Here is a 142958-nt window from a genome sequence, read left to right on the forward strand (position 1 = left end):
CCTACTCCACCCCTTCCCCCAAGGCCCCACCCCCACTCCACCCCTTCCCCGCCCAATTCTGCCTCCTCTCCCGAGCACACTGTGCCCTTGCTCCTCCTCGCTGCGAAAGAGCTGGTCCATGGCAGGTGGGAGGCACAGGGCGGGAGGAGGGGGTGCTGATTGGCGGGGCCCACCGGCGGGGCAGGAGGCACTATGGGGAGAGGACTGCCGGTGGGTGCTCAGCACCCACCAGAGGGAGTTGGCGCCTATGGGGGCGAAGGCAGCTGGGCAGGCATGTGGAGGCCCTGGCTGTGCTGGAAGAGCGCGCCCAGCAGTGCAGCCATCAGCTCACTGGGAAAAGCAAAAGGGTCTGGACTCTGGGCCCTGGCTTGAATTGAGCTCGGACCCTCCAGCCCTGCAGAGTCCTGGGACCCTGGGGCTGAGCCCTGGGTTAGCACAGTTGCAGCGTAGACCCAAAGGGGCTTAGCCTGGGCTTACATTGCAGTATAGACAGACCCTGAAAGGCCACCCCCATTGCTATAATGAGCTGGACCCAAACCTGGGATCCTAACGGCCCTGAGAGCTGGGGCTGAACTTTGTGCTTGAACTCTAAGTTTAGAATGGGCTGAACCACCCCTCAGGTCTAAATCCACCCTCAACTCTGGGCACTTCTGGCCCAGCTGTGGACTTGGTATCTCCCCCGGCCTTTTCGCTGCAGCAAGATGCATGGATAATGCATCGGCACAGGGAGCACGAAACGGACGCCTGTTTCCTTGCAGGATTGTTTCCCTCCATCTGGCTTGTTATTGCAGGGCTGCTCCTGAGCTCTGGGCCGTGCACACTCATTTAGACTGGAGTTGCATGGGAGTGCTGGGCTGTGCACATTTGTTTGCAGACGTAGGGTTTCTGAGACTTGGCTCCTTGTTGTCAATTTTAGTTTAGCAAGTGCACTGAAGTGTGGCTTGATAGATCTTTAATGCACGTCCTGGACAGAGACGTCTCTGTGATGCAGCAGTGACTGGGGCAGAACCCGGCAGAGATCCGAGACAGATTTCTCTTTGCCTTTCTCCCCTTCATATGACTCAGGGAATCTGTTTTGCTTTTGGCCTCCCGTGTTGCAGTACACAGGACAAGCAGTCACACACTGGGATGAAACCTCAGTGGACGCATGTGTGTCGAAAGAAGAAGAGATGAAGACTGGCCCCATGTGTGGTAAAATGCTGGCACTGTTGAAATCAACGGCAAAACGCCCACTGATGTCAGGAGGGCCAGGATTTCACCCTGGAACTTTTGGGGACATATTATTTGGTGGTGTTTTGAAATGAATCCCATGGGCAATCTCTCGCCCCTAACTCGGGGTGCGGGAGGGAGAGGGCTGATCGTTTGTATTGCCGAACCTTATTATTTTTTTATTGAGGAAAATAAAGTTTCTCATTTGTGCGACATATCAAAAATAGCCTATCTGGAGCCGACGCTTTCTCTAATTTGACGTGTCTATTGCACAGTTTTCGTTAGTGAAAAGCTGAGCGATGGAACTGGAAGAAGGAATTCCCCGGATCTGGCAAAACAAGCCATGGGACCTGCATGTTCTCAGCACCCTGGAGGCGGCAGTCACACCTGCCCAACAGCTAGGCTGGCACAAAGGGGCTGGAGGCCTGGGGCAAGCTGCCTCCCAGGGAATTCCCCATGCAAGTGGTCTCCATGCCCAGTGCAGAGCCGGTTCCACCATCTCTACATCACCTCCATGGGAGCCCCCGGATCGGAGCATCTCAGCAGGGGGCAGACAAATGCAAGCGGAGGTTTGGCCTGGGGATTCTTATGTCGTGGGTATTTTGTGAGCGATAGGAGCCATTGAGGGAGGGGCACAGGGTAGCACACCCTCAGGGCTGTCCTAGCCTGCACTGGGGGCCACAACTGCCCCAGGACTGGGAGAGCGGGAGCCACCTTCCCTCCGTCCCTGAGCCAGCGTCACTGCTGACACAGAGATGTTAATGGGCGCTCAGTGGGCCGAGGGCCCATGGACGGGTGCTGGGCCGTGGTTAGGCAGGGAACCAGCTGTTCGGACCTGCTGGGGTATGTTTCCACATTGTCACTTGACTTCTCTTGCTGCCCTGGGCAAACCACATAACCTCGCTCTGCCCCTCGCGTTTCCCGTCTGTCAAAGGGGGCGAGTGACCCTTCCCCGCCCTGGAGTGGGGCTGGCGGGCTCAGCCCCTTAATGTCTGTGAAGTTCTTTGAGGTCCTCAAAGAGAGAAACAAATAAGGGGAAGGGGGAAAGGCAGGTCTTTACTGCTGCCTCTTTAAGCCCTCGGCTCACTGGGAGGGGCGAGGTGTCACCCCAGCCCTCACCTTGCTTTGAGATATGCAGGAGGGTGGTAAATCCTGGGCGAGGCTGCGGGCTGCTCCTGGCATCCCCACAGCTTCCTGGCCCGCCAGGGGCCTTTGATCCCATGCCAGAATCTGTCCCTGGTAAGGACTGAACATTACGATTCCCCTCTCCCGCCTGCGGGGTACCTCTCAGCGTGCTCTGGGCTCTCCCCCGCCCAGCAGGGGCTACACCTGAGGCTAAGAGCTCTCCTGGGTTATGCTGAAGATGCGACCGAGATCACAGTGCAGAAAGGAGAGGGAAGGGTGGGCGAACCTGCCTGGTTAGCCCCAAAGCCAGGGTGTCTTTAATTAACCCCTTAGCCACAGGACATGGGCAGTAATCAAATCAGTCCTCCGTCTTCACCCCGCCCAGCCCCACCATCGCACTCCTTGGCACTTGGATGGAGCCTTCCATCCGCTGGGGGGCTCAGATTTGGGGGTCATGTTTGGGAGCCATCTCTGGTTCCCACTTCACATGCTCTGTGCTGCGTTTGTCCATTGCTGTTCCCCCTACCCAGACATCTCACATTGCCACCGACAGATGCAGCAACGGGGACAAAAGCTGAACAGGAGATCGGCAACTGACTGAAGAAATGATCTAGGTACAGAATTTATAATCAACTCTTCTTCTGGTGAAAGGGGAAGAAAGGCACCCAATGCCATTGGGTGCCCACAAACAATTAGCAGAGCCCTGCCTGCCCCAGCCTCACCCCAGCAGCAGCCGCTTCCCCACACAAGTTGCCTATCGAGAGGCGATGTACCGAAAAAGGCACTGGGGAGGTACTCTCCAGATGGGGGTGTGGGAGGAGAAAAGGGGGCGTGGCAACCCTCTGTGGGATGGTTGTGCAATGCGGTAGCCCCATCCACTCTAGTCCCAACTCTTCCCCGCCAACCACAAAGCAGCAGCAGATCTTCCCTGCTGATCCCTTGCTCAGCTTTCATAAGAGAGTGCAGTTGTGGTCATGAAAAGGAGCATAGCTCTATAGAAACAGCCACTTCTTACCCATCAGATTTGCCCCACCGGGGTAGCCCAGAGTCCTATCTGCTGTATATGGCGGCAAATGTATGTTTTATTCCCATGAACCCAGCAGAGCTAATACAGCTATAGAGGAGGGGGGCTGGAATTTGTTCTTTCACCATGAACCGAACGACTGAAGTTCCTATAACGGCAGTTGATGTGGGAGAAGGAAAGAACCCAGCTTGCCTCTCAAATGCCCTGGATCCCATTAGGAGAAGCAGCACTGCAGTTGGCAAAGTGAGCGCTTTCAGACAGTCCCTTTTCAGAACAGAACCAAATGTAAGGGGAGGCCACGGCAGCAGCTTCTTCGGAGCATCTTAGGGGGGAATTCTCCCCAGCCCAGCGATGTGCAATTCACATCCCTTTGTGGCTAAGACTCAGCAAGATGGATGGTTTCATTAGCCGTCCATGAGTAAATGGCTAGATACAGAAACTTGTCCACAACACCCACTCCCATTTCATTATTGCTTACCATGGAAGAGACTCAGACACGGTCAGCGACAGAGCAGACACACCCTTGTTCAGAACACAACAGGTTTATATTAAATAATAAACAGACGGGGTCAGTGGCTTTTATTTCCCAGGCTAGTCTTGCACTGGCTAGGGAGTCTCTAAGCTTTCCTGACATGGATGGATGCACTGGTTTGGTTTAGGGGGTGCTGACCCAAATGCAAGAGGAGGTACCTATCTCCTCATCTTCAAGGAGCTGTTGCAGCTTTCAACCTCCTCTCAGCTGTGATCTAGATGAAGCCACAAACCCGTGGTTTGATGAATAAGAAACAGTTAAAAAAGGAGCCCTCCTGGCCCAGATCTGATTTCCATCCCAGCCCTGCCTGGATCGGAGAGCTGCCTACGTGACACCCAGCTTGTTGTCTCAGACGCGGTGGCAGGATCACGTGCATAGGAATCTAAAAAGCTTCTGCCTAAGACCCTCTTAGCCTGATTTGCTTGGTGATGCAGCTGCGACTTTTAACCAGGATGCTTTGCTGCCCTGGAATCCCCCCCCCCTTTTTTTTTTCTGAATTGATGTTAGCAAATGATGTCGAGGGGCAGGAACAATGTTGGAGAAAGAATGAGCAGATGGGCCTTGGCTACTAATGCTCTTAGATCCGAAAGTCAGAGGTGGGAACCATCAAGAAGTGGGAGTGAGTTGATGTGACTTACCCGGGATAGGGTGGAAGGGTGGCAGCCAGAAAAACAGCCATTCTAGTTGGAAACATCGAATCAACTAAGTCTCCCCCTATGGCATGTAAGTTACAACCCACTCGGCCTTATCAATGTGTCAATGGTACCAGTGTTTCTATCACCTCTGACTTTGATCCACCAGTAGAAAACATACAATCCTTTCCAGCTGGCCTAAGAGCAGGGACTCGTCCCCGGCGCAGATGGATGTTGCCAGACCTCCCCGCAGGTTGCAGCAGAGTCCTGCGTCCCGTGGGATTTGAGACCAGCCCATGGGATTACAGAAGGACTATGTTGGGTGTCACGTCACAACGCCATTGACGTCATGACATGTAACGACGATGCAGCCAAGCGCCAACGTCATGGCGTGATGTGAAGCGGCAGACATTACAGTGTGAGCCGGTAGGCGGCCAATGCTAGGAAACTGGAAGTGCATCTTTTAGAGAAACACGGCGAAGATCCTGGGGAGGAGGCGATGGAAACGCGAAGAAGACCCCTGTCCAAGGCCCCCGAGGACATATCTTGAGTTCTGCTTGCTTCTTCGGCTGGGAATCTTTTGTGTGTGTAACTGACCGACCTGCACGGAAGGTACAAAGTTGGGAGTGTGCACAAACACACACGCACGTCCACACTCTTACAAGCTCCTCTTAACCTCCATTGCAGCTGCAAAGCTAATCCCAACGTGTCTGACGTCCCGGCGCGTCTGGCTTACCAGGACAGTGAAGGGGGGAGGTTACAAGCACAGCGGGGTGCACAGCCCATGTATTTATCTAGGGCAGGGTGTGGGCAGGGCGATGTGCTAAGAGGACACTAGGTCCACCTGTCAGTCCAGAGAGGTATAAATAGAGAGATGCAAACGGAGAAGGCTCTGCCTGCGCCAGAGCCATTCAGGTGCTCACCTCTCCGCCGGCTGTTGAAAAAGCTATCTGTGTATTCACTTCAAGTTTCACATTTCATGGAGTTGTTGCAAAATGATGCAAAAGAGTTTCTCAGTGAAAGGAGCATTAGAGACAGCTTACCAGCTTACACACATGTATCTCTCTCTCTCTATATATGTCCATATACCCATGCACAGACATACTCGGCTGCACGTACATTTGTGCATCCAACATACTCCCAGTCTATCGGGCTGTCCCTTTTGGTATTTGTCTGTTGAATGTGAATAAAATCTGAAGGTTTTTCTTCATCTGGTTTTGCTGGTCTCCATAAGTTTCCTCTCTATATTAAAAAAAGAAGGGTCCTCAGTGTTGTGTGTGCATTGGTGGGGGAAGTTACACAGAGCTGCGGCGCTTCATGAAGCCCTGCAAGGCCGAGAGGCTGTGGAGTCCCGTGGAGACGGAGCTGATGGCCGAGCGCTGGGCGTTGCAGAAGCATCTGTTGGATGGGGTGTCGGGGTAGCGGCTAGGCGAGGAGTGACTCTGCTCCACACACGTGTCCGAGGTGGACAGGTCCCTGGGGATGATCATAGGGATGGAGTACTGCAGCTTCTCCCGGCTCTTGTACCACAGACACGAGCACATGGACTGGAAGTGGAGCACCTCCGCGTAGACGCTGCGGAATCCGCCCCCGCCCCCTCCCCCGCCGCACCCGCCCACCGCGGTGGTAGACGAGGTGGTGTCCGTAGTGTGCACGCTGCTGGCCTGTCCGTTGTGGGTGAGCAGCGCTCGGTGCTCAGCATCCCGCTTCTCGTCCTCAGCATTCATGGTCATGAAGCGCAGCACCACCAGGTTGAGGAAGGCCCCAATGACGGTCAGCCCTGTCAGGATGTAGACGAAGCTGAAGGCCACATACTCGGGTTTGGTCTGCAGCGCCTCATCCTTCTGGAGCGCCACGTAGTCCCCAAAGCCGATGGTGGTGAGGGTAATGAAACAGTAGTAGTAGGCGTGGAAGAAGCTCCAGTGCTCGTAGTAAGAAAATGCCGCGGCCCCAATGCATAGGGTGCTGATGCAGGAGAAGAACCCAATGATGACCATGTTGGCCATGGACACCTCTGCCCGTCTCATGCCAAGGCACTTCTTGATGCGGTGCAGAAGGTATTTGACAAAGGTGTTGATCCTCTCACCCAGGCTCTGGAACATGACGAGTGTGAGTGGGATCCCCAACACAGCGTAGAACATGCAGAAGACTTTCCCACCATCCGTGCTTGGGGCCGCATGGCCGTACCCTACGGAGCATAAATACAAAGCACATTGTCTGGTTAGTACACTCCAAACACTACTCTCTTCCCATCTTCCCTTCCTTAGCTATTGTTCAGGGGTGTCCAGATTGGCCATACCAATGGGTTCCCCTAAATGCATTGGAGCAAACTACCAATAGAAGTGGTGGATTCTCCATCTCTTGATGCCTTCATGGCTGCCTTTTTGGAAGATGCTGTAAGTCAAACACAAGATACTGGGCTCAATGAAGACATAACTGGGTGAAATTCTCTGGACTTGATATACAGCTCAGGCTAGAGGATCTAACAGTCCCTTCTGGTCTTAAACTCTGTGACTCTATGAATCCTTTCTGCAGGATATTACTATTATTTATCTTGATTATGATAGCTCCTAGAGACCCCAACCAGATCAGGACCCCGTTGTGCTGGGCACTGCACAGTGACACAGAAAGAGGCAGTGCCTCTCCCATAGAGATTACAATCTACATGGACAAGACAAAGGGTGGGAGAAAAGACAAATGCTCAGCGCCCAGGACATCTGCTGCTGCGGTACTTGCAGCTTCTTCAAGGGATGATTAGAAATTGCTTGTCAACTGAATCCAACAGCAATAAAAACCTGCAGCTGATCAGCTTTATCTTCATCCTGCAGTTACAAGGAATAATTACAGATGGCTTTACAGACTAAGAGGATAGCATGACCTCAAAAAAGAAAAAAGAAAAGAAAAAGAAAGAACATATAAAGCCTATGACATGATCAAAAAGCCAGCAGAGGATCACAAGACCTGGGCTCTGAGAGTTTCACTGTCCTCTAGGGACTATACTGCCGCCTCTGGCTTGAAGGAGAAGACTTGCTAGTAATCAGTTGCCCTGATCCGAGATACGGGCCAGGACCAAACCCTCGAAGCTCACCATCCCTTACCCTTTGTTTGAATACTAGCTTGTCTTAGAACACAACCTTGAGAAATCACGTCAACTAACTTTAGACACAACACATCTTGCATCTCGGCAGGGGGTTAGACTAGATGACTCTTGTGGTCCCTTCTAACCCTATGGTTCTATGATTCTAACCTGGGGTGAAGCACTGGCCTGGTTGAAGTCAAAGGCAGAACTCCCACTGACTTCAGTAGGGCCAGAATTTCACCCACACGACTGGCACTCAGTGTGGATGGGTGCCGGGACATTTAACATCATGTCAGTGGGTGGTGGTCAGGTTAACTCTATGGTTTTAGTAGGCTTTACCCATGAGCAGCTGACACAGTGTTAAACATCACGGTGCCTGTCTACACTGACAACAAAGTCATATTTAACCTCTTAGGTAACATGACTTTGGAAGGTCATGACCTCATTGTCTAGTGAAGACGAGCAGGAGCTTGGATCCAGATTTGGGTCTGAACTTGGCATTTCACCCCTTTACTAACACTGAACTGAACCCCTGGATCTAAACATCCCCCCAAATGCTGGAGAAGGGCCCATCCGGATGACTGGGGATGGCTCACTCACTAGTTACCCTGTTCTGTTCATTGCCCCCATAGCACCTGGCACTAGCCACTTTCAGAAGACAGGATACTGGGCTAGAGGGGCCATAGGTCTGCCCCAATACGGCCATTCTAATGTACTTCTTGTCCTACCTTCAGTGGACATGGAGAACAATCAATCCCCATCCTCTCTATAACAGCCCAGAACATGTGAGGACTGTTCTCAGGTCCCCCCCAACCCTCTTGTCTCAAGACTAATCAGGCCCAGTGTTTTTAACCTTTCCTCAAAGGTCAGGTTTGCTAAACCTTGGATCAGTTTTGTTGCTCACCTCTGGACTCTCTCCAGTTTCCCAAAGTGCGGCACCCAGAACGGGACACAGTGCTCCAGCTGAGCCCTCCCCAGTGCTGAGTAGGGCGGGGCACTTACTGCCTTCGTCTAACGTACGACACTCCTGTTAATACACCCCAGATGGAGCCTTTTTCACACCTGCATCACATGGTTGGCACATGCTCAGTTTATGATCCACTGTCACCCCCAGATTCTTACAACACCCGTAAGTTATGGCAGAACAAAGCCAAGAAGTGAGCGGGCCATTGAGATGCCTGTTTCTGAGGAGGTGGGAGGAGGGCTGGTAGAGGAGTTTGAAGGCAAGCGCGATGGAAAAGGGACGCTTCCCCCAGGCATGAGTGAAGGCGTGAGAGTGTGTGTGAGAGGAAGGGATGGCGAGGTGCAGACCCAGCAAGGGCAGGAGCGGGAGGAAATGAGACGGGTGACGTAAAGCGGGTGGGGGAGGGGTGTCTTCAAGGTGAGGCTGAAGAGCTGGAGACGAAGAGTCAGGGCTGCAGCAGGGTGAGAAAGGCACCAGCAGGGTGGGTGGCCAGGCAGGAAAGCCAGAGAGAAGGTTAAACTGATGAAGGCAGGAGACAGCCAATGGTCACTTCTGATAATCATGATGGTCCCCTCTGACCTTAAAGTCTATGAGTCCTTGACTCTAACCATGGAGTAAGACAAGGGTGGGGAAAAACTCCATTAGCTCAGCACGGTGTCTCTCCATCCCCCCTTCTCCTGCCTGCATCCTGGCTCCCTTGAAATGCCCATCAGTTCCTCTGACAGCGAGTTCTCTGGAGCAGGGACTGGCACCTCTGTTACGTGCCCAGACAGCCTCTAACGCATGGGAGCGCTGCTCCTGTCTGGGGTTCCTGGGCACTGCCTCAGTGCGAATCTGGAGCAGTCGGGGGCACCCGTGCAGTGCCCCCAGGGATAGAACGTTCAAGCAAAGCCCCGAATCCATCTGGATTACAATGAATCTGTTTTCTGCACAGTACAAACCACGTGCCAAATTCTGGTAAAAGGCCTTATTCCTTATGTCTGCCGCCTGATTATCTGTATCTAATGGAGCCTGGGGGAAGCGCGCTCGACTCACAGAGTTGGCAGGGATCAAAGAAACCTGGTAACAGCCTGTTTCTTCCTGACTGGATACCCTGGTTACTGGTCTCTGCAGAAGCCCAAGACAGACCCCCTCCCCCTGTTTATCATGCTCCCAAACAGCCTGGACACCAGGCACACAGAGAGGGAGCTGCAATTGAACAAGGGTTTCCTGCACCCATATCATGCCCTGAGGGCCTAACCCAGCCAAATGCAGTTAAGTGGACTGATGAGTGTCAGAAAGCCTTTACCCAGCTTAAGGCGATGCTCATGTCGGACCCTGTATTAAGGGCCCCAGACTTTGACAAACCCTTCCTAGTTACCACCGATGCATCTGAACGTGGGGTAGGAGCGGTACTAATGCAGGAAGGACCGAATCACAACTTCCATCCTGTCGTGTTTCTCAGCAAAAAACTGTCTGAGAGGGAAAGCCACTGGTCCATCAGTCAAAAAGAATGTTACGCCATTGTGTATGCCTTGGAAAAGCTACGCCCATACGTTTGGGGCCGGCAGTTCCAGCTACAAACTGACCATGCTGCGCTAAAGTGGCTTCACACCAACAAGGGAAACAACAAGAAACTTCTCCGCTGGAGCTTAGCTCTCCAAGACTTTGACTTTGACATTCAACACATTTCAGGAGCTTCCAACAAAGTTGCTGATGCACTCTCTCGTGAAAGTTTCCCACATTCAAGTGGCTAAAAACTGTTCTTAATATGTTTTCATGCTTAGTAGTCGATGTAATAGTGCATGTGTTTTATTACTCTGGTTGTTTTACAGTTCTAGGAGGAAATCGCCGCCAGTGGATCCCACTGTGACGATTTGGGGGGCGTGTCATGAATAGTTAGTAAAGGGTTAAAGCATAGTGCCTGGTGGGCACCTGACCTGAGGACCAATCAGGGAAGAGAATTTGAAACTCCTAGGAGGGAACTTTTTCTCTCTGTTTGGGGGGGTCTTTGTCTTTGGCCGTTTGGAGTTCAAGAGACCAGATGAGTTAATCAAGTCCCTACAAGTTCCACCTTTCTGAACTAATTTCTTCTAGTCAAGATAGTGAGTATTAGAAAGATACTTTGTGTCCTTATCTAATAGTCCTATGTTTGCAAATCTGTGTGTTTGTTATTGATTATTCTTAATTCTGCTTGTACTGGTTGTACTGAGAAAGAGAGAGGATTCTCTCCAGAACTTAGCAAGGTTATACCCTATGAGTGTCCAGCTTGGACTCATAGAGATTCTGTATTTTCTTTTTGTTCTCTTAATAAATTCTTTTCTTTTCTTTGGACTTGGTTAATTCCTTCCCTTGGGAAATTCAGGAGGAAGTGGGCTGCTTCCCTGTGTGTAGAGATTCATGGCGTTTGAATCCAGGCATCTCTGTCTCCGGAGCAGGCTGGAGAGGAAGAGGGGAGTTTCCTCCTGAATTGATCTGTGTTCCCAGGAGTGTCTTTGAAGGAGACAGGGAAACAGGGAAATTGACCGGGTGGTGGCAGCCAAAGGGGAGACCTACCCTAGGATTTTAGGGTGGGGGGATACATGCGGGTCCTCACTTTGAAACCGGCCAGTTTCAAGTGAGGGTAGACCCATGACAGGGCCTTTCGGCTTTCTCATTACGTCAGAGCTAGCAAGGGCAGGACGGAGGGAGCGGCTCAGGGGTCTGCGCTGCAGGTTTCAACTCTTGGAACCACAAGGTGGCTTGTCCCCATGGGCTGGACGGCCTGGGGCTAGGCCAAGCTGAGTCCAGAATGAGCCCCCCACCCTGAGGGGAATCGGGCACTTGGCCATTAAGAGAAGCAGGTGGCTGCACTAATGAGGGAGAGGTGATGAGGCCCAGGAGGGAGGTTCTTATCCAGGCAGAAGCTCAGCCCAAGAATGAAAGCTGGGGTGGGGAGGGTGACTCCAAGCTGAGGGAGGACAAGGTCTCCAGGCAGAGAGCCCTGGGAGAGACCCTGACTAAGCAAGGAGGAGAAGGAAGAAGAAGCTGAGAGTCTGGGTAGAGAGGTGCCTGGGCGAACTGCAGAACAGGTGGAGGAATCATAGAAGAATAGACAATTACAGTTGGAAGAGACCTCGGGAGGTATCTAGTCCAACCCCCTGCTCAAAGCAGGACCAAACCCAACTAAATCATCCCAGCCAGGGCTTTGTCAAGCCTGACCTTAAAAACCACTAAGGATGGAGATTCCACCACCTCCCTAGGTAACCCATTCCAGTGCTTCACCACCCTCCTAGTGAAACAGTTTTTTTAACATCCAATCTAGACCTCCTCCACTGCAACTTGAGACCATTGCTCCTTGTTCTGTCATCTGCCACCACTGAGAACAGCCGAGCTCCATCCTCTTTGGAACCCGCCTTCAGGTAGTTGAAAGCAGCTATCAAATCCCACCTCACTCTTCTCTTCTGCAGACTCAATAACCCCAGTTCCCTCAGCCTCTCCTTGTAAGTCATGTGCTCCAGCCCCCTAATCATTTTCGTTGCCCTCTGCTGGACTGTCTCCAATTTGTCCACATCCTTTCTGTAGTGTGGGGCCCAAAACTGGACACAGTACTCCAGATGTGGCCTCACCAGTGCTGAATAGAGGGGAATGATCACGTCCCTCGATCTGCTGGCAATGCCCCTACTAATACAGCCCAATATGCTGATAGCCTTCTTGGAAATAAGGGCACACTGCTGACTCATATCCAGCTTCTCGTCCACTGTAACCCCTAGGTCCTTTTCTGCAGAACTGCTGCCTAGCCATTCAGTCCCTAGTCTTTAGCAGTGCATGGCATTCTTCTGTCCTAAGTGCAGGACTCTGCCCTTGTCCTTGTTGAACCTCATGAGGTTTTTTTTGGCCCAATCCTCCTATTTGTCTAGGTCACTCTGGACCCTATCCCTACCCTCCAGTGTATCCACCTCTCCCCCCAGCTTCATGTCATCTGCAAAGGATGGAAGAGTGGAGCCAGCTGTTCAGTAGAGGGACCCGGAGTAGAGGGTGATCCTGAAGGGGAGGACATGAGATGGTGACCCAACTGAGGGGGCTGAGTCAGCAGAAGTCACAGCACCAGAGGCACCGTCCACGGGGCGGCCCTACAGAAGGGACAGAGCTGCCATGCCATGCCTGGCCATGTGGGGGTGGCTAGCGGTGAGTGGACTCGTTTACCGTTGGCTAGTGGTTGTCTCCCACCCCAGAGTTGGCTGCATTTCAGTGGTGCGGTGCATATGTAGCTCCAGAGTTGTGTGGAGATGGAAGGTTCTATGGGGTGAATTATCAGAGGTGCTGAGCTCCTAAACTCCCATTGAAACTGTGGAATCGGGACTGGTTTGAAAATCAGGCCGTAGGTGCCTTTAAAGTGTCATTAACAGAACAGTCCAATGGCGGCAGGTTACAGCTCACCTGCCTCAGGGCATAAGATCGCAACCAGTTCAGATCAGGAAGAACTTCTCCGCACTCTGACAGGGCTGCCCTCCTTACTGGTATCTCCCACGCAGCCCTGTCACTACCAAAGACCGAATACCAGACTAGATGGGACCGTGATCGGATCTGATGTGACAGATCATCTGATCCGGTATTCCAGAAGACTGGATGGGCTGGGCCAATGATCTGAGGCAGTTTTGCAAGGGGCGGGATACCAGATAGTCTGATCTGGTTTGTCTGGTCTGAGGCCCGGAACCTCGGCTGACATCTAGGGGGTGTCGCTCCCGTGGCTTCAGCGGAGCTGTGCTGAGATCCACCAGCGGAGGATCTGGCTCCTGAAGCCTAAATGAGCCTTGGAGCGAGACCCTGTCTCGCGCTGATTTCTCTCTTCAAAACTTCGTTTTTATTGCAAAGCTCCGGGAACTGCAGACGGAGCTTTGATAGCCAGATCAAAAGGCCATTCCCCTTCGCTTCCGTAAATACCTCCGCGTGGAAACCTTTCGGAACACCCACCAGTAATGCATCGCCACAGATCCCAACGGCTACCCCATGGCAGCAGCCCAGGAGGGGAAGGGAGGGACTCCTTTTCCCTTCTCCCCCAGCAGTGGAAGCACACCAAACTCACGACAGGCAGCGATGTGTCAGGGCATCGGGCGAGGTCCTGCAGTGCTGAGAATAACGACCCCCCACGTGTGGGGACGGAATTGTGTATCCATTACAGCAGATCTAGGCCAGGGCTAAAATAACCCCCTCCTGCTTCCGCAGCTCCTGGGGCTCTGATCCTACGGTGGTTGAAATCAGCAGGAGATTTGTCATGGCTGGGCATTCAGTCACTCCCGGGCCCTGATCCAGAGAGGGGCTGAGCACCCACAGGTCCTGTGGACCTGAACGAGGTGCGTGGGCAGCTCAGCCCCTCTCTGGATCAGGACTATAAACGATCAGGGATGGGGAGGGTGCAGCCGACTCTCCAGTTCTGTGCAACGTCTAAAAAGTTGTATCTTTGCAAACTACGGGGTTTGGTGACGCACTCCCCGCCCCGATCTGGGCAGACAGGGATGTGGGTGTGCGGAACCAAAGCAAGGGCTGGCTTGTAGCTGGGCTTCACTTTGTCGCCCAAGCTCCGGAGTTCGGGGGGGAGGTTCTAGACTCGGGCCCAGCTCGAGCGTGATGTGCGAACCGGAGGGCAAACAAATGGAGAAGCTGCTTTTCCTGAGCTTTGTGATTCCAGCCGGAGAGCCCTTCGTGCCAGGGCTTTAGGGCAGCAGCGGGGAACCCAAGCCAACCTCCGAGCTGCTGTGAGTGGTTGGCCCTCAAGTGAAATCGACAGCCTGGCATCTGCCCCAGCCCTGAACTGCCGCCCCCCCCGCCACAATTTCCCTGGAGCCAAAAGGAGCTAGAACCTCCAAAGTTTCAAGTTCTGCTCTAAATCCAGATCCCACCATTGTCTACTGGGTCCTAGATTCTTAGGCAGGGAAGGACCAGGCGTTCATCTAGTCTGATCACCTGCACCTATTACATTTCACCAAATGTCGCCCCTTCGTCCAGCCCAACAGACTGTGCTTGGCTAAAGGGTCTTCCAGAAAGGCACAGGCGGCCCGTGAACCCCACTCTTCAGGGAGGCCAGCCCCCCAGCCCCACCCCGTCCACCCGAGACCCTGCCCATACCCTGCCCCTTCTGCCTCCCATCGCCCACTGGAGCCCCGAGCCCTCCTGCCCCCTGCGTGGGTGGGGCCATGGCCAGGGGTAGGCCTGGCCTATTGTATCCGGGCGCCACCCATGCAGAAGGGCATCCCGTCTGGATCTGCAGACGGCAAGAGATGAGACTCCACCGCTTCCCTTGGTCCCATGGCTAATCGCCTGCACTGGTAAAGATTTGTGCCTAATTCGAATGTCTTGCTTTAATGTCCAGCTTTGGCCCTTTGTTCTGCCTGTCTCCGCTCGGCTAAAGAGCCTTTTTATAACCAGCATTTTCTTCCCAGCAGGCCCTTCTCCACTGACCAGGTCACCTCTCAATCTCCTTTGACTGAATCCTGTTCCTTGCACCTCTTGGCGGAGTGTGAGGGCCACCTTGGGGTGCAGCCGGCCAGAGGGTGGGTGGCCACCACCCTGCCCCATCCTTATACGGGAAGGTGGCAGGAGCCTTGTGCGCGTGGGGAACAGATGCTGCATCTGCCGTCCTCAGCACTCTGTGGGCAGACCCCTTGGCCCTCCTCCCTGCATGCCCCCACCCCATGGCAGTGGCTTGTAAGACCACCAGGGAGGCCTGAGTTAGACACACGAACACCCCCCATCGCAGCATGGCCCAGCTGGCTCTGGGAGAGCTCTGCAGGTGGCCCCTCCGGCACAGCTCTCGGGTCTGATTCAGCTCAGGATGCGCACGGTGCAGCCCGGGGGTCCCCAGCAGACACTTGTGTCTCAGGCCTGCAGGAGGGAGACTCTGCAAAGCCAGCTGCCCGACGCACACAGCACTCCCCATCCCAGCTGCCATGGCCTGATGCATCACCCTGCGAGCTGGGAAGCAGTGGGGAGGGAGGGGATGCGAATGCCAGTGCTCGCCTCCCCCTCCCATAGGCAGCTTGTCCTCATTAGTCCCCAGTCTGCAGGGAGCTCTGTCAGTTTGCTAACTGCAGAGAAGCAGGGAACGCGTCAGTCACCGTTAGCTTAACAAAGGGAAGTTTAAGGGGTGACTTGATCAGTCTCTAAGTACCTACGAGCGGAACAAATATTTGATAATCGGCTCTTCAATCTAGCACAGGTCTAACAGGATCCAATAAATTGTAGCTAGACAAATTCAGGCTGGAAATAAGGGCTAGGTTTGTAAGAGGGAGGGTAATGAATCTATGGAACAATTTATCAGAGGGTTAGCAGGGACCGCAAGTCTAACCCTGCCAAGACGCAGGATTTGTTGGGTCTAAAGCATCCAAGGCAGATGCTCTCCAGCCTCCTTTTGAAACCCTCCAGCGAAGAAGCTTCCACAACCTCCCCAGGCGTCTGCTCCATTGTCCTGCTGGTCTCACAGTGAGGGAGTTTTTCTTGAGATTTAATTTAAATCGGCTCTGCTGGAGTTTGACCCCACTGCCTCGCCCTGCCCTCTGTGGCAGGAAAGAACAACTTTTCTCCATCTTTTTTATGGCAACTTTCAGGTATCTGAAGACTGCTATCGCGTCCCTCCTTAATCTCCTCTTCTCCAAGCTAAACATACTCAGTTCCTTCAGCCTTTGCTCACATGCCTTGCATTGCATCCCTTGGATCATCTCTGCTGCTCGCCTCTGGATCCTTTCCAGTTTCTCTCCATCCTTTCTCCACATTGGTGACCAAAACTGGACACAGTACTCCAGCTGAGGCCTGACCAGTGCCGAGCAGAGGGGTACTATCACTGCCCGTGACTTGCATTTACCAAGGGTTGTGGTGGATTCTCCATCACTGGCTACCTTCAATTCAAGGTCAGCTCTTTTTCTACAAGATCTGCTCTAGAATGATTGTGGGGCACGTCTCTGGCCTATGCTATAAAGGTCTGACTAGATGATCACAGTGGTTCCTTCTGGCCTTGGACTCTAAGAAATTTGGACTCTAAGATCATTAGATTGTAAATTCTTTGGGGCAGGGACTCTCGCCTATTTTATGTATGTACAGCATGTAGCACAAAGATTCTGATCGCCACTGGGCCCTCTAGGCGCTATAAGGAAAAATACAGAATACACCATGCAACTAACAGGTGGCATTGTCCAGTGGCTAAAACACCAGATTCGCTTTCCTGCGACCTGGGTTCCATCCCCACCACTGACCAGCTCTCTGACTTTGGGCCAGCCCCAATCCCCAGCCTGCCCAATATTGAATGCCTCTTCTCCACCCCACCCACACCTCGGCCAGTTCCCCTGCTGCCTGGCCGGGGGAACGGTGCCTCCCCAGAGCGCTTGCAGCTGTGCAGGGCTCTGGCAATTCCTGTGTGAGCTGTTAGCGGAGAATGCAGTCTGGCGTGCTTCCTGCCACTATATTTATAGTGCTGAGTTGCTCAATTATTAAATACTTCGACAAATATGTTCGGAATCAAAGCTGAAGTCGCGTTCACCTACGTGTGAAAAACATTTTGACGTGACATCGTTCTTTGCAAGGGCCCTGAGATAATTTAGCAGCCTCTTGTTTTTGAACTGTAATCTGCACAGGTAACTCCCCCACCCCAGTCTATCTGGTTTCCATATTCCCCAGCCTATTGTGTCATCTTATTTAACCCCGAAAGAGCTGCACTCTCGCTCGCTCTCGGGCACCATAAAAGAAACGGGAGGAAACCTACGATCGCCCCGGCTGCCCAGTTTTGACAATACTCTGCACATCTTGCAGGTCTTTGAAAAGGTTAAAGAATCAGACCCAAACAAGCTGAAATCCCCATTTTGCATATGGGGAAACTGAGGCAGGGAGCAATTCAGGCACCTAAATCACCTAAAGAGCCTGAAATCAATGTGGGAGTCAGGCACCTAAATATCATGGTGACTCTGGACGCAAGTGACTTGTCTAAGGTTGTCCAGGGAGTTGGTGGCAGGGCCCAGAATAGGACCCTCGGGTCTCTTGCTTTAGCCATAAAACCAACCTGCCCTTGAGACACTCAGGAAAGGGGACTGCACTGCCTGGCCTGCCAATTTCAGCAAGAATTGTGGAGTCCAGGACTCCTGAAGTTCTCTGACTTAGCGAGGTCACAGGTAGATTCCTTGAGTCCAAGGCCAGAAGGGACCAGTAGATCTGGTCTGACCCCCTGTATAACACAATCCATGACCGCCTGTTGTACACCCTTGTGCTCCACCGGAGTCAATCGGGTGGGGGCCCGTGCAAATCTAGCCCAGGTGAGTAGTAGCACCCAGCAGGTGTGTCTGTCCTGGGCACTGCTCGGGGGTGGGGGTGGTGGGTGGGGGGCTCTGTCCATTTCCTAATGGGCTGGTGCCCACATCACCTAACCCCTGGTGACCCGGCCAGCCAGGACCAGCACTGATGGGCCAGCCTCAGCAGACAGGCCAAAGGTGGGATGGGCCCTGGAGACCAGCCTGCCAGCCAGGGTTGAGGGATGGGACAGAGTCACAAAAAGCCGCCGGCCAGCGAGAGCTCCGAGGCTGTGGAATCGTCTCCTCAACTGGGGAACTGCAGGGACGTTTCTACCCAGCCTGGCCAGAGCCCTGGAGAACAGGGCCCCATGCTGCACTAGCCCCGGGGAGCTGGTATAGATGGGACCCGAGCGGTGCTGGGAGGTGAGCCCTACTCTGTGTGCTGGAGGCCAGGGGCGGGAGGGGATGCGGGGTGGGGAAGGGGCAGGAGGTGCCAGTTTGCTTTAGGGGCGCACCCCTCTCATTCAGGCCAGCAGAAATCCACGGGCGGTGTCCTCCCTTCCGCCCCGTCCGGGGAGGGGGCTGCACTTCCAGGAGCAGCTCGGCCCCCGGCTGGTCCTCTGCCTTGGGGTCACTCTCTCCTCCCTTAATCCCCCTCGCTCTAATGAGAGACGGGCTGCGAGGCGAGAGCTGCTTGGCACTGAGCCCGCAGCAGTGGCTGGGGGGATTGCCGTGCTGCCAGCTCTGGGGGGGAAGGGGAGAGGAGCCATTTCAGGGCAGAGCCCCCCAAGGTCCCAGCCAGTCTGTGCCAGAGGGGGACAGACTGTTCCCCAGGCAGCACTGGATTTCCAGCCCTTCTGCTGGGAGGCTAAGGGGGGGCTGGCAAGTACCGCGCCATGGGAATGACCCCCTCAGGCAAGGAGGTGGCCTAGTGCCACGGACCTAGGGGCACCACCTCTCCCCGGCGACTCCAGTCATCTCCACTTGCCCACGGCCAGTTTTCTGGCTTGTGCCCGGCCCAGTCTCGGGCCCCAGTGCTCGCTGTCCCCGTCGCTCTGGCTGCTGCTCTGCCAGCCCTGTCCCTGCCCACCCGGCTCGCGGCGGCGTGAGGCTTACGCCCGTGTTGACAAGTCCCCGTTCCGAAGCCCTGCCGAGCCCCACGGAGAACCGTGCAGCTTCGCAGACGCAGCCTTTGCAAACACCCTGGCGAGAGCCCTCCGGCAGCTGCTCCCTGCCCCTAATCCCTGGCTACGAACCCTCCGGCCGCCGAGACGGTGTCACAGACCCCAGCGCCCGGGGGCAGCGGCGCACCCGACCCCAGGGAGAGGCAGGCGACTGAGGCAGGCCGCGAGCAGCTTCCCGCTCCCCTTTCTGCGGAGGTGACTGCCCGGCCCTTGCCTGGGGCTCCCCCAAACACATCCCCTGCTTGGCTGGCAACATCCGCCCAGGGGCCACTCGAGGGGGCTGCTTCTTGCTGGCCCAGCCCTTCCCACCCCCTAAGGCCCAGCCTGCCTTGGGGTGAATGAGGTGCACCAGAGTCTTTACTGAGTGCTGAGAATTGACTCTGACTCGGGATCAGATCCTCCTCCCCAGCTCTCTGGGAGGAGCTAGCGTGGGGGCCCAGCCTGGAAGAGGTCCCGTTTCCCAGCTGGCCAGTCTATCTTAGGTACTTGGATGGCCTCCGTTGCCGCAGTATCTGAGCACCTCCCAGTCTTCAGTGTGTTTATCCTCCTAGCAGCCCTGTGGGGCAGGGCAGGGTGGTTATGCCCCTTGCACAGATGGGAAACTGAGGCACAGAGCGGCTAAGTGACTTGCCCAGGGGCATCCAGAACATTTGTTGCAGAGCAGCAAATCGAGTCCAGCTCTCTCAAGTCCTAGGTTAGCATCCTAACCCGTAGGCTTTCCTTCCTCAATGGACACACCCAGGGGACAATGCTCGTTTCTCTGCTTTGAATCACCCTTGCTCTGTAAAGCCGGCAGCCTCAACGGATGCGTCTACACTGCATTGTAAATGTGGGTCCGTGGGAGCCCATCCAAGCCCACATTTGAGCGTCCACACTGCCTTGTAAACCTGGGCTTACCATTGCGGGCTCCAGGACTCACAGCCGGGCTCATGCGTCCACATTGCACTATGCAGACCTTCCGGCTTGAGTCTGTCCACACTTCAAACTGACAGGCTTCGGACCAGAGTCACAGCGGGACTTGGACTCCAACCCGCCTCCTGAGCAGGTAGGCAACCCAGGGGGGGAACCGAGGCACAGAGGGGGGGGAACCGAGGCACAGAGTGGGGAAACCGAGGCACAGAGTGGTGAGGTGACTTGCCCAAGGTCACCCAGCAGGCCAGATCTGGGAATAGATCCCAGATCTGCCAAATGGCTGTCCAGCGCTCTAACCACTAGGCAAACTGCTTCCCACGTAGACTGATCCAAAGCCCTGAGGCATGCAAGCCTCGTTACTAGGGCCCACAGGAGACAAATCTCAGCTTCCAGTTAAAATTAAGTCTTCAGCCTTTTTCTTGGCGAAGGTAGCCCAGAATCAATGGACAGATGGCCTCCACTGCCCTTGAATCTCTAACCCGGCTGCAGCCGGCCCTGTGCAGAGGAACCTGGGCATTGCCAGAGGGCATGAGACCAGGGCATCATCCACTCCCTGTCCTGGCTCTGCTGAGGACACTGGAAAAGCCCCACCGTGGGCGGCTGTAGCAGGGGGAAGGCTCTCCCCAGCCCCCGGCCTGAGGTAAGAGTCACCTTCTGAATTCTGATCCTGGCTCACACCATCGTGGGTGTTCTCACAGTGCCTATGAACACCTGATCCTCTCGTGAATCCAGGCCCAGTTCAGTGCCCCGCCCACCGAGCCTGCCGCCCGCCATCCGGCCTAATCCGAAGCCAGCGGAAAGCCCCGGAGGCCCCCAAAATCACTAATCGCGTCTGTAAGTCTGAGCCAAAGTGCTGTGGATCCGGCTCGTTAGCATTCACGGGCATTTGCCTCGCCAGGGCTGTCGGTCTGCGAGTGTCGAGGCCGGAGCTGGGGAAGGACGGACAATGGCTGGGAGAAGGGAAGGGTTATTACCCCTCTTTTACAGATGGGGAAACTGAAGTACAGAGACTCAGCGGCAGTGAGGGGCATCACTTCCATTGAACTCAATGGGAGTTGGGAGGCTAAATACCTTTGAGGAGCTGCAACCTAAGTGACTGGCCAGCGCGGGTCTGGCTGCAGCAATCAGGCCAGGAGCCGGCTGCTTAGCGTTTGCACAGATCTCTCTGGCTCCCTCGCAGCCGGGCGCAGAGAGGGAACCATGCCCCTGGGTCTGAAATATTCTGCAGCCACGCTGGCCAGTCGCCTCCTGGTCTCAGCCTGCCCGCTCTCCTCAGTACCCTGCCAGCAAAAACTCGTCAGGCTGCTGGGGATGGGACGCGGCTGGCGGCCGCTGCTGGAATGCCCTGAGCCCCCAGCTGGGACTGCGGCGGGGCCTTTAATCTGCAGCCAAGGGCCTGCTTTCCTTCCCGAATTCTTAAGCCTCTTAATAGACTCTGCTCATGCACCCGGGCGCTGTAGCATCGTAAATCCTGAGCCAGAGGCCAACAGGAGAAGCTCAGAAGAGGGAGCAACTCCCCCCACCATCAACTTATTTCTTATAGACGAGGAGTCTAAATTAATCCCCTCCCCCCCACCAACTCCCCCTGATGCCCGCATGCCCGGCTTATTTATGGGAAAGAGACGCGTGGGGAGCAGGAAATGACTACTGCTGAGTTCAGCTGGGCTTGTTAAAGGGCCAGTACCGCTCTGTGCTGGGGCTGGAACTAGAGCCAGGCTGACAGGCTGCTCCTTCCATCTGCAGCTCCTGGCGCGTGGAAAAGTCCCGCTAGGGCATCGGTCGGACAGTCAGCCAATGCCAGGTTGTTGCCTGCAGTCTGCTCTCCCCAGGACTGTCTGTTGGGGCATCTCCCATTTCAGTTAGGGACTGTCATGGAGTGTGGGGGAGTCAGGGCCCGGCCCCCCCGGCTCCCTGCGATTCATCGTGACTCTCAGCCAGCCAGTAAAGCAGAAGGTTTATTTGGACGACAGGATCACAGCCCAAGACAGGCCTTGCCGGTACAGACAACAGGACCCCCTCTAGTTAGGTCCATCTGGGGGCCCCAGGGAGGCCACAGCCCTGTTGGTCGGGGCTCCCCTCTCCATTTCCCAGCCAGCTCCAAACTGAAACTCCCTCCAGCCGACTCACTCAGCCTCCCCCCGGCTCCTCCCCCAGCCTTTGTGTCCTTTGTCCAGTGTCCCGGGCAGAGGTGTCACCTGGCCTCCAACCCCCCTCCTGGGTTCTCAGGTTACATGCTCAGGTGTCCTCCCTTCCCCAATGCAGACAGTCCCAGCCAAACACCCCTGCAACCTTCCCAGGTTAATATTCCCCACTCAGCATTCACAGAACACAGCAAGAACATTCCCACTTCGGCACAGGGACCTCTTCTGCCACCTAACAGGACTCTACAAATAGGTCGCCTGGGGAGTAAGGAGCATTATCCCCACTGTGCAGGTGGGTAAATCGAGGCACAGAGCAGCTAAGGTCAAAAAGTGGCTTGAAAGAAAAGCAACAAAATCCTTTGGGAAAGTTCACCTCTGGAACCGATTCCCGGGGTGTGGAGCAGCTTCTCCATCGCCTGGGGGCTTTAAATCAGGGTTGGGCGGCTCTTTTGTAAAGAGACACTCTAGCTCAACTGGACGTGCTGACCTGGGTGCAGGAATCACTCGGGTGAAGTCCCTGCCCTGTGCTATAAGGGAGATCAGGCTGGCTGGGCATAGCGCCCCCTCTGGGGCTTACCACCAAGGAACGTATTCAGTCACCGACATAAGATTCTTCAAGCACCTAAATATGGACTACGGTGCCTAAATTCAAGGCAAGTTTGGGCACCTCAGCAGTTTGAAACACTTGGCCTGAAGGGCTCAACCAAGCTCACACATCAAGTCGCTGCCACATGTACGAACAGACAGAACCCAGGCGTCCGGGACTTTGTCCCCTGCTCTGTTCCTCCGATATACTAAGCGCACGATGTAAAGTGGGGTTCATTGTTCGGCTAGTACAGAGCGCGTTATACCAACGCCTGGCCGTGATGAGAACCCAACTGGCCTAGGGTTTTCCCCGAGTGCTGTTCACTCCTGCTAAACTCCATCCCACAATACCCTGCGATTCTACAACTCGGCAGCCGGCACAAGCCGATCGGAAACTTGTCAAAACCGAGATCCATTTGTTCTGTGTCTTAGTACAAGCTAGGGGGGGACCTTCCTGGACCAGTCCCCGAAACGCTAGTACAGTGCCCCAAACAAGGCACAGAACAGCAAGTTAAGGAACTGGGATGAACTGATGGGTTGGATTTGATGTGCAAAGGGTTGTGTAGCTTGTGAAATCATCCTGTCCCTCCTCCTAGCCGACGGGTGACGCTGGGCGCACACAGGCAGTGTAGGGTGCACATAACAATGCTGCACAGGCCTGCTTCCCGCAGACGGTACCGGACAGAACCGCTTTTCTGCACCATAGTGTTATTGGCTATTTGGTCTCTTGAGCATGCGTCAGAATGAACCAAAGTGTGGCCAAGCAACTGCCTGTCCATTGCACCAGCCGCACTGATGTTATCTGATGGGCGGCCTGGAGAGATGGGGTGGGGTGCGGTGGAACACCAGGCTGAAGCCAGCAGGCCACGTGCAGAGGTGCCGGACTGGACTGGCTCCCTGCTCCTGGGCAAATGATCAATGTAACAGCGCGCTGCTCGGTGGCCCATTGTGCATCCCCAAGGCACAGTCTGCCTGCCTGGCCCCAGCTGGCCAGGACAACGTCAGGGCTGCGCTGTCCGCTCCTGTGCACGGAGCTCCTCTGGGCAGGGAGAGGGAGCTGACAGCTTTCCTTAATGCCAAGCCAGATCCACTGCTGCGGTGGGAACAGCTGAGCAGTTACCAGCCACTGGGATTGCACTAGCAGAGCAGGGGTGGGGCAGGTCAGCTCTGTCCTGGAGGGGAAAATCCAGGGGCCTGCAGGAAGTGGCAGTTCCCTGGCCCGAGTCAGTCACTAGCCCGGTGACACCTCTCATAGAATCATAGAATATCAGGGTTGGAAGGGATCTCAGGAGGTATCTAGTCCAACCCCCTGCTCAGAGCAGGACCAATTCCCAACTAAATCATCCCAGCCAGGGCTTTGTCAAACCAGGCCTTAAAAACCTCTAAGGATGGAGATTTGACCACCTCCCTAGGTAACCCATTCCAGTGCTTCACCACCCTCCTAGTGAAATAGTGTTTCCTAATATCCAACCTAAACCTCCCCCACTGCAACTTGAGACCATTGCTCCTTGTTCTGTCATCTGCCACCACTGAGAACAGCCGAGCTCCATCTTCTTTGGAATCCCCCTTCAGGTAGTTGAAGGCTGCTATCAAATCCCCCCTCACTCTTCTCTTCTGCAGACTCTTCTTTCTCTTCTACTGGACCCTGCCCGCTTGTGCATCGCCTGGCACTTTTTGCAGAATAGGGGGCGTCAGTATGGGTCAGATTCCAGCTACCTTCTACCTTTGGACCCTCGTGCTGGGTTAATCAGCTTGGGAGCTCGAGAGAACCACAGGGTCGATCTGTGTCTGGCAGCCTCCCTCCCGAATCCCCTTTAGAGTCAGTGCAGCCCAGTCCTGCCTCTCCTGCACCCAAGGAGTGCGACAAGAGACTGTTGCTAGCACAGGGCAGGCCCGGCGTGATGTCCAGGACCAGGTGTCATCTCAGAAGAGAAGTCCCTGCGGGAGTCAGTGGGCCTGGCACAGCCCGGCTGTGTGCAGCTGTCCCGAAGACTGATTGCGTCCAGAGGTTATTATGGGCTGGAGGAGGGGGATCGCCGGCCACTCTCAAAAAGTCGACATGACTTTGGGGATGTGACGGAGAGGCTGGCTGCATCCTGCGGGGCCCCTCCATGCTCCTGGGAAGTTACTGGGAATGTGAGAAAGCCGCCTCCCCTGCCAAGCCAAATAGACGGATTTGCTTCATCCGTGGCCTGATTTATAGCTGAATCCCCCTGATAGATTCACAGCTCCCTTGGCCAGGCTGCATTCCTCAGGTCAGACTCTTTGGCCCGCGTTTTCCCTTTTGACGACAGGGCTCTCGTTCTGTGTGCAGAGCCTGGAACGCGCTCGCTGCCCAGAGACCCCTGACCTCCACGTGTTTCTCCACTCTGCCTACTTCCCACGGCTACGCTTCAGCCATGCTGAGCTAACTTCCCAGCATGCCCGGCGTTACCCCCAGCCTGTTCTCTAGCTGCTGTTCGCACTCCTATGCTCTGTCGTCCTTCCTCTCCATCTCCCTCCCCAAGCGCCTGCTGCTTCGGGGGTGGCATGAAGGCCAGAGGCCCCCCGGGCTCACAAGTGGGGTCAGCTTTGCATTTTGCAGGGCTGCTCAGCACGTTGGATGTACACTGGGGGGGCAGATCCTTTGAACGCCTGCTGGAGAGATCTTTGGCAAACCTGGCTCCAGTTGTGGAGCCTGTGAACAGCAGGCCCTGAAACCCGGCCCTCAATGTTCAGTCTTGACTTCCGGATTCATAATTAGCAGCTGATGAGATGTCAGGCTTCAGTACCCAACAAATGGCCACAAGTCTGGAGTCATCGCTTCCCTGACGAACTCGTCTGAAGAATAACAATACTGGCAGGAACACTAGCTAGAATACCAGTTTTAAGGGCGGTCAGCACTCAAGTACCAGGGCATAAACTGCTCGCCAGCTGGGGGTCAGGAAGAATTTCTTCCCAGGGGATAGTACCATCCAGTTAGATGCATGGTGTGTGGTTTATGTCGTCCTTTGACGCATCCAGCATTCGCTTCTTACACTAACTTGTCATCTCTTCCTATTCAGAGCAACCGGGGGCTTTCTTATAGGATCACAGGAAAACAGCAAAGAACACAAGTAAAGTCACCGGGCGAGAGCACAGTGTGTGCATCTCCTCCTTCACATGCTCTGCCTCACAACATGGCAGCCGTCTCCGTGCACCCTGAGAAATTTAAAGGGGCAGGACACAAAGCAAGAATATACAGACTGCATAGCTACATGCCCCACAAGCTAAATAAGGCATTGGTCTTGTCTCCTTTTTGGGACCTGCTTAGAAACTGGCTCTTTGTTCTGTGGGAGCTGGTGGCTAACATTGATTTGGCTAATGTCCTAGCTGTCAGGTTAGAAGGGACCTCTGGGATTCTGCAACCCAACTCCCTCTGTCAAGGAAGAAGGACCCTGTGAAGCTATTGACCAGAGAATCTGATGCCTGTGTCATTCTCCTGGCAGACATGGTGGAAACCCCATTGCTTGAGCTGTTAATAAGCCAGGCTGGGCAAAGGCCTGGAAAATAGATGGTAGGGTTGATGTCCCAGTGACTAAATAGGTCTCTTCCATCTCTCATCCTGTTGGTAATGACCCACTGAGTCTTGGCAGTGCATTGAGCCATGCTGAGGATCCTGACTCGGGCCGACGCGGGGGGATGGAGAAGACAGACTCTCAGTGGCAGTGGGTCAGCTGGGAGGTGGGTTGGGGGCTCCAGAGGTGTTAGCGGCCGTGCCCAGGCTGAGACCAGGGTGTCTCTCTCCCAGAAGCCCCAGGGGCAGGGTGAGTAGAAATCCCTGAGCTCCAGCCAGAATCCTACCACTCACATTTTGTGAGGGGAGGCCGACGCGAGATGCTGATTCGGGCTAGTGACGGGCTAGTGACGGTCCGTGCAGCGAGCTCAGTGCCCAACGGGGAATTAGGAGCCGGTTTAGCCTTGTAGCCAAAAGGCTTTGTATCATATGGCAGTGGCATTATGTCCCAGTGACCGTTGGCCTGAAATTGACAGAGCTGCAGAGCTAATGGGTGTTAATTCAACCCGCATCAGCAGCATGGGCGAGGGTGTCCTTCTGCCAACGGCAGCCGCTGCCAGCTTTGGGCACTGCCACCAAAGATGGGCACAACGTGCTGGGGCTGATCCGTGCCAGCCCCGCTCGCACGGGCTGCACCTTTCAGCATGGCCGGCCTCTTCGTGAAACATGCCATGCACGGCACACGACAGGCCTGCGGCACTGACAGGGAGTGCTGGATCCGGGGGAGCGGGATGAGACATTGGGAATGAGGAGCTAAGGGAAAGCAGAGAAACACGGCCCCTGCAGGGAAGTCAGGCACTGCCTTCCCTTCCTGTCTGCGTCGTTTCCCGCTCGCTTTGCCTGTCTGTCTTCTCGGTTTCGATTCTGAGCTCACTGGGCCAGGGGCTGTCTCTTGCCGCATTTATGAACAGTGCCTTGCGCAATGGGGTCCTGACCTCCATGGGGGTCTCTGTGCTTCTGCAGTTCAGGTAGCTATGGGATGAAGCCCAGTGCGGTGAGCACTGTCCTAAGGGCAGCTGCAGGAATTCTCGCTCTGAATAGGAGTTGGGGGGCCGTTGGTCCCTTATGGGAAGCTGGTGCATTGCATGCTCAGCTCTGCAGTGCCGGCAGGCGCCTATTGAAAAGTGAGACCAGCCGTGTGGGCTGTCTCTGGCCTGCAGGATGCATTTTGAGCCACCCAGCTGCTATTTCAGTGAGCTGCCCATTTAGTGACATTGATTTTCTGTGCAAAAATTAAAACCAACCATCCAACCCAGCAGAATCATGAACGTCTCGTGCCAGGCAGCAAAGTAGAATTAAATGCCGCTCTGGGTTATAAATTCTGCCTCTGCTGAATAATACATAACCAGATTCTGTTCAGTGGTATCTTTAACACATGGTACATTTCCTCGGCTGACTATTAATAGCATATGGGCTATTTTTTCCCCTCTAAGTTGTCAGGTTTTGGTGTCACTTAATACTAAATAGAGAGGAAAAACAGCTCGTCAGAATGAGTGATACTAAAAATGAACGGCTGGGGGTTGGGGTGTGGGGTGGGGAGGTCTTTTAGAAATGGCAACGTGACCCATGTCAAACTTTGCTCGGCTTTAGTAAAGGAATGGCCAGGCCATGGGCCATCTACCCAAGCCCCGTGCCTCTGACGGCTGCTGCAAAGGAAAGTGAAAGAAACCCTGCAGTGACAGAGTTTCCTTCTAACCCCGACCAGGTAGAGGTTGGTCAATTCCCTGAAGTGGCAGCAAGATGGTCCATTGGCTACAACACTCACCTTGGACTCAGGAGATGTGGGCTCAATTTCCTGCTCCGCTACAGATGTTCTCTGTGACCTTGGGCAAGTTACTTAGACTTGATGTGCTTCAGTTCCCCATCTGTCCAACAGGGTCTCACAAGCTACTTCAGTGCTGGGGCTAAAGACCATAGCTAAAAGCACGCAGGTCGATTCCTCTAACAGAACTTTGGATGCTCTCTCTGTCAATGTCCTGTCCTTTTTGGAATCCTGCTAAGCTCTTAGTCCCAACGCTGTCTTGTGGCAATGAGTTCCACAGGTTCCTTATGCACTGAGTAAGAAAAGCATTTCCTTTTACCACTTGCAGTGTTCCATTGGCCAACCCCTGGCTTAGTGATGGTGAGAGTGCAAATAGGAGCAGCCCCTGGGCCTTCTCTCCACATTCACTGTTGTGTGTCACTGTCACGTCCCTTGTTATTCGCCTCTTCTGTGAACCGAACCAACCAGGGCTTTTCAGTCTCTTTCCACGGGACGGATGGTGCTTCAGGTCTTGACTCCATCTCACTGCCCATCTCTAACCCAAGTCTGTCTCTGCAATCTCCTGTGTGAAACAAGGCGAGCGAGCAGCCAGGTGAGCATGGCCAACCCCTTCCTATCATGGCCCTTTTGGTCCAGTGACTCTGCTGTCCCATCTCACCCCTCATGCCACAGCCCTCTGGGGCCAGCTCTGCTCCAGCGTCCTAGGGAAGGCAAGGACGGTCTCCGGATCTGCAGCCAGCTGTGAAGCACAGCTGGCCCCGGCAAAAACCCAAGGGCTAAAATAAGCCCAAGCCTTGCAGAGTAACCTTGAGATTCCTTCTGTGCCGGCACGTTCGCCGTGCTGAGCTTGGCACTTCTGAGCGGTGCTGATGGTACGGCCGAGCGCCTCCCACCCTCCCAGCCCTGTATGCAGAGGGACCCAGCAGCCACTGCTGTGGTCAGGGTGCTTGGACACACGCAGCATCCAGCAGGGGTGGCCTTTGCTAGGGTCACTTAATCACCGCTCTGAGCAGCTGGCCAGGGAAGGGAGGGAGGAGAATCATTGATCAGGCAGTAAAAATGCCAGTTAGCTAATTTAATCCCATGCATCCACCTATCTCTAGAGCCAACCCTAGCCAGCACCACTGTCTGCCTCTTCTGACACTGCTCTAGCTAGACCTAGCCGGGGCTTGGAAGGGGAGATGAATGACTCAGGAGTGGAAGCAGGCTCTGGGGTGAGGCTGGGAGGCGAAGTCTGTCTGGGGCGAGGATCTAAGATGGGGGAAAGGAGGGATTAGGGGGAGATACATTAGCGGCGCTGAGCCCCATGTAGCCAGCTGGCTCCCTGCAGAGCCCCGATTAGACGCTCGGAGGGTGAAGCTCTGAACGTCATGCAGCACACGTCTTCGGAACGAACTCATGAGGAACCGGCCCGGCTCCTGCCAGGTTTCTGTCTCTTTCATACAAACAATGTCCTTTACAAGATTGAATGCAATCGAAGGCGCGGCGGGACCCGAGATGAAAGGGAGACGCTCCCTCTGAACTGAGACGCAGCCGTTTATCTGCAGAAACGAAGATCAAACTCCGATTTATCTGCCCTCTGGAGAGAAGATGCACGGTCAAGGGAGTTTGTCTCCTCTGCGTCCTATGTGCTGAGCAGGGCTCGAGGCGGAGAGGATGCAGGGGCTGTTTGCCCACTGTAACGCCCTGCATGTAATGGGTGCTGGGCTGGTGACAGAGCCCATCCTGGAGGGCTGCGTTCCGCCCTCAGCTCCGCCACCAACTCCTTGGGTGGCCTTGGGCCAATCCCTTCGCCTCGCTGTTCCCCAGCTGCCAATGCAGGCTACTGAAGTGCCTCTCCGGGCAGTGGCCATCTCAGCATATGTACAGCACCCGGCGCGACGAGGGGTCAATCTCGATAAACATAACACTAGACAGCTAATCACTGCAGCATGGCCAGTGACTCGGGTGCTCTTTGCAGCGAGCTGAGCTGGGCCTCGGGGCAAAGAGGGAATGGGGCCCATAGAGGCCTGTCAGCTGGCCCAGCTCCAGCCCAGAAGTATTCACTTTCGTTTGGTGGCCTGGGTGAAATGATGGGGGGAGGGAGGCCCCAGCCCAGTTGCCAGTGGGACAAGGGTGCACCTCATCAGAGCGACTCGCCCTCGGCTGTCATGAACCCCCTCTCATGGGTGGCCTCAGTGGAGAGGCCGAAGGCTGGCAGAGCTCCCCTCCCCCCAGGGTAAAGACGCATGCCCTGCTGCTCTGGGCACAGGGGCATTCAGCCCCCAGGGCTGCGATGCTGGCTCCTGGCGGATAGGTCGGTCCCATGGCTCCCCTCTAGCACTAACACCTTTGCCCTGTCTGGCTCGTTCCCTCTATAAACCTCCCTGCCGCCAGTCCCCTCCCTGGACCCAGCCCCCTGACGGGCAGGAGCACGCAGGCTAGAAGCCGTCATGCTCTTATGTTCTCATCATGGAATCATGGAATATTAGGGTTGGAAGAGACCCCAGGAGTATCTAGTCACCAACTAAATCATCAGTGGGGGAGGTTTAGGTTGGATATTAGGAAACACTATTTCACTAGTAGGGTGGTGAAGAACTGGAATGGGTTCCCTAGGGAGGTGATGGAATCTCCTTCTTTAGAGGTTTTTAAGGTCAGGCTTGACAAAGCCCTGGCTGGGATGATTTAGTTGGGGATTGGCCCTGCTTTGAGCAGGGGGTTGGACTAGATACCTCCTGAGGTCCCTTCCAACCCTGAGATTCTATGATCCCTACCCTTCAGCATATCTACCTCTCCCCCTAGCTAAGTGTCAGACTTGCTGAGGGTGCTAGCCATCCCATCATCCAGATTATTAATGAAGATGATGAACAAAACTGGTCCCAGGACCGACCCCTGGGACACGCTGCCTGATACCAGCTGCCAACTAGACATTGAGCCATTGATCACTACCCGTTGAGCCTGACGATCTAGCCACCATCAGTGCAGCGGTCTGGGAGCTGACCTGGTCTGTGGAGTGGCGGCTGGGAGTGGAATTGGAAACGTTCATAATCCTCCAGTCCTGGAATGCCTGATTCCCCAGTAATCCCCCCATTTCCCTGCGAGGTGTCGGCAGGACGCCAGGGCTCTCATTGGAGGGATTTGGGGGTGCTCCAGGCTCTCCTTCACACAGGCCCACGCCGTGGCCAGCAGCTGGTCTCAGCGCATGCCTGAGGGCTGAGTTCATAACACACGGGGAGGGGGAAGGGGGGTCGGCTTGGGAGGCAGAGACATTCCCAGCTAGCCCCTGGAGAGCTACCCAGCAGCAGCCTGCCCTTCCCCATTCTGCCCTCTGCACCCGCCTCCCAGGACCCCAGGAGCTGCCCCACACGCAACGCACGGAGCTGGGGATAGCAACGATAACGAGCTGACATTTGGACAAGGTTTCCCGCCCCACAGGGCTCCACAGACTGGCCACACAAAAGGCAGCCACCTCTGGGGTGGAACACCATGGCGACCTAGCACAATGGTGTAGGAGAGGAAGGACAGGAGCCCTTGTCAGGCAGGAGGTAATTCTCCTTGTAGGAATTTGCCCGAGACGCTGGGGCCTAACGCGCTGACTCTCGGGAGAGGGCCACAAACGGTCAGGGACGCATTTTTCCACCTCGCTGGAAAGATTCCACTCTGCAGCACAGCGCCCCCTAGGGGGCATCAGGCTCCGAGGGGAGAGCGCCCCCTATGGCATGACCCATCGGCAGCACAGCACCCCTTAGCGCGGTGCTGGGGAAGCCGAGTCCACACTGACTTCAATGGAAGAGCACATGCTATCGAGCCACCCACCGTACTCCCGGAAACACCGGGCCCATTTGTGCTGCATTAGGGCAGTGCTGACTGTGAGGGGAGACTGCCAGTGCTTCATTTGTGCCACGGCTTGCCAGGGCTGAGCCCTGGTGCCTCCGGGCTGGGCAGTTCAGAGCCCTGGCGCCTCCGGGCTGGGCAGTTCAGAGCCCTGGCGCCTCTGGGCCTGGCGGTTCAGAGCCCGGCACCTCTGGGCCTGGCAGTTCAGAGCCCCGGCACCTCTGGGCCTGGCAGTTCAGAGCCAGAGCACCGGCACCTCTGGGCCTGGCGGTTCAGAGCCCGGCACCTCTGGAATTGGCAGTTCAGAGCCCCGGCACCTCCAGGCCTGGCGGTTCAGAGCCCTGGCAGAGCCCTGGCACCTCCGAGCCTGGCAGTTCAGAGCCCCGGCACCTCTGGGCCTGGCAGTTCAGAGCCAGAGCACCGGCACCTCTGGGCCTGGCGGTTCAGAGCCCGGCACCTCTGGAATTGGCAGTTCAGAGCCCCGGCACCTCCAGGCCTGGCGGTTCAGAGCCCTGGCACCTCCGGGCCTGGCGGTTCAGAGCCCTGGCACCTCCGAGCCTGGCAGTTTAGATCCCGGCACCTCCGGGCCTGGCGGTTCAGAGAACGGCACCTCCGGGCCTGGCGGTTCAGAGCCCTGGCACCTCCGAGCCTGGCAGTTTAGATCCCGGCACCTCCGGGCCTGGCGGTTCAGAGAACGGCACCTCTGGGCCTGGTGGTTCAGAGCCCTGGCACCTCCGGGCCTGGCGGTTCAGAGCCCGGGCACCTCCGGGCCTGGCGGTTCAGAGCCCGGCACCTCTGGGCCTGGCGGTTCAGAGCCCTGGCACCTCCGGGCCTGGCGGTTCAGAGCCCCAACACCTCTGGGCCTGGCGGTTCAGAGCCCCGACACCTCCGGGCCTGGCGGTTCAGAGCCTTGGCACCTCCTAGCCTGGCGGTTTAGAGCCCGGCACCTCCGGGCCTGGCAGTTCAGAGCCCTGGCACCTCCGGGCCCGGCGGTTCAGAGCCCTGGCACCTCCGGGCCTGGCGGTTCAGAGCCCTGGCACCTCCGAGCCTGGCGGTTTAGATCCCGGCACCTCTGGGCCTGGCAGTTTAGATCCCGGCACCTCCGGGCTTGCCACATCAGTTATGAATGTAAAAAAAAATTGCTTGAGCCCCGGCACCTCTTTCATTACAAATTAAGCCCTGGAGAGCGCCCCCTGTAGATCCTGCCCACTCACTGCACTGCCCTGCGTCTCTCCTAGCCAAACGCTGCCAGGCCTGACCATGCTTCGCTTAGGAGATTTGGCAAGATCCCAGCGCCCAGAAATGTGGAAGCCCTAAAATCCCGCCTGTCCTACATGAAAGGAGGCTCTTTAGATACAGGAACTCAGTGTTATTCAATGGCCTTGGGAAGGGCCGAGGGGAACGCAGGTGTGGACTGGCACTTTCCATTTCAATTGCTTGGCACGCCCCCCATGGCCAGGGCCCAGCCCACCTGCTTCCCGCGTAGCCAGGGGTCTGGCCAGCGAGCGAGCTAGACCGGGCAGGAAGGGAACCAACCGGCCGCAGGGAGCTGCGTGGCTGGCCCGGGGCGGGTGTCCGGGTGGGATCTGCGGACAGCGAACCCGGCAGCATGGGAGGTGCAGGCAGATCCTTGTCTCATGTGTGGGTGGGTGGATCGGTTCCCCGGGCCCAGCCTCGCCCCTGACACCAGGCTGCGTCCACAGGGATGCTCCTTCCCAGCCTCCTCCTCATTCTCTTCTCCGCCCGCCTGCCCTGTTCCTCCTGCAGCCCCGCGCCCGCTGTCAGCTCAGAGCCGTTGTCTGGCCGCTCCAAGCCCCCGGCCCCGCGGTGCTAGGGGGATGGAGCCCTCGGCGAGCTGGGGGCCAGCCAAGCAAACACGGGAGCGGCCGGTGTCATGGAAAATCCCAGCGGCAGCCAAGGGGAGTGTTTGTGCTGACAGAAACTGGCAATTTTTCGCTTTGTGTGGGAGCCTGGCCAGGCCCGTCCTGTGCGGGTCTCGTTCCAAGCCCTTCCCCCCAGCTCCAGGCAGACATTCCTCACACACCCCTCCCCTCGCTCCCCGGGTGCCTCCCCCTCTTGTTAATGCAGCGGGGTCACTGCGACCAGGGCTCTCCCCCCAGCCGGCTCGCTCTGCTCAGCCACCAGGAGCCAGGCGGTGCCTGGACGGGGACCTCAGCCCCAAAGCGGAGCTGGGTGGAGAGCGCCATGGGGGCTCTGGGTTACTAACGGGCTCGGCTGGAGACCGTGGGGCTGTGCACATTGGAAACGCACCCAATGAAATGAGAAAAGGGTGGCGAGTCAGCGGCCTCGAAGCCCCACGCCAAGCTGCCTGTCTCCCAGGCCCAGGATGGCTTTTACTCCTACCCTCCTGCCCCCACAAGAGGCTCTGCCATTCTTCCCTCTGTCCCACATGCTCAGATTCCTCCCTCCCCCTTCAGGGTTAGAACATCTGTCCCCAGAGTTTAAAGCTAGAAGATGCCGTGAGACCCCCCAGCCTGACCTCCTGGCTAGCACGGGCAGATGCCCCACACTGGAGCCCAAAGACGCCAGTGAGACCAAAGCCAGGCAGGGCTCAGGAGATTCAGGGCCACAGGCAGAGAACGGGGGGGCCGAGCTGGCCCCGCTGCCCGAGGCCCACCAGAGACTCGACCGTGACGTGCCCCAGGGGAGAACAGGAGGGCGCAGCAGTGCCCGAGGCCCCGTGATAGCAGGGAAATGGCATGAGATCCACCTAGCTGATCCCAGCAAGCGACCCACACTTCATGCTGCAGAAGAAGCTGAAAACACCCCAAGGTCGCTGCCCATCTGAGCTGGGGGAAAATTCCTTCCCGACTCCACACACGGGGATCAGCTAGAGCAGGGGTCGGCAACCTTTCAGAAGTGCTGTGCCAAGTCTTCATTTATTCACTCTGATTTAAGGTTTCGCGTGCCAGTCATACATTTTAACCTTTTTAGAAGGTCTCTTTCTATAGGTCGATAATATAGAACTAAACTATTGTTGTATGTAAAGTAAATACGGTTTTTAAAATGTTTAAGCAGCTTCATTTAAAATTAAATGAAAATGCAGAGCCCCCCGGACCGGTGGCCAGGACCCAGGCAGTGTGAGTGCCATTGAAAGTCAGCTCGCGAGCTGCCTTCGGCACCTGTGCCATAGGTTGCCTACCCCGAGCTAGACCCTGAGCTTGTGAGCAAGAACCAGCCAGCTGAGCCCCTGAGCGAGAGAAGGCTCCATGCCACCTCCCAGCCCTGGCCCACCCCGGCCAATGTCCCGTCTCCAGACAGGGACATCTCTGATGCCTCAGAAGGAGAAAAACAAACAAACACAATGCTTGGGGGAGCGGGGAGGAGAGTCCTTCCTGACCCCTGCCAGTAATGAGCTGAAACCCTGAAGCATGAGATTCTAGGGAGACGCTGGGACTCGGGACTTCATCTCCATGGGAGGCGCCGGGACTCGGGGATTCAGCCCCAGCACTTGCTATGAGACTTCAGTCCCGAGTCCCAGCAGGTATCACAGGGCTGAAGCCCAGAGCCCTGAATTGGGTGGGGGGGGGCCTCCGGGGAATAATCTTTAAGAATTTAAGCCCTGCCCAGAAGGGATCCTGGAGGCTGTGGAGCCCTGCCCCCCACCCAGGTTTGCACGTATGTGCATTTGCACAGGTGCAGGTGCCCGCGTCTGGGTGCGCAGCCGTTTGCCCCGAACCTGCCACCAGCCCCCCCTCCAGCTGACAGGGACAGTGGGTTACCTAATAGAAACCGTGACAATCCACCCTCGCCTCGCCCGCCCCGGGAGGATTTTGACGGGATTGGGTGACAGCCCGCGTGGCTCAGCTAAGCCACGGCCGGAGATCATGACTAACCCAGCAGCTGAGGACACTTGCGCTCAGGCCAGCTCTGGCCCGTGGTCGCTGGCCGAAAGGGCTCCTGGCCAGCAGCTGACGTCATGGCCCGGCCGAAGGGGCCAGAGCTGGAGGCCCCGTAAAGCTAGGGGGTGCTCACGCCAGGGAGACTGAGCTAGAGGGCACCAGGGGCCCAGAAAGGAGCGAAGCAGGGAGAGTGCTTGGGTGGGAGACCACCAGTGACACCCCCGGGTGCTGCGGGAAGTGGGTGCACGCTCTCCCCTTGCCCGGCCAGCGGGGGCACTGTGCTGATGGGAGTGGCCACCTTTCGATGGATAGAACCTGCTGGCCCTTCTGCAGCCCCCCCGCCCCAATTTAAAGACATCCCCAGCTGTGGCTGAACCCCCCCCATTCCCAAAACAGGCCCCCCTCACTCCAGGCCCCTGACCCTGGGGCCAGATCTGTCTCCCTGCCCCACCCCCTGCCCCCAAATTCTAGGAACCCCAGCAACCCCAGCAGCAGCACCCTGAGCTGCATCTCCCGCTCCCTACATCACCTCTGAGTCGGTCCCCCACCCCCAGCCCTCCTGGCAGCATCCCCTCTGTGCCCCTCAGTTATCCACCCCTTCACACCCTCAGGGGCCCTCTCCCCCCCATCCGGGCAGGCGCCTGGCGGCATCTCATTGTAAAATGCAGCTCATCACCGCCCGGCTCCTCTGGCTGACACAGGGGCCGGGCGGTGTCTCCAGTCCTGACCCTGGAGAAGAGCTCCGGGGATGGGGAAAATCCAGGCGACCCCCGAGGGACTGAAAGCAGCTTTGCAAGGCAGGGGGCAGCGGGTGCCTCGGCAGCCAACAGTACATCACACAGCCCCTCTCATCCCGAGAGACGAGCAAGTGAACCACACCCGGTGCAAACTCACCCCTCACTGACATGCCGCCACCTCTGAGCTGCAACGAGGCAGCTGTTTACCCGCACACGCAACAGCTTAGGGCCGAGAACAGATCCTACCCCACTGAAACAGGGGTAGCGTTGGACCGGGAGCCCCCAGTGCGTTGGTGAAAGTGGCCCCGTCACCTGACGTGTAACATCCCCATCCAAAACGCTCTGGGCCACGAGCCGGGTAGCTCACCGCGCAGCGAGTGTCACGTCCCTGGTCTGGGACAGTGGCCAGGCAGGAGGACCAGGCCTTTAGCACAAGTGGTTCCTGCTCTTAGCTCTGGGAGTCCCAGGTTTGGTTGCTGGCAGCTGCTTTTCCCCTCGCCCGGAGGGGAGTTCCCCTCGGGGAAGTGAGTGCAGAACTGGGGCCCAATATGCTGCTTTCTCACACAAGCAACTCGGAAACTGCCATTCGTCATAGACCTCCTGCTGCTTATTTACAGAGCAGTTGGTGAGCAACCTAATTATCTGCTAATTAACCAGGCTGTGCCAGCCTGCCGGGGGGCGCTGACGAAGGCACGGAAGGGCGATCCAGGGCAGGAGAGTGCGTCTCAGGTCTGGGAGCCAGGCGTTTCCTGTTTAATCCCCGGGCCAGGCTGGTTCACAGGTGGCGACAGACTAGCTCCGCGGCCCAGTTCCAGGATGGCGAAAGGGAACTGGCATCATACTCGGGGGCTGAGATGTCACACCGGGGACACGGGTGCTTTTCTCTAAGAGTGTCACCTGGGGTTCTACACCCCAAGCAATCCTTCTCCTCCAGCTACGCAGGTACCACCCCAGCTTGTACATCTGGGTCAGCCCAGCCTGCCTCCCATCAACAGTGAGAGAGCCCTTTCCATCCCCGAGCACAGCATGACCCCCGCTTTACAGATGGGGAAACTGAGGCACAGAGCAGGGACCTGACTTGAGCAAGCAGCTCAGTGGTGAACCTAAGGAGAGAACCCAGGTCTCCTTCTGTCACTCTCCCAGAGCACTGTGATGCCTCCTATCTCTTTCAGTATCCAGCAGCATCTCGGAGACACGCCCTCATCTCGGAGATGGGCTCTCTGGGTCTTGGAAGCTGGATGCAGATGATCCAAATAGGTGGCACACAGGGCTGGAGTAAAACAAAGGGCTCCTAGCCCCACAACTTGAGTGCCACCTCCTGGAGTGAGACAAGGTCAGAGTCTGTTTCTAGCCGTCATGGATGCAAAGAAAAGCTTGGAAACTTCACAAGGGTAACCAATGTCTGCCTGAGTCTGCAGAGAGCCTGAAACAAGAGCTCTGAGAAGTGTGAGTGGCCCCATTTCTAGTGATCCTGAAACTTCCCACCACTCCAAAAAGGGGCGAGGCACAACATGGGGATGAGAATTGTGCCGAGGGCCCCAAATTGCCCTATTTCAGCCCTGGGGCCCAGCACTCTCCTACCCAGAGTCTGGCCTGTTCTGGCTACGCGAACAGCAATCCAAACTCCTGCCCAAGACACAAGAGCACCTAAACCTCCTCAGCCCCACAAACTGCCTTCTGCTGTCTGATCGTCTCCTGTTTCTGAGCTACTGAGTGAGGGTCGTGGGCAGAGCTGTGCGGCCTGAGCAGGGCTGGTAGCTGCTCTTTATTATTGTGCATTCACACCTGGGCACACCGCTTTCTGCTCACCCCCAGGCACCCTGCAGGCCAGGAGTCAGGGTTGTACCTTGTGACCTGGTCACGAACACCTCGCACCCAGGCAGCTGCTCCTCCTGTCTCCTCCCGCTCTCGGCCTCACGCCTCCTTCCATGCTGGAACTCCCTCCCCGTGGCCACCGGGAGACCTGCACCCCCTGCCCCGCTCCCCCTGCATAGCCCAGCTGGTAGGCTGGCTCAATTCACAAGCCTACCCAGGGCTGTCCCCATTCCCTAAGGAGCGTGGGTAGACAGACACAGAGAGGGTGTGTGTGTATATGAAGATAGATAGATAGATAGATAGATAGATAGATAGATAGATAGATAGATAGATAGATAGAAGGGGTGTATAGGGATAGACAGACACACAGATAGATTAGATTAGATCAGGGGTAGGCAACCTATGGCACGTGTGCCAAAGGCGGCTCGCGAGCTGATTTTCAGTGGCACTCACACTGCCCAGGTCCTGGCCACCGGTCCGGGGGGCTCTGCATTTTAATTTAATTTTAAATGAAGCTTCTTAAATATTTTTTAAATCTTGTTTACTTTACATACAACAATAGTTTAGAACAATAGTTTAGTTCTATATTATAGACTTGCAGAAAGAGATCTTCTAAAAATGTTAAAATGTATTACTGGCATGCAAAACCTTAAATGAGAGTGAATAAACTAAGACTCGGCACACCACTTCCGAAAGGTTGCCGACCCCTGGATTAGATAATTACTTCAAACAAGAAATCATCATATGCTCCCACCCACTGTAAGGGAAAAAAAAATCAGGAAACCAACCTGGAGATAGGGTGACCAGATGTCTCGATATTATCGGTACCAACCCGATATTAGGGGCTTTGTTTTATATATGCTACTATTTCCCCCCGCTCCTCCCCGCACCCCGAAAAAAAGTGTCCCGATTTTTCACACTTGCTATCTGGCCACCCAACCTGGAGATGATGCAAGAAACCCAAAACAAGGATTAAAAAAAACCTGATGACACCCATCCAACACAAAGACAAAAAGTGGAACCAGCTATAAGAACGCCACAGAGCACCAGCTCCAGGAGAAACTAGGGCACCCAGACCCACCACATGGACACTACACAACGTCATCAACCTGTGGAGAGTACCCCCCCACACACACACTGGACTGAATTATCTGTCCTCTCCAAGGGATGGAACGTCTGCTCCACCATAGAACCTGATACCGTGCTAACAGGTGGAGAATTAGGAGAATTCTTTCGTTGACTCTTTCTCAAAGAATTTGTTCAGAACGAAGATGACACCACCCACAACTACCCCGTCACCACCAATAGTCATAAGAAAAGAGAACCATCTGACTGGACACCCCACAGCAGCCGGAACCACCCACTTAACCGTTACATTGATTGCTTCAGGAAAAGTATTGACTCGGAAATCCTTAACAAATGTCACAGCCACTCAATCTCTCCAACAGCAAGAGGACAACCATACAGTCCCTGAAATCCAACCCCCACAGAGTGATCAAAGCAGCAGACAAAAGGAGAACCATCGTAGTCCTCAACTGTAGTGACAACATCAATGAGGCCAACTGACAACTCTCCAATAACACCTATTCTACAGAATGCAAAGAAGACCCTGTGCCACAGTCCACACAGAAATTTAAGGATTGCACCAAAGAACTCCACAAGAAACTCTACAGCCTCATCCCCCATAAACCCATTCCATGGACCTTCTACATGCTCCCAAGAGACACAAGCCAGGGAACCCAGACTGACCCATCCTATCTGACCATAGCACTCTTACTGAAGGAATACCAGGACTCACAGAAACCATCATCAAATCACTCACCACACGAAGGGCCAGTTTGCTCCAGGACACAACTGACTTCCTCCAGAAACTCTAAAACATTAACAACCTCCCCCAGAACACCATCCTCATCACCATGGATGTCACCTCCCTATATACCAGCATCCCTCACCATGATGACATCGCTGCCTGCCTCCAATATCTACAAGTCGGGAGAAGAGAAGACTGAACCGGGGATATGATAACAGTTTTCAAGTACATAAAAGGTTGTTACAAGGAGGAGGAAGAAAAATTGTTCTTCTTAATCTCTGAGGACAGGACAAGAAGCAATGGGCTTAAATTGTAGCAAGGAAGGTTTAGATTGGACATTAGGAAAAACTTCCTAACTGGCCGGGTGGTTAAGCACTGGAATAAATTGCCTAGGAAGGTTGTGGAATCTCCATCATTGGAGGTTTTTAAGAACAGGTTGGACAAACACCTGTTGGGGATAGTCTAGTTATTACGTAGTTCAGCCTTGAGTGCAGGGGACTGGACTAGATGCCCTACTGAGGTCCCTTCCAGTCTTATACTTCTATGATTCCATGATAAGATAATGGACAACACTCAGAAATCCACCTCAAATACATCACCAGATTCATCCAATCCATCCTCACCCACAACAACTTTACATTTAACAATAAGCAGTGTGTCCAAACCATGGGACCAGCCATGGGTATTACAATGGCTCCCCAATATACCAACCTCTTCATGGGTCACCTTGAGAAAGAATTTCTGGACAAATGCACCATAAAACCAGTGAAATACCTGAGATACATCGATGGTATTTTCATCCTTTGGACAGATGACCTAAACTCTCTCATAGATTTCCACCCAAAACTTCAACCACCACCACCCTCCATCCATCAAACTCTCTCTGGAACACTCCCACACCAGCATCAACTTCCTGGATCCCATGATCAGCTTCAACAATGGAACCCTACAGACAACCATATACAAGAAGCCCATGGATCACCACACCTACCTTCATAGATCAAGTCACCATCCCAAACACACCAAGAAATCTGTTACCTACAATGAGAGACTCAGATATCACAGAATATAATCTGAGGAGCAAATCAGGGAAATCCACTTTAACTCACTTAGAACTATCTCGGGGGGAGGGATAGCTCAGTGGTTTGAGCATTGGCCTGCTAAACCCAGGGTTGTGAGTTCAATCCTTGAGGGGGCCACTTAGGGATCTGGGGCAAAAATTGGTCCTGCTAGTGAAGGCAGGGGGCTGGACTTGATGACCTTTCAAGGTCCGTTCTAGGAGATTGGTATATCTCCAATTATTACCTTACCTTACCTTATCTTCACTAACCTAGGATCCTCCACCAGAGAAGTATATCACATCAGGGAGCCTAAGAGAACCTGCTTCAACACTGTAAAAAAAATCCCAGCAACCACACAACCCTAGCTCATACCTACTACCCCACACCAGAGCCTGTATGGGGAGTCAGCAAACAATTACAACCCATACTTGATGGGGAACACATCTTGAAAGAAATCTTTCCTGAACCCGCTCTTCTGGCCTTCAGACAACCCCCAAACCTCACCAAGCTCATTGTCCGAAGCAAGCTTCCCATAGTCCAGGACGCACCAACTCAAAGCAGCACCAAACCCTGGCAGAACAGATGCAAATGTGCAGACATATCTCCACTGCTACAATGATCAACACCCTTTCCCACACACACACCTTTCAAGATCCATGAGTCCTACACATGCCTATCCCAACATGTGGTGTACCTCACCCAATGCATCAAATGCCCCAACAATGATGTGGATGGAACCCGACAATCACTACATCCTTGAATGAACGAGAACAAATGGATATAAATTGGCAGTCGGGAAGTTTAGGCTTGAAATTAGATGAAGGTTTCTAACCATCAGGGGAGTGAAATTCTGGAACAGCCTACCGAGGGAAACAGTGGGGGCGAAGGACCTCTCTGGCTTTAAGATTAAGCTTGATAAGTTTATGGAGGGAATGGTTTGATAGGATAACGTGATTTAGTCAATAGGTCAATAACGTGCGACCACTGGTAATTAGTATTGAGGGTCAATGTTGGGATATTGAAAGTCTTTTTCCTGAGTGTCTGGCTCGAGAGTCTTGCCCGCATGCTCGGGGTTCAGCTGATCGCCATATTTGGGGTCGGGAAGGAATTTTCCTCCAGGGTAGATTGGCAGTGGCCCTGGAGGTTTTTCGCCTTCCTACGCAGCATGGGGCAGGGGTCGCTTGCTGGAGGATTATCTGCTACTTGAAGTCTTTAAATCAGGATCTGGGGACTTCAACAGCTGAGTCAAGGGAGAGAATTATTTCAGGAGTGGGTGGGTCAGCTTTTGTGGCCTGCATCTTGCGGGAGGTCAGACTAGATGATCATAATGGTCCCTTCTGATCTTAAGTTCTATGATTCTATGAACTCAAAGAAATATGATAAAAGACAAAAACACCCCATCACCTGTGGATAAACACTTTTCACAGTGACTCCCGTTGACAGTAACTGGAGTCTGGAAAGCCCTTTGTAAATGCTAAAGTGGTTTGGGTCTCAAAGCAGACCCAGTAAACCAGTGCGGGCTTTAAAAACCAGATTGTGAAGCCAGGCAGAGCCTGACTGTCCCACTGAAATTAATGGGCTTCCTCTCCTGGGTCAGGGCTCCTTGCAGAAGCCAGGGCAGACAGAATCAGGGCCTAACTGCAAACTAAACAATGGAGCATTCAGGATACATCCCAGAGTAAGAGGCCAGGCCCTGAACACAACCTGATTCTAATAATAAAGGCTGTGACTCACCACAGCTCATTTAGGAGAGTGACAAGGCCAGAGGTCAAATCTGAGACCATCTTTCAAAGGACCTTCATGAACATAGACCCCTCCTGTAGACCTCTCCTAGTCAAGAAGGAGCTTATGCCCAGCTCTTTGGGGTAACACAATCCAATGGAGGATATGCTGAACTGGAGAGCTGACTGCAAATGAGCCTGTGGAACTCATTGCCACAAGATACCAAGGCGGCCTGGTGCTTAGCAGGTGATAACAAAGGATTGGACATTACATGACTAATGAGAACAGTTACAGCTCCATTCGATAGAAAATACACAGGAAGGGTTATAAATCCTCCTGTGTCAGGGCACAACTAACCTCTAAAAATGGGGAGTGGGGCAGAGGGGGTCAGGAAGAAATTGCTCTATAGCCAGACTATTCCAGACTTGCCTGAGGCAGAGGTTTTTGTACCTTCCTCTGAAGCTGGCCACTGTCAGAGATGGGATACCAGGCTGGATGGGCCCCATGTGTGATGCCCCGTAGCAATTTCTCTCTCTCTCTTTCATCTCTGTTATCTCTTTAGTTGCAAATGGCCCAGCTGCTAGTGCCCATATATTTAGAGTGAGTTCACTTCTGATTTCTCTAGGACCAGTAGAAACACTCTGAATGAAACATTTCCCCAAGATTTGGTCAAAATCTAAACTTTCCACAGGACAAGTGGCACAAAGCATTTCGTTTCAGGTTGACATGAATTTCTGCATCTGCCTTAGTCAGGGCTGGACATCCTGGGGCAGGGAGAAACCACAGTGCCTCATGGGAGATGTAGTCCGGCCAGGGAGCTGAGCCCCTAGAAGACAATGGGGTCATGAGGAACCCAGAAATACAACTCCCATGAGGCACCACGGAGGCTCGGCCGGATGCAGAGATTCACGTCAAAGCAAAACGATCACAATTTTTCAGATGTTTTCATTCCGCAAGAAGTTTCAAGATTTCAGGTCGAAATATGGGAAACTCCCGCAGGACAGAAATCCCGTTTTTCGATTGTTCCCCCAGCGCCAGGCTGCAGGGATGGAAGGTGCTGGTCTATTAACTGTCATCCCAGGGCTCTGGGGAGTCTCGGAAGCCCCGGGAAGAACCCCCAGATGGCTGGAGGGCTTTAATTGATGGTGGATTCAGGGGAAGGAGAGGGATGTAACCGCACAGGTTGGGTCTCTGATCAGCCTCCTCTGCTCTGTGCTCCCCTTCCTGCCCCCACTACGTTCCTGGCCCTTCTCACCCCACACTCCCCTGGAGCTGGATGTCTGTTTACATTCCCGGAGCGCGGATTGACACAGTTATTGTCTGCTCTGTGCAGCTCTCTCTCCTGCTCTGAAGCCAGGCTAGAACGGTAATAAAGACACAGTGTTTAGCACTTGCCTTTTACAAGCCCATTACGGACTTCCAGCCAGCGATGGAGACCTGGGCGTTTCAGGAGAACAGCCATGCCAGGGGACCATATGGCCCCGCTGACACAACGACACAGGCTGGTTATTTCATTGACTTTGCAGGCAGGCAGCAGAGTCTGGTGCCAAGGACACTCACCCGGGATTCAGGACACCTGAGTTCATTGCTGGCTCTGCTGTACAGCCTCTGAGAAGTCATCGCTTTGCTCTGCGACTCTGTTTCCCCTTCTGCCCTGTGTCTATCTTGTCTAGTTAGACTGTCTGTTTTCTGGGCAGGGCTGGATGGATGCGTTCGTACAGCAGCCAGCACACTGGTCTCGACTGAGCGTAGAGATGGGAGAATTTTTTCAGCTTGAAACTTTTTTGAGGGGCAAAAAAAAACCCCTGCAGATTCACTGCCGTGGAAACATTTTGCAGACGGGTGTTCACTTCACCAAATTGTTAGTGTAAAAAACCACACAGGCCCACATTCCAAAAAAGTCAAAACGTTCGGATTTTTCAGTTCAGAACAAATTTCCATTTCAGTTTGATTTTTAAAAATCCCTCAAAAATGCTCAAAATCAAAAGGAAATGTTTCATTTTGCGCCAAACAAAATGTTTTGTTCAACCCTATATATATTTTTTACTTCTCAATTCATGGAAAATTTTGGAACATTTTGGTTTTGGTTCAACCTGAAATGATTCCCACCCTCCTCCCCAATTTTTTGGCATTGCCAGCGAATGGAACAATCCGTTATGCACACAGCTCTGGTTGGGAGTTCTGCGTGCTACTGCAACTGAAATAATAACTGAAGACAGGACAACCACCCTTCCGGTTCCAGAAAAAACCCATAGTCTCAAAGCTTATCCCCAAGAGTCACCCATGTCAGCTGCCTCAGAGGAAAGTGTGACACCCTCATCATGCATCATAAGATCAATTTACTTCCTGACCCCAGTTGGTGACCTGTTTGTGCCCTGAAGAATAAGGATTTCCAGCCTTTGCAGTTTTATCCTCTGGAGAGTCTGCTCTCATTCAGTCAACTGACCCAACCCTTTAAGACAATATTGCTAAGTTATATCATGTAGCAATGAGTTCCACAGGTTAACATACTACATGAATCTCATTTATCTATTTATGAATTGGTTACTTTTTAATTTCCTGTTTGTGTCCCAGGAGCACAAGCCTGCCACAGCCCTCAGATTAAGAACTTCAAACATCCCCTATCATATATTATCCCTAGGGTTTAAGGGCAGAGAAAGGGACCTTTACAATCATCTAGTTTGACCTCCAGCATAACACTGGGCATGACATTTCATTTATTCCCATATCTAGCCCAGTAACAGCTGGCTGAACTAGCGGGCACCTTTTAGTAAGACAGCCAGTCATGATTTAAAGGCTTCATGCTGAGCTGTGCCAACGGTTAATTACCCTGATAACAAATGGCACCTTATTTCCAGCCTGAAATTGTCTCATTTCATTTTCCAGCCATTGGCTCTTGCTCTGCCTTTGTCTGCTAGACTGAAGAGCCCTCTCCTCCACGTGGGCACTTATAAACCCAGAGCAAATTGCGCCCCCCCCCACCTTCTCTTTGATGAGATAAATAGATTGAGCTCTGTAAGTCTCTCACTCTACAATGCACGTAGGTCAACCAGGTCGAAATGATCACTCCTGTTACAGAAGGGAAGAGAAAATAACAATCTGCAGCGTTTCCAATTGTTTTACACCCCTCGTTAATTAATTTATTCCCTGAGAGCTGGGTAAGTGACTCTTGCCAACCTGTATTTTACTGCTGCTAAATAAACAGAATATTTTCTGGGACCTACCCAGAGGGCTACCATCAAGGAGGTTCAAAGCACTTTATAGACGGTGGTTATCATGGTCCCCATATTACAGATGGCAGATGAGAGGACCGGTCTCCACTAAGCACTACAGTGCTGCTCCAGCCGCTGCACTGTTTCCAGCGCGGATGTAGCCTGAGGCACGGAGAGAGGAAATGACCTGCCTGCGGTCCCACAGCAAGTCGGTGGCAAAGCCAGGGAGCGAACGCAGGTGTTCCGTCTCTCAGGTCTGTGATCGGCAGCCCTCCTCACACCTCTCCCTTGGGCTCGGTCTCTTTTAGGAAGGCTGTGGACCGGGACACAGGAGAACTGGGAACCAGTTCTTGGCTGCGCCATGGGCCAGGGACACAGGGCAGAGATTTTCAAAGGGGGTCGCGCCCATGGGTGCCTTTGTGAATCTGCCCCTTAAATTTTTTTGATTGCCTCAGTTTCACCATCTGAGAAATGGGAATAATAATCCTTTCTTTCACTCACCCTGGGCTTGTGCTATCTATGTAGATGCTGAGTTCTCAAGGGCAAGGACTGTCTCTTAGGATTTGCCTTCTCCACAGTATCTAGCACAAACACACTCTGATCTCAGCTGTTACGAATACTTCGGTGACAATTGTGTCTTTGTCTATCATTATTGTCGTTGTGCTTTGCATCACTGCAGCCCCCAGAGGCCCAGTCCTGGATCAGGCCTCCAGCGTGCTAGGTGCTGCACAAACTCAGCGCAAAATGACACCGAAGAACTGAGAATCGAAGTATAAGACAAGAGACAACAGATAGTGACAGACAGAGGGGCGAGGACAAGGAAACGATACTGGTCAGCAAGATGGGCCATGTTCTTTTTCTCCTTCACAACAGACTCCTCCCCTCTCCCGCCCCCACTCAATTTTTATTCAAACCCAGGAAAGAAAATGAACGCTCTCATCTGCCGTTTGTGCCATTAAACTTCCCATGAGGCGGGCGGGGATTTATTCAAGGAGCCAGCGCCCGCTGTAAAGCCAGTGAGCTGCCATCAGCTCAGCATGAAAGCTGCTTGATAAATATTTAATCGGCCGCATAAATCAGGGGGCAGGAGGAGCGGGGAGCGATCGCCACGCCGGAATGCACCGGGTGTTCCCACTGCCAGCCCCGCCCGCGAGAGCCCTGTGAATCCGTAGTGACCCGTGTTTTTTTAGTTGACATCGGTGAATAAATCACACCCCCCCCTTGGCGTTTCTGTTCCCTGGGCATGTGCTGTTTATGCGTTGCACTTAGTCAGTCTTTCCCTGGCGAGTTTAACGAGGCAGAGGCTGAAAAGCCAAGGCGGGTGGGAGGCTGGAGTCTCTGTTGTTATTAATGGGTGTTATCTCTTTGGGACACAGAGGAGGAGAAATTTTATAGACCAGGCAGGACAGGCCCGGAACGCTGACAGGTTTCCAAGCGAATCCTGGAGGCTCTTGTTTCGGGAAGGGTTTTTCCTGCAAAGCGGATCCCAGCCGGGGGGCGCAGCCAGGGCCGTGTCACCAGGGGAGGTTTGGCGTTAGAGGAGGCACAGAGATGTGGCAAAGATGCTCCGGAGGAATGGACCAATGTGATAATCTAATCTGATCTCCTGCGTAGCACAGATCCTTGCTGATCTCCTGCGTAGCATCCATGAAAAGCAAACAGCCCTGGGCCTGCTCGGAACCAGTCACCCTGACGGAGCCGCTAACGAGGTGCACGCCAGGCACTGAGAGGGAGCCATGGGGTGGGGTGGCCTCGGGTGAGCTGCGTGACCAGTCACGGCCCAGCAACGCGTCCTTTCTGGGGCTGTGGGGACTGGTGGAAGTCACCAGCCGGAGTGTCGGCTGGAAGTCGCCACCAGGGGGAGCAGGCAGGGACCATGGCAAACCCTTCGAACCCCGACCACATCTGCTGTGGGGTGGGTGCGGCTCTGACTGTGGGGGCATGAAGTTCAGGGGTGACGAGAAGCCCCCATCGAGCTCCCGGAGCGATGCAACCTGCAGGAGGAGGATTGAAGGAGCATGTATCAGCTGCTATGAGGCTACTGGGGGTGACTGTAGGGGCTGCGGACACTGTGGCGGGGGGAGAGAATGGGATAAAGGCCCGCCCGGAGGAGAGAGGCAGGCTCCCCGATACTGCAGGGCGGAGGCGCACAGCAGCACTGGGAGACTCAGACAGGTCCCTGGAGGGATTCCGTACACAGAGCGAGCCAGGCACACACACACACGCTGTGCTCCTGATCTCTCTCCTGTATAGCCGCGCTCTTTTCATTATTCATGAGCCGCGCCAACCCTGCCTCCGCTCCCCCGGCACAGAGGCTGCCTTTGCTCCTTGGGACCCCCGTTAGCCCCTCCCCCTCCCTTTTGTTAGTGAGATCTACAAGCCATCTGCTTGGAATTATACGGTGGTAGCATGGCTTAGTGGTTAGAGGCATCACAAACCCTCCCAGACTCTGACACTGACCAGGTGGATGACCTTGGGCAAGTCACTTTGCATTCCCGTGCCTCAGTTTCCCCAATCTGTAGCCTGACCCTCTCAGGAGGTTTATGAGGCTTGAATGTTTCTAATGCTTTGGGATCTTTGGGCTGAAGATGCTGCATCGGGGCAGAGGACGGTCACCGCCTGTCAGTCTGCAGAAAGGCAGGAGCAGGGCTGGGGCAGGGCTGGAGCAGGGTAGGGAGCAGGGCTGGAGAAAGGCAGGAGCAGGGCTGGGGCAGGGCTGGAGCAGGGTAGGGAGCAGGGCTGGAGGAGGGTATGAGCAGAGCAGGCCCAGGAGCAAGCCCAGCTGCGGGTGTGAACCGTGAGCATCCAGAGCTCAGTTGCTATCGATGGGCTCCCGATCAGGCTGGCTGACGCCCGCCCAGTCAGGCAGAGTGGTCCCCAGGGCGGCCCTGCTGAGCTCACCGACTGCCCAGAGACTGGAGGGTCTGGAGAGAGAGGGTCTCTCCATCCAGCCAAAGGGCCTTTGTCCCTGTCCGTTCCCCGGCTCCAGCCCTGCTAGTCCAGACCAATTCGGTCGGCTCCACAGACGGTCGAGCCAGACTCCTGAGCCAGTGACTCCGCCATTGTCCTGTAACGGCCCTTAAGTAATCGCCATACAGGGGTTGTCTTGCACCATTATCTCCTCTTCCTGCTTGTTTTCCCAGCTACGCTGGTTATTTAACCTAATAAAACACCCCAATAGCCAGGTCGCCGTGCAGGGGCCCTGCAGTTCTCCAAAGCAGCTGCACATCCGCTGTTATGGAATAACCCATCCACAGGGAAAAGTCCTTCCAAAGCCCCGTTGGTTCAGACGTGTGTTAACCACAAGAGACTCCAGGTGAATGGGGCAGCCCCACACGCTGCATCATCCGAGCACCCCATGGTCACCACGTCTCCCTCAACCCATGAGAGGAAGGGTGGCCACCTGTCAGGACGCTAGCCAGAGACATGAGGGCAAATCCCAGCTCTGCTACAGGCTTCCTATGTGACCTTGGCCAAGTCACTTAGCCACTCTGTGCCTCAGTTTCCCACCTGTACAGTGGGGATCATAGCCTGGCCCTGCCTCACAGTAGGATTGTGAGAGTGAATACAGTAAAGGTTGTGAGGTGCTCAGGCACTAATGGGGGGATGTGTACACCTGAGACGAACGGAACCCCTTCATAGCAGGGTGTGACTGTGTTCCAGGCCTGGCAGAAGGGATGGAAACCGCGGCTTGGCTCATTAAAGATCCCAGGGCAAATGTCACAAGAGCAGAGATGACAGGCCTGGTGTGCGGGCCTGATCCCAGCATGGGTACCTGCTTTCTGGCAGTTACTCCCAGTGTGGCAGCAGTTCTCGGGCTTTTCCAGGCCGCGACCCCATGGTAAACGCTGACAAAGCTGTGGGGGTCGTGGTGGATAATCAGCTGAATAGGAGCTCCCAGTGGTGGCCAAAAGAGTTAATGCAATAACTCCTTCTCTTGCCCTTCATGTCTCTCCCTCACCCCTTTTCAGTCTTCGGTCCCCATTGCCTGTCCCCGCGCATGCACCCCAGGGCTGCGTTCACACTGGCTGTATGGGGGTGGGGCTGCATTGGAGCATGGATCCGGGGCCTGGCCTGGTGCAGGGAGCCTGGACTTCCCCAGCCTGCAGGCCAGCAATAGCCAGGATCAGGGCACGAGGGAGCGGGGCGCGGGGGAAGGGGAGTGCTGGCTTCTGTGACGTTATGAGAGTGATATAATATCTCATTGAAAGCTGACAGGGCCAGAAAGAGTTAATTACCTCCCAGACTGACCTGACCCATGGGTGAACCTTAAGGGCTGATTAGGAAGATCTGTAAATGAAGAGAGCTTTGAAATGCAGCCGGCATTGTTAGAGATCCAAGGGGAGCTGTTTGCAGGTCTTGGGATGTAAGCAAACAAGTCTTGTCTATTGCTAGAGCTTTGATTCAAAGATCAAAACAAAAAAAGGATTATTAACATTTAGGAAGACACTTGAGGGAAATAGTGTTATTGTCTCTATGAAGGTTGTGGTAACCTGTATCTGAACTTATTGTTTAATGGATAAATACCCTGTGCTAATTGCCAGGATGGTTGGGAGAAGGAGAGTTTGGCTTATTGTTTTCTCAGGCCAAAAGGCTGCTGGAAATGTATAAAAACCCTGGGACACGATCCTGCTTCATCTCTGATCTGCTTTGGGTTTCAAGAGGGGGAAACCTTAAGCCACAAGGATTGAGATCCCCAGTCACTGACTGGAGTCACCCTGAATATGGACATTGGACTGTAACCTCTGGACTATTTCTAAAAGGACTTCTGGCAACTACAAGCTCATCTCTACTATGCACCTGAACCTAAAGAGTTGAATTCGAGCCTGTCTGTATATTGATCTTTTAACCAACACTCTCGCTCTTTTCTTTTTTAATAAATTTTAGCTTAGTTAATAAGAATTGGCTCTAAAAAAACCAAAACCCATGATGGCGATCAGGTCTCCCACTGCCACTTCAGTCTTGGGCAGCAGTTCGGCGGCTGGTCCTTCGCTCCGAGAGGGAGTGAGGGACCCGCTGCCGAATTGCCACCAAAGAGCCGAACGTCGCCCCAATCCTGCTTGCTGGGCTGGTGCCTGGAGCCGGCCCTGCTGAGGCTGGGCACTTTAAGGGAACTGCGTTGTTTGGACGTCCGAGTAACCAGGGAGGTGCTACAGAAGCTGTTCTGAGCTGGTTGGGAAATCTAAGTACTGGAATAACCACCAGCGTTTGGGGTTTGTCTGCCCCGTTTTGTTTGCAGTTCACCCTGATTGAGTGACCTCAGCTGGCTCCCACGGGCAGCACCGTCACAGCTTCACGCCAAAGGCAGATCTTAAACCCCGTTGCCCCAAATTCAGAGGGGTTGCGAGCCCTGCAGCTGGGAGCTAAGCCCTGAACAAAGCAAAGGTTTGTCGAGGTGGAGCTCCCTGCCCCCAATCCAGGCCTGCACCTCTGCGCCCACCTCCTCTATCTCCCTGCCCGCTCCCTCTGAGGCCTCCCCTGAAGTCCCGTCTCCAGGGGCCTGTGACACTCGGCCGTGGCCCAGGGCCAGGCTGCACTCGGAGGGTTTCCCAGTGCCCGGCTCTGCACGGGAAAGCCTGACAGAAGAGGCTTGTGATGGGGTATCGCAGGGATGACACCCCTCCCCCCGCAGCTTTCCTGGGCTATCCTCAGATGTGTGGGCCACCTTTCTACTGCCCTGGGCAGTGCCCCCTTCACTCCCCATGCCAAGGGCTTGACATGAGCTGGAGAAAAAAAACACCTCAAGAGCCTGGAGAGAAAACGTGCCAAGCCTGGGCAGTGGGGCAGCGAGAGACCCGATCCCTGCGATTCCAGCCCTGGTTCCGGCTGACGGGTGCAGATGCACCCCGAGGCCAGGGAACGAGCCCGCTGGGGATGGCACGGGACGGGGACCTGCCACACTGTCCACCCTGGGGAGGGAGGTCAGGAGTCTTCCCCTCACCGGAGGCTGCTGCTAGGCACCTGGAATGGCGCTGGGGCAAGGCCAGGGGCTGCCACCACGGAGGGAGATCAGCACTCGGGGCTGGGGGGATTGAGAGCTCAAGCTGTCTGGCGTGGCTGAGCGGGGCGGGACAGCTGTCTGCAGCAGTGAGGGAGCATGTGTGTGCATTCCGGCATGTGTGTGCATGGTCCAGTCTGCATGTGTGTGCATGGTCTAGTCTGCATCCCTGTGCGTTCCAGCATGTGTGTGCATGGTCCAGTCTGCATCCGTGTGCATTCTGGCATGTGTGTGCATGGTCCAGTCTGCATCCGGGTGTGTCTGCACAGAGCTGCAGGCAGAGAGGTAGCCAGCGGGGCACTGCATTGCTTGGGATCCTACGGCAGCCAACAGCGCTCTTGTTTAATACCCAGCTTAGCAGCACCAAGCCGGGAGGCTGGGCTGGGCCGGGCCACAGGAGGACTGAGCGCTGGTCCCTGTTCTGTCCCAGACTCACAGCTTAACCCCAGGGCAAAGCACTTAACCTCTCAGTGCCTCAGACCCCCCCACACACCCCCGTAACGTGGGCATCACGGGGCTTCCTTTAGCTTGCAGGGAAAGCTCCTAGAACCACTGGGCCCCGATCTCCGCTGAGGCCGCTAGGCCTTGCTGTGTAAATAATAACATATGTTGCCATGGTTCCCTTCCTCGCCAAGGAGCCCAAAGTCCACAGGGAAACGTAAGGGTCGCCTCCCCTGCCTCTGAAATGCAGCCACCTCTGGGGCGAGCATGGCAGCTGCTTAACAGGCCCAGCAATGGCCACCCCATAGTTCTGGAAGTGAAGGGCCCTCTGGCAAGGGGAATTGTGGGGGGGGGCAGGAGGGGCACAAGGCAATTACCACCAGTCAGACGTGACCTGAATCCTCTTCATGCAACAGGAGCTCAGTGCCGCCAGGAAATCAGAGCTCCGGTCTCACAGCTGAGGGGAACACAGCTCCTCTGACATCGGTTCAGGCCTGACTTCCCAAGGAGAGCCCAACCTAGGGAATCACTTCTACCACTTCCCGAAGCACCAGCCGAGGGCTGACCTCACACAGTCCCTGCTTAGCCTGTAACAGACTCAGAGGGCTGCCCCCCGGGATGCTGTGCATACCACACATCTGTTTCTGGGGCCTTGGCCACAGAATTAGGCTCCAGAGTCCAAGCTTTAATTTCACAAATATAAAGGCTGTTTTCAGCCTCTAAGAGCAGGAAGAATCTCCTAAAAGCCACGCACCAAATGTAAATTACTGAGTCTGCAACCAGACTGGAACAGTCGCTCAGAAAGGTCTGAATTGCCCTGTTCATCTCAGGAGGGCGTTGACTCTGAAACCTAATGATGTCCTGCTAAATGGCACCAGTGTTCACTCTTTCACTGCTGAACATTTCAGTGGAAGCAGCCAGCCTCCATTTTTATCCCCCGATCTGAGGCTGCTTGGCCCCACTGCCCCTTAACAAAGCTACCAGAATGCACCGGCTGCTCCCCTGCCAGCTGCTACAACGCAGCTCTGTGCTGTCCATACAAAAGTCAGTGGCAGATGAAAAATGCAGGAGCAGGGGTAAAATAAATGAAATTGAAGAGCAAAATGAATCGCCCAAGGGGAGCTGTGCCGAGTGTATTATTCATTTTCATATTTAACTTAATAAAAACCCCTCCAGCTTTTCCAATTACCTGAGTCTGTCCCAGAATTCCTGCTCTGCTGCACGTGGGAGTAGCTGGAGTTAGGGTCAGTTTGCCGCAGGGCACATGGGTATGGAGGGAACGGGATGCATGCACCCCAGGTCTATATGGAGGTGCGAGCACAGCTGGGTGAATGTGTGTGTACACACGTGGGATGCGTGTGAATGTCTGTGTGTGTGTGTGTGTGCGCACAGCTGGCAGAAGGCAGATCTGAACGGCACAGGTTCTGCCATTGCTGTCTCTTGGGGGTCGGGGACAACCTGCCTCCCTTACAGCCCCTCCCAGCTGCGAAGAGGAAGGCCCCTGTTCATGCCGAGGGCTTGATTTCAAAGGTCCTGACGCTCGCTGCTCAGGGAGCTCTCACAGCGGGGCAGGTACCAGCTGGGGAGTACGGCTCCAGGTTTAGAACCTGCACTGAGGTCGGGGGATTGTTACCCAGGCTGGGCCGGGGGTCGGTTCAGCCCCTTCACAAGGCAAGGCCGTTCCTGCCCTGCCTGGTGGAGACAAGCCAAATCCATAGCAGCCGCCTTTCCTCACACAGCTCGGCTGCCTCTCGGCTGCTCGCTAAGGCTCATTTACTGAGCGCCAGGGCATCCCAGCCGCTAGCGCGAACCCAGCCAGGAATGAGGACCGAGACGTACTGGAGATGCTAAAGGAACCTATGTTTGGCTGGGATCTCTGGCTGTGCTGGATTTCTCAGCCTCTCTGCTGCCTATGCTGGACGCAGCCTTGAACATGAACCTCAGCCCAACCGGCCGGGAGCATCAGAATAACCAGAAAGATCTGCCGGGCAGGGCCGGCTCCAGACCCCAGCGCGCCAAGCAGGCGCGTGGGGCGGCATTGTCCCGGCAGGGCGGCATTTGGCTCCGGCGGACCTTCCGCAGTCATGCCTGCGGGAGGTCCACCGGAGCTCCGGGACGAGCGGACCTGCCGCAGGCATGACTGCAGAGGGTCCCCTCTTCCCGCGGCTCCGCTTGAGCTCCCGCAGGCATGACTGCAGCGGGTGCGCTGGTCCCGTGGCTCGGACGGGATGCTCCACCGGAGCCGCGGAACCAGCGCACCCGCCGCAGACACTTCTGCCCCGGCCGCGGGACCGGGGAAGGGCGGCAAGCGCGCCGCCCTGCTTGGGGCGGCGTAATTTCTAGAGCCGCCCCTGCTGCCGGGTCCCATCTCATCCAGCCCCTGGGGCCAGCGCGGGATCATTCCCTCCAGTCTGTTCTGCAGGGCTTAGCCCAGGCGGCTTTAAACTGGCCCACGCGATGTGGCTTTAGCCTGGTCCCTTGGGACACAGTTCCACGGCCTCACATGTCTCAGCTCCAATCTCCTGGCCCCCAGTTAGACCCGCTTGGACCTCCCTGCCCTCCATAATTAGCAACTAACCTAGACCCTTCACCTACCAAGTTCAAAGCCCACTAGAGACAGTCAGGAATTCAGCCTCACGCCTCCTAGGTAGCATTGTGAGCCCCTTCCCCCAGATGGGGAAACTGAGGCACAGGCAGTCACGCAAGGTCACACTGGGGGAGCCGGCAGCACCTCTGGACATCAGGTCCTTTGTTTAGGAGCCTGAATGTGAATTTAGGGTCCTGTCTGGAGGCACCCAGGTGGGACAGCCGTGCCCCGAGGTCATACAGCAAGGCAGCTGCAGACACACTGAGCCTTGGCCTTACTCACTGCAACATCCTCCCTCTGGCTCTGGGACCCGGATACTGAGAAAGGGAAGAGGCTGGTGGAAGAAGCAGGAGCCCCTGGAGGGAGGCGGTGGGGGCGTGTCTCAGGGCAGCTGGGTGGGTCTGATGTTCTGAGATGCCTAGAGATGGAAAGGAGCTATCGTTCATCTCCTTGCCCAAGCCCCTCACCTGGGCATCAGGGCAGCACTGCTCCCTACGCTGCATTTTCCAGGGCGGGGGCCAGTCCCAAGTGGTGGGGTTCCCACCCTACACCTCGGCGCCTCTTCCCCCATGCAACCGAAAACGCCTCCTGAGGTGCCACCTCCAGTTCCCTTGGCACGTTTTTATGCCTGACCCTTGGATGCCCCAGTGAAACGCTGCCCTCTGCTAGCTCCTCGCATCGACGGCTGCCAAGTGCTTTACTGTGCGGCACCCGCCAGTGTCCCTGTGCGAGACGCATCCAGAGAAGGGACTTGTCCAAAGCAGAGTCAAGAACAGCTCACTGCTCACACCCCCTTCCCCAGACTGCTCTAGATTCCCCCCCACCCCCACCCCCACCCCGTTTTTGGCCTTTGCCCCTTAGGGACATGAAGTCACAACTCCCATTGCTTGGCACTGCTCTGATCTGTATGGATCATGACCAGATACCACCATGATGGGTCCCACATAAACAGTGCCAGAAACTATATTATTACCTAGGACTTTGCAGCTACCCTCATACTGCAGCAGAGATGGAATTTAGCTCCTCCTGTTGCAAACAGCACAGGCTCCTGCCAGCTGAGCAAAAGGAGAATCCCCATCATCTCTGCTCAGTATAGTGACTATGAAACACAGCAGAGCCATGCAGGAAACAAACACAAATAGTGCAGTGCAAATGTGTGGAAGCCCTGTTTGAGTGACAAACCTGTCAAGCCCGGAGCAAACCTGGCAAAGGGAAATTTGGTGAAGCAGAGAGGGGCGTTCGGGTTGCCGGCTGAGTGTGGGAGGCTCCCCGCAGCCAGCAAGTCCCTCTGGGGGGCAGACGGCACTCAGAGCACACAGCACTACATAGCTGGCAGGCAATGGTGTCGCATCTGCAACATGACAGATGCTCTGGACGTGAGACGGAGACCCCTCCACACCCTTCCCCCTTGACCCCCCGCTCAGGTGAAGAGACTCCATACACACGCCATCCAGTGATCTCCCTGCGCCATGCGGCCCTCACCTGCCCCCCCGCCCTTACAGCTCCACGGACTGGCTGTAGGGAACAGTGCTGCCCGGCTGCCCAGGGGAGGGGTACGGGCAAGGAGATGAACCATGGCTGCTTTCCATCTCCAGTATGTAGGGGTCTAAGAACTTCAGACCTGCCGCCGTACAGCCTCAGTGACTGCGGGGGGGCGGATCTAGGCCCGGAAGGACTCGCCCCAAGCGGGTGCTTTCCGTCGGGTGCAATGGGTGTCGTGCCGTGTGCTTTGCAAGCAAGGCCAGTAACGACGGGCCGGAACCGAAACCTCAGCTCTGCAGCTTCCGAAGCTTTGCGATCTCGCTGCAGGCGTCGCGGGTCGGACCCGTCCCTCGGCTAACGGGCCAGATCCCCAGCGGGTGTAAGCCAGGGTAGCTCTGCTGGCTGAGGAGCTGCCCCCAGAGGTAGAAAAGGGGGCGTGTGACCCTGGGGGAGACACCAGGGAGCTGCTGGCCCCTCAGGGCTTGGAAGCAGTCAGGAAAGAGGAACATGTGGCTGTGGCTGGAGATGACCCAAGGCCGGGGATATTAAGGACTGATGACGCTCGGCCAGCGAGATCCAGGCATGTGGCCCGGCTCAAATAGCAGGCCTGGAATGAGAAACACTGGCGTGATGCAGAGAGGACAGCTGCTCCCAAATCCCCTTCAGCAGAGGTTACTCGGCAGAGCCAGCTCGCGGGGACTCAGCTCCCACCCAGCCTGGCCAGCTCTTCCGGGCCAGATCCCCACAAGCCAGGTTTCCACCCGGGCCCGTTTGTGCGGGTCCCGCGTCCTCCTGGCCAGGGAACCTGGCTCCTGAGTGTCTGCGGAGAACCAGGCAGAGAGAAAGAGCCGGGCCCAGCTTCCCCCGACGGGCCGATGGCCAGCCAGGGCAGAGAGTGACCAACGGCTGGGTCCTGGGCGGGCTCCGACCCACACAACGGCCGATTTCCCCCCCAGGCACCAGCGGGTCCGACTGCAAGCACCTTGGGGCAGGGACCTGGCCGCTCCCAAACCGTGCGCGGCACCAGGGGACCCCGCCTCTGACTGAGCTACGCAGGGGAAGCCACCTGGGGTGGGGGAGGATGGGAGCCGGGGTGGGCTAGATGGGCCATTTTGGAGGTGTGGCAAGAGGAAGCAGAGTATGGATCAGGGTGGGGGGCACGTCACATGAAGTACCCAGAGGCAAAGGGATCTCCCGTGTGAAGGAGCCTCCGGGGAGGGAAAGGGGGAACATCGCTGCAGGGGCTGGGAGGGATCCACCCGCAGAAGAGGATCTCGTGCCCTTCGCGGTTGCTCTGTCTGTAGCTGGAGTCCCTGCTCTTCCCCCCCATCTCCCAGCTGCAGCGGCACGGGGGGCCACCAGCCCCATGCAGCCAGAGTGAGAACAGGCTTGTCACCCAGCCCCCCCGGAGCCAGCCGCAGGGAGTCCATGGTGCGCGGGTGCTGTGCTCACAAGGCCGTTCCCTGGGCACACGCTCCCAGCACTCTCCTCCAGAGGCACCATCACCCCCCCTTCATGTGGGGCTGCACAGACGTGGGACGTGGCACATGGCAGCACACACGGTCAGTTCCGGGTTCAGACACTGCCATGCTGTCATGCCCCAGGCACGTGCTGCTTTGCACACACTTGTGCATTCATGCCCTGGCGTGTGCACCTGTAAACTCACATGCCTGCACACGGAGGGAGATGGTGCCCTCGAGTGCACATAACCCCTCTGTATATGCACATGCCCCCGCCATGGACCTGCACATCTCCTGGAGATGCAGGAGCCTGAGGCAGAGCTTTGTAATTAGCAAAGGGCCGTTACCCATTGGGGTCTGACCCATAGGGGTCTCAGAAAGCTCCTTCTCTTAGCCACGACCCAGATCAAACCACAGGCCAGCACAGAATCATAGAATCACAGGGCAACCCCCTGCTCAAAGCAGGGCCGACTAATACCCAACTAAATCATCCCATTTTTTTTGCCTCAGATCCCTAAATGGCCCCCTCAAGGAGTGAACTCACAACTCTGCTCCAACCACTGAGCTAGCCCTCCCCCTGCAGCCTGATCCACGGGGAGTTAATTCCTTTGCTCCGAACGCAGCCCCGTGGCCCAGGACTGGCGGAGGAGGCAGCCCGGGCCCCTGCAAGCAGTAACTAGGGCAGTAAGGAACCCACTGGCTGGGGAAGGACATGACAGATGGTGACGCTGCCGTTAGCATCCACTGCCTGCTCCTGCCACAGGCCGGGAGCCCCACGCCACCTGCCCCAAAGAAGAGCCCTGCAGGGAAACTCAGCTGCTGGGAGCGGTTTGCAGCACCGCGATCCCAAGCCTGAGCTCACACGGAGCTGCCAAGTGGGACGGGAGCAGGGGCCGTGCAGCCCAGCGGCTCCTCTCGGACACTGACCAGCATCAGCTGCTTCAGAGGCACGAGGTGCGACAGCCTCTCAGTAATTCATGAATAACCTGCCTCCCTCGCCCCTCCTGGCTAGGGGTGGGGGAGGGTTCCCCCCAAGTCATGGGTTTTTGGGACAGTCTCCTGCCAAGCCAATTTCTCCCTAAGCGCTCAGCCCTGCGCCATCTGTCTGATTCAGCCCATGGCTTCCCGATGCTCCGGCTTGGCAGGGGCACCTGGCACCTGGCAGACAGCCGCAGGCGGCTCCCTGTCTCCAAGGGACGGGGCTCTGCTGCCTCTGTGCATTCAGGGGAGGAGGGGATGTGGACGCCGTCGATCTGGTCCAGCGGCGGGGAGGATCCCAGCTCTCCAGCACGCTAGGCCCTGTGGAGAACCAGAGCTGGGCCAAAGGGCGATTCTGCCTCTGTGCAGCAGAGAAGATGGGTCGGGGCGGGGGAGTTTGCAGTTGCGGGGGGAAGATGGCAGAGGCAAGAAACTCCCCTTCTCTCAGGGCTGGAGCCCAGAGCTATTAGGCAGGCAAAGCCCCTCTGCCCCACTGCAAGCTGGGGGGCGGGGGGCGGGATAACCAGCCTAGGTTCTATCTTAGCCCTCCCTCCCAAGGCTGCTCGGGGACCCTTCGGCATCACCTGTCCCCACCGCTGTCGCGTCTGAGCACCTCGCAGGCTTTACTGTATTTATCCTGGCTGCCATCCCCATTGCACAGGAGGGGAAACTGAGGCACAGTGAGGCTAAGTGACTTGCCCAGGATCAGTCTGAGGCAGAGCTGGGAGCTGAGCCTAGGTCTCCCTTCGCCCATCCTAGCGCTCTAACCACTTGGCCATTCTTCCTTTTCCATGCAGGGACACTCAGCGGCACCCACAAGTGGCTTGCCCAGCTCCATGGACTTTCACAAGATTGCTCAGGACTGACACCAGATTAAATGAGACCAGAATCTGGTTCAATGTTAACTATACCTGAACGGGTAACCCAGCCCCGCTTTCACGGGGTGTAAAGGCAGCGAAAGCTGGCCAGGCGCATCTTGCAAATTGAGCATGCGAAGCACAATGGGGGGAGGGGGAAATCTAAATATACAGCAGCCCCATCGCCACTCTCTGCTGCCCATTTACCCCCTCCCCCCCGCCCCATTCCAACTGGAAGTCTGTCCTTGCAGAGCCCAGGAAAACCCACTGCAAGCAGCCCAACTGCACAGTTCAAACAGCCAACCCATGAATTAAATCCCCTTCCACTGGATACACAGTGCGCAGGTCTGATTTCCTGCCCAGCTGGAGCAAGGGTGGCAGTCACATGCCCCTTAATAATGGAGCAAAGTTCAATGTAATAAATACATTGAAAACAAACCGTTAGCTGGACAGAAAGAAGCCTGGCTGCGAAAGCACTTGAATAATACGCGGCTGAAGGAAGAGATTCCCTCTTCCAAAACCTGCCAGCAAAACTCCCTGTTCTATTGACTGCCAGCTACAAGGACACCATTGGTGGTGGCCAGGTTGTGACGTGGCTCAGTGCTGCCAGATCTCTCGGTATTATCGCACAGCTCATGCTCTTCGCTGTTTTCCTTACAGTCCCAGCTCCAGGACTCGGGAGTAGGTGAAAATCTCAGCTTCCATGTTCAAAGAAGCCAGGGCTGCCGAGCAAAGCTTGAGAATCTGACTCCTGAGCTGCACCGGGCCAGGAGATCAATACGACGAACCTGTGATGTGCTATTTTTAACAGGACTTTTTTAAAGATGTTCTCACGAGGGTTTTTTGGGGGGAGGGTCTGACTCATGATTTTTGGACACCTGGGCTTGGCAATCACGCGAACGTTCCACAAGCCCCATCTGCGGGGTGAAGGTCAAGGACCAGGCCGGGATTCATCCCTGCATCAGACCAGTCGCACGCTGGCGTCGTTCCACTGATTTCAGCACTGTTGCATTGGTGTTCAGTTGCAGTGACGCAGTAAGGGCACAGGCTCTTGATTTCCGTTTTAAGGCAGCCTGTGAACCACCCAAACGAAGCCATTTTGCACCCAGGGCTTGTTGCCAGCGGAGAAAGTTGTGTCCAAATTCAAGGCAATTCCAGCAGACCCGTGTTCGGATGCAGGACTCGGGAGAAACCAGGTCGAATCTCGGTTTTAAAATTCATCGCAGGCGGGTTCTCTGCGGCTCATCCCACAAGTGACTCACCTGAGAAGTTTCATGTGACACTGATTTGGAAGAGCGTCCGGTGACTGCGGGCAAAGCATTGGTTTCACACGGGGAGAGGCACAGCTGGGAGGCTATTCACCCGCAGATTGGGAATGTCCGAATAATCCCGGGGGGGGGGAGCTTTTAAAATGCAGCAAAGGGCCTCATCTTCCATTGTTTTTAGCCCTTTTCCCCATTCAAAGAGCTTTCCAAGTGGAGCCCTTTGCTCTCCCTAAGCCCCGCTGGCCCAGCCTCGCTAAGGGATTTCGGTAATTCCTCTGTTATTATCCCTGTTTTATAGATGGGGAAACCGAGGCACAGAAATGTCAGCACAGAACCCAGGAGTCCTGAATCCCCACCCCCACGCCCCGCTCTGATCACTAGGTAACACTGCCTTTAAGATCAACAGCCTTCCTCTGATTGGCTGGAAAACACCCAGCAAGTCTGTGCTCTGCACCAATCCAAATGAGGAAATCTGAGCTCCTGTCACTTGAGTGTGGGCATGAAGCCTCCAGCTCAGATGGCTGAACTTCCAGGAGCAGAAAACAAAGCCCTTGGGACAGAGCCACTGTCAGAGGACCGATGCCGCGTTCGCTGGCAGTTCAGACAGGGCTCGGAGCCAACATGAGCCGGGTAATAAGGTGCCCCTTAGAAGCTATTATAGAGATCTCCAGGGCCCCTGGAGACGTAGATTAGGAAGTGGTTCCAGAGATACGAGTGGCCCCGCGGGAAAGCCAGGACTTCGGTCGGGGTAATTGCCAGCAGTGAGCAGAGCTGCTATGCTAATGCCAGGCGCAGGGACACCAGGAATGCCGTACATTCTGCACAGGGCACCAGAGGCTCAGCACCCAGTGCTGTGCTGACCTTCCCTCCCTGCCCCGCAGCGCGGTCAGACAACTAGCTGCTAGCGCGGCGTGGCTTCACCAAGCCCCCCGGCTGGCACTGGGCAAAGGCGCAGAGGTGTGTGAACAAGTGACAGTACCCCAGATCCAGCTCGGGCGTCAATGCATGTCAGTACAGTACCACCTGCCTAAAACCAGCATGAGGTCAGGATCAGGCCCATGTCGTGTAGACAGGAAAAAGAGAGCGTGAAGACAATACCGCCTCCAAGTGTGCGCAGGAGGGAGAGAATCAGCAGACCAGCAAGCGCTTGGGAGATGATGTCTGAGCACTTCAGCTCTGTTAAACTTTCTTGGACTTTACTGGCCAGATCCTTGGCTGACCTAAATCAACATAAGAACATAAGAAAGGCCGTACCGGGTCAGGCCAAAGGTCCATCTAGCCCAGTATCTGTCTACCGACAGTGGCCAATGCCAGGTGCCCCTGAGGGAGTGAACCTAACAGGCAATGATCAAGTGATCTCTCTCCTGCCATCCATCTCCATCCTCTGACGAACAGAGGCTAGGGACACCATTCTTACCCATCCTGGCTAATATCCATTTATGGACTTAGCCACCATGAATTTATCCAGTCCCCTTTTAAACATTGTTATAGTCCTAGCCTTCACAACCTCCTCAGGTAAGGAGTTCCACAAGTTGACTGTGCGCTGCGTGAAGAAGAACTTCCTTTTATTTGTTTTAAACCTGCTGCCTATTAATTTCATTTGGTGACCCCTAGTTCTTGTGTTATGGGAATAAGTAAATAACTTTTCCTTATCCACTTTCTCAACATCACTCATGATTTTATAAACCTCTATCATGTCCCCTCTTAGTCTCCTCTTTTCCAAGCTGAAGAGTCCTAGCCTCTTTAATCTTTCCTCGTATGGGACCTTCTCCAAACCCCTAATCATTTTACATCACTGAAGGGAAGTCACTTGGCACCAGCTGGGGATCTGGCCCCATGCAGTTAACTTAAGCACCCATCTGAGCAGAGTACGGAGCAGCGGCTGGATCAGGGAAAGGATGGAGCAGGGATATTTTACCCAGCTCAGCTCCAGCTGCCATCCCAGTGCGGCCAAAAGCTTCTGCTGGAAGGATCAGCAGTGAAAGAGCAAAGACATTTGAACAGGCGTTTCGCCATTCGGGCTCAGAGCTAACAGCATTTGAGATGAGTGCAGCGGTTGATGTGCTTCAGAGTGATGGCGTCTGTGGCCAAGTGAACGTGTGGTGGAACTCCGCTGGAGCCAGAGGGTTACACTCGGGATGGAGCTGGCAATACGCAGGCGGCTCCAGGCACCGGGCAACGCTCTCAGAAGAGACGTGCGGTTGGTTTTAAATTCTGTAGCGATCAAGAGGGCCAACGGAGAATTGCTGGTGTTGGGTCTCTCACCTGCTGGGCCAATGGACTGGTCCCGGGGTTTGCCGGGGACTGGCTTAGCCCCACGAGAGGTTTGAAGGAGGAGAGAGGCACCTCCCCAGGGCACACAAGTGAGAAAGGAGCGGGAGAAAACAGAGCTTAAGAGCAGTGCTGCCCTGGAGCCGGGATCTAAACACACCCAAGGATCGAGGCACTGGGGCTCTGCACCCAGGCAAGCAAGCACCAACCCACGGAGATGAACGGGACAGACACCGGGGTCGTTTCCTGCTTTAATGTCCCTTAATGTCTCCTTCTTCTCCTCCCCTAAGGATCCTGCGGCCTCACCCTGATGACCTGACGCCTCAGGCAGATTGGTAACATAAATCTGTCCCACCAGAGTCTGCCAGCTTTCCAGCCTGGGCCTGTTGCTACCTTTTGGGGCGTAAATTGCACCATTTTCATCATTAGCAGCAAAAAGGGACGTCCTTTAAAAAGTGGAGGTTAAATCCTATGGGGGAAAAGAGAAAGGAGCATAAACTCTGGCAAAGGAAGTGTAAACGCACAATTAGGAAGGCCAAAAAAGAATGTGAAGACCAGCTGGCCAGAGACTCAAAAAGTAACAGCAAAAAAAAATGTTTTTTAAGTACATCCGAAGCAGGAATTCTGCTAAACAACCGGTGGGGCCACTGGACGATGGAGGTGCTAAGGAGCACTCAAGGATGATAAGGCCATTGCAGAGAAACTAAATGAATTCTTTGCATCAGTCTTCACAGCTGAGGATGTGAGGGAAATTCCGCAACCCGAGCCAGTCTTTTTAGGTGACAAATGTGAGGAACTGCCCCAGATTGAGGTGTCATTAGAGGAGGTTTTGGAACAAACTGATAAACTAAACAGCAATAAGTCACCAGGACCAGATGGTATCACCCAAGGGTTCTGAAGGAACTCAAATGTGAAATCACAGAACTACCATGGAGGATAGGTCCAGCAATGGCTACTAGCCGAGATGGGCAGGGCTGCCACACCATGCTCTGAGTGTCCTTAGGTTCTGCTTGCCAGAAGCTGGGAATGGGCGACAGGGGATGGATCACTTGATGATTCCCTGTTCCGTTCATTCCCTCTGGGGCACCTGGCATTGGCCACTGTCGGCAGACAGGATACTGGGCTGGATGGACCCTTGGTCTGATCCAGTCTGGCCGCTCTTATGTTCCCTAGATTCCACGGCCAGAAGGGACCACGGTGAGCATCTGCGCTGACCTCCCACATGACTGAGGCCAGAGACCTTCTCTGAATTAATTCCTTGTGGAACAAGAGCCGATCTCTCAGCAAAACACCCAGCCTTGAATTTAAAATTGTCACTGGGGGAGAATCCACCACAGTTCTTGGGAAATTCTTCCAATGGTTAGTGACCCTCCCTGTTCCCTCTCCCTGCAGGAGCCGTCTGCTCTCCAGAGCTTCTGCCACAGCTTCCTCCTCCTGCCTGGGACCTTCCAAGCTCTGTTAGGAGGCCCAGAGGTTCGCCATGCTAACACCTGGCCCATCAGGCTGAGAAGCAGTTAATTATGACACAACCAGGGCTAGGTGAACAGAGATGGCTGCCCAAGGCCTCTGGGCTCTTAAAGAGGCAGGCTGCCCTGTTACGATAACCTCTCTACTCCCGCTCAATATTCTTCTGTTCATCCCAGGATGGCATTAACCCCCTTGACTGCAGCGTCGCAGTGGGAGCTCATGTTCACCTGATTATCCACCCCCAGCCCCAAATCCATGGCACTGTCCCTGCTTTCCAGGATAGTCCCCCATCCTGTGAGCACAGCTCTATGCTTTGTTCCGAGCTGCATGACTCTATATTTGGCCATATCCAAACCCATGTGGTTTTCTTGCCCCCGGTTTAGCAGATTGCTCTGTATCCGTGACCTGCCCTCGGCATTATTTACCATCCCCCAACCCTTTGGGGCATCTGCAAACTTTATCAGTGAGGATTTTTGATAAAAATGTTAAACAGCCTACGGCCAAGAACTGACCCACGTGGGCCTGCACTAGAAACACACTCATTCGACGATGAGTCCCAGTTTACAGTTCTGTTTTGAGACCTATCGGTCAGGCACCTTTTAATCCATTTAAATGTACCATGTTGACTGTGTATTGTTCTAGCTTCTTAATCAAAATGTCGTGTGGTACCAAGTCAAATGCCTTACAGAAGTCTAAGCATATCACACCAGCACTGCTACCTTTAGCAACCAAACTCGTCATCTCATCCAGGAGATAGCAAGTTAGTTTGACAAGATCTATTTTCTATTAACCCATGTTGATTGGCATTAACTATAGTACCCAATTTTAATTCTTGATTGAGTCCCGCATCAGTGTTTTGCCCAGGATTGACATCAAGCTGACAAGCCTAGAATTACCTGGGTCATCCCAGATACTCTTTTAAAACATTAGCACGACATTCGCTTTCTTCCAGTCTTCTGAAACTTCCCCGGTGCTCCGAGACTGATTGAAAATCAACACGAACTGCCCAGAGATCTCCAGCTCTTCTAAAACTCTCCAGTATAAGTTGTCTGGAGCTGCTGATTAAAAAATGTCTAACTGTAGTAGCTGCTTGTTAACATCCTCCTGAATTACTGTTGTAATGGAAAATATTTCATCATCATGTGCTCTGAATACATCGTCCTTTTTCCCCAAATACAGGACAGAAATAGTTAGTGAACACTTCTGCCTCTTCTGCATTATTATCAACAATTCTACCATTTCCTTCTAGTCATGGACTAATACCATTGTTGGGATTTCTTTTATTCCTAATATACTTTTAAAAATTCCTTGTCGTCCTTAACTCTGGTGGCCATTCATTTCTCATTGTGTCTTTTTGCTTCCCTGATCAATTTTCTGCAGTTCCTAGCTTCTAATGAGTATTCATTGCTGTGACGAAGCAGGGGGCTTTCTTGCTGTTTTCAACGGTTTGCATGTGGAGCGCGTGGGACTCAGTTTCCCTGTGTGTTACTGGTTTTACGAGGTGGTGGGAGAGGGAGTTTGTTGTTACAGAGGGCCAGCGAACGGCCTGGAGAATGGATACCCCAGTGACCGGTGTCCTGGTGACTGGGAGGCCCAGCTCGGGAGTCACAGCCGGTTCTGGCCAGTGGGAGGACAATGGGCTGTGGAGAGAAGATCCCAGGACCTGACCAGCCCGTTCCAGCCAGAGGGAAAACAAAGGGGGGAGGAGGCCCAGGTGGCCTGTTTACCTGGGACAGAAGACAAAGGACAGAGGTGGGGCTTGGGGGACAGTGATATCAGATGCCCAGCTGGAAGGAGGGGGTTCTGGGCTGGCAGGGGAGAGCAGCCAGAGCCCACTCGGATGCTGGGGAGACTGGGATGTGCTGTGCTGAGGGAGGCCTGGCCTGAGGCCCTGAGTGTTTCCTGTGCTGGGTTCAATAAACCCTCCTGTGTTACGCTGGCTGAGAGTCACTCCAGGCTAGAGATGGGGGTTGCATTATTCCCTATGGGCGTGGAGGGCCCGGGGGGCCACAGCGAGGGCCCACGGCGAGAGACAGGCGAGCTGAAGGCTCAGAGAGGTGTGGTTCCAGGAGTCAGAGGGGCCTGCGGCTTAACCCCCGAGACAGAGTGGACCCCCGAGAAGGGCTGTCGCCCCCAAGGGGGTCCCTCCCAGGGACCGGACAGAGCCAGGAGCGAGCACGAGTCCTGCCAGTCCGGGACAATTGCTATCAACTTCTTCTTCTTTCCATTTGTTATATATATTTATAGCTGCTTTCGCTTCCTCTCTAAGACAAGGTGTTTTTAACCCTGCTTGCTCCATTTTTTCTGCCTCCCGGCTTGGCGGTGCTAATGGCAGGATGATCAGGGACTTTAGAGTCCAGGTTGTCAGATCAACGGGAAAGCTTTTTCTACGCTGGCTGGCCCAATCCAGGTTTACTGTGGTTCAGCCCATTTATACTACCCACCTGATCCCCTCTCAACAGCTCATCCTGGGGTAAGAGGGAGGGTCCTCTCATGGATCAGTTACTGGTTAAAAGACAGGAAACAAAGGGTAGGAATAAATGATCAGTTTTCACCGTGGAGTTTCCCAGGGGTCTGTACTGGGCCCAGTACTGCACAACATATTCATCAATGATCTGGAAAAAGGGGTGAACAGTGAGGAGGCAAAATTTGCAGATGGTAAAGAATTACTCAAGATAGTTAAGTCCAAAGCAGACTGCGAAGAGTTACAAAGGGATCTCACAAAACTGGGTGACTGGGCAGCAAAATGGCAGATGAAATTCAATGTTGACAAATGCAAAGGCATGAACGTTGGAAAACGTAATCCCAGCTATACGTATAAAATGATGGGGTCTAAATTAGCTGTTACCACTCAAGAAAGATCTTGGAGGCATTGTGGATAATTCTCTGAAAACATCCACTCAATGTGCAGCGGCAGTCAAAAAAGCAAACAAAACATTGAGAATCATTAGGAAAGGGATAGATAATAAGACAGAAAATATAGTGTCTCTATGTAAATCCGTGGTACAACCGCATCTTGAATACTGTGTGCAGTTCTTGCTGCCATGTCTCTAAACAGATCTATTGGAATTGGAAAAGGTTCAGAAAAGGGCAACAAAAATGATTAGGGGCATGGAACAGCTTCCATATGAGGAGAGATTAATAAGACTGGGACTTTTCAGCTTGGAAAAGAGACGGCTAAGAGGGGATAGGATAGAGGTCCATAAAATAATGACTGGTGGGGAGAAAGGGAACAAGGAAGTGTTATTTATCCCTTCCCATAACACAAGAACCGGGGTCACCCAGGGAAACGAACAGGCAGCAGGTTTCAAACAAACAGAAGGGATTATTTCTTCACACAACGCACAGTCAAGCCAGGGAACTTGTTGCCAGGGGATGTTGTGAAAGCAAAACTGGATTCAAACACAAACTAGACCAGTTCACGGAGGACGGGCCCATCAATGGCTATTAGCCAGGATGGGCAGGGATGCAACTTCACCCTCTTGGTGTCCCTAAACCTCTTATTAGCAGAACTGGGAGTGGAGGACAGGGGTCGGATCACTTGATAAAATGCCCTGTTCTGTTCACTCCCTCTGGGGCACCTGGCACCGGCGACTGGCGGAAGACAGGACACTGGGCTAGATGGACCATGGGTCTGACCCAGTCTGGCCGTTCCTACGGTTTTATGTTCTAAGTCTTCATAACCCCTCGTGTTTCATTTACATTTTGCCTCCTCTCCATATTCTTGAATTAAAGCCACCAGGAAAATGGCACCTCTGTAGCCCAAATGGTTAAAACGCACCCCAGTGAGCAATGGCTGGAGACGGTTACAAACCATAACCCACTGAAAATACAAGCGTCGGCCCAGCCACCTCTGTTGGCAGGAGTGGAGTATTGCACAGAGCAGTACAAGCTGCAAAGCCCAGAGCGTCAATGTGATGGGGGTCCTGATTCCATCATCTCAACAAAGCATTCACTGAATGAGAGCCGTCGATATCCAACGCCAGCAGCTGCCCCTCGCCTACCCCAGGAGATGCCAGCTTTGTCTGAGAGATGCACAAAAGACCGATCCTAAATTATTCCTTTGGAGTCTTCCAACCAAATGCGGAGCTGGCTCAGCATGGCGTCCTTTTAAAAACAGCAGAGGCACAAGTGCAGTAGTCTGCACTAGGTTAATAGATTCCAAGGCTGGAAGGGACCATTGTGATCATCTGGTCTGACCTGCTGTATAACGCAGGCCAGCGACCTGCCCCACAGCAATTCCTAGAGCAGAGCTTTCAGATAAACAGCCGGTCTGGAGTTAAACATCGGCAGTGATGGAGAATCCACCACGGCCCTTGGTGAATTGTCCCCATGGTTAATTGCTCTCACTGTTAAGAGTGGACACCTTATTTCCTGAATCTGTCTAGCTTCAGCTTCCAGCCACTGGATCCTGTTAGACCTTCCTCTGCTAGACTGAAGAGCCCAGGATTAAATATTGATTCCCCATGTAGGTACCTAAAAACTGTGATCAGGTCATCCCTTAACCTTCTCCTCGTTAAGCTAAATAGAGTGAGCTCCATGAGACTGTCACTATACGGTTCGTTTGCTAATCTTTCGATCATTCTCACGGCTCTTCTCTGAACTGTCTCCAATTTCTCAACCTCCTTCTTGAATTGTGGGCCCCAGCACTGGACCCAGGATTCCAGCAGCGGTTGCACCAATGCCAAATACAGAGGTCAAATAACCTCTCTGCTCCTACTTGAGATTCCCCGGCTTAGGCATCCCCTGATCTGTTAACATTTTTGGCCACAGCACCATACTGGGAGCCCAGGTTCAGTTGATTATCCACCACGTCCCCCAAATCTTTCTCACAGTCACAGCTACTTATCTACCTACTGCTTTGTCAATTGCAACCTACTAGAAAGGCGCTATTCTTTCTGCTCCAGGATGGAATGATTCCCCTTCTGCTTGATTTTGCTAGATCTTCCGTTTTCCAAGGCTACAAGGCAAAAGGCGAGGCAAGGAGGGGTATTACTTGCGGAGAAAGGGTGTTGGGTAGTGCTCTCTTCGAACAGGCACCAGGTTCCTTAAAGGGGCTAGAATCGTGTGGTAAGAGAAATCCAGATCTCTAGGTCTGAAACGCTGCCGTGTCCCCGACTCCTTTCATCCATCTCCAGAGGTTACAGTCAGAGATCTACACTGGCAAAAACCAAGGCCAGTCTCGAAGCATAGGACGCCCCATGTGGTCCAGTGTAAGCATCGCACCACAGAGCCATGTTAAATCATCACACACTAGGCATGAGCAGCATATGAGGTATTAAAAAAAAAATGTGTTCTTTGAAAGCCAGATTTCTTTAATCAAGGCCAAACATTCTTTCCCCGCAGGACCGAAAGAACACGTACTAAAGAAGGTCAGAATTTGTTCTGTAATCAGCATAGCACAAAACACGTGGGAATGAGATCCCTCAACAACTGAAAACTCCTCATTCTGAAAAAGGACGTAACTCAAAAGCACCAGCTGGCTAGTTCCAAACTTCATGAGAATTTTCCGCTGCAAAGGTCATTGACGGCGATGATTATTCTTAAAAGTCTGAGACTACAAGTCCCAGTATGCAACACTTAACTCTTTGAAGACATTGTAAATGGACGGCACTTGGCTAGAATTTAGCATCTACAGTTTTCATCCCTTGATCTCAAAGTGTTTTTCAAAGAAGGGTAAGTGTTGGAGCTGGCTGGAATTTTTCTGATAGAAGTTTTTCCATCAGGCATTGCCATTTCATTGCAGCCAAAACTTTCCAGGGGAATGGGTGTGTTTCATTTTGAAAAAAAAAATGGAAAAAGAATGTTTCAGTGCTGTTTCAAGCTGATCAGAATGGAACATCGCACCTAGTTTTTATTTAAAACTTGATTTTAGTTTATAAATTATAATACAATGCTTAAATGTCATAATCAGAACAAAGCTGTTTGATTTTTACAGAACAGAATGTGTCAGTTATCCTGACATGAATTCTTTTTCCGAAAATTCCATTTTGTGGGAAATTTTGAAATGTTTTGGTTTTGTTCCAATTTGGAAAGAAAACAAATTTCAAAATGGCAGAACATCTGACCTCCAACCAGCTCTATTCAGTGTCATTACCCCCACGTTACAAGTGGGGAAACTGAGGCACAGAAAGGGGAAAGTGACTTGCTGAAGGACACAGAGTAAGTCAGTGGCAGAGCCAAACAACGCTTTGTTCTCTAGACTCCCAGTCTTTTGTCAGACCCATTGGGCCACACAAACGGTTTTGAACCAACTCAACCTCAACAATAGTGCGGCTACCACAATGGTGTGCTATTATTTAGAGCTTAGCCTGTATTCCAGGCACACACAAAGCTCCCACTGGCTTCAATAGGAGCTCTAGATGTATAAATAATGCTGGTTTTAGCCCTTAAAATAAACTGCTGTGCTCCACCTGAGGTGACTGCATTTCAGTGGTGGCAAGTGATCTCTGTGCGGCACAGCTGTGTGACTGTTGAACAGCTGCTGCGCCACACCCCAGAGGTGGCTGCATTTCAGTGGTGGGTGAGCAAAAATCTTACCTGAGATGAACAAGAGGAGACATGATATATACCAAATAATGAATGGGACAGGAGAAGTGAATGAATACTGCCAGGTGCCTTGGCTCATTACATAAAACCAAGGGCCTCTCAAAGTAACCAAACTGTGGCCCGTTCAACACAGAGCAAAGGAAACACTTTTGCACCACACTGAGCTGGCCTGTGGAACGCACTGCCACAGGACAGCATTAAGGCCAAATGCGGAGCAGGATTCAAACAAGGGATTGGGCATTTATATGGGTACTGAGAACATCTCGAGTTAGAAGAAGAATTCAGACACAACCAAGAATGTGGAAGGGTTAGTCATCAACCTCCCCGCTTCAGGGCATAAACTGGGACCTCTCCCTGTAATGTGTCAGGAAGAAACTTTCCCAGTGGTTATTCCCAAATAGGGTGGCCAGACAGCAAGTGTGAAAAATCGGGACGGGGGTGGGGGGTAATAGGAGCCTATATAAGAAAAAGACCCCAAAATGGGGACTGTCCCTATAAAATCAGGACATCTGGTCACCCTACTCCCTAACAACCCATTGCAGAGATCTTTGCATCTTCCTCTGAACCACCGAATGCTGCACAGGGCATGGCACAGAGGGACCTGGGATCTGCTCCCATCTGATGGTTCCTATCAAAGCCACACAAGTTACTGCTGATTCTTTCAGGAAGCTGATTTCCAAGGGACATGAAATGCTGGTCCAGAGGGAAATGTGTCAGGCAAAAAGATCTACGGTAGGAAGGAAGAGACGCTGTCCGCGGGGGTTTATGGAAAGTGTCCCTTGTAGGGAGAAACGGATTGCAAGATCAGTACCAGTAATAAACGTAAGCAATTGAAAAGGGCAATTAGAGGAGGAGGGAAGGCATGCAGCGCCCAGCTGCACAGATGACTCCTGCTAACAGTCAAAGGCTGCTGGAGCGTATTCCCAGCTGGAACATGAGGCAGCTGAGACAGTCGAGGATGGTCGTGGGGGGAAGATGGGCAGGTTTGTCAGAGACTGTCCCGAGGGTGAGAGGAGAGGATGGCAGGACACCGGATCTTCAGGATGGGCTGGAGAGGAGGAGGCCAACGGGCAGCTAGACACAGCTCCTGGGTGTTAACCATACAGATGTGCAGCCGTCGAGGACTATGGTTCCCAGCACGCATTGCTCCATAGGGAGCCGAGACACGCCTGGCCACTCGGATCCAGGCGACGCTGTGCATGCTGCGGCCTGCGCCTACGTATCCAAGAGGAGGCCAGCTGCAACCTGCTCTGTTTAATGCAAATGACAGGCCTCATGCTGCAAGCTGCCAGCTGCCTCCTGCACGATGCTGGGCGCCCTGGCTCCCGTTGCCCTCCAGAAGGCAGGAGCAGGTGCGTGGATGGAAGCCATGGCCCTGAGGGGCCTGTGCATTGAAGTCCTTGGCTTGGGGTGCCCCAGATACTGCAACGATGGAAACCGCTAGGGGGAAAGGTGTCTAGAGTGGACATGGAACCCAGCCCTGAATAGCCAGGCTTGCTCCAGGAGGGATCCTGTCCCCACCCCATGGATCGAACAGAGCCACTCTGGCACCCTAAGCCACCAGCCACTCCACGGCTGCTGCACTTCAGCGTGGTGGGGTCAGTCTATCTGCTGAGCCACAGATCAGCCAGCCTGGCTCGCCACCTGCCCCCAGCCCTGCACAGCCCGGATGGAAAGGGCCCCCAGAGAGCATGTGTGTTAGTGGAGGGGGTGAGTGACGAGAGGGAAGCAGAGGGCAGGGAAGGGGCTGGCAGGGGGAAAGAGGGGAGTGGGAGGGTAAGAACCAGCGTAGGCAGCCGCAGTGTGGAGTCCAGACGCAGGGCGGGTAATTGGCGTGAGCCCACCCCCATCTGCTCACGCTCCAGAGGAGAACCCCGCAGAGCTTGGCAGGATTCGGGACAGCTGGCTGCCCGCTCAGCAGGCTGGGGCAGGGCTAGGGGGCATCGGCAGGGCGTGTGCGTGGAGGGGTACAGGACTGGAAGAGTGGGGGGCTGTGGGTCAGGGCTGCAGGGCATTGGCGCAGCGGGGTGGCACTGGGCCAGCAGGGGGCGCTGCAGCTAAGGGTTGAGGTGCCCTGGCAGGTTGTTTTGGAGCCAGAGCAGGTGCTATTCCAGCTCCTGATTGAGGCCTGCCCCGTCTGACCTCACTGTCCCCGTCTGACCTCACTGTCCCGGTCTGCACTGTGGCTTCATGCCAGCCCCCCTCCTCCGGTGTCAGCAGAGCTAGGAGCCACCAGCCACCTCCGGGGGGTTTAACACCACACCGATGAATCCTGCTCTGAGCCGGATTCCATGACAGAGGCTTGGAAACACCAGCCTCCTGTCTACACCAGGGGCTGCTAATGCTGGTGGAGTTTGGTGGGGGTAGCTCAGGCAAGTTCCCTAGTGCGGACGGGGCCACTGCATCTGCCACGAATCCCTCCCTTTCCTGGGCCCAAAGGAAGATCGAAGACCACATCAGTAGGAGGGAAAACATCAGAAGTGGGTTTGGATTTGTTTTGCTGGGTTTTTTTACCGGGCTTTGTAGCGAAACAAGCCCATTGTGCGAGTGACAGCCAAGGTGGCTTTATTCTCAGGGATGCTCATCTTCCAACTCCTTGGAGCTTTTTTGCAGATATTTCCCCCACGGCGGAACAAGGCACATGCAGAGAATGTGAGGCCAGTTTCAGATGGCGCTCAGTGAGGTTCTGCCACCGAGATGGCCAGGGCGGACACAGCGTCCTCGGCCATAGGGGTGGATGTCCTAAACCCCACAACAGGGAGATTTGCTTCCACACAGGAAATCACAAAGAGCTGCCAATGGAGTCTTTGCAAAGGCGCTGGTTAGACTACACTAGCCCTGGGATGCACCAACCGAATTTGGAAGCCAGAGAGGGACTTGCTACCTGCTCTGGATCCGGTTTGCTCACTAACGCCCCAGGCACCTCGCACCTGATTCTACTCCAGTTTCTGCAGCGGTGTAAATCAGGAGTGGCTCGACTGGAGTCACGCCGGTGTAAAAATGGGGGTCAGAAATGAATCAGGGCGCTGAAATTGGCCCTTCCTCGCTGCATCAAACTGCACCCATTTGAATCTGGTTCAGTAGCGGGGCTGCACCTGATTCTGTTCCGACTGACGCTGAGGTAAATCAGGAGCAACTGCACCGGAGTCAGAAGGCGCGACAGGCGCCTAAAACAGGCGTGAGATCAGATTTAAACCCGTCCGGCGGCAACTGGGCCAAATTAGTGCTGAGTGGGCTTGGGGGTGTTGCCTGCTAACTTCGCCGGCTGGAAAGAGCCCTGCCCAGGTGGGGGAGGGCGCGAGGTCTCACTCTGGGAATCGCTTCTGCTTCCACATGACACCTTTTAAAAATACCCACGAGGGAGGAACCCTCCGCAGCCCCAGCAACAACAACAAAAGCAAAGCCCCGGGGAGTGGAATCCCCCCCCCCTTTGTTTTCATGCCTTGGAGAATTGCAAAACAAGTGGCTTATTTGCAAACAATCCGCCCCCCCCTTTGCACGCTTGCAAATTGCAAAACAATGATTCGCAAGTGCGTGTGTGTGTATGTGCGTGTGTGTATGTGCATGTGTGCGCGTGTGTATGTGTGTGCGCGCGTGTGTGTATGTGTGTGTGCGTGTTGTCACGGTGCAGAAAAACCAGTCCCAGGGCAAAACACAGCGAGGAGTTTCCCAGGGGTCCCCGACCCCCGACAGCTTCTTGGGGAGGAAAATTCCGTTACCCTCTAAGCCAGCGCACCCCACAAGCGAGTCCGGCTGCCAGGCGCTCCCCAGTTCTTCCCGCTAAGCGCCCCCGACCCCCGTTAGTTACCCAGATCCACCAAACCCCGCGTCGCCTGCCCTGCAATCAACTCGCCTGCCCCGCAGCTCCACAACTCCCGCTCCGGGCCAGCCACCGAGCCTTTGCCGGGGGCGGCAGGGGAGACCCCCGGGCGTTTGGAAGGAGCCCAGGATTGGGGCTGACTCCGGAGCGGTCCCATCTTTCCCGACCGCCGGTGCAAAGCGAATTAAAAGGGGAGGGAGGGGGTGTGACAGGGGGTCCCACCACGAAGGAGCGGTAACAGCCTCCTTTCTCCAGCGACTAACCCCACCCCCCTCCATAAAAGCCGGGGGGGGACCCGCGCCCGCCCCGGGCGCTCGCCCGCCCGCCGCCCAGACGCCACGGGGATGGGCGCGGCGGCCTTACCGATGGTGGTGATGACGGTGATGGCGAAGTAGAAGGAGCCGGCGAATTTCCACTGCACGCCGGCCTTGTGGGGCTTCAGCTTGAGCACCACCCACTCCAGCTCCTTGTAGCCGGCGCTGCTCAGGTTGTATTTGCTCTTCAGCTCCAGCTGCTTCTCCTCCAGCCGCCGCCGCTCCGAGGTCTCCTGCTCCGACTCCAGCGCGTCGAAGACGGCGGCGCCCACCAGCAGGTAGGTGAAGGTGCAGATGATGAGGGCCAAGGTCCGCACGTTCTGCCGCTTCATGGTGCGGCTGCGGCCGGGGCCGGGGCCGGGGCGCGGCGGGCGGCCGGCGGGGGTCCGGCGGCGGCGGCAGCTGGAGCGGAGCTGGCCTGGGTCATGGCTGCGCCGAGACACCCCCCGAGCCGAGCCGCGGCGCTGGAGCCCGGGCTGAGCTCGCCGCCGACTGGCGCGGGGTGGGCGGGAGCCGCGGGGAGCTGTTCGTTCAGCACCACCCCCAGGGGAGCCCGCTCGGCTGCCGGCCGGCCTTATAAGGGCAGGGACCCGCGGGGAGACACACACACACAGAGACACAGCGAGCGGGGAGAGACACACACACACACAGACACACAGCGAGCGGGGAGAGACACACACACACACACAGCGAGCGGGGAGAGACACACACACACACACAGCGAGCGGGGAGACACACACACACACACACACAGCGAGCGGGGAGACACACACACAGAGACACACAGCGAGCGGGGAGACACAGACCCACCCACACACACACAGCCAGCGGGAAGACACAGACACACACACAGCGAGTGGGGAGAGACACACACACACAGCGAGTGGGGAGACACACACACACACACAGGGAGCGGGAGAGAGACACACACACAGACACAGCAAGCGGGGAGAGACACACACACACAGTGAGCGAGGAGAGACACACACACACAGCGAGCAGGGAGACACACACACACAGAGACACACAGAGACACACACACAGAGCGGGGTGAGACACAGACACAGCAAGCAGGGAGACACACACACAGACACACACACAGACACACAGCAAGCGGGTAGAGACACACACACACAGACACAGTGAGTGGGAAGAGACACAGACACACACACACACAGCGAGCGGGGAGAGACACACACACGGACACACAGCCAGCAGGGACACACACACACCGTGAGCGGGAAGAGACACACACACACAGACATACACACACACCAAGCAGGGAGAGTCACACACACACACAGCGAGCGGGGAGAGAGAGAGACACACACACAGCGAGCGGGGAGAGACACACTGAGACAGAGCAGGGAGAGAACACACACAGGCACAGACACACACACAGGGGAGAGACACACAACAGACACACACAGAGGGGGGAGACACACACACACACAGAGCCAGGAGACACACACACAGAGCAGAGAACAATATGCACACACACACACAAACAGAGTGGGGAGAGACACACACACACACACAGAGCATGGAGATCACACACACAGAGCAGAGAGAGAACACACACACACACAGAGCAGGGAGAGAACACACAGAGAGGGGGAGAGACACACACAGAGCGAGGAGACACACACACAGAGCGAGGAGACACACACACAGAGCAGAGAGAGAACACAGACACACACACACAGAGCGAGGAGACACACACACAGAAGCGGGGAGAGACACACACAGAGGGAGTGGGGAGAGATACACACATACAGAGTGAGGAGAGAACACACACACACACAAAGCAGGCAGATCACAGACCCAGAGCAGGGAGATCACTACACAGAGAGCGGGGAGAGAACACACACTGAGAGACACACACACACAGCAGGGAGATCACACACAGACACACACACACAGAGCAAGGAGAGAACACACACACAGACACACACAGCGAGGGGGAGATCACACACACAGATACACACACACTGAGCAGGGAGAGACACACACACAGAGTTGGGAGACACACACACACAGGCGCACACACACAGACAGGGAGAGATGCACCCACAGAATGGGGAGATCACACACACACACGATCACACATGAGGGGGGAGATCAAAGACACACAAGGACACACACGGGGGGAGATCACACATGAGGGGGAGATCACACACACACAAGGGCACACACATGGTGGGGGTAGAGGGGGATGCCAAGGGAGACAGCTGAGTGTCTATTGCATGTAACATCCCAGCCTCCTCCCCCCCGCCCCAACACACACACACTGCCTCTGGCCTGGGTGTGGTGTGGGGCCCTGGCTGTCACTGGTTGCAGAGCCCCCACGGGAGTGTGACTCCAGTCACCGTGCAGCCAGCAGGCTGTGGAGGAGGGAAGGGGGCAGGACGGGGAGAGCCAGAGAATGGGGTGAGGGCAGCGGGAGCTGCTCTGGGGAGGGGCCTGGCAGAGATCCCGCCGGCTCTTTGTAACACTCTGGCTGCCGGCACAGATTTGGTTTGGAAGCAGTTTGATTCCTGGGCTCTGGCTGGGAAGCTCTGGGTCAGATTCACTGAAGCAGCAGGGGTGGGGGGAAGGGACTAACGCACAGGGCACTGGCTTGGGGATCTGGGCTCTGTTTCTGGCTCAGCCACGGACCGTGCCTCAGTTTCCCATCTGTAGAATGGTGATAACGGCAGGGCCCTGCCTTGCAGGGGTGTTGTCAGGATACATACATTAAAGACAGGAGGGGGCTCAGATACTGCGGTAAGGGGGCCAGACAAGCACCTACATGGATAGAAAACTGGAATCATAGTTTTACAGCAGCTAAAGTGAGAGCAGAAGCCGGTCCCCAGGCCTCTCTCACACTGAGCTCCCACTGACTTTGCTGGGTTTTTGTAAGAGCGAGGGCTGCTGGGCTGGGCTCTTTTCACACCCCCTCCGGAGCAGGTCTCTCATGTCGCACACAGGTCCGGAACCGGTGCAGATCAGTCTGGCTCTCTACTCTTGCACTCAGCGTAGGGCTCGCTGACCCCCGTTCTCGGCAGCCCGGAGTTCTGCTAGCACAGACCAGGCTACAGATTGTAAATTCTTCGGGACTCTACATGTCTTTCAGATCTGTTCCGTGTACAGCACCACACACATTGTCCCTGGCAAGCAAACAGCAATCATTTAGGCCTGTTTAGACTGGGAAATGGGCACATCTTGAAAAGTCCAGAACCGGATCAGGATCAGAAATCTCCTGGAGTGCGAAGAGCATTTGGATCTGAGTTACTGGTAGAGGGCAGCCTTCTCTGAAACAAAAAATAGACATTGTTGGGATTACGCTAACAGATCTGACCCTAATTCCCAGCTGGTGTAAACCAATGTAGCTCCAGAGCTAGGCTGAAACAAATCTGGTTCTTATAGTAGGATCTGGTAGCAGTACCTAGAATTACGGTTGTTCAACTCTTCCCAGCTTAACACCTTGTGTTGCTTATACTGTAATTTTGCCAAACTTTAGCTGGGCTGAAATTTGCCAGGCTGGGTACCTGCCTCGGGCTGAATTCTTCTGGAATTTTTCTGCCAAAATGAATCAGTTGCTTCTGAGAACAAGGGCAGCAACACAACACGCTATTGTGCCATTAAGAAAAATGTAGCGGCCACCTTCTCTTTAAAATGTGGTAACCCCCCCCCTCCTCTGGAGCAGGGACTTGACATTTGGCCTTTGTGTCAGGAACGTGCCTTGTGCCATCCCTGTGAAAATCCACCAGAATCAGAGCAATCTAAGCCTCCGGAAAATTGCAACTTCACACATGCTCAGCAGAGACGTCCTGGATTTTCACCGCTAACATCTCTGGCGATTCTGTTTTCACTGAGCACGCTCCATCCTCTCACAGCCCTAGTGCCCAGGACACTGTGCACGTGCCATCCTCCTAGGGTGACTGAGCACGATCCAGCCCAGGAGCTCTCTCCAGTGCTCCCAGGTCCCCGCCCCGCCCTGCCCCCTGGTGTCCAGGCAGTGGGGAGGTGGAAGTCCCCCGAGCTGAATGCAGAGAGGAAAAGAGCCAGCCTAGGGGTGGGAGGGAAAGGAATAGATGGGACAAGGGGCCTGCTGAGAGTAGGGTGACCAGACGTCCCGATAAAATATGTCCTGCGTCCTGACTGATCTTTGGGTGGGACGCAATCGGTCCCGATATTTCGCTCTGCCAGCAGCACTGTTTTTGGGTTTTTTTGCTCCACCGGGGGACCCCACCCCCCCATGTGTCCTGATATTTTCTTCATCTCATCTGGTCACCCTAGGTGAGAGTGGAATGAGGGAAGGAAAAGGTAAACTGGGCCAGTGAGCCAGGGTTTGGGGTGCAACTCATAGGGCAAGGAGACTGGGGCTAGGGATGGAGGCTAAGACTGGAAGCTGGGGAGGGGACTGGGAATCAGCTGGTAGTGGAGGAAACTGAGATCAGATCAGTGAGGGGGGGGGCACCTTAATTCTGGCCTTTCCCAACTTTTGAGTGCTTGACTTTGCAACCTGAATGTTCTCTTACTGCTGGGGTGTGTGTGTGTCATTTCTATACACCAATAGCCAGGTCTAAGACAGCTCCGGTGTCGGTGTCTCTTCATCACAAGGCAGACGAGCTGCTTGGTATTCTCGACAACATCTCATGATCTGAATGAAAACATCCTTTGTTAAAACTGGAAGGAATTGTATTAGCAGCCAAACACCGTGAACAAAGAAAAGGATAAATTATAAATATTGGGCCTAAGCACCTAGGCAATCAGCTGCCAACACCACACATTAATTACAACTGTACAGCTTGCAAATAGCAATACTTTAAACACCTGAACATATGTAACTCAGACTAGCATTGTCACCCACAGAGTCCAAAGTCTGGGGAAATATTGGGAATAGAACCCAGGCATCCTGGCTCCTCTCCACACCCAGCCAAGCAGCTCCCTTTTAAACCACATTTAAACACCGCTTGAACATGGTTTGAATGCAAATAATGCCGAGTGTGAAAATGCTCCTGAACAGATGCCACCAGGGCTCACGGGGATGGGAAAGCAGGAGACACATTTAATGCCACAGTCGCTCCTGGACCAGAACAGGGCACCAGCGGGTATGCTACACAGCAGTGCTGTAACAAGGGAACCGTCCCTCCTTGGGGAGCTTCCCTGGCCTGCAGAGGGGACAATTAGCTTTTACATCTCACTTTAAAAAATATATATTTATTTTTTGACATGTAAAATCCACTCGTTTGACATGATCCAGGCATGCCTGGCCAGCTCCCCAGCTGGCATAGAGCAGCGTAGCAGCACTGGTGCCAACGGAGCGCTGCCGATTTACCCCAGTTGGGGATCTGGCCTCTGTTAGGCGGCACCGGAACCAAATCGACTCGAATGGATTCCCGGCCCTGAAACAGCCGCAGAGCTCCCCTGCAGCCAGCCACCTCCCTGCCCCCTAAGGCCGATCCTGATCTCATGGACACTGGTGTAAATATGGCGCAACGTCACTGACCCCCGTGTAAGAGAGATCAGAGCCTAGCTGAGGGTCCCCTGAGCCTCCTGGTACTGGTTTGTCAGCCATAGCACCTCCGCTGAGGAGCCTGGCACAGAGGCCTGCAGAGATACCCAGCATGGACCAAGGTGAATGCCCTGTGGGTGGGATTTGCCCCCACTCGGTGCCAGGGGATGACTGGCACACAGCATGGGCCAGCGCTGCAGAGGACGGCAGCTCTAATGCCCCGTAGGCAGTGTCACCCTCAGCGCTGCCTCAGGGTCACCGCGTTCTGAGATGGACAGAAATCCAGGCTGGAGACTTACCAAACTCCTCCCATGTCCGGGGAAAACCAGATCCATGCCCAGACATCTGGAGTCCGGGACCGACACGCCGCCCTGGTTTGCTTCCACGCCATCCCACTTCAATCTAGAATGTATCTTTTAGCATGTCCTCCAGCTGTGAGCTGACAGGGCCCTACCACCGCCCCCACATACTGAGCCGTTCCAAAGGTTAATCACCCTCATAGTTAAACATTCGCACCTTATTCCCCACCTTAATTCATCGGGCTGTGGCTGCCAGCCACTGGGGATTATCAGGCATGATTGCGACCATAGCCTGCTCTTGCTACGGAAACACTGCGGGAACGCATTACTGCAGTGACCCAGGAGTTCTGAGCCGTCCCCACGCTGCACACTGCAATCGCTCAGGGCTTCCCCGTCACCAGCGGGGATAGGATCCAGGTCCTCCTGCTCCAAAAGCACACGCTGCTGCCACCCGCTTGCCCGACAGGAGACTCTCCCCCAGGCTGCTGCCGGTACAGGAGCTATGACACACAGGTGAGCAATTATGGCGCTTCTGCATGGCTGCCAGACTCCTAACATCAATGGATCAAGGAAGCCAGCCTTCGTTAGCACTAATGAGGGCTATGCATACTCTAGGAAGTGAGCCACAGATGTACCTGTTACAGCCTGAGGGACGTATTGAAACTGTGAAATGCAGCAATAATTGACTATTAATATTTAATCAATGGAATAAATCTGAATGCAACAGAAAGGGATTCTCTTCTCAGCCACTCCCCAGCTTCTAGCTATCTCAGTGAGCTCCCTGGCCATCCAGCTACTGACTCTGGGGGGCAGCAGAAGAGGCCGGTTACTATCAGGGCTGCACTAGAGGTGCCTGCCTCTGCCTGCGCTGTGTCTAGCTGAGTTGAAATTTGCCCCTGTAGAGAGGGTTCATCACGAGCCCAGTGCATCAGACATTTTAATATGGCTAAATGTAAACGTGTACATCTGGGAACAAAGAGTGCAGGCCGCACTTACAGGGTGAGGGACTCAATCCTGGGCAGCAGGGACTCTGACAAAGATTTGCAGGGTGTTGTGGATAATTAGCCGAAGATGAGCTCCCTATGGGTTAGTGCGACCCTGGGATGTATAAAGAGGGGAATCTGGAGTAGGAGCAGAGAGGTTATTTGACCTCTGTATTTGGCACTGGTGGAATCCAGTGTCCAGTTCTGGTGCCCACCATTCAAGGCCGGCTCCAGGCACCAGCCCAGCAAGCAGGTGCTTGGGGCGGTCACATGCCTGCTGGTACCCTCGGTATCCCTGGGCTCGCAAGCCTCAGGCGGGGCAGAAGCCAGCATTCTCCTAGGCTAGTCCTGCATGATGCCCAGGGCTGGCTTGAGGGGTACGCAGCCCTGGCCAGGACTGGGAACCTCTGAACTAACGTAACTGAGGCCCAGCCAGGGCATCCTTGCCTTTTGGGAGCGGATACCCTGCATCCACTCCACCCCTCCCGCACTGGTTAGCAACGGGGCCGGGTGATCCCATCAAACAGCAAAGACAGCGCCCCCTGCTGGCACCTCAGAGCGCTGCCCCGTGGGTCACCAGGCCGGCCTGGCGCGGGCACTATCTGAGCCCGCTGAGGATGTTTGTGGGCATAACTCACGCCAAGGGCAAGAGGCGGGTGTGTGAGCAGGGCAGGCTCCCGCGGGGCATGCCCAGATTTAACGCCCGCCTTCCCACAGTCTCCGGTTAGGACCTTTCCTCCGCCCCCTCCATTCACAGCCCCCCGCTGAGTCAGTCACACCAGCTCAGAGCCGGAGGGCCGCGGAAGGCGGAGAGCTAGGCCCTGCGTAAGGGGTCTGAGGTGCTGAGGGGCTGGAGGCTGCTGGCTGAGGAAGCAGATGTATGTTGCCCCCAATTTAGCCTCCCCTCTGAATCGGGCCCTTTGGCTGCGACTCCTCAGGTCACACTGCAGTGGTACAAACCCAGCCCCGGGGGCTGGGAAATGGGAACGGGGTGAGCAGCCTCGGGGCTGCTCTGAGTCACGCTTGGAGCTCTGCAAGCGCGACAAGCCCAGGATCTCGCCGGTCGAGCCGCTGGCCAAGTGGCTGTAGGACTGAGCCCCGCACCTGAGCAAGCCCATGTAAATGTACCGCTCTGGGCACGTTGCTTTTGTCATCAAGGGCGGCCCATTGAATCAGTGGGTTCGAATCCCGGCTCCAGCACTAACCTCAGGTGAGTTTCTGGGCCTCTTCTAGCCAGATGGCGAATGCGTTGGGGAAAGGATCCTCTCTGTCTGTGTATCTGTTCCCAGTGACCCCACCCAGACCCCCTCCCCCCACTGCCCAGTCACCCCACTGGCTGCCCGAGGGCTCCTTTTTCAGTGGTTTCTCTGACACAGCTAGAGACGGGAAAAACACATGGCAGAAAATGCAAGTGGCCACGAACCCCCGTTCCCCGTCGTGCCCTGGCCGGCTCCTCCCAGCCTCCCCCCAGGGCCTCGGGCAGCTTGGCACAAGGTAGAGCAGCCTGCAGGCGACCCTGATTTGCACCATGTGGCAGAGTCGGCCCCAGGCTGCTGGCAGAAGAGCATTGAGACAGCTCCAAGCCCCTGTCCCTGACTTGCTGGACCCAGCAGGGTGTGGGGAGGGCGAATTCAATCCTTAAAGCGAGACACCTGGATTTTTGGAGCTGATCTCCGCTGGGGCCTTTACCTCACTGTCGTAACACCCATCGTGAGTCCCGAGGTCCTCACCTGTTTCCTACTTTGCCAAAACCATCACAGCGTGACTGGAGTTTTGCCCAGGTGAGGACTGAGTGAAAGCCGTGGTGGGAGAGGGAGTGGCGTGCCAGGCTGAGAGTGGGTCCTGGACGGGTCTGGGAGAATAACCAATTGCTCCCTGGGCCAGGGTGTGGGGACGATCTCGGGCCTGGAGGCTGGGTCCCCAGCAAGGGGTTAAGCTGCTCGTTGCTGTTCACTCAGGAGCTCGGCTCAGAGCAGGTTTTGGCACCACATCGCTCTGTTTTTGCTTACCACGAACACCTTGCTGTGTGCCAGACGGAGCCAGGCAGCGTTACAGAGCAGAACGCAACACAATCTGTCCCTGCCAGCTGCCACTGACACAAGCAGCCAGGAGCCCAAACCACAACCTGGGGTCCTCCCCTCAGCAGAACTCTCCTTGAGTTCAGTGGGAGTCTCTGCTAGGAGAATACGTGGGCCTGACGCGCCGTTACCCTGCTCCTACGCTGGCAACAAGGGCAGGCTGGGAGGTGGCTTTAAGCCACCTGGAGGCAGTGTGGCCTAGTGGATAGTGGGCTATCTACAAATCTATAGGGAAAACAGTCTCCTCTGTCTCAGGGACAGAGGAAACCGTTTTCCCCATAGATTTGTAGATAATAAAGCCAGAAGAGACCACTTTGATCATTTAGTCTGAACCAGGGCCATGGGCTGCCCTGGAATTAATTCCAGTTTGAACCAGAGCAGATCTTTTAGAAAAAACATCCCATCTTTATTTAAAAAGTTTCGGGGATGGAGGATCCACCATGTCCCTTGGTAAATTGCTCCAATGGTTAATTATCCTCCCTGTTAAATATTTGCCCCTTATTTTAAGAACGGCCACACTGGGTCTGCTCAAGGGTCCATCTAGACCAGTATCCTGTCTACTGACAGTGGCCAATGCCAGGTGCCCCAGAGGGAATGAACAGAACAGGGAATCATCAAGTGATCCATCCCCTGTTGCCCATTCCCAGCTTCTGGCAAACGGAGGCTGGGACACCATCCCTGCCCATCCTGGCTAATTTTCAGTCTGAATTTGTCTAGCTTCAACTTCCAGCCATTGGAGCTTGTTAGATCTTTGTCTGCTGGATTGAACAGCGCTTTATTATCATGTGTTCGTAGGTGCAGATAAACTGGGATCAAGCCACCCCTCCACCTTCTTCATGTAAAGCTAAAAGGATTGAGCTCCATGAGTCTGTCACTACAAGGCAGGTCTCTAATCCTTTAATCATTCTCCTGGCTCTTCTCTGACCCCTGTCCAATGTATCAACATCCTTCTTGAGCGGTGGGGCACCGGCACTGGACACAGGATTCCAGCAGCGGTCACACCAGTGCCAAAAACAGAGGCCAAATAACCACCCTCTTGTGATCTATTCCCACCTCTGCTGCTGGGTGACCTTCAGCAAGTCACATCCCTCCCTGTGCCTCAGTTTCCCTATTTGTAAATTGGCAGTAATGATACCAACCTCCCTCTGAGATCTACAGATGAAAAGTGCTGTATCAGAGCTAGGTATTATTATGAGTCATCCTGGCTGTCTCTGTACTCTCGAACAATTCAAGACCCTGCTTGAGCCCTGGTGTATTTTAGAGCAGCCTCACAGCTGCTCTAATGTACGCTCTGCCTCTCACAGCCACTGAGAAGCAGAGAACAGCTGCAGTGCAGCACACGCTGGCCATGCCCCTGATCTGCTCCCTACATCGAGGGGCACGCATGGCAAGGGCGCTTTCTGCCGCTATCTATTGGTGAACTGGAGGGAGAGACAGAAAGACTCAGACCTGGTTTGCATGTTTCAAAGGCATGGTCCCAGTGCGGACCCTCTGGTTAGGTTTTGTGTAAGCACAGGCAGCACCCAATGCTGTTCTCCCTAGAGTGTGACAATGGGGCTAGAGACCTGGGGCTGCGGACCCTTCGCCTGGCAGTGCCAGAGCTGAAATCACCACCTGGCATCGTGGGGAGGGGCAGAAGTGTGGCGAGGAGCAGGACAGAGGTGGCAGCCGGGGGCTGTTCATGGAAGCCACGCAGCATGCCCCAGCATGCCCCATGAGTGCAGTGGGTGGGGTGGGGGGAGTGGGGTGTTAAAGGGATATTTGTCCATCAGACATTCACACCAACAGCTGGGGAAACTGAGGCATGGGGGGTCACTGGCGGTTTTATTGGTGCTGAGTTTTCCCAAGTTAGGGCAGTGTCCCTTTCCCCCTTACTGAGGTGCCATTGTTTCCTGGCCAGACACGGTGTGTGTGGCAGAGGGGAAGCCCTGACCCCAGGAGAGGTGTCTAGGTCTTTCCCCAGTTTCTGGGTTGGGGCTCAAACCAGCATGCTTGCAACATTTAAGGGGATCCCCATGAGATTTGAACCCGGCCCTTGCTGCTGCCAGCTGCACTGGGCAGAAGAGCTGCATATAGACCTGGGGGCCATCTCCCAGCTCCCGCGGGCTAAGGCCGAGGCCCCTGTGCCAGGCCGGGGTTAGGAGCACATGTGGGGACACACTTCCCAGCCAGCTGAGCCTGCCAGGGAGAGAGGGATCAGGCCTCTCCCGTGCAGTCGTCAGCACTCCCGGCCCGGCCTTAAGCTCCTCGCTGCCCATCTGTCACGGCCCCGCCAGGAGCAGGCTGGCTCTCTACGCAGAGCAGAGCGGAGCAGAGTGGGCTGGGGTGGTGCCGATGGCAGAGAGACCTGGCCGGGAGCCGGGCCCATCTCAGGGAGCCAACGGAGGGGCTGGTAGCGGCTCCATAGCAACGGGTGCCCTCGAAGCAGCTCCAAAAATCCCGGTGTCTCACTCTAAGGATTGAATTTCCCCTCCCCACAGCAAGCCGGGGACAGGGGCTTGGAGCTGCCTCAATGCTCTTCTGCCGGCAGCCCGGGGCTGACTCTGCCACATGGTGCAAATCAGGGTCACCTGCAGGCTGCTCTACCTTGTGCCAAGCTGCCCGAGGCCCCGGGGGGAGGCTGGGAGGAGCCGGCCGGGGCACGACGGGGAACAGGGGTTCGTGGCCACTTGCATTTTCTGCCAGGTGTTTTCCCCCTCCCTAGCCGTGTCAGAGAAACCACTGGAAGAGGAGACCAGTGGGGGTGACTGGACAGTGGGGGAGGGGGTCTGTGTGGGGTCACTGGGGATGGATGGAGGATTGTGGGGGAAGGCCCAGTGCTGCGGCTGGTGCATCAGGCAGCAGCGCTCCAGGGAGCCCACGGGGGGGCATAGCGGGATGTGGAGGTGCAGGGAACGGGGCTGAGCTGTGGGGCTGAGGGGGCAGGAATGGGCATGTGGGAGGGGATGATGCTGAGCCTTGGGGAGAAGGGCGGGGCAGGGTGGAGAATTTTGGGGCTGGGTGGGCTATGAATGGGGGGCAATGGGAGATTGAGGGGCAGCTCTGCAGGGGGCCAGGGCTGGGGGCTCTTCGAGGGCACGGGGAGGGTCGTGCTGATCAGTGATGGTCACTGGCCAAGTGAATAATGACCAGGGTCCATGCAGGTACGTAGCCAAACATGCGGGGCCAGAGGCAATTTCAAAGTTCTGCGGGCGAAACTCTCTGCAAAAAAAATAATAAAAACATAAACCCTGGGAGAAATCGGGGGGGGGGGGGCACGAGACCCTGCTTGCCCCCCAGTCACCTCTACCTGGTAAATCCCCCCCAGGTTGCTAGCTTAGAGTTAGGATTGCTCAGATGCTCAGTGTCACTGGCACAGTCACCAAAACCCAAGGGGCCAGATTCGGCTCTGAGCCACAGCACGGTGCATCTGGAGTTACTTGGAGGGAACCGCAGCTGATTTACACCGCGGCAAGTGAGAGCAGAACTGGGCCAAGGAAACCAACAGCTAAGGCCACCTCCGCTCGCTGCCTCCGCGCCCAGCGCTCACGCTGCCCAAACCCACTCCCTGGCACGCCCGGTTCCCTGGCACGCCCCAGCCACCTCTCTGCAGGAAGCCACGCGGCTGTCCCCGTAGCGAACATACCTGGCTGCGTGGACCCTGCTGGGCGAGGGGCACTGCAAATGCGGGGTGAGCTGCGTTAGTCCCTGCAGAGCGGCCAAGTCTCCATCAGGGGAACCCACGGGGGGACGCAGGGAAGCTGAAGGCTCAGAGGAGGAACGTCTCCAGCCTGCCAGACTCCAGGGGTCTCTCTCTTCCTCCAGGCTAAGCACGTGGCTTCACCGTCTCCTTAGATGGGACCTTGGGCCCTTCAGCACCCCTGCTTCACCCCGTGAGCTCCGCTGTACGTTTCCCACTGAGGCAGAGCCCTGACGGAGCCATGTCTGCTCCTCAGGGACTGTCCGTTAACTGGCACGCAGCCCAGGCAGTGCTTTGGGTAGTCAGAGAACTGACGGCCAAAGCCTTGTCTGTGCTGGTGACCCAGACCCAGCCAAGCTGCCGGGAACCCCCTGGTTCGAGCTCCATCTCTCCGTCCGTCTGACCTCCCGACCACATGCAAGATGGGAGCCCTGACTCTTTCCAGCAGCCAACGCTTCTCCCCCACCTCCCGCCTTCCCAGTCCTTTGTTCTCCAGCTGGGGACACGCTGCTCGGCTTCCTGCAGACAGGTGGAGCAATCTATGGCCATTGGTTGCTTGGTGATTGGACATGCCCTCATCTTCATGGATTCTCCATTGCTGTGGGGTCAGCCTCAGCTGTCCTTTTCCAATGACCCCGTTAGTCCCAGACAGCTACGTGCCAGTCACACCTGTCTTAGCCTGCCCTGAAAGCAAACAGTCCTTTCCCACCCACTGGGTAACAATGCAGCATATAGGGGAAACTGAGGCACACATAGGTACGACTGCTCATTTGAGTGTGAGCTGCATGAATAGCATCTAGTTCTTACACAGCACTGTACATCCATAGAGCTCAAAGCACTCTACAAAGGAGGTCAGAATCCTTATCCTCATTTTGCAGATGGGGAAACTGAGGCATGGGGTGGTGAAATGACTTGCCTGAGCTCACCCAGCAGGCCAGTGGCTGAGTCAGGGATCAAACCCAAGTCTCCTGAGTCCCAGTTTAGAGTTCCTTTGGGATAGAAAGTACTCATAAACATAAGGCATGCAAGCTCCTATTCTTATTGCAGGACACTAAAGCTGAGTGAACAGCTGGAGCTGATGGTAATTTCTTATCTTCTGAGCACAGTGGTGTAACATTACTGGGAGTCACAAGGTAATGCTATTACAGACACTGTTATTTATCTGACTGTATAGCAGGGGTGGCTCTAGGAATTCCGCCGCCCCAAGCAGGACGGCACGCCACGGGGCGCGCTCTGGCGGTCGCCGGTCCCGCGGCTCCGGGGGACCTCTTGCAGACATGCCTGCGGCGGGTGCGCTGGTCCCGCGGCTCTGGTGGACCTCCCACAGGCATGCCTGCGGATGCTCCACCAGAGCCGCGGGACCAGTGGACCCTCCGCAGTCATGCCTGCGGGAGGTCCACCGGAGCTCCAGGACCAGCGGACCCTCCGCAGTCATGCCTGCGGGAGGTCTGCCGGAGCTGCCTGCCGCCCTCCCGGCAAAATGATGCCCCAAGCGCGCGCTTGGCGCGCTGGGGTCTGGAGCCGGCCCTGCTGTATAGACGCTAGATCTTGGAGAGATGCTTATTGTCAGCTGTGGTGCAGTTCTGATTAGACACTAAGCATTATCACCAGGAGCCAGTTTGACCCAGATTCTCAAAAGTATGTAGATACGAGGAGTTAGTCACCTAACTACCTTCTGCCTTGGTCTCTCTCTCTCAGACTGAAATAATTTTGTAGATGTAGCTGCTGCAATGAAACAAGGAAATGAACTATCCCAAATGTCAGAACCGGGTCTGATATTTTGAACAGACACTGCCTGCATTTAATCTATTTCTCTCTCCATCTAGGTACTTCCATGGTCCTCGGCGTATTGAGATCTCTATGTTTCTTCAGACAGAGGGCCCATCCTCAGGGTGGGTCAGGATGCAGGTGTTTAGGATCCTGCTCCATACGGCACAAGGCAGCGCAACCCCACAGGCAGAGTTATGGTGCTGGGCAGGCCGACCTCAGGCTCTGCTGTGTTCTGATCCTCGGGCACCATGTAATGAATGGCCAGTGCAAGGCCGCTGCTGGGACGTCTCAGCCCAGTGAGCTGAGGGAGTCCAGCCTCGTGTTCGCGGCAAATAGTCTCTTCACGAGCTAAATCAGAACCTGATGGGGCTTAGACGCCATCAAGCCAGGCTTCTGCATGACACAACTCAGGTCTGACCCACAGCCCCCTGCTGCCCCAGTCCCGGGCTTCCCCCGCCCCCTACAGCTCTGCCAATGCCCCCCAACCCTGACCCACAGCCCCCTGCTGCCCCAGTCCCGGGCTTCCCCCGCCCCCTACAGCTCTGCCAACGCCCCCCAGCCCTGACCCACAGCTGCTGCTATCCCAGTCCTGGGCTTCCCCCACCCCCTACAGCTCTGCCAACGCCCCCCAATCCGGACCCACAGCCCCCTGCTATCCCAGTCCTGGGCTTCCCCCACCCCCCACAGCTCTGCCAACGCCCCCCAATCCCGACCCACAGCCCCCTGCTGCCCCAGCCCTGGGCTTCCCCCGCCCCCTACAGCTCTGCCAACGCCCCCCAATCCCGACCCACAGCCCCCTGCTATCCCAGTCCTGGGCTTCCCGCCCCCACAGCTCTGCCAACACCCCAACCCTGACCCACAGCCCCTGCTATCCCAGCCCTGGGCTTCCCCGCCCCACAGCTCTGCCAACGCCCCAATCCCGACCCACAGCCCCTGCTATCCCAGTCCTGGGCTTCCCCGCCCCACAGCTCTGCCAACACCCCAACCCTGACCCACAGCCCCTGCTATCCCAGCCCTGGGCTTCCCCGCCCCACAGCTCTGCCAACGCCCCCAACCCTGACCCACAGCCCCTGCTATCCCACCCTGGGCTTCCCCGCCCCACAGCTCTGCCAACGCCCCAACCCCGACCCACAGCCCCTGCTGCCCCAGTCCTGGGCTTCCCCGCCCCACAGCTCTGCCAATGCCCCCAACCCTGTCCCACAGCCCCTGCTGCCCCAGTCCTGGGCTTCCCGCCCCCACAGCTCTGCCAACGCCCCCAACCCTGACCCACAGCCCCTGCTGTCCCAGTCCCGGGCTTCCCCGCCCCTACAGCTCTGCCAACGCCCCAACCCTGACCCACAGCCCCTGCTGCCCCAGTCCTGGGCTTCCCCGCCCCCACAGCTCTGCCAACGCCCCAACCCTGACCCACAGCCCCCTGCTGCCCCAGTCCCGGGCCTCCCCCGCCCCCTACAGCTCTGCCAACGCCCCAACCCTGACCCACAGCCCCTGCTGCCCCAGTCCTGGGCTTCCCGCCCCCACAGCTCTGCCAACGCCCCAACCCTGACCCACAGCCCCTGCTGCCCCAGTCCCGGGCTTCCCGCCCCTACAGCTCTGCCAACGCCCCAACCCTGACCCACAGCCCCCTGCTGCCCCAGTCCTGGGCTTCCCGCCCCCCACAGCTCTGCCAATGCCCCCCAATCCTGACCCACAGCCCCCTGCTATCCCAGTCCTGGGCTGCCCCCGCCCCCCACAGCTCTGCCAACACCTCCCTTTTCCTGCCTGGTGGGACTGGCTGAGGCCTTAGGACTGCAGACGCCATCAGTGCAGTCAGGGGACCCAGCTTTGGAGAGCCAGGAGCAGCTGATCTGGTTTACACCTTGCAGGGCTGGGGGGTCCCTGCGCCTGTTGCTGTCTAAGAGGAGCTGTGGCCCAGGGCAGAGCAAGGGGGAAACGCCGACCCCCCGGCAGCCCTGGAAGGGAACGAGGCAGGAATTCCAGCATGTGCCTCCCCGCCAGACACCTGCAGGGGGTCGAGCCAGGGGCTGCACCTGTCTGAGTCTGAGTCTGCCACTGAGTCCCCGTGTGGCCACAACCATCTTGGGCCTCAGTGTACCGAGCTCTAAAACCTACCTCCCCGGGCCTTGCTCTAGCTCCCCGCTCGGGCCAAATGCCCGTCAGTGTCCATGGGCCCATGGTCAGAGAGCAGGGCACGGAGCTCCGGCGACTCAGCATTTTGGGTTAAGGGGGAGCAAGGAGCAGGGGCGTGGACTCAGCAAAATCTCCCACCGGCGTTTGCGCCAGGTGCTGGCCCTGATCTCCTGTTGGTGCTCCAAACGGGTGGGAGAGGAGATGGGGGCTGGTTCAGCCACTGAGGTGCTCATGCAGGCTCAGGGTTGGAGGGGTTCACACAGGCAGAAGGGTGCAAGTGAGGGGTCTGCTCAGAAAGCTTCCCCCTCCATTGCCTACATCCACCCCGCAATCCCAGCCACCAGCTCCCCTCCCAGTCCCTAGCCTGCCTGCCCCACCCCCATGGAACAAAGTGCGTTTGATCTGCTGTGATTGCAAACATTGTTCCCACCCAAGATTTTGCACGGCAGCTCGTAGAGCTTTGCAGAGTCTCCCCGTCCTGTCATTCCTGCTCAGAACACCTGCCTGTCCCAGCCCAGATGTGCGTGACTGATGTGCGGGAGCCCTCCGAATTGCAGTGCCAGCCAGCACAGTGCTCCCAATCCAGATCCAGGTACGGCTGCAGCTTGAAAGCCACAAATGTATTTGCACTCAAGCAAGGCAATTTATTCCCCCCCAAATTCTCCTCTTCCTCCCACGCTGCTGCACTGTTCCTCAAGCTCTTTATCCCAGGTGAGCTGTGCCAGCATCAGGCAGTTTCAATCCATGAATCACAATTCACACTGAACATGAATAGGCAATGCCATACTCATTACCGAAGGCCACGCTGATTAGCAATGTGCAAGACTCCTTAATGATGCTTATCCACTCCCATTGCTTCCCGACAGATGCCAAAGCGCTTTTCGCCACAAACAGGCAGAAATCAGTTTGCCTGCCCCTGGAAATGCAGCCACCTCTGAGGAGAAACATGGCAGCTGTTTAACCGCACGCAGGAACAGTTCAGGAATGGAAGTGAAAAAGACTCCTGTGTCCAGCTGAAACTGCAGGTGCAGCGTAGGGAGGCAGAATGCAATTGGTCACAGTGGAATTAAGCCAAGACACTGGGGTTAATGCACCACTGCTCTGAGGAAATGAGCCATGGGGTTTTTAATGAGCACAAGTGATGAAGACCTCGGCCTTACCCCTCTCAAGTGGGGAGCAGGTGTTTAGAGTAACAGTCCCTGAGGCACCAGGACGTGTGCAGAAATGCAAGCAGAGTGTACAGCGGGAATGCCCGGGTTAGTTGGTGCCACTTTTAACACACCCACACGGACTCCAGTTGTGAGCTGCTCATGCGGTTTCTAGGCCAAGGAGTGTCAAGGTGGGGGGATGGGGGCGGGACTTGTGGCCCATAGAGCTAGTTTCATCTTTTATTGTTCTTAGCAGTAACACAAGGAACCCGCAGGCCTACACCCTGCAAGACATTGGCTTAAGCAAGCTGGCAGAAGTAAAGTAGCCCATGACTCTTGGAATATAGCAGATGGCCCCCTAGTTACCCTAGGTTTTGCTCAAGAGAGGGATAATGTTACCAGGCAGCTGCAGGAACGTGGAAGTCTATAAGATCTGGCCGCAATGAATCCCTCTCGTGTCATCCACACTGCACGTCAAACACAGGGCGCTAAGGCGCATCGTTCAGAGGGAGTTCGGTGTCGCTATACTGATGAGGATCGGAGCCCTGGTGCTTTTAAAGGCACCATGGAGTTTGGACCTCTCAGTGCCCGTCTTGGGATTTCTGAGCATCCGTAGCCCCCGCTGACTTGGTTTGAAATCACTGACTCTGGGCACCTGGGAAAAAGCAACCCCCAGGTGTCTCGGGTTGGGTCCCTTTTATTGTTATGTGTCGCCCGTCGCACCACCGAGTCACGGGCCCCTATTGTTCTGGGCGCTGCCCAGACGCATCCGGAGAGACACTCGCTGTCCTGGGGAACTCACGGGCGGCACAGACAAAGGGTAGGAGGGGAAACGGGCACCGACAGGGGAGTCACGTCAGAGATCATTGCAGGGGCAGGAACTGAACCTAGTGCTCCTGAACCAGGGCCCCGGCCACTGGGCAACACGGCCTCTTTGATGCACACCCCGTTTCCAAGCATTTGCCGAGCGGCGATTGCAAGGCAGCTGTCGCCCCCAGGCACTGGCAGAAGGGCAGGCGTGGTGCTCCGTGCCCCAGGGGCAGCGCGGAGGGAGGAGCGGACATGGTGGGCGGCGCAGCTGGGGGAGAGGCGCGGTTAGGGATAAGAGTGCAGACAGCTCTGATGATGCTCAGGGTACCGAAAAGAGACCGGAGCGTCCAGAGGCGGCTGTGGGTGACAGTTCCACTTCTCAGGCCTCGGGGAGCTTTCTGCCATCTGGGGAAAGTTCAGCTGGGCACAACTTCCTCGGCGGCTGGTCCGAGCCTGTGGAACAAACTTCCCCAGGAACTAAGGACCAGCCTGACCTCCCCACCTTCCCCTCCGAGCCCCAGGCGTGTCCATCGCACAGAGCGCAGCAGCCAGGAAAACAAGACAAAATGCAGAGCGCCAAAGAACCCCTGTCAGGGTTCCTCCCCACTCTGAACTCTAGGGTACAGATCTGGGGACCCGCATGAAAGCCCCCTAAGCTTATTTCTACCAGCTTAGGTTAAAACCTGCTACGCTGCCACCACCAAGTGATTTAACAAGAACCAGGGAAAGGAGCACTTGGAGTTCCTCTTCCTCCAAAATATCCCCCCAGCCCTTACACCCCCTTTCCTGGGGAGGCTTGAGAATAATCTCCAATTGGTTACAAAGTGATCAAAGACCCAAACCCCTGAGTCTTTGGACAATGGAAAAATCAGTCAGGTTCTTAAAAGAAGGATTTTATTAAAAGGAAAAGGTAAAAATCATCTCTGTAAAATCAGGATGGAAAATAACTTCACAGGGGAATCAGATTCAAAGAGCCCGGAGGAACCCGCTCTAGCCTTAGTTCAAAGTTACAACAAAACAAGGATAAACCTCCCTCTAGCAAAGGGAACATTTACAAGTTGAGAAAACAAAGATAAACTAACACACCTGGCCTGGCTGTTACTTACAAGTCTGAAATAGGAGAGACTGGTTCAGAAGACTTGAAGAGCATGGATTGATGTCTGGTCCCTCTTAGTCCCAAGAGCGAACAACCCCCAAAACAAAGAGCACAAACAAAAGCCTTCTCCCCCACCCCCAAGATTTGAAAGTATCTTCTCCCCTTATTGGTCCTTTGGGTCAGGTGTCAGCCAGGTGACCTGAGCTTCTTAACCCCTTACAGGTAAAAGGATTTTGGTGCCTCTGGCCAGGAGGGATTTGATAGCATTGTACACAGGAGGGTTGTATAGTTATGCCAACCCCCTATGACTTTATATGGTTAAAATATGACCATGCGGATCACTGTTGCTACCACGGTTATACCCTCGCACCAAGTCTTGTTCGAAGTGTGTCAAGTGAGGTGTCAATGGGAAAGTTATGGTTTGCTGAATATGATTATCCTATTGGTATGCGTGCCTCATTTTAATCTAAAGTTATGGAGATTGGCTCTATACCTGGATTTCAAATGCGTTTGCTTCTGGGTAACACCCACGAGGTATTTAGCCAGCACGTTGTGAAGGGACTATTCAAGCTGCATGGCCCATCAAAGAACACGTAACTCACAATGGGCCGCAGAAGACGCCTGGCCACACCTGCTGAGCTGTGGACATTCTAGCTAGAATATGGCTATGACTCAGCGAAGCATGCAAGGGCATGTGACTAGTCCATGTGACCCCAAACGCCATCTTGTTACCTGTAATTTTCCACAAGCTAGAACAATGGGTTTTCCCCCACAGGGCAGATGCTATAAAAGGCCCTGGAAAAATCTCCATTTTGCCTCTTTCCTGCTCTGATCTCTGGTTTATGGATTTATACTAATGGGAGCATCTAACCAAGGGCCTGAAGACCTTCCAGATCCTTTGGAAGCAACCAGAGATTTAACAAGCCAGCAGTTTATTTCATCGCTGCTTCAAGCCTGATCCAAGAACTTTGCCATTAATTGTGTGTATTTGATTCTTTTCATTTAAACTCTCACCTTTCTTTCTTTTTATAAATAAACCTTTAGTTATTAGATACTAAAGGATTGGCAACAGTGTGATTATTGGGTAAGATCTGAGTTATATATTGACCTGGCTTTGTGGCTGGTCCTTTGGGATCAGAAGAACCCTTTGGTTGATGAAATTGGTTGTAAATAACCCCTCATCATCAAGTCTAGTGTCTGGATGTTGAATTCAGGACTGGAATACCTAAGGGGGCTGCATTCCTGACTTCTTGTTAGCCAGTGCAGTGACAGAAGTTTACTTTTGGTGCTGGTTGGGTATATCTTATAGAAGAACACCCACCAGCTTTGGGGTGTGTCTGCCCTATTTCTCAGCAGCTTGGGGACAGAGGGGGGGCAATAGAGGACCATCCAGGACAAGTGTCAGTCATGTCACTCAGGGCACGGCAGGAAGGCATCCAGACACCACATTGATGAGGCTGGGAACAGAGCAGAGCAGATCTTAGCATTGTCACAAAGGAAGATGGGGCAGCATTTGGATCTGGCTTGGGGGGCGGCACAAGGATTTGCCAGGCTCCCAGCCGGGAAGGGAAGTGGAGGAGTTCAGTGTGGGCCAGGCTGGCAGAGACGGCAGGGAGACAGGCCAGGTGGTGAGTCTGGCCAGAGGGAGATGGGTCCGCAGGGGAGAGCAGGTTGGGGAGTCGCCCATGTGACGATGGCCGGTGAGGAAGGGGAGTCGAGAGAGACACCGAGGAAACACAGTTCAAGGCAGCCCCTGTCCTGAGGCCCCGACACTCATGCTAGAGCCAGAGAGTGGGCTGGGAAATCCAGAGGGGCCTGATTCAGGGGTGAACCAGGACGATCTCCCCATTATAACCACATTGCAGACGGGCAATCCCCATCAAGGGCGTGCCACGCACGGCTCCTGCCCTTCTCAGCCCACAGGGCCTCACAACGCCAGACCCGGCCCGGCCAGCTCAGCCGCCTCCGAGGTGCAGCCACTGCAGCTGGGGTGGGACACAGCAGCTGTTGCACGGCCCACAGCAACGCCGCCAGACAGGAGATGTGGAGTTAGAACGGCAGGGGGTGTGGAAAGCGGCAGAATGTCATTCTCTGAGCTGGAACGTGGTCAGCACCCCACATTTAACACCCCTATCCCAATTAAAAGGGCCATGAGCCCAAATCTTCTAAGGCAGCGGTTCTTAATCTGGGGATCACACCCCCCCGGGGGTGCGAGATGCCCTTTCTGGGGGTGTGAGACATGCAAGATTTTTTTTAGAAGGTAAATCATCGAAAACACAAAGTAAGCACAGGCACGTAAGTACAACCACTTTGTTTCATCAAACCCATGTATTTATTAACATTATACATGTTTTAATGACTATGGCGGCACATTTTAACTGCGAAATTAAAATAAAGATACAATTCCATCTCTTCCATTCTGTAGCTGTGATATATCTAGGTGTAATGAACTGACCTACAGCAACAATTTTTGATAAGGGGGGTGAGAACATTTTTTGAGACCCAAAGGGGTGCAGGCTGCAGTAAAGGTTAAGAACCACTGTTCCAAGGGATACGTGCACCTAACACCCAGTGACTCCATAAGGATCTGGATCTCACTGACCAGAGGTGGTCGCATTTGAAAGACTTCCCTCCTATAGCACTGCACACTGCGGCATTCCCTTGGAGGGCCAGCTCCCCCTTTTCCAGAAGCCCCAGGAGCTCTCCCATCCATGTTCTGAACCAGCCTGACCCTGCTTAGCTTATGAGCTTTGGCTAGAGCAGGGAAAGTCAAAAGAGCAGCTGGTTATCTTCAGTCCCTGGCCGGGGCCAGCTGCCTATTTTATGCCCAGGTAGTTGGCAGGTCCTGGGAGCTTCATGTTTCCTGGATGGGCTATTTACATCGCTGTCTTTTCAGGGAACAGCTGAGCACAGAGAGCCTGCCAGAAAACTGCAAGGATCGCCAGGCCAGGCGTGTGTTTCTCTGCAAACAGGACGCGGGCCCAGCAAAGAGAACAAGGCCACTTTGGAAAGGGGGCGGCCGCAGTGGCGTTTAGGCAGAATAGTGATCAGAACAGACCTTTCGTCCCGGAATTATGGAGGCGGAGTTCTGTGTCTGCACCAGGGCAGCAGCGCAGCCATGGGCTCTGCATTCCCCATGGCGCGGAAGAGGCTGAAATCGATGGGGTGTTCATGGGGATATGCCGGCCGCAGCCCTGGGGGTTTCTGTCTGTGGGCACCCAGCACCTGTGGCAGCCCAGCATGCCCAGCATATGCAGTTGTCCCTGGTGCAACGGGCAGCCCAGCATGTGCAAACTGGTACTGTGAGCGTCTGAGCAGGCGTAGTCTCTGTGGCACAGCTGGCTCCAGAGTGGCACGGTCCCACCTGGGCACAGCTGGCACCATCAGCAGTAATTGAGTAGCAAGACCCCTGGAGAGAAATCTGAGTGGCAAGATAGAGAAAGTGTTTTCTCTCCCGCCTCGGGCCTCCTCTCTAGGTACCTGCATGGCCCCAGACACCTTAGTATCTGAGCAACTCACACCACTGCTGGGAGGTAGGGAAGCATTATCACTGTATTACAGACCTGGAACTGAGGCCCAGAGAGATTAAGTGACTTGCCCAAGGTCATCCAGGAAGTCTGTGGCAGAGCCAGGAATCCAACCCAGATCTCCTTGAAGACCTCTCCGACTACTGGCCCATCTCAAGCCTCTTAACTCCTGTGCAAAATAATTGAGAAAGTAGCAACCACTAAGTGCCAATAACATGTGACAGCAGCCAACATCCTGCCTCACAGCCAGGGGCCAGACCAGGGCACAGCACAGAGACCGCCCTAGTGGCACTAAAACCCGAACTCCTTACAGCCGTGGACACAGGTGAGATCGCCCTGCTCCCACTGCTGGGCCTCTCTGCAGCCGTTGACGGTACACGACAAGGCCCAGCTAACCCGCCTCCATGGCGCAGCAGGAGTAAGTGGCCCAGTGTTACAGGGGCTCCAATCGTGCCCCTCTAGCAGAACTCAATGAGTGACGATGGGCATCTGCTCCTGCTTGCCCAAGGCTCTCACCAGCCCCCACATGGCTCCATGCTGTCCCGCTTCTCTTCAATGGCGATGTGAGGCCACAGGGAGAGATCCTAAGATGCCAAGGGCTTACCTGCCAACAGGATGCGGATGACACTCAACTCAACGGCTCATTGTCTGCCGCTCCCCAAATGTCAGACTGCCGAGGGGAGACTGGCTCGTGGCTAAAGAGCAGATGGCTCAAGCAGAAGCCAGGAAAGACCGAAATGATGCTGGTTGGAGAGGGGAAAAGCTGGTCAGCGCTGGCTCCACCTTCTACTGAAGGCACAGTCCCCATTGGTTAAAGTGGCTGTGATACTCCCCAGGGTCATCTCCCTTAACATGAAGCAGGCTTGTCTGTGCCTGCTGTGGACCATCTCCCTGAAACCAGAGCCTCTGGCAGCATAAGCACTGCCCTCCAGGCCTCACCCTCTGTCCAGGCAGCAACAGGCACTCACCGGGCCCCCAGTCCTTCTCCACTGGACACTCACGGAACTGCCAGGCCTGCTGATCCCAACAGAACAGGACACACCAGCATCTAAGAGCCAAGTCCGCACCAGCACGTTGCCTCACACCACAGCACTGAGATAGGTTGAGAGTGAAAAGAACAGGTGTATTATCAAAGGCTGGCGAGCCCAGGGATAGTGAATGGGGATATTGGAAACAAATGGCGACATGTGAACAAAATCAGACCAGGCTTTCTAGACACCAGACTTAACTAACAAGTCACGCTCTGGTCTAAGGAAGCTTATCTCACCCACAGTTCTCCTGGCTGAGAGCCCTTTTTCATTAAGCAAAATCTCTCCCCTCTTTTCTTCCTCTGTGAAGGCTGCCTGGGTCTCCCTTTCGTCCCCCCAAATATACTCAAGCAAACCGTTGACGTACTCTCCACGTAGGGCTTCCCCCCAGCTGCTTTTCTCATCCTGTTAGTTTCTTTCTGAAGTCCTCACGCTCCTTCATTTGCAGTCAGTTCAAGCTGGTGATAAGGGGCCCCATGGCGAATCAGACAATAGTCAATTTACATGTAAACAGGTAGATGGATGGACATCTCCCATGTGACAGAAAACCTGTTTGTCACCTTTGCTGGTGACCTTCATGCAGACTTGAAGAATATTTTCGGTATCCGTCCTCAACTCCTTACATAGTATCTGTGCCTATATTTCAAAATAGTATTGATGATCAAACAACTCGTGCGAATCTTTTTAACTCAACCGTGCGTCCAGCGATGTTATATGGCAGCGAAACATGGTCACTGGTGAAGACCGAAGAACATCAACTGTCTGTCACACAGCAGGCGATGGAATGAACACTTCTGGGCGTTTCGCTCCGCGATCACATCCCCAATGAAATAATTAGGCAGCAGTCTGGAGTGCGAGATGTTGTTGTTGAAATCAGGCTCAGCAAAATGCAGTGGGCGGGACATGTGGCCCGACCCAGTGACAACAGATCGTGTCTTACTAATCTATTAGAGTTCTTTGAAGGGGTCAACAAACATGTGGACAAGGGGGATCCGGTGGACATAGTGTACTTAGATTTCCAGAACGCCTTTGACAAGGTCCCTCACCAAAGGCTCTTACGTAAATTAAGCTGTCATGGGATAAAAGGGAAGGTCCTTTCATGGACTGAGAACTGGTTATAAGACAGGGAAAAAAGGGTAGAAATAAATGGTAAATTCTCAGAATGGAGAGGGGTAACTAGTGGTGTTCCCCAGGGGTCAGTCCTAGGACCAGTCCTACTCAACTTACTCATAAATGATCTGGAGAAAGGGGTAAACAGTGAGGTGGCAAAGTTTGCAGATGATACTAAACTGCTCAAGATAGTTAAGACCAAAGCAGACTGTGAAGAACTTCAAAAAGATCTCACAAAACTAAGTGATTGGGCAACCAAATGGCAAATGAAATTTAATGTGGATAAATGTAAAGTAATGCACATTGGAAAAAATAACCACAACTATACAATATGATGGGGGCTAATTTAGCTACAACGAGTCAGGAAAAAGATCTTCTCTGAAGATGTCCACGCAGTGTGCAGAGGCCATTAAAAAAGCAAACAGGATGTTAGGAATCATTAAAAAGGGGATAGAGAATAAGACATAAAATATCTTATTGCCCTTATATAAATCCATGGTACGCCCACATCTTGAATACTGCGTACAGATGTGGTCTCCTCATCTCAAAAAAGATATACTGGCACTAGAAAAGGTTCAGAGAAGGGCAACTAATATGATTAGAGGTTTGGAACGGGTCCCATATGAAGAGAGATTAAAGAGGCTAGGACTTTTCAGCTTGGAAAAGAGGAGACTAAGGGGGGATATGATAGAGGTATACAAAATCGTGTGTGGTGTGGAGAAAGTGAATAAGGAAAAGTTATTTACTTGTTCCCATAATATGAGAACTAGGGGTCACCAAATGAAATGAATGGGCAGCTGGTTTAAAACAAATAAAAGGAAGTTCTTCTTCACGCAGTGCACAGTCAACCTGTGGAACTCCTTGCCTGAGGAGGTTGTGAAGGCTAGGACTATAACAGGGTTTTAAAAAGAACTATATACATTCATGGAGGTTAAGTCCATTAATGGCTATTAGCCAGGATGGGTAAGGAATGGTGTCCCTAGCCTCTGTTTGTCAGAGGATGGAGATGGATGGCAGGAGAGAGATCACTTGATCATTGCCTGTTAGGTTCACTCCCTCTGGGGCACCTGGCATTGGCCACTGTCGGCAGACAGGATACTGGGCTGGATGGACCTTTGGTCTGACCCAGTGTGGCCGTTCTGATGTTCTTATGTTATATTCTTATGTGAATACCAAAGGTACTTCCGCTGTCCAGTGTTCCTCCTGGGTGGGATGGCCTCTGACTCCACCTCCCAGCCTGGACAGGAGAACCGAGGTCACCCCTTTCCGTCTCAGTTGAGAGTAGGGGGGCTTACGTATGCTGGTCGTCCTCCAGGGGTTGGTCTGACTGGGTGGGGGGACTGACTGGAGGGGAGCCCCTGCCCCCCCCCACTTCACTGCAAAGTTCCTTGCCCCGGGGATCTTAAAGAAATGGTCACCTCTTCTTGCTGAGACTCATTTCTAACCCAAGACCACTTCTTCTCTCTCTGCATCTGCCCCTGCTATCCCCAGAGTTTTTGTATGGTTGGGGCAACTTGTATGGTTGGGGCAATAACTGGGACCCCATCCAGCCCAATTCCTCTTTCCTTAAAGGGACAGTCGGGACAGAGGCAGAAGAGCCAGAGACTCCACAAAGTCCACTCAGGACTTTGCTGTTGCTAGTCATGTTACATGGACGTCACCCAGATGCTACGGGGATGGGCAGCAGTCTAAAGCCCTAAGAGAAAGTGAAAAAGAGATTTTCTGAGTCCAAGTCTGGTGCCATAACCACAAGGCTGCACTGCCCATCACTGCCTCGGGTGTAATCTCAAAGCCGTCCCACGAGTTCCTTTGACTGGGTCGGTAGCGCTCTTGCTTCTCTGCTGCAGATCATCAATGAAGTCCGACAATGAGGCCTCGTCCTTAACGCTGCCCTAGTGAGGGCTTGCTTGGCAAGAGTTACACAGCAGAGTCATTCAGAGAAGATCCAAAGGGATGTTCCTATAGCACATTCTGCAAAAGAAGTAACCCCCACGTCCTGGTACTCAGATACTGTCTGTCTGGGCTGAGATACCAGGGGACTAAACATCCAGCACAGACCTGCATGAGTTTAACTAATTGATGTTTGAAGCGTTGGTCATCGAATCATAGACTTTAAGGTCAGAAGGGACCATTATGATCATCTAGTCTGACCCCCTGCACAACGCAGGCCACAGAATCTCACCCACCCACTCCTGTAACAAACCCCTAACCTATGTCTGAGCTATTGAAGTCCTCAAATCGTGGTTTAAAGACCTCAAGGTGCAGAGAATCCTCCAGCAAGTGACCCGTTGTTGTAGCTGTGTTGGTCCCAGGATATTACAGAGACAAGGTGGGTCAGGTATTGGGCCGGCTTCTTTGGGTGAGATAGAAAAGCCTTTGAGCCACACAGACAGGAAGCAGAGTGCTGGGTCCAATAGCAGATATTATCTCCCCCACCTTGTACCTCTGAGTTTAACTAAATCAGTTTTAAAGCAGCTTTAGCTAAACCGATGTGAGCATGGGCGAGGCCTTAGGGGCTTGTTGGAAAGCAAGGATCAACCCGAAAGAGCCCTTCCAGGGGGTGGGTTTATAATGAACAAAGCCTGCCAGGCAAACCTGGTCATTTCCCGGCAGAGATTCTGCACCGTTGGTGGCTGAAGGGTCAGCAGCAGATCTGGATTTCAGAGAAGTGTTGGCGGAAGCATCTTGGAAAGAAGCATTCGGATTGGCTTGTCAGGCGGGCAGCAAGCTGGTGATGGATCCCAAGCGAAGGCTACTGATGAGCGGGACTGAGTGGAGCTCACCGGGTGGGAAGACAAGAGTATCCAGTGGGGTTATAACTAAACACTAGCTCCTGGCTAGCACTGGAAACAGGACACCGGACTGGCTGGGCCTTGGGGCAATGCCCATGTTCCTGTCTATTGCTGAATTGGAGGGAGGTGCCAGCGAGCTCCCAGGTCCGTGGGTGTGGGAAAGGTTGATAGCCACTGAGCCGGACCGAGCAAAGCAGACGGCTACGGCAAGGGGTAGCAGTAGGAATAAATAAAGTAGCGAGTGACCCCCACCATCTCAGAATTCCTCTTTCCTGCCACCCCCACAATCCCAGCATTCCCTAGGCTCGGTGCAAACTTCAAACCACGTCCCAACTCAGCATGCAGGCGGCAGCCCCTGTTGGTTATTTTCGGCCACCATCGGGCCCTGTAATTCAATGGCCTCTCCAGCCAACTCGATTTAGCTCTGGGAAATGGCGTGGTTTTCTGATCTGATTTCCTGCTCTGAAATCTTCATGCTCCTCCTCTTTGGATTGGACGAGCGACACCTGTGAGAACACGCTGTTGTCTGGATGGGGCCAGGGGTCAGTAACGAACAGAGCCACATTCCGGGTTCTTCCTTTCCAAACAAAACTCACCGCATGCCTCACTCACATAGAGAGTCGACCTGTTGCGCAGGGAAAAAAAATCCCCCAGAACATTTAGTGCTTCTTTAAAAAGCAAACAGAACACCGAGAGCAGCATTATTCATGACATCTGGAGCACAAGAAAATGGAATTTTAATTAAAAACTGATGGGTTGGCTGCTATAAATACACTGTCTTGCTGTAAGTCATTCACCCACCAGAAACAAAGGGACTGATCCTGGGCTCAGTGAAACAAATAGGATTCTATCCATTGACATCAACAGGACCTGATCTAAAACCCTTGAAGCCAATGGAAAGACTCCCATTCATTTCAGAGAAGTGCTGGACTTACTGTAAATCCAGGCACAGGTACATCTCTGTCACAGCTCCCACTGAGGACTTCACTATCTGGAGAGCTAGAGGGGACAGTCTCTTTCTGAGAGTGATTGAAAACCCCCATTCAACTTGATGGCTTGTTAACTCTGAAGTCTAATGACCACCTTGGAGGAAAGGGTGTGGTGTTCTGTTTTTGTTTTGTGTGAGCCTGTGTTTTTCCTGACAGGAGCTTAGGCGGGAAGGTTATGACAGATACAAGGGCAGCAGTGGTAGTGACCCAAGGAATGGAAGAGACAAGGAAGATGACCGGATGCGGAAGCTACAAGATGTACATGAGCCTAGAGTGGGTACCCGAAAAGAGCTTCGGTTGCATGAAGTGCCACCTGCTAGAGCTGGAAGAGAAGATCCAAGGCTTGGAGATGCAAGTGGGAACTAGGCTGAATTTCAAAGGGGATTCGAGCGGATGATGGAGAGAAGATGAGAGGAGGCAGAAGGGAAAAGTCAAGACTCTCAGCTGCAAGCTGGCCTGGAGAACTGGCAGATGGACTGCTTGGCGAAGAAAGTGGCCAGAGGAAGCATGTGACTATGAGAACCAGGCAGAGGACAAGACCTGTCAGTGAGGGATGCATAGAGCTCAGGAACAGGTTTGCTGAGCTGGAGAATGACGAAAGGGCACAGCAGGCTGTAACGGAAGGGGTGAGGGCCAGGAAGAAGAGAAGAGTGGCCAGTCCTGTAAGAAGAGGGGTAGAGTCAATGGAGATAGCCACAGTTCGGAGCCCCAGGAGAACAGCGGATGACTCACAGAAGATGGCAAGGGAGAACAAAGGATAAGAAGACTTGCAGCCAAAAACTACAGGAAGAAGGCTGGAGAATTGCACCACCACCAGGGAGAGGCAGGTCTATGTGACCGAGGACTCTCTCCTAAGAAGAGTAGATGGGCCTGTCACCAGAGCTGACCCGGAGAACAGAGGGCTGTGCTGTCTGCCAGGAGCTAAGATATGGGATGTGGACCTGAGGCTGAAGAGGATCCTAATGGGAGTGAGAAAGAATCCACTGACTGTCCTTCACGTGGGAACAAACGATATGGCTAGATTCTCGCTGGAAGGCATCAAGGGAGCCTATGCCAGGCTGGGGGAGATGCTTAAAGAAATGGAGGCTCAGGTGATCGTCAGTGGGATTTTACCTGTCCCTGGAGGAGGCTAATGAAGGCAAGACAAGAATAAGATGATCAACAGATAGCTCAGGCAGTGGTGCTATCAGGAGGGGTTTGGGATGTTTGACTACGGGGAGGCAGTCACGGACAGAGAACTGTTCCTTTGGGATGGACTCCACCTGAGTCGGGGGGGAAATCGACTTCTGAGATGGAGGTTGGTGCAACTGATTAAAAGAGCTTTGAACTAGGAGGAGATGGTTGGGAGATGCTCATGTAATCTCCACGCCTGATTCTAATAGTGAGCAGGAGGCAAATCAAGTCAGAGAGGGCCCAGCAGTGGGGAAAGGCCCAGCAGAGGGTAGGAGAATGGACAAGAGGAAAGGTAGTGCCAATACCAGTGACACTAACAGGCTGGTGCGAGATACTGGCAGTGGAATGACTGGACCTAATCAGAGAGGAGTCCGGGCAAAGCCGAGCAGAAACAACTGAGAAGTCTGCTCACCAATGCAAGGAGCCAGGGTAACAAAATGGGGGAGCTAGAATTCCTGGTGCAGGAAGTGAAACCTGATATTCTAGGGATAACAGAAACATGGTGGAACTGGAGTCACGACTGGAGTGCAGGTATTGAAGGGTCCGTGCTGTTCAGGAAAGACAGAACTACAGGTAAAGGTGGTGCAGCAGCATTGTGTGTTAATGATGCATCAGACTGCAAAGAAATGAGATGTGATGGAATGAATAAAACAGAATCTGTTTGGGTCAAAATCACTTTGGGGAAGAAATCCACCAGAGGCTGCACGGGGACAGTGCTGGGGGTCTGCTGCAGACCCCCAGGATCCAATCTGGGTATGGAAAGAGACCTCTTTAATGTCTTTAATTAAAGAAATGCTACTGGGAATTGTGTGATTATGGGAGACTTCAATTTCCCAGCTATAGATTGGAGACAAGTGCTACTAATAATAGTAGGATCCAGATTTTCCTAGATGTGATAAGCTGACAGATTTCTTCACCAGACAGTCACCGAACCCACAAGAGGTGAGGCCATTTTAGATTTGGTATTGGTGAGTAGTGAGGACCTCATAGAAAAACTTGTTGTAGGGGACAACCTTGGTTCGAGTGATCATGAGCTAATTCAGTTAAAACTTAATGGAAGGATAAACAAAAATAGATCTGCAGCTAGGGGCCTTGATTTCAGAAGGGCAAACAAAAAAATTAAGGGAACTAGTCAGGGAAGTGGACTGGACTGAAGAACTCAAGGATCTGAATGTGGAGGAGGCTTTGAATTACTTGAAGTCAAAGTTACAGAAGCTCTGTGAAACCTGCATCCCAAGCAAGGGGGTTAAATGTATAGGGACGTGTTGCAGACCAAACTGGATGATCAAGCATCTCAAAGAGGTGATGAAGAGAAAGCAGAAAGCCTACACGGAATGGAAGACGGGAAGGATCAGCAAGGAAAGTTACCTCTTAGAGTTCAAAAAGTGTAGGCGTAAAGTGAGAACTGCCCAAAGCCACGCAGAGTTGGACCTTGCAAAGGGAATTAAAACCAATAGTAAAAGGTTCTGTAGCCATATAAATAAAAAGAAAACAAGAGAAGAAGAAGTGGGACTGCAACGCATTGAGGTGGAGATTAAGGAATATCTAGACATGGTCCCTTCTGGCCTTAAAGTCGATCAGTGTAAATGGAGAGAAGATTTCTGATAGGAGAAGGCTCTTGGAGGTAGTGACCAAAGGCAGACCAAGTCTGGGGGCTGGAAGTTGGAGTTTGATAAATTCAGACTAGAAATAAGGTGCTATTATTTTTAAAATCTGCATAATTAACTGATGTAAGAACTTATCCAGGGATGGGGTGAATTCCCCATCATTTGACGTCTTTACAATCCAGATGGGACGGGTCTTTCTATAGGATCTGCTCTCACTGAAACAGAAGTTCTGGGCTTGGTCCAGAAGTCACGGCCCGAGGTCTGTGGCCCGTGCTTTGCAGGAGGTCAGACTGGCTGGGAATACTGGCCCCTGGTGGCCTGAAGATCTAGGAAAGTCTGAGGAGCATGTTCATGTCAGCATGTCACTGCCGGTCGAAGCATGCAAGAAAGCAGTGGGTGATGATAACCAGATGTCACTGCACATAGAGCCTGTGAAAAGGAAGAGGGGGCCATCCTCTGATGAAGCTCTGCACAATATATGTTCTAGTGGATGGGGCTTGGATTGTGGGCCGGGCTTGGGAGAGCACTACTTCCCCCTAACCCTGGTGTGACGCCTTGTGTTGGACCCTTGCAGACCCTTAATGCCCACCCCATGGGATAAACATGGAATGCAGGGCATGTGTCTATCACATCTCCTGCCAGCAGCTGCAGCACTTGGAGAATAACACCCTCCTGCCAGCCAGTGGCGTTAGTCCTTTAGCTGAAGGGGCAGAAGCCTGTGCTTAAAAGATCCACGTTGAACCCCTGCTACTCCGCCATGTGGGAGACCGGTTACCTGTGAAATGCCTTGTCCCTGGACCGGAGGAAAAGCTGAGTTGACCTTGATGGGATGCTGAATTTGAGTTCCAGGGAATTAAGAGGGACAGACCATAGAGCCATCCCCTCCAGGCACCAGGAATGCCAGGACGGGCTTCATAGCAAGGGGACATTTGCACCTAAAGCCTCCTGATTTTGCTACTTAATTCTTGGGTGGTATCCCAAAAAGAAACACTTACCCATAATGCAACTTTCTGAACTACCCCAGTGGGCTCTGCATGGGTGCAGGGCTCTGCATGGATCCTGTTGTAGGCCTCAGACCTAAATTAGTAAAATTCAAAGCACAATAAGAGACTGGCTGCTCTTCTCGTTCATACGGGGCCTCATTTAAAGTCTGCTGAAATCAATAGAAACATTGGATCAGCCAGTGGAGCAGGCCCAAACAGCATCTGCAATTACTCTAGTGAGGATAAATTCACAAAGGCTTTTCACTCCCATGCTTCAGGGCAAACACAGCTGGTGGACAGGAAGAAATTTCCCTTCCCTGTCCATAATTAGTTTTGTTTTATGGGGCAGGGTGAGGGGGTTGACAACTTTCTTTGAAACCTTTATTATAGGCCAGGAGCTAGCAGACGAGATGGCCCATTGATTTGTTCCCAGCTGGTAATTCCCAGGGTCTTCTAAAATACAAAAGGAAAGCTCAGTTCTACGGCACCGTGTGATCATCTGTGTCAGTGTGAGTGGCGTTGGCCTGTCAGTCAGCCCTGTCTCTCCCCAGGCTGCAGAGACAGGCAAGCAGCGGCATTAGTGCCTCATTGCCAAGCCTTAGAGAACAAGAAATGGAGCGATACGGGCTCAGGTTTCTTTATTCGTGAATGTGCGAGACTGGCAGGATTTATTTCCTTCCCTTTCTTGCAGGCAGTGAGACTCTGCTCACTTTTATTATTGGGTATTATTCCTATTACCCTCGTGCCAAGGAGCTGCAATTGTGGACCAGGACCCTGGTGTGCTAGGAGCTGTATAAACACAGAACAAAAGGACCATGGGCAGTGAGTATCAAAGGCCAGGGAGGCTAAACCTCTCCTAACCCAGGTGTGGCCCCACCTACACTCCACCCCAAGGCTGCCTCTCTCCCCTGAAGCCAGTGGAGGCTCAGCTCTGGCCAGCAGCCTGGAGCTGGGGCTCGGCCAGCGGGCTGGGGTGACTTGTGGCTGGCTGCTGACCCGGGGGTTGGGCTGGCTGGCGCAGCTGGGGTGGGCCGGACAGCGGCCCGGGGATTGGGCTGGTGTGGCCACAGCTCCTCCTGCTGTGGTGGGGGGCTCCGGGTTCTGGCAAGCGAGGGGGGCGGAAGGGGCAGGCCCTCAGGCAGAAGGGGGGAGGCCGGCAGGCCAGCTTCTCCAAAGAGGCGGTTCATGTGCCACCCACGAAAAGGACAGTTCCTGCCTGTGACACCCTGACACCCCACTATTCACCACTGTCATGTCATTAGGCTATGTTCTGTACACAGTCTGCCTTGTGAGCTGTCAGTCTAAAAGTCTTGGTCTGCTGGACATGAATATCTCGTTGGATTGCATGTGCTATCGCCGTCTGGGAAGTTCTGAAGCTGGCTATGTAGGTGTTACTGAAACACGCCGTGAGGGTGAAAACACCCCCAAGCAGCCTTTCAGGTGCAAGAGTAAAAAGGCCAAACAATGTTAATGGCTCCTTGAGGAAATGCACACGAGCACCAGGGTTACCCAGGAGCTGTGTGCAGAGACAGCACCACACCATGGGAACTGTCTGACCCAGGTCACAGCAAAGGAGCTTTGCAGCAAGTGGGGAGAAGATATAAAAGGGGGAAAATGACATCATGGGGGCACCTCACTCTCCCTGCAACAACACACCTGGAAACACCTGAGGGGCAAGGACTGAACTGTGGAAAGTGATGGTCCCAAGCTAGAAAAATCTTTAGCCTGTGCATGAAAACGTGGGAAAGCCAAGGCAACTTGTGCCTTAAGGATCTGCCAGCCTGTTTATCACTCAGGGTGAGAATTTGCTAATGTATATCCTACCTATCTAGTGTGTTAAGCTCAGTTTGCAGTTGTTTATTTACTAAGGTAAGCTGCTTTGATCTGTTTGCTAGCACTTATAATCACTTAAAATCTATCCTTTGTAGTTAATAAGCTCGCTTTGCTTCTCTAAACCAGTTTGTAAAACTCATAACTGGGGGCCAAAAGGGTGTGCAGAGCTTCCTCCACATTGAGGGAGGGGGCGATTTTCATGGGCTTACGCTGTACAGTTTCCTGGGCAGCGCAAGACAATACAATGCTGGGTTTGCACCCCGGACGGGGTGTGCATTGAGTGCTGGGCAATCCCTGAGCTGTCTTCCCACGCAGAGCTGATCTCAGCATCTGTGTCTTTCCGCAGCCGGGCATGTTCCTACCTGTGCATGTGCTAGAGGAGGCTTGAGGACCTGGTTCAGCAGCACAGGGTGAGGGAGCCCCGGCTGGTGGAATGGGCAGTCTCAGTGGTACCCCAGGACATCAGATGGCACCCCAGGGAGGCGGATGGGTGGTGCCGGCACCCCACCACACTGCCTGAAGAGCATCTAGCCTAAGTGATCTGTTTTTAAAGGGTTACTGGAGGGGTGTAATAAATAATTTTGGCATTTTATAGCACATTCCATCCATGGAGTTTAAAGTACCTACAAATCCTGAGATGTACTAAGCACAGATGGTAGCTGTGTCTGCACTGAGTGCAGCCCTCTACCATTTAACCTACTTATCTGGTAGCAGTAGTAGGTTGTTACTCTCCATGTATCTCCGTTCGATTATTTTTGGCTCCTCTAAAGAGGGACAGAGGGAGAACGGTCCAGTGGCTAAGACGTAGACTCTGCAGCTCTGGAATCAGTTCCCGACTCTGCCACTGACTTGCTGCAGGGCCTTGGTTGAGTCTCTGTTGGTCACCATGTCTGGTATGCAGAGAATGATCCTGACTCGTATTTAGCCTGTAAGGGCTTCAGGGCAGAGGCTGGCTCTCTCTGTGTGCACGTACAGCGCTTCGCACAGTGGAGTCTCTATTGATGCTAATGATGGGTCTCCCGTGCACCTTGATACTGAAACTAAAATGTGCCTAGTTATCTCCGTGAGTCAGGTGCCTGTATCTCAGTGCTAACAAAGCTGTTCTCTTCAGCAAGGGTGCAATGACTGTGGCATGGGGAAACTGAAAGGCTCATTTAAAGGATTATGGGGTTTTCTGCTGCAACATATTCAAGTTTGGCTTTACTCTAATAAGTAGAGAAATTTACCCATGGGTGACCTAAGGGTGGGAAGCGTAGAGGCTTCAGTCCTCCAGGACTGGAACTGTGGCATCCGAAATCAGAATGGCTGCAGTCTCAGCAGCTCCCAAACGGTTGGCCATGAAGCCATGCCTGGTGGCCTTCAGAATACGGGGCATCTGGGGGGATGTGCCCAGGAGCGGAAATGTCCGGAAGAAACACATTGCTGCAGAGCTACTAGTTTGCCTCACCCAGCTCTTCTGTGCAAAAGACCAAGGGCTGCCATGCATTTAATTAGCACATCTCAGCCAGCTAAGTGAGAAGCAGGTGAGCATCCTCAGTTCCTCTGAGAACGGAGTGAAGCCACGACACTGATGGAATTGTCTGAGCTGCCTATCTTGGTGTTCAGGGACATGGGATGATGAGAATGATGATATACTAGCATTATCTGAGGAGGCTGAAGAACGTTCCAATGCATTAGTAACTAAGGAGGATGTTAAACAACAGCTACTAGGAACAAACATCTTTAAATCCACAGGCCCAGATAATCTGCACTCAAGAGTCATAACAGAGTTGGCTGAGGAGATCTCTGGCCCACCAATACTAATTTGTAATACATATTGGAAAACCAGGGAAATTCCAGAAGACTAGACAAGTGCTGATATTGTGCAAAGTCAAAAAGATCAGAGTGGGATGACACAGGCAGCTATAGGCCAGTCCACCTGACATCAGACCCACGCAAAATAATGAGAAGCTGATACAGGATTCACCTGATAAAGAATGAAATGTTAGGAGTATAATTAATGGCAATCCACCTGGGCTTACAATAAACAGACTCGATTTCATTCCATGCTGAGATTACAAGTTTGGTTGATAAAGGTAACTGCATAGCTCTGATATACGCAGGCCTGGTCTACACTACAAAGTTTTATGGGATAAATGGGCCCTCTGACAGCACAGCCTCGCGTGCATCCATGCTGTTTTCAGTCCTGCTGACAAAACCCTAAACTTCTTCACGTGAAGTTGAAACACTTCCAAGAGTGGCATAAGCCCTCTGCTGGCACCCTTCTACCAGTACTGTGCTTGTGTCGATGCTGAATTATTTGCACTGGTGCAAAGAATCCTCCAGCAACAATCCCGGAATGCCACTGTCCCTGCAATAGGGACTGCTCTGGTCGAAGTTTTGACCTCTCCTGCCCAGGGGTCACAGTGCTTCCCCTCGTGCCTTTAAAATCTCCAGCGTGTTTTGGAAACGTTTCACTTCTTGGGAGCCCACCTTTGCTAGCGTAGAGAATTAAACAAAAAACCCATAGGGAAAGTCACCCGCTTAACAGCCTTTTCGATGATATTACCTTTCCTTTGTGAGTTAAAAACGAGAAGTGAGTGGTGATGGTCTGAAGCTGTTCTTGCTGAAGTTTGAGCCGCTTTTCTTAAGACAAACGCACCCAAAGAGTGAGAGAAAAGGAAAGCAAAGATGGAAAATGCAGCGTCTGTCACTCTCACTTGCAATCGCGCTGCTGGAAAAACACAGGCACAGACATGATCACGCCAGCCACGCCAAGGCCCTGCAAACGTGTACCGCTCTCGGGCTGTTTACGGCATTGCCTTTAGCGGCCCAGCTGGTCACGGGCTCACAGCGCTGTTGCAAAAGGTGGAGTTGCCTTGGCGGGATGAGCCAGACTCTTGTTACACAGAAGGCAAAAAGAGAGAGACGGGGGAAAAGGGGGGAAGGAAAATAACAAACGAGGGAGGGGCTGACGGCAGGAACCCCAATCTCGCATCCCAGGGGGTTGGGATTTAGCTGGAGCCTGCGGCATGTCATCTGCTTCCCTCCCAGGGTGCCTTTCAGAACCAGGATGACCCAGAGTGCCATGGTGAATCCCGGGGGAGGCTGGGATGGCGTCCGTGAGGGTGAAGCTTGCTCCTTCCAGTCCAGGTGTCCTGCAGATAAGCAATGTCCAAGAAGCACTGTCTGGCTCATCCCATCAGCATTAACCAATTGAAATGCATTTTGGTAATTTCAACTACAGTATAACCCTTTCCTCCCCTGTGCCTCAGTGTCATGCCAACCCGGACCTCTCCCAGGAGCCCTGCAGAACCCTGTGCACAGTTCTCTCCACCTAAACAATCCCAGTTCAGCTCCAAACCTCGGCTGACTTTTATAAACAATTGGATGTGGCAGGCCGAGCTGCACATCCGTTACCCTGGACAATGCAGAGGACAGCCTCTGCCCACAAGCACATGCTGTAAGGATGCGCAGGCTCATTTTTAGAAGCAGGAGCATGTTTCTTTGGGAAGCTCACACGCACAGCAGGCTAGCACGTGAACTGTGCAAAACATCCCCAGGGACCAGGAAGGGCTGGTGATGTTCCAGGTCTCCCCACCATTGTGACTGTCACGTTAACATCACCCTCAGGTGCTGTCTGGCTCAAGGACTCCGGAGCACCTGCGAATGCTATTTTGCAGGGCAGGGATTCCCAGCAGTGCCCTCCCTCGCTCCCACGGACATGCTTTAGCTAGAACCCTTCAGCAGCAATGCCAGCACCCTGGCAGTCTCTTGCCTTCCAGGTACTACGGTGGCCCTCATCACCATGGCATCTGAGCTCTCACCCCCACACAGCTGTGTCTCACGGATGAGATTCCCGCTGGGCAGGTCCCGTGAAGGACAGAAGATGAAGGCAGCACGAACACGAAGGAACCGGGAGCTCCTGGCAAAGAGGCAGCTGCCATCCCAAGTGAGACGAAAAAGTCAGCCACTCACTTCAAGCCTTTCCTCCAGCAAAGCCTGGGCTTTATACCCCAGAGAGACAGCTCCCGGCATGCCTCATTCTTAAAGGACCTGCGTGCCTTCCCTGGAGAGGCGCTATGGCCCAGATCCTTGAAGGTATGTAGATGTCTAACTTGCATGTAGGTACCTAACACCCATTGAAGTCCATTGATCTGCCCTGTTTGGTTCCACTGAAGGTAAAGACTAGACTAGAGGTACATTGGCTGAGAAAAGGATGGTAGGAAGGGGATCCTGCAGTTCCCCAGGGCAAGGATCCTCTTCTGCTCCGCCAGCTGTGCCAGTAGGGAGGCGGCCAGCTGGTGTCAAGCAATGCCCCTGGGAGATGAGAACAGCCGTGTCTAGGCTCCCCGGATACACAGCCCAGGGCACGTGTCAGCGTGGGAGTTTTACTTCCAGTGCTGCTGCTCTTTATTGGAGAAGTTGAATGCGCCTGTAGCACCGGGGAGAGCAGCTGCTCAGGTGTCTGGGTGGATCAGCTGGGAGCACTCTGGATACAGAGAGCACAGACCCAAGGGAGGGCATTGGGTAAGGGCTGAGCCCTCACGGAGCCTGTCTGCACTGCACTGGCAGCCCCACGGCCCTGGCTCGGCTCCCCACGCCTTGCTCAGGGTATGCCTGGGGGCAGTCTGTTCTCTGGGGGCTCCCCAGCCCCGGTCAGGAACCCGGAGGGACGTGTCCCCAGGACACTGCGACCCCGACAACATGTGTTCTAGAGTCCATGGCTGTGCGTGAGCGACAGCTTTCTTTTCTCATCAGTGGCCTTGGCAGGCCCGGATGAAGCCTGGGGGAGAGCCGTTAGCACAGGACGGCCCTCGGGTTGGCATGAAAGGGAGCCCCACCCCCCTTGCAGTCCCCAGCACCTGCTCATGAATGAACCAGCTAATGCCACTTAAAAGTCTGCTGCATGCACTGATGGCAACTGGGCCGCCCGACAGCTGGAGCAGCAGCTCGAATGATTTACAGATGCAAACACTGGGGAAAACGTTACATGGAAATCTGCTTTAATCTTCTACTGGCGCTGCTGAAGCCCGTGGCTGGGAGCCACTGTCCAGAGAGGAGAAATGTATGAACATTGTCTCCCCTCTAACCACCCTGACTGATTATCGTAGGACATGGTCTGAAAGCTCAGAGGCCAGAGCTGGGGACCAGCAAAGCACAAGGGGCGTCGCTGTGCCTCCCCAAACCAGCTTCTTGCCCACAAGGCCTTGCAAAATGTGAGGCCGGATCCAAGGGGGTCAGTGGCCAAGAGTCTCAAATGGGACCGGTAATTTTGGCAGCTGCCGCTTGGAGGTGCCCAGCCTGCGATACCTGCTAGGGGCCTGGTTTACAGAGAGCAGGTGCTCAGCACTCTCTGGGAATCAGCCCCTCCTGGGGTTAGCGCACGGGTCTGGGAGGGGAGATAACCATGGTCCCGTCCCTGCTCTGCCTGCTTCAGAGCGGAATGTTTGCACTCAGACGGGAACCGGTGCCTACATTTGTCAACTCGTACATTTCAATTAATTCAGGAATGGGCTAAATCCAGGAACTGATCCCAGAGCTGCAGAGCTCTACGTCTTAGCCACTGGACCGTTCTCCCTCTGTCCCTCTTTGGAGGAGCCAAAAATAATCGAACGGAGATACAGCGGGCATCCAGCCATCCTGTGCCCATCTCCGGCCAGCGCCGCGCTCAGCCGTTGGAGACGAGATCGTTTCCCGGGCGGGGGTTATTTATTTATTTGAGAAGGGGAATTAATAAAACAGGAAGCGTTTGCCACCTCCGGGAGAGGAAACATCTGAGAAGCGAATCGCAACGCGTTCTTCTTTCCTTCTTGTACCGGCGCCTCCTAAATCGAATGTGGGAAATTGGATTGTGCAGGGCCGAGGGCCCCGGAGCCCAGCTGCAGCTCAGAGAGCATCGGGGCAGCCGCGCCGGCGGGGAACTGTTTATTGCATTACGCGGCGCGAGGGCCTGTGGAAGGAGCCATCTGGGAAGCAGTGAATCTCCTGGGAGGTGGAGAGCACACGGAGCTCGTCAGCTGGGGAGGCAGTGACAGTTATTTAGTGTGCAGACCGTCAAGGTGGTGGGCACTCTGCCTGCAATCCAGCACACGCTTCCCCTTACGCACGTGACTCGGGGGCTCCTTTCAGTGAAGCACAGGTCCGCCCCCCTTGGGCAGTTAGGAGGGAGGGGCAGCATCTGGGGCTAGAAAGAGCCTGGCTGTCAGTGAGGGAGGGCAGCAGCGTACAGCTCCCTGGGACGGGAGGCAGTGGGGGAAAGGGCCTCCCAGGAGAAAGCGCTCAGTGAAACGGGCAAGGAAGCCTCCTGCAGCCGGCCCCGAAGCAGGAAGGACTGAGACGTGCGAAGGGGCAAATCCCCTGGGAATTGGCAGCTGTCGACGGAGGAAGGGTTTCTGTGTTTGCTGGTCTGCGGCGTGGAAAACAAAGCTGTGCCTGGACAAGGGCGTGGTGGGGCTGATAATTCCTCGGGCTGGCGAGGATGCCGGTGTCTCCCATCACCTTGAGCTGCTTCCCTTTTGCTGAAGCCGGTGGGGCTGAAGTGAAGCATGTGCCTCAGCGCTACGCTGGAGTGGGGCCAGAATGCTCGGCACCGAGCGCTGATTGAGCAGCGCCGCAGGCCTGGCTCTGCTCTCCTGCAGACCAGCTTGTGGGTGTTTTGCTCCTGATTTACACCAGCATAAGGGGAATCAGAGCTGGGCCCAGCGTTCTAGGCTCCACCTACGTGCCCTTTATTAGCAGCTTCCCTGCAGCCAAGGAATTGGAAAGCAGAGTTGCGGGATGACCTCGCAGGTCACCCACTTTCGTCTTCAGGAGTCCATCACATTGCAGCGTCCAGGAATGCGGCAGGCCAGCTGCCTTCTATTGCAACTGGCCTCAGGGTCGGTGGTGCCCCAAACAGGGACCCCCCAGCTGCCTGCCCCCAGGTCCTTACAATAAGGAGGGGGCAGCGAAGTGTCTGCTTCCTCTTAGTTTCTAGCTCCTCTTCAGGGGAGGAGCCCCATGACTCCTCCCATGGGAGTGGAGTTACAGGCTTCAGCTCACTTGATAAAGGGGTCTTCCCCACTTCTCTATTGATTCTCCTGTGATAGGGGCCTTTACTCATGCACCACCAAGGTCCTGCGATGAACTGGGTACGGGGCATTTTGAATAGGGAGATGTAGGAGTTTTGCCTCTAAGAGCTGAATGTGCTGAGAATGGTGATTAATTTTGAAAGGAAAATACTCATGACTGACTGGTTTCTTTCTCTCCAGACAGAGTATTTGGTTTTTTTTTTCTTTTTAATACAAACTGTTTTCTTAATGTTTTCTGCATACCTCCTCCGTGAATCTTCATTTCCTTCCCTCTCATAGTATAAACACAATTGAACAAAATCAGCCAACGAGCACAAGGCAGTAGGACTGGTAGAAAAGAGCCCACTGAATCTGTTTTCAGAAGGAAATTGGGGTTTTCAAATAAATAAATAATTGGGCGAGAAGCGTCTGCTTTCTGCAGAAAATGTTGGTATTTCAGCCGCAAACGAAAATATTTTGTTGGGCCTGTTGGTAGTTAGTAATCTGGTTACCTCCTGTCCCTATTCTCCCCCATGTGCCAGGCTCCCCAGGCAGACTACATCTCCCATAAGCCACTATGACCAGTGAGTCCCAAGATGAACCATCTCCCCTCGCCGAGAGGTGTATTATGGGAGATGTAGTCCAACTACAGAGCCCAGCCTAAGAGGAAAATGGGCACATTAGGCCACTGACCTACAAATCCCATGAGGCACTGTGGTAAACTAAAATATGTTGGCACTTGGATGAAATAGTTCAGCATTCACATTTCCAATGAAAATCAATTTTTTTGCAGGAGAGAACTCCCTTTTTGACAAGCTCTGCTAGTCGGTACTAGTTCCTCTCCATTTTGCTTCCTAACATTACCATGGTCCAATGCAGAGGTTCTAAACCTGAGGACCAGGTACCCGGGAGTCACAACTACCCTGCCTGTCCCATATTGTTAATGTAACACCAACAGACCCTGGTCGGCAGCGGGCAGGATCGAACATGGGAACCTCGGAGCTAAATGCATGAACCTCTACTGCATGAGCTAAAAGCCACTTAGCCCTTAGCTAAGGCTGGAGCAGACTCATTATTATCTAAGGGCTAGTCTACACTTACCAACCGGGTCGACGCGGTGAGTTCGACTTCTCGGAGTTTGAACTATCGCGTCTAATCTGGACGTGATAGTTCGAACTCCGGAAGCGCCGGGGTCGACTCCGGTACTCCACCACTGCAAACGGCGGTGGCGGAGTCGACCTTGGAGCCGCGGACTTCGATTCCGCGGCGTCTGGACGGGTGAGTAGTTCGAACTAGGGTACTTCGAATTCAGCTACGCTATTCACGTAGCTGAACTTGTGTACCCTAGTTCGACCCCTGCTCTTAGTGTAGACCTGCCCTAAGTGGTCTCGGTGCCACAGCACCACACCCAGGAGGTGTGTGGGTTACACTAAGTGGTGGGGGGAGTCCCATGCAGATGGGCGTGAGGCCCAGTGGGGGTCCTCTGGTAGAAAAAGTGGTCCCAGGGTGGCCAGATTAAGGCATAGAAACTATAGGCCCACGGATAGGGCCTTGTCTCGGGGCGTTACATGATTACATGAGACTTGTAGCTTTCTTTTTTTGTTTGTTTCTAGTGCATGTGGTTGTGGAGAAAAGCTTCCAAAGGCAACCAAAATGGCCACGTCTGCCTGAGGCTGCAGACAGCCCAGGAAAAGAAGCTCGGAGTGGGGGAACTGCTCCAGGCATCTCAACAGGGTGCAAGCTGCACCAGCCGCCGCTCCGACACCACCCCCACCGACAGCTCTGGGTGTGGCAGCCAGAGACAAGAGCCGGGGTAAATATCGGGGAGCCCCCTGCCCTCGCCCCAGCCTCTCTTGGCACTTCCCCCACGCTAGCAGCCCCTGCGACTCCACAGGGGCGCGGGCGCAGTGATGGGGGAAGGGATGTGTCAGGGGCCCGCCCCTGTGCTCCGGAGTCCCAGTATGGCCAAGGCTGAGGACCACTGGGCTAGGGAGCCCTGCCTCCCGTCTGATCCTGGCTGTGTCAACGCCTGGCTGGGAGCAGCCCCTCAGCGCCTCCTCTCTGACAGAGCAGTAATCATTCTGACAGGCTGCCCAGCAGGGACGCGGCCCAGAGTCTTTAATGAACGGCTGCAAAGCACTTTGAAAATTAGCAAGGGTTATTTAAATGCTAGGTCTGGATGTTATGCCTTGGTGTTCACCCTCTTCAAACGCTCGCAGGCGCTTATCGCGTCCCCATCAGGAATCGTTTCGCCCGGCGAGAGCGGAGTGCTTTTAATCTAGCCCCACAAATCAGTTCTTCCAGGCCACTTCATAATGTGCCTCGCCCTTCTCCAAGCTCCGCCACCGTTCGCCTGGCGCTCTGGGAATGAGACGCTCGGAGAACTGTGTGACGTCCTGGAGATACGGGGCTGGATTCTCCGCTGCGGGAAATGGACATCGCTCCTGGGAAGCCCCCTGCAGTGCCTGTACTATGGGAGAGATAGAAAGAGCCTGATCCCAGGCTGAGGTTGCAGGGCGGGCTAGTGGAGAGATCAGGGCTTTGCCTGTAAACCCAAGCAACCCTTGATACGGAGGGGGACTAAGATGGCCCTGTGATGCCACTTCTCCAGGGTCACCTTTGGGAGCCCAGCGGCATGTTACAAACCAAGGGGCCTGATTCTGAAAGGTACTGAGCCCTTCCTGGCTTCCAACGGGCTCGGCGATTCAGCCTGTGCTCCAACCCAGGCTAGATAAATACCATCTTCAGCCACGCAGCCCCAGCTGCGAAGAAGCATGAAAACGTAAAGTTTTCTCATTAAATGTTTCTTAAAACCCAAACTCAGCCAGCTCCTCCGTCAGGTAAATGCCATCGTCCACAGACAGTATCGCCGCTGACTTGTCAGAGGACTTAATTTCACTTTAATTGCTCTGCAGTTATTCCAATGACATCATTGCTTTCCCCCTGTCTACAATAATTACCTTTTTTATTATGTAGCTTGCCAAGAGACATAAAATGGTCTGAACCGTCGCACGGAGGCAGCCTATAAACAATTAACGTCTGCCCAAATGAATCCGCATAAGGGACTTTTGCAGTGTCATCCTCCCCTGAAAGGGTATTTTATTGGCTGGATGGATGAAAAGTATTGGAATAATAACGCAAACGGGCTATTTTAAGGAAAGCAGGATAATGCACAAAAAAACCCCACGGTTCTGCCAAACTCCATAGAGATTGAACTCCATAGAGCGCATTGGTTCAACTGAAAACAATCCCAGTTGCCCAATTTAGGAAAAACTATATGCACTGAGATTCAGCCACTGGCTTTGTTTCCCAGATCCACCTCCCCACAATAGCCTCCAGGCATCTCGCAAGTATTTAATAATAGAAACAGCAACAACCATTCCCAATCTGCTACCCAGCCCATAGGAGAAGTAGCTCACCTGGCTTAGCAGTGGGTTGTTCGCCTGATGATTGAGTGAAGGTGTCCTGGGAGCTGTGTGTGAAGACACTGAGGGACAGCTGAGGCGAAGAGATGGGCTTTGCATTCGGTTCTGAGGCCCGGGCCTGTTTCCCTCTCTTGTGGCAATGAGTTCCACAGGCTTGGCCCACTCATGTGTCCCGCCACTGGTGGACGATTCTATCGTTCTGGTGGATCGCAGCTGTGGTGGGCGGTCCTGGCTGAGGAGGGGGTGGTGTCTCTCACGTAGCCCAGGCCGGGAAGGTTTTGTATGTCAGGGCAGAGCCCAGGCCTGGTCTCTGTCTTACATGGGAAGCCAATGCAGGAGTGCCATGCTGCTGAGCAGGTGAGCTCCTGCGTACTGTCCCAGCTGGGGTTGTTCAGGCCACACGGCTTCGTTCCTAGATAGAACGAGCTGCGGTAATCAAGCCTAGAGGTCACGAACGCTTGTCTCAGCACGGCCTGGTCTGTGTCAGGTGCGGCTGGGCTCCATCCTCCAGCCAGTTGCAGGTGGACATGGGAACTTTTCACTGCTTAGCTTATTTGGGCATCCAGTAGCCTGTGGAGTCCAAAATAGATAAGTCTTTTAAGCAGGAGCTCAAGGCTGCAATGAGGCCTAACAAGCGGAAGGCCTTTCTAATGGAGGATACCACAGAGGAGGAGAGTTCTTTCAAACCTTCCCTCAAGCGTCACCCGAGTTTTGCCTGGGTTCAGCTTTAGCCAGCTGCTCTTCATCCAGGGGCCAGGTTCAGCTGGCATAGGTTGTGGATGCCTTTGTTTTCTGCTTACTGCACCTTTAAACTGCTAAGAACTTGGCAGCCATTTTGTGCTCAGACTTGCTGTGGCCTGTACCAGAGAGACACACACACTGTGCTCTCCCATGGAAACTTTACTTTTGTTCTTTCTTGCTCCCTGCTCCCCATCTAAAAATAAATGTCATTAGACAAGGTGCATGTTTTACTTTTGTGTATGGGACTATAACACAAACCTCCCCACCTGGCTACCTACACACACACACACCTCCCTCCAAGGTGAATAAACATTCACCTCTCTTTCACCACACAGATGATCTAGCAAATGTAATATATTAAATATTAACAGTGCCCACTTATGATGTCTCAGTGCCATCCTGTGGTTTACAGATGGGGAAGATGAGACATTTGAACATGCTCAACGTCGCACTGTGAGTCAGTGGCCAAACCCGGAATAGAACCCAGGCGTCCTGCTTCCCAAAAGCCTGCGAGAACCATTAGATCACACCTTTCTAATTTCAGAGAGACTCACCTGCCTGGTCAGAGCCAGGTTTCAGCCTGCCCTTTCACGGGGAGCAGGGTGGAGGAAGCCTGGCTTTCTTTTACAGTAATGTGGTGCACAGATAATCAGCTGGTGATTTTCCTAGTGTGTTTCCAGGCGCACTCTAATAAAAATCTGTGTTGGAAACGTTCCAGACGTTTGGAGAGAAGCAAAATAAACAAACACAAAGCACCAGAGACCTGGCTTCTTCTCTGCTGCAACATGTGTCCCTTAAGGCCGATTCTCTGCTTGGGCTGAAGGCTGTTTGCAACTGACACCTCCCAGAACGCAATTCCACACGAATCTATTCAGGGAGGGTGGAAAACAAACCCAGTGATTGACAAGGCAACCTGTCACCCTTTTGTCCTATGTTGAGCCATAAAGAACAGCACAGACAGTTCACCTCAGTTATCCCACATCAAACCAGGGGGAAACTGCATCAAAGTCAACAGCTTCAATCTAACATATATAAGACGAACTTTAATTATGTTTGCAACAACAGCCAGACAAGAAGCTGTCATACAACATTAAAGAGCTTCTAATGGTAACAACCACCCCTGGGGTCATCAGCTGGATTTCAGCCTGAGCACGCCAGCGCTCCAGCACAGATGTCTCCTCCGTCAACTAACCTTGTCAGCAGGCAGCAGTAGGAGGCTGTTATCCTCAATGTGAACCAGTCACTAGACAGGAACAGGACACACACACTTTACAAATGTGTGACATGATCACTACTGTGCTGCACGTTACAAAGCACAGTAAATCACTAATTAGCAATAATTAATCATCATCCAGACCATGGATTCTGGACCGAGGGGCCATAAGGTTGCCCCTTCCCTCTACTTGCCCTGGGGTGTGGAGGGGAAAGAGGCTTGGAAATGGGAGATTGGGAGCGTCTGTTCTCCCTGTTTCCCAACACAAGAGCCAGGGGACCTGCAGCTGATTGAAAGACGCACTTGGTCACTCAGTGTGTAGTTACACTGTGGAACTCACTGCCACAGGACGTCACTGACAACAAGGCTCGAAGAAGGACTGGACATTTTTATGGATATCAAGACTAGCCAGAGCTATAACAAAACCTGGAAAGGAACATTATACCTCCTGCCTCAGGGCGTAACCGCCCTCTGGCTGTGAAGTGTTGGGAGGAGGCTACATGGGGCACAGGAGGTCTCACACATCTGGCTTCCTTGCACCTGCCTCTGAAGCATATGGCACTGGCCAGCGTCAGCCCGGACAGTGGACTAGATGGACCTTGGCGCTGAACCAGCCTGTGTCCCTGTTTACTGCTAAATGGGGGAGGTGCTGGCTAGATCCCAGACACCTGGGAGGAGACTGAGAGCCACTGAGCTAGGCAGTGTGAGTGAGACGGTTAAGGAAAGGGGGAAAGGTGGGAATAAAGACAGTGGCGACTGACCCCACAATGCCAGTGTCCCCCTCCCCCCGCACCCAGAGATGGTCTCTAGTGCGAGCGAGTGGCGGAGCCGTGCGAAGGTGGGGTAAGGCTTTGCACTCCCTGGCTCCTGCCGCTGGTCACCTGTGCTACGTTAGAGCATCAACAGCCACGGGGACAGGGCCGCCCAGGGGGGCAAGTGGGGCCATTTGCCCCAGGCCCCAGGCCTCACAGGGGCCCTGCAAGCCCTGGCCCAGCGGCAGTCTGGGTCTTGGGCGGCATTCTGGCGGCGGGGGGCCCTTCAGTCGCTCCGGGTCTTCAGCAGCATTTTGGTGGGGGGGGGAGGGGAGGGCTTCAGTGTTGCTGAAGACGTGGAGCGACAGAAGGGCCCCCCCGTCGCCGAAATGCAGCCGAAGACCCAGACCGCCGCTGGGTGAGTACAAGCGCCACAGCTCCCCTGCTTTGCCCCAGGCCCCCTGAATCCTCTGGGCGGCCCTGCACGGGGAGCTGAAAACGCAGCCAGGGATCAGGGTAGCACGGAGGTGTCCTGGCCAGGCGCCTTCTCCCTGCTGCACCAGTGGCAGGAAGGGCGAATGGGGGAAGAGCTCCTACGCCAGGCCTGCCCCTGGAGGATTCCCCAGACGCCGGGTGATCCTCCCTCGGCTGGACAGACCTGCTAGCCAGCTGACCCCTGGCCGTGGCCTGCAAGGCAGCAGTGCCCCGCTGGAGAGGCTGGCCCGTTTCGAACCCACTTTGGGATCTTCGGCTAAGAGGCATCATATAAAATTTCCATCATTATTAAAGATACAGGCCTGCTCCACAGCCGGTGCTCCCTCGACTGCAGTGAAGTGAACCCAGTTCACATCAGCCAGGCTTCTGCCCCAGGCTCTGGGCTCACTTGCCCGGGCTCGGCTCCAGAGTATTTCGCTAGGGGTCGCTCCTGATTTACACAGTGTGAGATCAGAGGCAGGTGTCCCTGCTTACAGGACATTTGGGGCCAAGTTCTGCTCTCTGCTGTGAATCCACCGGGTGTGCACAGCTGTAACCCGACTGGTTTGCTCTTGATTTACAGAGGGTGCGAGAGACAGGTCGGTGCCAGGTGTGAACGAGAGCACAACCCAGCCAGGGCACGAATCCTCCCCTGAATACATCCACTCTTGTCCCTTACAGCTGTAGCAGTGGCAGCGCGTCCAGCCACCCCCGTGCATCAGGCTGCGGTTACACAAACCTGGTTATTTTAAGTGACTGAGCCCGTCGGCCCGATTGTCCTGGAGATGTTATAACATTTGGGAGCGCGCTGTGCAGTGTGACCATCCGCCTGGGGAACAGGCTGCTAAAAATAGCTGAGCCCGCTCCCACGCAGAGCAACAATAGCCGCCCGGGCCCTGCCCTCGCTGATTTACGACGTGCTCCCCCGGCCTCGGCGTCAGCTCGCAGCAAGTCCCGTCCGCTGCAGGATTCACAGGCTGCTCCCGGGGCTCGGCGTCGAGCCTGGCCTGTCAAAGTCTGGGAGTTTTCAGGGTCCGTGGATGAGGAGCCCAGATAGTGCGTGAAGATAAACCTGCCTGCATGGGACACCCATTGAATTGGAGAGGCAGCGCGGCCTAGTGGGATCGGGCACCGGCACAACAATCAGGACTATTGCAGGCTGTGCCACTGATCTGCTCTGTGACGTGACCTTGGGCAAGTCTGTGCCTCTGTTTCCCCTCCCACCCTCAGTCCTCCTTGTCCACTTAGACTGTCAGCTCAGGGACTGTCTCTGTCTTTGTGTTTGGGTGGTGCCCAGCACAATGGGCCTTTGGCCTTCGTTAGAGCCTCCAAGCACTAATAACAGTAACATAAAATAATAATAATTCTTAAGTAACGAACTTGCATAGCGTGACCGCGTGTGGCCGGTCCTGCATCAAACTCCCACACAAATCAAACTGCACCCAACCCAGCCATACACCACCCTGATCTCACCCACTTTCCACCAGCGTAACCCCACTGACCTAGGCACAATTGCTCCTGATTGACCCCAGCGTTGGCACGGTCAGAGTCAGGCGTTAGAGCAAAGTGATTTCGTAGAGTCCGAGGCCAGAGGAGACCACTGTGGTAAACTAGTCTGACTCCCTGCGTAGCACTGGTCAGTGATGGAGAATCCACCATGGCCCCTGGGGCATTGTTCCAATGGTTAATTACTCTCCTAGATAAAAATGTACATTTTATTTCCAGTCTGAATTTGCCTAGCTTCAGCGTCCAGCCATTGAAAGGTCAGGGGAAGTGTGGGCCCCTTACTGAATGGGGGAGGCAACCTAGTGACAGAGGATGTGGAAAAGGCTGAAGTACTCAATGCTTTTTTCTGCCTTGGTCTTCACAGACAAGGTCAGCTCCCAGACTGATGCACTGGGCAGCACAGCATGGGGAGAAAGTGATTAGCCCTATGTGGTGACAGAACAGGTTCAGGACTATTTAGGAAAGCTGGACATGCACCAGTCCATGGGGCTGGATGTAATGCATCCGAGAGTGCTGAGGGAGTTGGCTGATGTGATTGCAGAGCCATTGGCCATTGTCTCTGAAAACTCATGGCAATCAGGGGAGGTACCGGACAATTGGAAAAAGACAAATATAGTGCCCAGCTTTAAAGAATGGAAGAAGGAGAATCTGGGGGACTATAGACCCGTCAGCCTCACCCCAGTGCCTGGAAAAATCATGGAGCAGGTCCTCAAGGAATCCATTTTGAAGCACTTGAAGGAGAGGAAAGTGATCAGGAACAGTCAACATGGATTCACCAAGGGCAAGTCATGCCTGACCAACCTGATTGCCTTCTATGATGAGATAAGTGGCTCTGGGGAAAGCGGTGGACGTGGTATATCTTGACTTTAGCAAAGTGTTTGATACGGTCTCCCACAGTATTCTTGCCAGCAAGTTAAAGAAGTATGGGCTGGATGAATGGACTATAACGTGGATAGAAAGCTGGCTAGATCGTCAGGTTTAACAGATAGTGATCAACAGCTCCATGTCTAGTTGGCAGCTGGTATCAAGCAGAGTGCCGCAGAGGTCGATCCTGGGGCCGGTTTTGTTCAACATCTTCATTAATGATCTGGATGATGGGATTAATTGCACCCTCAGCAAGTTCACAAATGACACTAAGCTGGGGGAAGAGGTAGATATGCTGGCATTTTGGGCTGCATTAGCAGGAGCATTGCCAGCAGATGGAGGGAAGTGATTATTCCCCTCTATTCGGCATTGGTGAGGCCACATCTGGAGTATTGAGTCCAGTTTTGGGCCCCCCACTACAGAAAGGACGTGGACAACTTGGAGAGAGTCCAGCAGAGGGCAATGAAAATGATTGGGGGGCTGGAGCACATGACTTACAAGGAGAGGCTGAGGGAACTGGGATTGTTTAGTCTGCAGAAGAGAAGAGTGAGGGGGGATTTGATAGCAGCCTTCAACTACCTGAAGGGGGTTCCAAAGAGGATGGATCTCGGCTGTTCTCAGTGGTGGCAGATGACAGAACAAGGAGCAATGGTCTCAAGTTGCAGTGGGAGAGATCTAGGTTGGATATTAGGAAACACTTTTTCACTAGAAGGGTGGGAAGCACTGGAATGGGTTCCCTAGGGAGGTGGTGGAATCTCCTTCCTTAGAGGTTTTTAAGGTCAGGCTTGACAAAGCCCTGGCTGGGATGATTTAGTTGGGTTTGGTCCTGCTTTGAGCAGGGGGTTGGACTAGATACCTCCTGAGGCCCTGGCAGCTCTCTGTCACCCCTCCTCCGCCAGGGTATTTTTAGTAAAAGTCAGGGACCGGTTGTGGGCTTCCATTAATTTTTGTTTATTGGCCGCAACCTGTCTGTGACGTTTACTAAAAGCAGCTGTGACAAAATCTTAGCCTTACCTATAGACTGTGATCAAGTCGCTCCTTAACCTTAGGCAAGACAGGCAAAGGGGAGAGGGGAAACTGAGGCAGAGTGAGGGGAAAAGACTTGCCTAAGTTCACACAGCAGGTCAGTGGCAGAGCCGGGAGCAGAATCCAGGTCTCCCCGCACCCCCCGTAGTCCTCTCCCCACTAACCCAACCCCTTCCCCAGCATCCCAGCCTGACACGGTCTTCAGCAGTTGTTCCCAGGCGAGCTCATTGCTGCCAATGAGCCAGCACCAGTGCAGCCCCGCCCGGCGTGGGGTGAAAGCCGAGCCGCACGGGGCAGGGGAGCTGAGCTGTGTATAGAATCAAAGTCCATTATAATCCCATCAATACACGAGCGCAGCGTTCCCTGTGCCACTGAGTCATCGCTCCCCCGCAGTGACATTTTCTGACTTCACAATGGAGTTCGGGCTGCCTTCTCCTCCTTCCATTATTTCCCATCACCGGGGCCGGCGCTCAGCTCCTGCTGCTGGATCGATTTCCTTGCTGTGACAGCGGCAGCACGGGCATCAGAATGCTCTGCCCCGAGATGGCCCTTTTCACTCCTCCCTTGCCAGCTCACCCCAGCAACCCGGGCAGCTGCCCCCGAGCCGGGGTCACTCCCAGGGATCCGATGGGAGTCAGGCACCTAAATACCTTTGAGGGTTTGGCCCTACGTTAAAGCTGCTGTCAGGGCTGCTGCAGGAACACCCCCAATTCAGCAGCACGCCTTGGCAGACATAAATGGGCCTTGCTGGCTCTCCGCCCCCCACCCCAGGCGTCCTTCATGGAAGTGGCCAGCTGGCGAGATGGGGCTGCGGTGTTCCCACGCTCCGGCTATTCCTGGATTTCCCATGCTCCAGCTGTTCCCACAGGGACGAGATAGGGCAGCCTCGGAGGCCCCCCAAACTAGCCCCCAGCAGTGAGGGAGGCAAAGGTGCCGTGACACAAAGGAGAGGCCGTCGCCCCCAACTCCTCGGTCTCCGTGCCAGGCTCAGCTCAGCCCTGGGGATGACCTGGGCCCTGGGAACTTTGGTGACGTTAGCCCCGATCTTTGCCAGCATGGGGCAGGCCAGGCGCTACTGGGAGGCCAGGGGAGAAGCCACCTCCCCTGCCGGCTGATGGGCTGCCCTGGCTGCTCAGATTGCTGGAGGACATGGCGCTCAGACGCTGCCCCCAGCCGTGCCCTCGAGATGGTATCAAGCTGGCTGCCCCGGCTCCGAGCCCCTGGGGCATTCCCTGGCCTGGCTAACAGCGCTGCTCTTGGGCCCTTTGTCGCAAGGTCTGAGGCCTTTTTCTGCAGCCGCATTAGGAGAGCAGCAGCCATGAGCCAAGAAGCAGACGGTCACATCCTCACATTCCCTCGAAATTATATCCAAACAGCGTCATATCGGGCCGTGTCGGAGACGCTCCTGTCCTAATAGCTCCCACCGTCACCAGCTAAAGAAACAGAGCTCAAGCTGGTTCCAGAAAGCTTTGTCTGAGAGCATCCTGTCTGCAAGGAATCACTTACCAACAGCCCTCAGTGTGAAATCCCTACTTCTCTATTGTTTTGCCTTTAGGGTTTCTGTCTGGTTCTTTGATTGGTTCTCTCTGTTGCCTAACTAATTTTGCCAGATTTAAATCAGCTAAGGTGGTGTGATCTGTTTGGTTAAAGAATTGTTTCAGAATGGGCTTGGGTGGGTAAAAACCCCACTGTTTTGTAGCACTTTCATTTAAAATGACTGATTAAGGTAGAGCTAAGCAGGACTCAAGTTTCCCTATATAAACTGGGCTCCAAAAGGAAGTTCTTTGGGAACCAACTCCAGGACACGGCCCCAGAGCTGCCAGACCTCAACACGCTGCCAACCATACTGTGCAGAGCTGGAGTCCCCCGACGAGCCGATCCTGACTGGCCACTAGGAAAAGTTCATCTGCCTTATGGGGATGGGTGAGCATTGTATGCGTAGCGTGTTGTGACCAAGTGGGGCTGTTCGTAATGTTTCTTCTGAATACTGGGTGGGTGCCTCAGTTCTGTCCGACACACTGTCTCCCTGCAACTAATGGCCAGGCCCTTCCCCCCTGCAAGGGGATGCTAAAGGTGGGGGAGAACAAAGAGATCAGGTGACCTCCTGGCCCGGGAAAGAGACAAAGGCCAGAGAGGAGGGGCTGGAGGGGGTTTCAGTTGAGGGCTGTCTGGGGACGGGGCGTGAGGGCAGACGGGGTTGTCTGGCTCACTGGGCCCCAGAATGGACCCGGCCGAGGGGTCTGGTTCACTGTACCTACAAGCTCTGTGTTAGACCCTGTTCCTGTCATCTAATAAACCTCTGTGTTACTGGCTGGCAGAGAGTCACGTCTGACTGCGAAGTGGGGGGGGCAGGACCCTGTGGCTTCCCCAGGACCCCGCCGGGGCGGACTCGCTGGGGGAAGCACATGGAGGGGCAGAGGATGCTGAATGCTCCAAGGAGAGACCCAGGAGGTGAAGCCGTGTGAGCTTCTTGCCCTGCAGACAGTCTGCTCCGAGGGAGAGGAGGCTCCCCAGAGTCCTGCCTGGCTTGGTGGGGAGCAGTTCCAGAGCAGCGCCCGGGGACTCCATGACACGTGTGCATTCTGGTTTGGTAACTGTTAATAAATAGAGGTTAAGCAGTATATTACTGTGTAAGGCTCTTTCACCGGGAAAAGGCCCCACAAACCCACCCAAGATTATGCCCTGAGCCCTAGGACCTGGGAAAAGGGGTGGGGGGCTAGATTCACCAGAAGGGTAAAGATGGGGTGCCTTAGAGTGTGTGGGGAACATTGTGACCCTGGCACAGCGCTAAGTGGACAGAACTGTCAGCCAGCATGGGGACTATTGTTACGAATCACGGTTTAACCCTCCTGTGATCGATGGAATTATCCACGACCAGCGTCTGATGCTGCCGACGGCCCCACGGCTGGGGTGGGAACCAGCAAGGGATGTCAGGGCCTCGTCCAAGCTGGAGCTTTGCAAAAACACCCCCCACTGCCCGTGCTCTGCCTCCTTCACTGTGCCGAGCAGCTTTCCTGCCGCTGCTTCCACCACCTTCCCTCCCGGCTGGGAGCAGGCGGCTGGCGCTACATTTTGCATCACGTTGATGCGAGAGTGCAGCTTGTCAGCAGTGCCATTAACAGTGGGGGGAAGAAATGTTTTCGGTGGAAACTCCAATCCCCTGGAGACAGCTGCCGCTGGCTCCTGCACGGTGAACAATCGACAGCGGCTTTGAAGCCACCTGCCCCTGCTGCAGATCCTCCCCTCCCCCCGTTCTTTCCTGACAGGCCTGTGCCACCTCAGAGAGCTGGGAAGAAACAGATCAAGCTGCCAATCATTCCTGCCTTTGCCTGCAATCCCAGGCCCCATTTGCATGAGGTACCAATTTGCCTGTGTCACCTGCAGCTGGAATACTGATCTATTTCCATCTCTGCCTCCACGCCCTGCGCTGACGGTCCGGATCCTCAGCTGGCGGGGTAAAGCAGCGCCGCGGGAGCTCTGCGGGCGGAGGAGCTGCCCCAAACTTTCTGACGAGAGCTCGCCAGAGCCGGAGCGCGGCTGAACTTTGCGAAGACCAGCCAGCGTGTCATTTAAATACCAGGCTCCTTGCAGGCAGGCAGGTGTGGATGGGAAAACGTTGCAGACTCCATTTGCGTCAGCCAAGGAGTCTCTGACATTTGCTGTCGTGGCTTCCAGGGGCGTGATCCAGTGAACTGGGCCGAGCACAGAGAGTCACGAGAGCTGACTTACTGTATGGCCAATGGCAAGCCCGTCTCCACGCCTCAGTTTCCCCATCTAATGGTGATGCTGGGTGCAAAGTGCTTTGAGATCTGGTGCGTGTTGCTGCTGCCAGTCAGAGGTTGGACTCCAGCTTCTGTCTCTCGGTTTCCATGCTGGGGCTCTGGAGCTCGAATGGAAAGGAAGGTATTTATTTTGAATAATGGCTCATTCAAGGTGCGCCATGAACTATTCCCCCCCACCCCTCGGAAAAAAACGTGGCTCAATTTTTCACACTTGCTATCTGGTTACCCTACCCTACACTAGGAGGGCTGCCAGCCTATGGGGAGGAACAGGGCATTTATCACAGACAGCAGGGCAGGAGAACCTCATGCGGTCCCTCTCCAGAGCTGCCTTTCATCTCAAGGGATTCCAGATGCCTTGCAAGCTACATAACTACAGCCCCACAGAAATGCAGCCACCTCTGGGGAGGAGGGCAGCAGCGAATCAGCATGCACCTCCACACAAAACAGGGAGAGGAGTGTCACGGGGCAATTTCAGTGATGGGGACTCAGGGCCCGTGGAGGATCCAGCAAACACTCAGTCTATGCCCCCTGAGCCTCCTGGCTGGGACAGACAATAACAGCTGGGGGGCTCTGACCCTCTGGGCCAGGCAGAGCAAACAATCAGTCTATGGCTGTAGCCCCCAATAGCCACATCTAGTGGCAAGTGCGGGGTGTGGGGTAGGGGATCCCGGGCCCCCCCTACTCTACTGGGTAACCCAGGGCCCTATGAAGCCGGGAAATTCCCAGTTAAAGGTTCATCAGCTTCTAATACATTCCCTGGGTCACTTCCCACCGCAAGGCTCATCTCCTCGGCCTCCATAGTCCGGACCCACGGTTCCCACCATCTGGAGAGTTGCAGCACGTCACCAGGAGCCGGCAGCACACGTCCTTCCTCCTCGTCAGCCCGCGCAGACGGAGCCGGGCTGCCTCCTTTTATCTGTCCCTTCCACCTGGCGCGGGGGCGGCGGGGGCAAGGGGCGTGGTCTCCTGGGCCTGCAGTGATTGGTCAGGCCCCGTCGGCCCAGTGCGGGGTTGGTCACAGGGAGGTGTGTGGGACACGGGCCCCAAAGAAGGTGATGGGACTTTTAAAAGGGGGAACAGATGGACCCTTGAATTGAATCCTCAGTGCTAAAATCTCAGTCTTCCAGTGACTTGGCTGACTCTAGATACTGGGCCTGACCCTGCAGACTTTCCTCCCATGACTAAGGTACGTCTATGCAGCAGCTGGCCACAGCCAGCATGGGTAGGCAGAGGGGTCTGCTCGGGTTAGCACGCTTCAAAAGGGCACCGCTAGCCACCTCCATAGGTGCATACCCTCGATGCAAAATTAAACCAGAGTGGTACCGTTTTGCACAGACGTTGCACTGGTGCGACGGACCGTGCTTGGTGCAGGGCCCCGTGCTGTCCAGGCCTCTGAGAAGCAACAGGAGATGTTCATCACTCCCATGTCTCGCACCCACCGCAGTCGTGTCTGTGTTATTCCTATGGCGACATAAACAAGCATCAGAAATGCCTCCAGGAATCATCCGATCCTAGTGAATTATTATTTTCTTTGCTGTTACAGTAATGTGCTGTGAAGCCCAGACGAGAAACTTCACAGCACCAGAGAGCTAGCCTCCTGGCTGCCTCCTCAGGCGCTCTCGTTAGCGAGTGTGGGTATGCTGGGCGGGGAGGGGATGGTGGTGTGATTCTCTTTGCACAAATTACCTCCCGGTGGAAGCCGGCTCCACCGAGTCCAGGCGAAACGGATGCACTTGCTGTTGCCAGTCTTCCCAAGCAGGGACACAGTTTTTCCTCTTCAAGATTATTAGGATAAAAGCAAAAGGGTCCCAGTTACGGCTTATACCCGTCAGCTTCATTTTATTACGTGGGGCCTGTGGTCTGCCACTGCGGAGGGAGAAAAAGCTTCCATTGCCCCGTACAGCACCCGCCCTTCCTTGTCTCACCATGCCAGCAGTGGCATGGAATCAAACCCAGACACTCCTAGTCTTGTGTACGTGCAGCGAAAAGACGTCATGCTGGTTGCTGCCCCAAGCAAAGTAGGATGTGACTGGACCAAAGCTTGGGTGACAGACTTCTGAGGACTTGCAGCTTGCTATCTAGATTGCTCAGCCGTCTGCCTGCTGCACTGTGGAGGCTAGCAAGGTGCACCTGCCAATCTTCTCATTGTGCACTCCTCCGCCATGTGTTTGACCATCTGCATTGCTGCCCCGCAGTCGCACTCGGAAGATCGCACTAAGCCAACTCTCGGCATTGCGGCCGTCAGCAGCCTTCTCAAGTCTACTACAGAATCTGCATCCCAGGTTGCAATCAGGTAGATGTAAGTGAGGGCTTCTGAAATTCATCAGCATGCCTGTCTCTGTATCCCAGAGCTGCGGCCGCTCTCTGAGGACATAGCCGTCAGCCCTGGTATGCTGCTGATCATCTGAGACTGGCCCCCAGCCAGCAGCAGTGGACATGAATGCATGAACAGCTGCCGCAAAAAGGTGCCGCAAAGTCATGTGTGGCAGCAACTCAGCAGGAGCTGCAGGTGCAGCTCTTTTCTCCTGGAGGCAGGCGAGTCTTCTCGCAGATCTTGCTTGCACCTCGTGGAACCACTGGCCGCTTGTGTGCAGCAGGTGGTTTTAATCGGTCATAGCCCTCCATGCTGGTTTAAGTGAATGGCACCTTGTTAACGTTTTGGAGGACACGTCTACCCCGCCCTTAGCAGTGTAACCAAAACAAAAGCAGAGGAAATGTGGAGCGGTGACTGGTGTTCTAAGCGACAAACCCTAGGAAGGGGGGTTGGTTCTTCAGCGGGTGGCGCTCTTCACTTGGAGTCGGTTCTGGGTGAATACCCCAGCCTGGCGCCAGGGGCACAGTGTCGTTGGAAGGGCTGTCTGCACTGAATGGAAAACGTGTCTACTTTGCAGTCATTAAAGGGCTGGTGGCGTTTTCTGCAGGAGTAGGGGTGAGCCATTCTGTGGAGTTTAATAGAGTACCGGAGATAGAGTTTTATAAGATGGTTCAAAATACCCCATGGACAGGATCTCATTCTCTTCAGAACAGAGCAGGTTTTTTAAGTGGTTTCCTCCACAGAACTTTATTAAATTCCACAGCACTTGCCCATAAATCTTGGCAAATTCCAAGAGAGAATAATTATATTCTGCCTCTCTACGAACCCCCTGTGGCTATAGAACGTACATCACTTCCTATCTGAAACCGTCGTGCTGTGGTGCTGTCTACTGTTAAACAGCTGCCTCTGTTCCACTCAAGAAGTGCCTGCGTTTAGGTTAGGGTAAGGTGATTCCTAATCCATGGATCTCAGGGAAGCTGCTCCCAGTAGGAAGTGCAATGAATGGCAGTGAGTGTTTGCAGGATCTGGGCCTTGGTTTGTAAAGGAAAAAAGATGCTAGCTAGATGTAAGATAGTTATGGCACGGGCCAGAAGATGCCGATGTTACATATTCTTGCAAGCTCCTGAGCATTCAAACAACGTACAGTCTTTGCAGACATCCGGACTGTTGTTGGTTTTGTGAAGCTGGTTCTGGTTGGGGAGCTGTTGCAAACAGCATGAGAGTTTGCTGTTTGCCTCAGTCTCTCTAACTAAAGCCAACTCTTGGGGCAGAGTTGCTTCCTGGGAACCAGGCATTGGTGTTTGGCCTGCGATTCCTGACAGAGGGGATTGCCTGCGGTCTGTTTGTATCACCTCTGTTGAAGGTCGGGTGCATATAGTGCCGATAAACAAGGTTCATTAAGAAAATACCCTGAGTCAGCATTACTGATTTCTCCTCCAATGGGAAACTGACCTCCAAGGCCCCCACATCAATTTGGCAACAGGGTGACACTATTACACTACATAATACTGTACTGCAGGCACGACATGATAACAAAGTACAACATTAAAAGTACATGATCAAGGTGGCAAAGCAAAGTGCTCAACATTTAAGAAATGCCAGAATTAAGGGTGACCGGGTAACCTTACTTCTGCCCCCTTGGCTGTATGAATTACCAGTCAGTCTTTAATTATATGGTTATGCATAACATTTGTCCGCAGGACTCATGGCTCATTCCACAAACAGACCCATCTGTAAGCAAATGTAAGGACAGCTGGGGGTCCCTAGGCAAAGACATCCTGGGAGTTAGAGCTGCATGTCACCATTTAAAGGGACAGTGTCAGGAGTCTGTGAAAATTACATTAAAATATTATAATCTGTCAGGACTGTCACCCAGCTCCTAAATATCCATTAAGCATAACTAAGATGCCATTGTGTTGGCTGAGGATTAATTTGAGTTTCTGTGCATAACAAAGAGCCCCACGGAAGAACGGAAGAAAGAATGGCCAAAAACATAACAGGGTTCAAAAAAGAACTAGATAAGTTCATGGAGGACAGGTCCATCAATGGCTATTAGCCAGGCTGGGCAGGGATGGTGTCCCTGGCCTCTGTTTGCCAGAAGCTGGGAATGGGTGACAGGGGATGGATCACTTGATGATTCCCTGTTCTGTTCATTCCCTCTGGGGCACCTGGCATTGGCCACTGTCAGAAGACGGGATACTCGGCTAGATGGACCTTTGGTTTGACCAGTATGGCCTTCTTATGTTCTTATGGAAAAGGTGGAAGTTTGAAATGTTGCGTTGTTCATTTCTTTAATACATTTGGTTATTCTTGGCAGTGCAATCAGACACCAGATGGCCTGACAAGGCAGGGAATCTTTGCATCTGAGCAACGTCGGATTCAGCGGTGGCCCCAGGCACCAGCGCTCCAAGCGTGTGCCTAGGGCGGCAAGCCACGGGGGGTGCCCTGACGGTCCCTGCGAGGGCGGCAGTCAGGCAGCTTTCGGTGGCGCGCCTGCGGGGGATCTGCCGGTCCCGCGGATTCGGCGGTAATTCGGCGGCGGGTATGCCGAAGCCGCGGGACCGGCAGACCTCCCGCAGGCAAGCCACCAAAGGCAGCGTGACTGCTGTGCTTGGGGCGGCAAAAAAGCTAGAGCCGCCCCTGGTTGGACAGCAAGCACTACATGGGTTTATTTAAAGCCCAACAATGTTTTTGTAGCGGCTACCGTCAGTCTGAGCTTGTACCCAATAAACCAGGTCCCCCGTAAAGCTCTGTTTGTTAATAAAACCCCGACGCAGCGTGGAAATAATGCATCGGCCTCAGCCCCCGCGTGTGGCAGGTCATGAAGTTCGGACACAGTGTCTGCCTCCTGCGCTGGGGAAGGATTAAACAACAACAGAGCATCATAAAGCCAAGCTTAGTCCAAATAACAGTTCTGGCCTCAGATGTTGTTGTCTACTTGTCAATATATTTCCCTGCCAGGCTCAGTGCTTGATGGACCTAGTACCCTTTGATAGTGCACTGCAGGGAGCCGAGGATGCCCACATTGAAGATTGGGATTTTGGCAGCAAAGAGGGTAGACAGAAATCTATGCCCTACATTCGTTGGGAGGACCGTAGTGACAAAGGCTGATGGCGTAACAATAGAGACCAGCTGGGAAGCTCATTCCATTGAAAACAGAATGATCTAGGGATGGTAACAGCCCCACAGGAATATACTGATCAGCGCTGCCCATGGCTACACTTCCAGGCTCCAGCATTTCTGCTGGACACCACAGGTTGAGTCTAAAACGAGTGACATACGCTGCCAAGTTTTAAGGATAGTGAACTTCTGCGCCACATGGCACCTTCCATCTCAAAGACTCCCCCAGTGCTTCGCAAGCTGGCCGGTGCCCACTGAAAGGCAGCCACCTCTTGGCTGAAATGCAGCAGCTGTTTGATGGCATGCAGCCACACCACCGAGGGGTTTCAGACAGGAAGTGACGAGGAAGTCCTTATTCAACTGAAACCACAGTTAGGGGCTAATTTAGCTACAACGAGTCAGGAAAAAGATCTTGGCGTCATCGTGGATAGTTCTCTGAAGACGTCCACGCAGTGTGCAGAGGCGGTCAAAAAAGCAAACAGGATGTTAGCAATCATTAAAAAGGGGATAGAGAATAAGACTGAGAATATAGTATTGCCCTTATATAAATCCATGGCACGCCCACATCTCGAATACTGTGTACAGATGTGGTCTCCTCACCTCAAAAAAGATATTCTAGCACTAGAAAAGGTTCAGAAAAGGGTAACTAAAATGATTAGGGGTTTGGAGAGGGTCCCATATGAGGAGCGATTAAAGGGGCTAGGACTCTTCAGCTTGGAAAAGAGGAGACTAAGGGGGGACATGATAGAGGTCTATAAAATCATGAGTGATGTGGAGAAAGTGGATAAGGAAAAGTTATTTACTTGTTCCCATAATATAAGAACTAGGGGTCACCAAATGAAATTAATAGGCAGCAGGTTTAAAGCAAATAAAAGGAAGTTCTTCTTCACGCAGCGCACAGTCAACTTGTGGAACTCCTTACCTGAGGAGGTTGTGAAGGCTAGGACTATAACAGCGTTTAAAAGGGAACTGGATAAATTCATGGAGGTTAAGTCCATTAATGGCTATTAGCCAGGATGGGTAAGGAATGGTGTCCCTAGCCTCTGTTCATCAGAGGATGGAGATGGATGGCAGGAGAGAGATCACTTGATCATTGCCTGTTAGGTTCACTCCCTCAGGGGCACCTGGCACTGGCCACTGTCAGTAGACAGATACTGGGCTAGATGGACCTTTGGTCTGACCCGGTACGGCCGTTCTTATGTTCTTATGTTCACAGGGGGAGTAGACTGTAATTACCCAGTGTCAAATTTAGCCAAGAGGCCAGAATTAACACCCCTCTGCTTACGAAGGGTGCCCCACAAATGGGCCGTGACCTCGGTTAAACCACAGGCCACACCTGTAGCAATGCAGTGCCCTCTGATGGTAAGACGGGGGACTGACTCAGCACTGATGTGAAGAAGAGCACCTCTTGCCTCCATGCAGGTACGCTGGAAACAGCAACGACTCAGCAGGAAAACGGACAGCCCCTGAGTCACCCCCAGCCGGCTCTGCAGCACAGCACCCCTTGCACCATCGCAGGGCAGTGCGGACAGAGTGGGAACAGCACCACCACCGCTCCCTGCAATAAATAGGTTCCCAGTGGCAGTTCCCCATCCAAGCATAGTCCCAGCCTGACCCTGTTTCCTTATGAGAGCTGACAGGATCCCAGCACCAGCTAGCACAGCTGCAGGCTCTACAAACGCTGCAGCCCTGGTTGTGTCAGCTGAGGGCTGTTTTGGTAATCGGCGGCCATGGAAAGAAAGGCCTATTTCAGAAAGGGTAGGCATCAGCCCAGACAGCCTTCCTGCAACGGTGAGGGGAAGAGACGAGGTAAATGCACCGTTTGAATCAGCAGAGAAAGAGACAGCGAAGAGTCAGAAATCAGACAGCACTTACACCGGCTGCAATTACCAAGAAAAGCAGCGTTAACAATCAGAGCTTTAACCCCAGCACCTGCTCTGTGATTCATACCATAATAGCGAACGGCTCGTCTGCAGAGGACTGGGAGGTGGAGCAGTGAAAGAAGCACAGATGGGCGTTATTACTGTGATTTGCATTTCAGTAGAACCAAACCGGTCTAGCTGAGATCAGGGCCCGCTGGGCACAGAGACGGAGCGAGAGCCTGCGCCTGTGCTGTGACCCACTGGGGGTGGTGTCTGTCCCCGCCAGCGGCACTGAGACTACTTAAAGAGAGAGTTTGCTCCACAGCCTTAGCTAGCAGCTGGTTGGCTCTTAGCTGGTGTGGTAGCAGCTTATGCCCTGAGGTCCTGGGTTTGGCCCTGCCCGCTGACAACTGGGGCCTGTTGGTATCACATAAGCAGAGGCTCCAGGGAACCCTGTCTCTATTTCTCACGAGTCAAAGAGACCCCAGTTTAGGGCTGTGCTTCACCAGAATAAGGCCTTAAAAGGCTTTCCTGAATCAAGATGGTAGAGTTTAAGGTCAGAAGGGATGTTCTTATGACTTAGTCTGGCCTCGTCTATATTGCAGGCCCCCAGCACCCACCCACTAAATCAAACCACCAATGGCTGGGGGACTTATCCAACATCACCCAGCAAGTCTGTGATAAAAGCAGGAATTGAATCTGCTTCCTGTAAGTCCCATGCCACTGTGTTACCCACAAGTCCTGCCCTCCTCTCCAGAACCACTGCTGATCACATATTCATTGCAACAAAACTCCCCATGAATTTAGCCCTTTTTTCTGTTCGCCAACCAGTGCTGCTTTGTGGGAATGGCATTGTTATTTGTAAGTATTGTTGTTATTTGTCATCTGTGCAGCTGTAATTCCCAGAGGCATAGAGCCCTGAAATCAGGGGATACCTGCGGACCATGTTTGCAGATCGCAGATGGATGCAGATCCAAATTTTACATCTAGAGCCCTGGAAATCTGGAAATAACTGCTTTATATCCACGGACCAGGTTTGTGGATCATAGCTTGGATGCGGATCCAAATTTTGTATCCGCGCAGGGTTCTGCAGAGGCAACCCCTCAGGCTCAGGGTTGCATTGCAGGTGCTGGACAGATACCCACTCCTTGCTCCAAAGTGCTTACTCTCTACGAGGACAATGGTTTACGAAAGCTGATCCTAGCCTATGGGCTGTTGGTGAACTCTCTGGCTGTGCGCATCCACTTCCAGATGGTGCTGTGCCTCTGCTCACATTGTTGCCATTCACTGAGTGGACAACAGAAACTTCTTAAAGCGGGCTAGATAATCCTTAGCCCTGCCATGAGGGCAGGGGGCTGGACTAGATGACCTCTCAAGCTCCCTCCCAGTCCTCCGACTCTATAATGGGGAATAATATATCATATGAAATGAAGAATAGTTAATACCTTTGTCTGCATGTTAATCATCTAGCAGAAACCTAACAGGCCCCATTTGCCACTAGAGTTAAGGTCATTTGCATTTTAATGAAGATAATTAATAGTAATGATAATAATAAATTATTTTCATGTGGCACTTATCTGCTGGGATGTTTCACATCCCACAGGGCACTAACCAGTCGGTGAGGCATTAAAATGTGAGCTAAAGTATCGTCATTCCATGCTAATGGCCTTAGGAAGCTCAAAGTGACTTCAAGCCTCTCTTAAAAGTGGAAAGGATGGTCACATTTCGTAGGGGTTTTTGGAAACTGGTGGGGGGCTTTCAGGGCCGGCTCCAGGGTTTTTGCCGCCCCAAGAGGCAGACAAAAAAAAAAGCCGCGATCGGTGGCAGCTCCACCGCGCCGCTTTCTTCTTCGGCGGCAATTCGGCGGCAGGTCCTTCTCTCCGAGAGGGACCGAGGGACCCGGTGCCGAAGAGCCCGACATGCCGCCCCTTCCTCTTGGCCACCCCAAGCACCTGCTTGCTGAGCTGGTGCCTGGAGCCGGCCCTGGGGGCTGTTCTGTAGCATCGTGTCTGTCTTGCCATGGCATGGCTGGTGCCTGGTGGGCGGGCCAGAGGGCACCAAGGACCAGCTGTCACTGGCATAACGGCGGCTGGGGGAGGGTCTGGGTGAACGCTGTCAATGATGCTCCCAGGGATTCTGCACAAAGAGCCCCACACCAACATGCTCAAATACCAAACACACCCCTGCTGCCCCCCCCCCCATGGAAAGGAGCGCATACCCTAGTGAAGGGGCCCAATTCTCCTCTCACTCACCCTGCCGGGAATCAGGAGCAATTCCACTGAAGTCAGTGGTGCGAGAGAGAGGCCCAGCTAGTGAAAGTTGGAGAAGGGCCCCAGACATCACATGGATCTGGCCTGCACTCCCGCACACAGCCCCCTTTGCTAGCATTTCCCCTGAACTCAACCCTGGTGCCTTGGTAACAACAAGCGAGACCAGCTGGGTAATCCCGACTCCAGGGGCTGGGGCAGGACATTCAGGGGAGGGGGCCCTCGATGTAAGAATCTGCTTCTTCTTGTGGCACGACCAAGCGCAAGTCTGTTCACCTTCTGGGCCCGTCTGTTTATTCAGGCTTCAGCCAGGCACCTGGGTAACGGGGGGAAGGATTTCAGTGTGACACGGCCATACTGCGGTACGATGTACGTGGCACCGCTGGGACTCGGGCACAACCGCTGCAGCGAAAACAACGCAACCCCGCTAACCGGCTCCTCAGCGTAGCTTCTTCAGTGGTGTGTGGGCGTGGGCCGGCCTGTGTGTGCGAGCTCCCAGCACGGCCAGGAAGTGCTAATCCCACCGGCTGTCCCAGCACATTGGCTACCCGAGAGCCTCTGGGGCTGTGCTCTAAATGAGCTGAGCGCGGGCTGTGCAAACTGGCCTGGGGAACGTTCGAAAGGAGGAAGGCTGCATCTGTACATGGGCTCCATGCTGAGTCAAGCCCAAAGGCAGGGTGCTGGAAAATAAAGATCTGTGGGTTGACTATCATAGAATCTCAGGGTTGGAAGGGACCTCCGGAGGTATCTAGTCCTAGCCCCTCAAAGCAGGACCAACCCCAACTAAATCATCCCAGCCAGGGCTTTGTCAAGCCTGACCTTAAAAACCTCTAAGGATGGAGAGTCCACCACCTCCCTAGGGAACCCATTCCAGTGCTTCACCACCCTCCTAGTGAAATAGTGTTTCCTAATAACCAGCCTAAACCTCCCCCACTGCAACTTGAGACAATTGCTCCCTGTTCTGTCATCTGCCACCACTGAGAACAGTCTAGATCCACCCTCTTTGGGACCCCCCTTCAGGTAGTTGAAGGCTTCTGTCAAATCCCCCCTCACTTTTCTCTTCTGCAGACTAAACAATCCCAGTTCCCTCAGCCTCTCCTCATAAGTCATGTGCTCCAGCCCCCTGATCATTTTTGTTGCCCTCCGCTGGACTGTCTCCAATTTGTACCTCCCAGGCTGGAGACAAACCTGCTGGCTGTTCAGTGTGTTGGTGGACATCCTGCTGGTAATTCACAGTAATAGGATATGTCCACCATATCTGAGGAAATCCCCCGCAGCATTACAATTATGGCAAACAGAATCCTAATCAAGGTGTTTCATGTGGAGGAGCCATCTCAGCGTGAGCTGAGAGCGATGCAGAATTTTATACTGCGGGGTTTCCATGTAAGCCCAGGCAGCTGCGAACAAAGGAATCGATTTAAGGATGTTGCTCTGCCTCACAGCTGAGCCGTGGAATTCAAAGGGCCTCATCCTCATCTGTCTTTTAGCTTGGCTGGTCCAATGTGGGTGTTAAATGGAACCACTGGTGTGAGTGGAGAACTCAGACCCAGTAGCGCTTTCCATCCAATCGGGTAAATGACAACACCAGGCGCGGGGCAGTGTAGAATCAGGCCTGTTTAATAATACATGGGCACTAGAGAACAGAGCTGAGATTGCGTGTCTCCCATCAGGTGAGTACGGCCTACGTTCTTTGTTCCCAGATGTATACATTTACATGCAGCCATATTAAAATGCATATGGTTTGCTCGCTTGTGCGCAGTTTACTAAGCGATCCAGCTCACTCTGAATCAGTGCCCTGTCCTCTCCTTTACTTACCACCCCTCCAATTTTTGGGTCATCTGCAAACTTCATCAGTGGTGATTTTATGTTTTCTTCCACATCATTGATAAAGATGTTAAGCAGCATAGGGCCCCCACTGGATGCAGACCTGCTTGATGGCAATTCTCCTATCAGTTAGTCAGTTTTGAATGCATTTAATGTGTGCCATATTAATTTAATATCATTCTAGGTTTTTTAATCAGTGTTGTGCAGTACCACATGAAACACCTTACAGAAGTCTCAGTATATTATATCAATTCAACACTATTAACTCTGTCAACCAACCTTGTCATCTCATAAAAGAAAGATAAAGTTATTTTGACAGGATCTATTTTCCATAAACCCATGTTGATTTGCAGTAATTACATTATCTCCTTTAGTTCTTTATTAATCGAGTCCCATATCAGCTGCTCCATTATCTTGCCTGGGAGCAATGTCAGGCTGATTAAAAATTGGCACAACATTAGCTTTCTTCCAGCCTTTTGGAACTTCCCCTGTGCTCCAAGACTTATTGAAAAATCAACATTAATAGTCCAGTGAACTCCCCAGCCAGCTCTTTAAAAATTCTTGGATTCAAGTTATCTGGAACTGCGGATTTAAAAATGTCTAACTTTAGTAGCTACTGTTTAACCACCTCCAGATATACTAGTGGAATAGAAAGAGTTGTTACTAATCACCATATGACAAGACTGCATTGTATGTTTTTTCCCCCAGATAGAAAACAAATATTTAACAAACACTTTTGCCTTATCTGCATTATTATTGATAATCCTATCATTTCCATCTAGTAGTGGA

General features: G+C 54.0%; 1 protein-coding gene across 1 annotated transcript; it reads right to left on the reverse strand.

Moving 5' to 3' along the window:
* Positions 1 to 3776: 3776 nt before the first annotated feature.
* On the reverse strand, positions 3777 to 75784 carry KCNK3 (potassium two pore domain channel subfamily K member 3). The gene is made up of 2 exons (XM_039528432.1): positions 75486 to 75784; positions 3777 to 6710 (listed from the first exon to the last, which is right to left on the reverse strand). The coding sequence occupies exons 1-2, from the start codon at positions 75766 to 75768 to the stop codon at positions 5818 to 5820; spliced, it is 1176 nt and encodes a 391-aa protein (XP_039384366.1). The 5' UTR covers positions 75769 to 75784; the 3' UTR covers positions 3777 to 5817.
* Positions 75785 to 142958: the final 67174 nt, after the last annotated feature.

This window comes from Mauremys reevesii, linkage group 3 (assembly GCF_016161935.1).
Source record: "Mauremys reevesii isolate NIE-2019 linkage group 3, ASM1616193v1, whole genome shotgun sequence".
In the NCBI taxonomy this organism is placed as follows: domain Eukaryota; kingdom Metazoa; phylum Chordata; order Testudines; family Geoemydidae; genus Mauremys; species Mauremys reevesii.

Bases quoted from the DNA above. Each gene is read 5' to 3' on its own strand.
- KCNK3 (XM_039528432.1), bottom strand. From the start codon at position 75,768: ATGAAGCGGCAGAACGTGCGGACCTTGGCCCTCATCATCTGCACCTTC. The intron at 6,711-75,485 runs GTAAGGCCGCCG...TATGCTCCGTAG, and splicing joins CACCGTCATCACCACCATCG to GGTACGGCCATGCGGCCCCA.